This window comes from Pelecanus crispus, chromosome 1, assembly GCF_030463565.1.
Source record: "Pelecanus crispus isolate bPelCri1 chromosome 1, bPelCri1.pri, whole genome shotgun sequence".
NCBI classification, from domain to species: domain Eukaryota; kingdom Metazoa; phylum Chordata; class Aves; order Pelecaniformes; family Pelecanidae; genus Pelecanus; species Pelecanus crispus.
Genome location: NC_134643.1, coordinates 29,798,675 through 29,942,853, shown reverse-complemented (window position 1 = coordinate 29,942,853; position 144,179 = coordinate 29,798,675). Strand labels below are relative to the sequence as shown.

At 38.4% G+C, this 144,179-nt stretch overlaps 1 protein-coding gene across 3 annotated transcripts; it reads left to right on the top strand.

The window, feature by feature from the left end:
• Window positions 1-41,548: 41,548 nt before the first annotated feature.
• MDFIC (MyoD family inhibitor domain containing) lies at window positions 41,549-101,630 on the top strand. Of its 3 annotated transcripts, none has more exons than XM_075713183.1 (5): window positions 41,549-41,620; window positions 43,763-43,918; window positions 55,483-55,614; window positions 78,559-78,819; window positions 98,179-101,630. In XM_075713183.1, the coding sequence occupies exons 2-5, from the start codon at window positions 43,828-43,830 to the stop codon at window positions 98,424-98,426; spliced, it is 732 nt and encodes a 243-aa protein (XP_075569298.1). In that variant the 5' UTR covers window positions 41,549-41,620; window positions 43,763-43,827; the 3' UTR covers window positions 98,427-101,630. The 3 variants fall into 3 exon arrangements, with proteins under 3 accessions (XP_075569298.1, XP_075569292.1, XP_075569305.1); XM_075713177.1 differs by having other exon boundaries at window positions 78,559-78,834; XM_075713190.1 differs by lacking the exon at window positions 55,483-55,614 and having other exon boundaries at window positions 78,559-78,834.
• The last annotated feature ends 42,549 nt before the right edge of the window (window positions 101,631-144,179 follow it).

The following is a 144,179-nucleotide window of genomic DNA, read 5'->3' as shown; positions in this document are numbered from 1 at the left end:
AATCAGAACCACACATCCCATGCATGCTGCTCCCTTTTCCATGTGGGGGAGAAAGATTTAGACCCAGGTCTCATCTCAGAGAGAAGATATTTCTCCAACACATTGAATAAAAATATCAGCTTACAACAGGCCCAACTTTTAAGTGAACTCAAATAGTTTATTCTTTTATAAATAATGAATGTTATCATTTGTCTTTAACTTTTTTAGAGTTGACTTGACATGCTAGAGAGTTATTGCAGAGTATGTGTGGTTGCATTTGGTAAGTGTTACACAATTACATTTGTTAAAACTTATTTTAACTTTTTTCTGATTTTCAATTATAAAAAATCCAAGTACTCTGAATGATAGCCACTTTGCCTATAAAACCCTGGACTTTAGCCAAGCCTTTGACACCGTCTCCCATAGCATTCTCCTTGGGAAGCTGGCAGCTCATGGCTTGGATGGGCATAGTCTTCGCTGGGTAAAAAACTGGTTGGGTGGCTGAGCACAGAGAGTAGTGGTGAATGGAGTTAAGTCCAGTTGGTGGCCGGTCACGAGCAGTGTTCCCCAGGGCTCAGTTTTGGGGCCAGCCTTGTTTAATATCTTTATCGATGATCTGGATGAGGGGATTGAGTGCACCCTCAGTAAGTTTGCAGATGACAGCAAGTTGGGTGGGAGTGTCAATCTGCTCGAGGGTAGGATGGCCCTGCAGAGGGACCTGGACAGGCTGGACCAATGGGCCAAGTCCAGCTGTATGAGGTTTAACAAGGCCAAGTGCCGAGTCCTACACTTGGGTCATAACAACCCCATGCAACGTTACAGGCTTGTGGAAGAGTGCCTGGAAAGCTGCCTGGCCAAAAAGGACCTGGGGGTGCTGGTTGACAGCCGGCTGAACATGAGCCAGCAGTGTGCCCAGGTGGCCAAGGCGGCCAACAGCATCCTGGCTTGTATCAGGAACAGTGTGGCCAGCAGGAGCAAGGAAGTGATTGTCCCCCTGTACTCGGCGCTGGTGAGGCTGCCCCTGGAATACTGTGTCCAGTTTTGGGCCCCTCAATACAAGAAAGACATTGAGGTGCTGGAGTGTGTCCAGAGAAGGGCAACAAGGCTGGTGAAGGGTCTGGAGCACAGGCCTTATGAGGAGCAGCTGAGGGAACTGGGGTTGTTTAGCCTAGAGAAGAGGAGGCTGAGGGGAGACCTTATCGCTCTCTACAACTACCTGAAAGGAGGTTGTAGTGAGGTGGGTGTTGGTCTCTTCTCCCAAGTAGTTAGCGATAGGACGAGAGGAAATAGGGTCAAGCTGCGCCAGGGGAGGTTTAGATTGGATATTAGGAAAAATTTCTTCACGGCAAGGGTAGTCAAGCATTGGAACAGGCTGCCCAGAGAGGTGGTGGAGTCCCCATCCCTGGAAGTGTTCAAAAAACGGGTAGATGTGGCACTCTGGGACATGGTTTCGTCTAGTCTACCCTTAATTGGTTTAGTGGTGGGCTTGGTAATGTTAGGTTAATGGTTGGACTTGATGATCTTAAAGGTCTTTTCCAACCTAAATGATTCTATGATTCTATGATTCTAAGATTTATGACAACAAGGATATTGTTTTACATATTGTTATGCGGTAGAAGAAGATAGATGAAAAAGTAACCACTTTCTTTTTCACAAAATTCAAAAAGGCTTTTCTAAGCAGCTTGAGGGTGATTTGGTGTAACACCCTATTTACTGGGAAACTTCAATAATTTCCCAATATTTTCATTTCTAATAATGGCATAAAACAATTACAGTTTTAGGAGTTCTATAGCACTCACTGCTCTAGAGGTTTTCTAAATATTTTCATTACCTGATAGAAAATGGCTTTCTGCTCAGTATACCATACAAATCTGACCATGAAGTTACTTACTAGGGTAAGTGAAAGGTGTTGGTCTGTGCTTTTATTGCCCTATTTATGGAGTGATTGCTAAACCCAACAGTACCTTATAACCTCATGAATAAATCATGGAATCAGTCACTGTATTTATAAAAATGTCTGATACTTCTTTCCAGTTTCCAGCATTTGAACATCTTTGGGTGACTGAAATATATAATTACTAAATGGTGAGCAAATAAAGTTATCAGGGCTGGCTTTTGTGGTTCAAAATGCTTGCAAGCAAGGGCTCCCCTGAATTAAGGAACTCTGAATGTCAAAGCTAATTCATCTATGTTTACACATACATACACACATTCATATTTTTGTGCCTCTCTAGCTAGGAAGGAGTTTATGGTTCTTTTCATATGCAGAGATAGCCTTGCACTGAGACGCAAAAATCTCACATTTGAAGCTGTGTCACAGTGCTGTGCCTCCTGCCTAACCCTCCCCTTCCTGCACAGTCTTTTGGACCAGAGGACACATAGCTTATACGCATGAGCAGAGCAGGCAGCTCCTTAGGCAGACTGCTGGCACAGCAAAGCAGTTCCACTATGTGGCAATGACAGCACTGCTGACTGCGTACCTGGTCCCACTGCATGCTGGCTCTGCTGTGGTCCCTCAGCTCTATCCCGCCCCGTGGCATCAGGGGATGGGAACCAGCAGGGACAGCAGTAGAGCTGCAGCATGGCAATACTGCACTGAGTTCATGATCCTCTTGCGCTGTTGAACCTTTAACCTGGCTCCATGTGAGGCTCAAGAGAGCAGTAGATCTTCCCCCTAACATGCAGAGGCAGAATCAGAACCATGGCATATGTGTTGGGAAATCTAATGTTGCTGCCAAGTCCAGAAAGCTTTATCATGCTCCCCTCAACACTTATATTGATATTGCCAGCTATTTTTCATAGAATCATAGAATGCTTTGGGTGGGAAGGGACCATTAGAGGTCATCTAGCCCAACCCCCCTGCAGTGAGCAGGGACAGCTTTAACCAGATCAGGGTGCTCAGAGCCCCATCCAACCTGACCTGGAATGTTGCCAGGGATGGGGCCTCCACCACCTCTCTGTTCCAGTGCTTCACCACCCTCATTGTAAAAAATTTCTTCTTATATCCAGTCTAAATATATCCCCCTTTAGTTTAAAACCACTATGCCTTGTCCTGTCACAACAGGCCTTGCTAAAAAGATTGTCCCCATCTTTCTTATAGGCCCCCTTTAAGTACTGAAAGGCCGCAATAAGGTCTCCTCGCAGCCTTCTCTTCTCCAGGCTGAACAACCCCAACTCTCTCAGCCTGGCTTCGTAGGAGAGGTGCTCCAGCCCTTGGATCATTTTTGTGGCCCTCCTCTGGACCCGCTCCAGCAGGTCCATGTCCTTCTTGTGCTGAGGGCCCCAGAGCTGGACGCAGTGCTCCAGGTGGGGTCTCACCAGAGCAGAGCAGAGGGGCAGAATCACCTCCCTCGACCTGCTGGCCACTCTTCTTTTGATGCAGCCCAGGATACGGTTGGCTTTCTGGGCTGCAAGCGCACATTGTTGGCTCATGTCCAGCTTTTCACCCACCAATACCCCCAAGTCCTTCTCTGCAGGGCTGCTCTCAATCCCTTCATCCCCCAGCCTGTATTGATATCAGGGGTTGCCCCATCCCAGGTGCAGGACCTTGCACTTGGCCTTGTTGAACCTCATGAGGTTCACACAGGCCCACCTCTCCAGCTTGTCCAGGTCCCTTTGGATGACATCTCATCCTTCTGGTGTGTCAACGGCACCACTCAGCTTGGTGTCATCTGCAAACTTGCTGAGGGCGCACTTGATCCCACTGTCTATGTCATTGATGAAGATACTAAACAGCACTGGTACCCATACGGACCCCTGAGGGACCCCACTTGTCACTGGTCTCCATTTGGACATTGAGCTGTTGACATTTCCCATTGCATGGCTGAGTACTGCAAGAAAATGACTACAGCAACAAATCTCGTTAGATGCCATACAAACATAATGGTGCATTAATATGCCATAGACCAACACACTTGCTCTGAGCTGTGTTTTGTGCCTTTTATTTAAAATTCCATCATCCCTGTTGATGACTTTACTAATGTGCTCCAGACAGCTGTGGCAATGATTGACAATATCTCAATTTAAAACAAACTGGCAGTGCTATCTCTTCCTAGAAGACAGCCCCTGAACACCCAGTGGTCGTGCGGGTCTCACTGAACCTGGACTTGCTAGTGAGTCCTGCAGGCGGCTGGAAAGTTGCTCTAAGTGGTGTCATTGGTATTCGCCCTTAGGCACTGATCAAATAACCAGTGGATCCTGCGGTAGGTATCACAAAGCTATGACTAAGGCTATTGCTCACAGATTGCATACTTGAGGCAATGAAAGCCACCAAAATATGGGAATGCTTGCTCTTTAACACCAAAATATGGGAATGTTCCTCCTGATTCAGCTCCTTCACACAGCTGGGCCAAAACCCTGTTAACTCTCCTGTGCCTAGTGGTAGTTTAAAATGTTGATTTCATTTATTGAAAGCAAGTAAAAAAAAATCTTATAACAGGGACTATGTCTGCATGTTGCTTTTAGTGCAAAAGATTCTAGCTGGTTAAGTCTTTGTTATATCTATGTGTGGTACATATTTGGCTGTAAATAGTCCAGTATTGTAAATAGGGAAATGATAAATTAGTTCTCATTTTGATGTAGTAAAAAGTAAGTTTAGATGATTTACCTTGAAGGAAGTGTAAACATTTCCATGCAAATTGGGTCAACCTGGGACTCATTTGAAAAGGATACGGGAACATTTATTTCTTTGAATGTTGAAGATATCTAACCTAACAAAATGTAGATTCAGTGCTTCTGACAGGCATAGACTGTTCCTTGGAGATCCTGTGAACAGTTTCTGTGTCTGAATTGCCAAGTATAAATCCTTATCTATCTCCAGCACTTGCTGCATTGTTTTACTCCTTGTGAAACACTTGCTCTGATCCTATTTAGAATTGTTTTATGTCTTCTGTACTAGTTTATTGTATATTTCAGCTGCCTGAAAGTAAATCACCAGGACACATCTTTTAATATATGAAAGGCTGGACATATATATATATTTATAAATACGTATATAAAGTGCTAAAATTAGATATACAGATAGGTAACTGAAACTTGGACTTTCACATCATGACATTTTTTGTGCACTTCTGGCATATTTTCAGTCCTTTACAGACCCAACCTTCTGTCTTTGTAAGTAAAACAGGTAGAAATTCAGTGAAAAGTCCATATTTGCCATCTTTCCTCCCCCTCTACACTCTAATATTAAATGTGTACACTCTAATATTAAATCTAATGACTGATTGTTTTTAGAAGCATTGGCAGCATTCATTCTCTACCTGCTGCTATCCTTTCAGTGACAATTTCTGTGCTATAAGCATTTTTAAATAGTTCCTGATACGTGAGAACAGAATGGACTCAAAATGTAGCCAGTTCAAAATGTATGAAAAGGGAGTTGTCCTCATATGTAACATTCACTTATCAAAACATCAGGAATGTATAAAAGGCACTTCTCAAGTAACTGTAGTAGTATATATATGTAAAAGTATAATTTTCCATGTAAATGAGGAAAACAAACCTACTAGTACTCTCAAACTTATTCTCAGATAACTGGAAATCCATATTCATTTAGATAATTTCAATTACTTGTTAATATTCCGTTAATATTTGGAGGGCAGAACCAGTGTGAGGGGCAAATAGATTTTTCTCAGGGTTCTTCATTATTACTGTCTTTCATCTCTTATAAAATATCTGTTGACAAAGGGAAAGGATGATTCAGAAACCAAGGATGGTTTATAATGCATTTATCTTAAAAGAAAGAACCATTGGGAGACTACATGATACAAATATCAGTCTTTGTTATTAGTTTCTTCCTATGCTCATGTCCACATCATGTGGAGAGCCTGTTACTGCTTTTTGTCTGATTGCCACCTACATCTGCAGTGTCAGTGGAAACATATTAAAATGAATGAACTTAGGGGCTAAACAAGTCTGTCTCCAGTTCAGGTTTGAGGCATACTGGCAAGGTAATGTGGGTGAACTCCCAGAGTATATCTGTCATAGGAGGAAAAACCACATAGAAGATCTGAGTTTCAGAGCAGCCCATTTGGGGCAATATTTGGACACTTAGGCACAGGATTGCAATCCTTCAAGGGGATTTTTTTTTCCTATGGAAATACAGATCCATGATCATGTTATCTTACCTGCAGTGAGTCTGATCTATTCCTCTCTGAATGTGGATGTAGAGCTATGTGATTGCAAAAGGCTTTTAGGATTCCCCAAGACCCCTCAACCTTTCTGATGTTACCAGACATTTGGAATCTTGGATGAAGTAGGATGAATCCTACCCAAGCAAAACTTATAGCAGAAAAATCACTAAGACCAAGGAAACACAGACTTACTAAAGTTGTTGTTTTTCCTTGAGAATGTTTGTGGTCAGATACTCTGGCAAGAAAAAACATAATCTGAGAGACTAAGTTTGTGGATAACTTGTATTGTTTCAAACCTGTATTATTTTAAAAATCAAATGCATCTCTATATAAAGTTAACATGTTGCCTGTATTTTAAACTCCTCTGTATTAGCCATAATTGAAAAATTGTTTTCTCTGAGTTTAACGTTTTTTCTTGTATTTATGGTCCACAGAAAGCCACAAGTGTAGTTATTTTCCTAATATGTCTTGTTACTCTACCCTGCTCTCAAAATTTATAATTCACCTTCATTTTAAATAGCAAAAATTAAAGAAATATGCATTCCTATGACTGAAAGAACATTAAAACTTCTGTTACCCATGATTTCTGGGAGAGATGGCAATATATAAAACAAAGTTACTATGATGTGATGTGGTACTTCATTTCACATACTGGGAATGTTCAATAAGTAGCTTTACAGAGAAGCACTTTTACATCTCTTTAGCTATGTCCTCTTGCAATGAATTTTGATTAATATTTATGTGGTGACTACAACAATCGAGTTTGAAAAAAAGGTTCTAAGGAAAAGCCTGTAACGTATGTTTAGCTATGTTAATGCAGTGGCACTGCAATACATGCGAAGAATCAGGCTGAAAAATGTAAGTTGGCATGAAATACTATTTAGAGTGTGCAGCAGTCAATCATATTTGTTTCAATTTAACTTACGTTTGGCCCATATTTATTTGACAATCTCTGTGAGTAACTTGCTTGTCATATGCAAGTGGTGTCTGGGTTAGAGCAATGACCCTCTGCTGCTGGACCAGGCAGCTGCTGGGGTGGGTGTCGAAGCTGGAGCCGGTGGGTGCTGCCACCCCTCCGCACTGCGGTGCTCGTGCACGCAACTGCAGCTGCTCGCTTACCGTGGCAGCGGCTGCCTGCCTTTGCTGCGTCACTGCTGGCAGTGTTTTATGTGTTTTATTTTTCTCTAACAAGTCAACTGTCCTGGTTTCAGCTGGGATAGAGTTCATTTTCTTCCTAGTAGCTGCCATAGTGCTGTGTTTTGGATTTTGTATGAGAATAATGTTGACAACACACTGATGGTTTAGTTGTTGCTAAGTACTGCTTATGCTAGTCAAGGACTTTGCAGCTTCCCATGCTCTGCCAGGTGCACAAGAAACTTGGAGGGGGCACAGCCAGGACAGCTGATCCAAACTGACCAAAGGGCTATTCCATACCATATGACATCATGCTCAGTATATAAACTGGGGGGGTTGGCTGGGGGGCAGCAATCGCTGCTCGGGAGCTGTCTGGGTATTGGTCGGCGGGTGGTGAGCCATTGCATTGTGCATCACTTGCTTTGTACATTATTATTGTTATTATCATTATTATATTGTTGTTATCATCATTGCTATTTTACTTTATTTCAATTATTAAACTGTTCTTATCTCAACCCAGGAGTGTTTCTCACTCTTACTCCTCTGATTCTCTCCCCCGTCCCACCGGGGCCGGGGGAGTGAGCGAGCGGCTGCGTGGTGCTTAGTGCTGGCTGGGGCTAAACCACGACATCAGCAAAGACAGGTTTACAGACTGGGCAAAACCCGACTCTACACGTAAGACATATAAAGCAGAATTAGGCAGTTTTGTCAGTGACCTCTTATTGGCTCCATTTATCAGCCAAATAGTAAGCAACTAACATGCTGTGGGCAACGATTTGCTGTTGGCTTTGGTTTTAGCTTTTTAATATATACTGGCATGAAGCACGCCAGAAGACCTTACGGGCTGCCAGACTGGGAATGACTGATCTAATGGTTATAACAGAGATTTCAGAAACAGGACATCTGGTGCTTCTTCCTACTATTTTCACTGGCTTTCTGTATGACCTTAAGTAGATAATTTCCCTTCTCTCTGTCTTAATTAACTCACCATCTATATTCTAAAGATATTAATTCCTACCCATCTTGGCCTAAATATCAATTATTATTATGCTGTGGCTTCATACGAATGTGCATTTAATAAGTAAGGGATATTTCATAAATAAAATTATTTGAATGCCTTTCTTTTGTTTTGTGCTATGTCAGTTAGATGCTCTCTTCAAATCTGAACATGGCTGATTGTTTCCTATATCTTAAAGGATTCTTCTGTCTGACTTAATCAAAAAGAGTTGTTTCAATGATGATTAGAACTCCTTCATTTGTCTCTAATAGGACCATTTTTAAGATTGGAAAAGCTGTTAGTCCCTCTTCCGTGCAATCAAACAACCTTTATCTGCCATTTGGTATCACAAGTAGCAGTTTTCTTTACCCCCAGAAAGCACCCAGTCCTTTTGGTACAAGAAAGGAAATTTTATCCTTTTCCTCCATTTTCTCTGCTTCATTTTCACTGAATGAACGGGTGGGATATGCCCTTGGTCTCACAGAATGGGATGTTATAATGCTTGAACTTTATCCCTTGTATTTCCAAATGATTGGATCATTTCTTCCATTCTAGTACAATTGGACAGTGTACTCAGGTTTTCATAAAACCATGATATAGACTGGTAAATAAACCACAGGATGCTTCCCCCCCACCTCCATTTCAGAGTGACAAGATCATCAGAAACTCAGTAAAGAGACTTTGCAAGGGGGTTAAGAACATTTTTCAGCCCGTTTCTTCAGGAAGATAAAAGTAACACCCATTTTTTTCATTTGACTGTGGGTGGCCAATTATGAAGACCTGTCTTTGGATGAAAGAAATAGGGAGAGTGAGGCACCTGCCTACTTGAATCCACTTCATACAGAAATATTTTGCAGTATGTGGATCCTCAGTCCAGCTAGCTGTTCGCTAGCTGTGCCAGTACCTATGTTTCAGACAGTGGGCATCAGTGCTGATGCTCCTAGGTCCAAACACTTACCACCTGCCTAAATACCCACAAAATTCTCTAGCTTAAGTCCAAGACACAGGTTCAAACATCAGAAGTGTTCTCAGTCCTTACCGGAATTGGACACTGTAACAGAAAGTAGCTGGAAAGAGACACTGGCTTGGCATGTGTCTCAATATACAGGGCAGCACCTCCTTAAGATGCTGCAATTAGTGTAACTTGAAACAGGAATCTGAAGCCAAACCCTCCACATCTCCAGGCTTCTCGAAAAGGAGGTAGATCTTCCTTAATATTTCCTGTTAAGGCTATTAAATGCTGTATTAAATAACTAAATGTGAATTAGGAGAAAGGTTAAGGGGGGAGGAAGCAAGGACATTCTCCTGGGACACAGGAAACTTATATTCACGTACCTGTTCCAAAGAATGCTTAATTATTTATATGGAATGCCGGTCACTTAGTAGAGAGGCTAAGTTTCACCTAATAACTGTCAGATAAACATACCTAAAGTGGGAAGACTGAACAGGAGACAAATACATTGCTGTTGTCACTTCAGCCCCTGTGACATTGCATCTGCTTGTTCAGTAGGTAATTTCCTTTTGATAAAATAAATGGTGAAAAATAAGTCTTTTCATATTGCCCGTTTAAGCTGGAAACGATTTCTCCCCACCCCCTTTTTGAAACAAAGTAGAATGTCATCATGGTATTGCATAGAGGGGCAGCAGGAGCTGTAACTGGTAAACTAATTTCATTCCTCTAATTTAGATTTAGTTGCAACCCCTTATTGTGGAACCGGCACTCCCAGTGAGTAATCAGGGAAAAATGGTTTACCTTTGAGTTTATACCAGTATGGCTTAGGCTGAGTAAATGCTAGGTGTGCAGAGTATCATCTAATTGTCTAGTTTTCCCTACAGGGGTCTATCCCTGTTAGGCAAACGCTGTGCCAGCCCAGCAATGGCTTGAACCTAACCTGGGTAATAAGTGCACATGAAATTTAGTAGCTCAGCAGAACCCAAAGCTTTTGACAATCAAATGGTTAACCCTTTCACAGATCTGTTTCTTGGGAATTGAATAAATGAGGGTATTGTAATGTAAAGAACATTTGTTGGCTGAAGGCCACCATGAGGGAGATTAGTGGGGGGTATTAAAGATGAAATTATAAAGTCTCAGTGAAAGAGATTCAGTTGAATTCAATGATAAATGACAGTGAAAGGAAGAGAGGGATATTTCTGAGATGAGCTGTATTTCCCTAAAGAAAAATACTTGTGAGATCAGATTTTTAAAGAAGGAGTATTCTTTTTTTATTATTGAAAAGGTTAGATTATATCATTTTTGAGAGCTCTGTTCTACTGAATGTAATAAAAATTGACATGAAGTGTTTTAAGTTTGTTGATAATTCCATACTATTCTGACCCACTTTATCTGAATATCTTAAAATTCAATTTCACTTGTAGAAGGTATTCTCATATTATCCTGCTATATAGGCTACAAAAGGCTGGTAAATCCATAGATGTTCACGATCACTCATGCAGAAATGAAATATTTAACTACAAGGGTATCTTGTATTTCAGAAGTTATTTGCTGACACTTCATTCTCTGATCCTTGTAGTCCATACAAAATGATTTGCACATAGGAAATATAAGTAAATGCTTTACAAATTGACTTTTTGAATATTTTGTTACTATTACTAATAGATTTTATTAAGTGCTTTCTGCTCAGAAATGTTTCAAATGTTGTGGGTTTTTATAATTTAAAAGCACATTTCATGTATTAATCCTCTTAAAGGATTCTTCGGTTTTCCTCAACAAAAACAATAAGAGGATAGGGGTGTACATTCTCATAACAAGACATATGAAAGCTGATGTGTATTAATTATGCTTATTAATTTAACTTTTGTTAAAAGAAAGATTAATTATAATGCTTTTATTATAGGAAAAAATCCTTCCATATTTTACCTAAGTCTAAACAGGTAGAAGTCAGTGGTTTTTTGCTTAGTTTGAGTGGTTATTAATATAGAAATCTAACTAATCTTCCTCCTTTAACATTTAGAACAAATTACAGTGCACATTTCATCGAGTAAAAATGCAGCCTCATGTCATTCTAAATCACATTAAGAATCAGTTGAAGTTGGGGAGGTGGATGTCGAACTGTCAGATTTTAGAAAGAGTGGAAAAACTTGAGATCAGATTTTCAGCCTACAAATTCAGATGGAAGAATTTAATCAGCCACTTTCCGTGTGCTTCACTGACTATCAGAAGTTCTGTCTGTCACATACAGATGTGGATGTGAATGTCTGATGTGTATTTCCCAGCTCTACCTAATTGGATAACTACAAAACTGGTATTAGAATAGACAGTAGTCAGACCTGTAAACTGGACAACAGCCAAATTTGGAGTGGGAAGCTATATATTTTCAGTGTACCTTCTATGTCAATAAACTGGTAGAAAATATTAGCACTGAATCAGCCTTTTCATATTGGATTTTAGGGTACAGTTTCTATTACAGAAAATAGGTTTGCGTTGTTTGTTTGAAAGCATAACTTTTCAATTGCCATGTGTATTAAATAGCCTTTATTTTATTTCATGCACCCTGGAATGGAAGGAGAATAGAATGACCCTTAGCAAATACTAAGAAATGCCTATGAACCACCTCACCCCAAAGATTTCCATTCTTAATCACATGCCCTTGTAACCCACAGGGAATCCCAAAGTGTTACTGGCCACTCTCATGGATGGAAATGAGAATGTTACGAATTTTACCACTGTAAAACACTTTCTGAGCCTGCCTCTTGTGCTATGCAAAGGCTATTACCCCATCCAACTCGGCAAACAGATTGTCCTTTATTATGTGTGCGATAGCATTAGCATCACGGTGTTCATTTTCTTGCTGTTCCCCACTACAGGACATGTAGAAAAAAGATTCATGATTGGAGCAGACACTGTTCAGCGGGATTCGAGCGTTGACAGAGCAGGTTGAATAGTAACATACGTTTCAAACATTATATTGTAAAATTCCTGTAACACATCTGGTCAGTGCTGTTGCTAGAAGTCATAGCCTGACTCCACTGGGCACACCGTTTTGCCTCAGTTCAGTTACTTGCATTTAAATACAGCCTAGACAGAATGGAAAGGCAATGAGATTTTTGAATAATTTGCTGGAGGGCTTAAAATACCTTAGTAGAACAAGACGACTACCTAAAAAAAAAATTCTCCTGGGTGGCACATTCATGGCTTCATGACTAATTTGAGATGGCATAATTTTAGACATACTAAGAAATCCTATGACGAAAACAGAGCTGCTGCATCCTAAGATTTCAACCTGCTGTCGTAATGTGAGTGTATAAGGACTCTAGAAAGGGCACAATACTTGTCAATTAAATTAAAAGTGCCAGGATAGTTGTCCATGTTGTTGAGTTCCTGAAATGGCAATGTGTCTTGTTTTGTTTCAGATGTTACTGAAATACATACTGTCATCATCTCAGCTATGGATTGTTTCAGTGTCTCTATGAGGAGATACCCTTTAAATCAAATTGTTAAATAAAGCAGGAGATTAATTGGTTTCTGGTTCCTGTTTGGTTTTGGGTAGAATTTAAAGTTTTGGGTTATGCAACCTTAAACAGTTTGAAAACAAATTAATTGTGAGGATTTTATCTCTCTGTGAGATGCAGTACCAAAACTGCAATTAGAAGGATGTTTAAAATAAAGTTTATTCAAATGAGCAGGAGATCTGGTACTTGGTGTTCCTCAAAGTAGTTCTGCAACCTGGCTTCTTGCCTTGGTCTGAAATAGTCCAAACAGACCCGTTTACAGGAAATACAGGAAGACCAGATCTTATTTAGGTTCTCAGGAAGGCAAATTATCATGTGGAACAGCACTTTAAGGTATGATAGAAAACTGGTAGGATTTTTTTTGTGTTTTTTTTTTTCTCATTTTTTTATAGTGTCACTTACTGACTTCCTGATACTTGTTTTGGAGGAAGCACCAAAATAATTTTTCTTTCGAGATCAAAACAAAAAAGATAAAGAGATGTCTAAGTTAGGGGAGGCCCTCAAGTTAATGTATTTAAAATGAATTTATTAAGGGGGGAGGGAGTAAGGGGGTTGTAGACCCTGTCCCCACATTTAGTGCTCTTAGTGACATGTACAGTGACATGGCTGCTTTGCTGTGACGTCCCAGCGTGTCCCCTCCATCTATGCACTCCTCCTTGTCAAGCACACTCTGCCTGCATCTTGACCATATTCACACTTCACTAGTTGCAAAACTAAATAAACAAAGAATGAGGCCTTTTAGGAATTTCCTGGAAATCCAAAGCGTTGCAGATTCTTAACTGTAATGTCATTTGAGAGTAGGGTGTACGTTATTAAACTACTAATACTACAGAGTGTGTCTGAATCTTGATACTGAGGCCTTCCAAGATGCAGCTATATTTATACTGCATAATTATAATAATGATTTAAAAATAATATTCAGCTGCATCCAAATGCTCCTTCTCTGGCAAACAAATCATGGATTTCTGTTGGATTATTACTGTTGTTCTAGGGGCAAAATGGGTTGAATGTATTCTTTTACTGTCTTACCAACCACCAGGACACAGCAATGCCAGATGGTTGGGGTTTATAGCCAGCACTTTATGTACATTAAAAAATATTTAATGACACTCTAATCATGCTCAAGAATAGCCTGGATTTAGAAATAATGTCTCAGCCACCAATCACCTGCAAACAATGAATAACCCCTGAGAAAGAGTGCCAGAAAAAACAAGAGATTGTGTATACCTTCCTGGAATTATGAACAGATTTCTGACTTGATGGAAATTCAAGTAATGTTGAAAGTTGTGGAAAGGAAAGGTGTAGAAGGGCCATATATATAATAACCCAGAAACACAGCTATATTATTAGGCCAGAAATGTTTCAGTTTAGCATGACAAGAAGTGTGAAGAAATAGAGTTGAAGTGTAGCTAGGTATGGAGATAGCGTCTCATTGAAATTTTTCACCTCATGCCTGGAAAAGGTCTTTAGAAAGTTTAAATAAGAAGAAAATTACACATATATTATAGTACTTGAGTCACGCCAGATTTGAAGATGACATTTTCATGTCTTCTGAAAGTGTTAGAGATCTTGAAATTATAAGTAAAGAACTGACTGCAGAAAGATAAAGACAGTAGAGTAAGGATAAGTATGTGGGATGTAAAAAATTAGGCAAAGTCAGTTATTTTCTAAAAGTTATTTGTGTACAACCTGTTTACACTCAAATAGAGAGAGCTCATCAATCATTAAAATTGCTTCATGCTGCCCAAAATAAGAGCCTATTTTCCTTACTTGTAATTTTGCCAAGCCTGAAACATCTGTTCTAAAATTTCCCATACAGACTGAATTTTTGGAAAATTTCAATCCCAATAGATAAGTTTCTTCCAAGAACAAGATTAGACTGAAAAATGTGATGACTTATCCAGGGCCACAATGGAAAATTGAAAGAGATGAACTAAGCCTGCACCTTAGAAATTGTAGCATAGTGTCTCAGTCACAAGGTAGCTCTTCTTTACAAATCAACATGACATGTATGTTTCATAATTCAACATGATTTACTAAAAACCTGTGTCCCTGGAAAGAAGCACTTGCCAAAGTTATTTTTTTATATTAACCCCTCCACACTTTAAACACGATAATCACATAAAATTGCAAGAGCATAACTAAGTGGTGTTGGTATCTCTTGGCTGCAATATGTTGCTAGCTATCGGGATGTGATAATGTGGAAGCTAGAAAGGATGGAAATGATCTCAAAGGTTGTTTCTTCATGTATATCTCATTATTATTAATTAGCATAAATAATACAAATGCATTTTTAATTGTAGTGTTGGAAAAACAGAAACTGTGTCAGAACATGATAGAGCTGCAGAATTACTATCGGGGAAGGTTTTATTTTTCTCAAAAGAAAGTTAGTTACGCCAAAAGGTTTCAGTTCAGTTGTCAAAAGAGCCATCTAGAGTTCATCGTTAATAGAACTGGAGAGGAGCCTTATATAAAAACTGAATTTAGCCCCCTCTATTAAGAGGGAACCTGGATCATGAGCCCAACTTCACACTTTGGGCCCATTTCTATAAAATTCAGAGGGGTTTAGTTCAACATACACTGTTTAAGATGCATGTAATTCAAATAGCCTTCTGTAGAGAATCTTCAGTGCATTCATCCTTCCACAAAGAAGTTCTCCATAAAAGCTCTTTCTTTCAAGCCTGATAGTTCCAGCACATGAATAACTTTCACCATAGGAACTCACTGAGGCAGCAAACCCTGATCTTAGTGTCTTTTCAGAAATAACAGGCTCTTGGAACAATATTCTCTTAGCTCCCTTCAGAAGCAATTAACTGCTTCAAGTACACCTGGAGCTTATTAAGTCTGGGAGAGGCCTTAAAGCTACAGTTCACATTTCACTTCAGTCTGGTAAGAAATCAAATAAAAGGGTGATTTTAAGAAGTCAGGTAATGCTTATTCCATATTTCTGGCAAGCAAAATATTCTATAGAAGGTGCTTGCTTCCTTTGGCAAAAGAAACCCTATTTCCAGCCTAGGAAGCTTCATACCGTATGAATATTTCATTTCCCTTCACTTTAACTGGAGAAAATGTACAGTAGGACATTTTAAAGGCTTTTTTCAGTTTCCAGCTGTGTGATCTATACAGCCACATAAAGATCTATGGCATCTGCTAAGACTGCCTGCTTTCAGAAATGACATAGGTGTAGCTATGGTCACCGGCTTGTCGGGACTCTGAGATGGCTGATTACGGGACCACAGTATCAGGCTATTAAGTGATAATGATACTTGATTATATACATTAATTTAAACCACCAAATTAATGACAGCTGTGTCTCTCTAAATATCCCCCTTTTGGCTTTGAGTCTATTCTCAGCACAAGGATGATTTGGAGAAAAATCTAATAAAATTATTTAGTAGCCTCTGTTTGGAAAGTGCATGTACATTCTCTGCTGAAATTTGTGTCCCTCAGACCATACCAATTCACGAAGAGTGGCATTACCTGGATGAGAATTTCCCCTTCTCTGAGCAAGTGAATAAAACCAGGAAATTGTTTGAAGAAATGAAAAGCAATTAAAGAACTTCTAGGGCTCTATCTTTCTTTTAAAACTAGGATAACGTTTTAGGATGGTCCAAAGTCTGGATGGTCAAGCAGACAAGAAATAGCAGGAGTAAGCATATCTGAGTTATCTGCTATCAAACAGACAGAGTTCATATGCTGATCACACCAGTAACACCCCTGTCACATTTGATCATGCTCCAGGTAAAATCACAAAGATGTGGATGAGATAACCCTGAAATAAACTTTTTGCTTTGGTAAAACTGCATGGATCTGAGACAGCTAGAATCAGTCTAATTGGGATCTAGCAGAAAGAGTAAAATGCTGATTTCTAATATTAAAGAGCCAAGACTTAAATGGAAGCATAATGCACTTCATAATGAATGTGCCAAATCAATGTGGTTGGCTTTATTAGCTAATAGAGGCTATAGACAGGAGATCAACCTCTTCCAGGAAGATGGATGAGAACTGACCTGCATTTCACTCTTGTTCCATAGCTTGCCTTGCAACTGGCAAGGAGTGTTTATACGTGTTTAAAGACTAACGATTTTTTGTTGGTGGTCTAAAGTCTCCACATAAGGTCCAGATTATGTTCTGTGAAGTGGAAAATAATGCATGATCGAGGAGTCAAGGACATACAGATATATGTGAAATTTCGGTAGATAGACTTTCATCTGGCATTCCCTAATATGTGAATCCTGTCTGAAACAATGGCTATTTAACTTTAATGTTCTTTGAACATATTTTAAATAGGCACAATATAAATGCTATTCCCTTCAACTGGCACTTCTCCTGGGACTTGCATGCCTTAGAGCATTTTTAATAACTTACAGACATTATATGAACGTAATGGAAAACTGACTATTGTTCTTCCACTGGCCAAGGAGCATTTACCTTTATAAGAGTACCAGGATGTTTTGTGACTCTTTCTCTCCAAAAAGCAGCTCCGGCAGGCTGAGAGCAGAAAGAAAGATTACGCTGACTGTGGCATTGTTTTAATTCTAGGTAATCCATCAGACTGGGCAAAGACAAAGGGACAGCTCACAATATACACATATGTGTAGACTAAATGAAAATATCAACCTAGCTCAAAGTGAGACCTGTGCTCCTATCATCAGTAACTCCTCCCAGGTTGGCAAGAGATCGCTCTGTATGATTTCAGCACACTTAGGAGAAAACACAGAGTCAGTCTGGGAGCATTGGTGAGAGTGAGGACATGGGTCTCAAAGAAAGCAATTGTAAAGTTGGAGGCTATTCTCAGAGCATGACTGGTAGCTTGAAGAGTAGCATCAGACTTGTATTTAAAAGTTTTCTGTTCTCATCTGTTTATCTGGTGTTTTGATAAGTAGCTGAGCACTGCCATAATGAAAGTGTCCTAGAAGTAGCGCTGCGCCGGTTCTTCAATTTGCATCTTCTCAGTATCTATTGCATCAAAAATTTAGAAAGGATTTTTTTAGTTAACTTCTTTTTTAGGATTTTTTTATTGGTGGTGGTGGTGGGTGTTGATTGCATTGATCCTCATCACTATTCTTTCTTATTTCAGTTGAATCAGTTGTGGCATTAATGACGGGTAACAGTCTGAGGGTTTTTTGTTCGGCTATATAGCACAGCACCCATTATAATTAGGTAAATTAAACCAAGGTAATAATAATAAGTAAATAAAAATACATAATTAATATTTTTTCTTTTGATTTATTGGGTAGATAACTTTTGAGACTCACTGTAGTCTTTTAAAAGTTCATTGTTATAAAGTAACAGGAATACAGTATAACACTTCGAAGTAGGATTGGAAAAGAGAAGGTGTTATAGGAAAAAGAATGTTATGTGAATAGCACAAGAGAAATAAGGGAAACTACAAGAAAAATATTTAGAGGCCTGCAAATTAATTTCACTACAGCTTTGTGAAAAGTGTATATTTTTGTGGGATTCCATATTCTACAACTGAGACAGAGAGTGAGAGCCTACACATTTGACAATGAACTTTATCAATTGTATATATTTGCATTTATAACTGAACTTTTCCTTTTGCAAGTGTTCAACTATAGTAATTCCTAGAAAGAAGTTACGAAAGAACTTTATATTCAACAAAACCAATAAGTTTACATTTTCCATGCAGTATGTTTCTTTCTCTTTGTATTCGGTTTGCTGGAGTTGTTCTCCTGCGCTCCCTCAGATTAGTTTATTTCTTTTTTTTAAAGAGACTTTAGCAGAAGAGAGGAAAGCAGTTTAGATCCAGTCTCTGTGAAAGCAGTTTCATTCAGTAAGAAGTTATCTTCTTTTAGCTTGCATTTTTGTACTTATGCCAGGAAGGAAAAGGATGTGGTGTTAGGCTTTGAAGATTATTGCTTTCATTTTGTCTGCTTCATGCGATGTTTTGTAGCTATCTTGAAAAATCATATACAAAATAAAATTGTTTTAACACTTATTCTGGGTGTTCATTTTATATCTAACAGTGTCTAGCAGACACTCTTTCAGTACCAATGGATTGTTCACCAGTCTTCAGCTTTAATGCTTCTGGAGGATGCTCTCCATATAAGTCTTCAGGTCTTGCTTCTGCAATTAGATCCACTTGGGTGAAATCATGTGAAGGCCCATTCACTTCAAATAACTTGCAAGTGCCTAATGTTTTCAGGTCAAAATTTAGATCTTCAAAGCCTTTGCTCTACTGCTGTTGTATGTGTCCAAGGTGCTGCCTATAAAGTACTTGACACACATTTCTGGATAGCACAACCACAGTCCTGGTGGTGCCAAACAGGCCAATGGTTAAATACCTGAAGATATGCATCTTTTTGCCTCTTACATCTAGTCACATAGATAACCTCAAATCATACCATATAAAAATAAAGAGGTTGTCTTTGCTCCCAGTTGCTCTAGCCACTGCACCACAGGGAATGCTCTCCAAAGCCCTGAAAGACTGAGTGAGTGAGAGGTGGGATTTAAGTGTGGGTCTCCTGTAGTCCCAGGTGAATGCTCCAGTTGGGTCTACTGGGTGTAATACCTACACTCGCTAACTTACTACTCCTAGCTCTATGCTGTGGTTGTGGGGATCAACCTGTGTTAAGCGCCTAAAGTCAGAAGAGAGTTCACGTCTGAGAACCTCAGCAGGGGAAAGAGTCAATCAGTGTCTAGCCAGGAGATGGGTGGCTCCCTGCCTGAGAGGGCTGATAGATTTTCTTATTCGCATTTCCTGCTTTGTGTCATTTCCCTGCCTTTGGTGGATGTTACGCTCACAAGCCTATTTCTTCGGGAGCTTCAAGGCAGCAGGAGCCCATGTGCCTGTAGCGGGGTTACAGATTCCACCGAGCAGCAGGGTAATTAGGTTCAACGTTGCAACAATTTACTTTGAAATCCATTACGTGGACATAGCCTTGTTAGTTTATCTCTGAAGACTGGAGAATGGAATACAGGGATAATTATCAAGAACGGTAGAAAAGACAGCCCCAACAAATAATGTCAGGAAAATTAAGAGGTCTCAAAATAAAGGAATTGACCTTGTGGTGTATAAATAATGACAAACAGTGGGACAAAGGTTGTGCTTTTATTTTGAGAAATGAGACAAAGGACCTGACAATACTCACAGATAAATAGAAGCATAACATCCACAGCAACCCCAACTGTCAGAGGTCATTCTAGAGTCACATTTTACAAGTCACAGGTTTCAAGCCTTCTTTGGTAATATTTCAGCAAATAAAACAAAACAGAACTTCCAAGATTTCTCACTAACCGTAGCAGCTATTCATCATTCTAAATCTCTACCGGCATTTTCAGAGCTTTTCTGTCACAGCCACCAGAGTGGCAGGAAATTCCTGTACGGAGCTTGTCTTTTCACCCAGCAGTTCCAATTACTTCAGTCCTTGACTGCCGCTTTGACAGCATCACTTCTAAGCCATCCAGCAGTGTGATAAAAATTAGGAAACAACAAAAACAACACGTGGCTTTTGAATAGGCTATTTCTTAAAAAGTGTTTGAATATGTGTCAGTTAATTACCATGCTCTGTGGTCATAAACTAGAGCGGATTTCACCATTTGTATTTCTTTCATCTGTAGTCAAGCGTTTCTTCTCCGAGACCTGTCACAATAACTGGTATGGTTTCTTCATGTCTTCATTGTGAGACAGAGTTGTTTTTTTTAACTACTATTGGAATTATCCTATAGTTTATAATGAATATAAATGGATTTTTAAAAAATAACTAAGTATGGTCAGAAATTCCTTGAGGTTTCTATAGACAACACTCCTGCATTTTAAAAACTAACAACTTGAGGTACATGTATAGGACTATTTTAATGTATTAAAAATCTGAAGTAGAAAATAGAAACAGTATTTTCTGATGAAAATTACAGTCTCAACACACTTTTGCCATTAATTAATAATCTGTGTTTTGAGTATAGTCACAGCTTTGTGATTTGAAACAATTCCTTGGGAACACTTTTTACAATGATAAAACTTATTAATGTATTTGTGTCCACTGGGCTTGTAAAGACCAATTTCTAGGAGAGTCTGAATAAAACCATGACAGTCCTGCTGAATTCTGTGAAGCCTTAAGACTGAGCTCCCTTTGTTAAAAATCAAAATGTGTCAGAAATCTACTGACTCAGAATAAAATTGCAGGTTACAATTTTACCCTTGGGCTTAATCAAACATGTGGTGTAATATCAAATTTATTGTGTACTTTGCTTTGAGCTTTGCTGACATTTCAATGCCATCAGCTGTAGAAATGTCGAAAAATGTGATAGTCTTTTTCTGCATTTGGGTATGGTGCCAGAGTTCACCTTGGCTTTAACAAGTTTCATGATATAGTCCATTTTTTAAGCTGATAGAGGCCATTTTAAAGATCATATTTGTGTATATAAAGAATCTTATATCACTAAGGTTGTTATCATGAAAAACTACTGTACTACTTTTCACATGCTACTATACCGTTGATTTTAAAGTCCACGGTTCTTGATTACCATGTTTATGAATGCAAAGATTATGTGATGGAATACGATAAATATATAAATAATTCACTGGCTATTTTTTTCATTTCAGACATTCATTAATTGTTATATTTTAGACCCCACAGCATATTTTTTTAATCTTAATCAAACAGAGAAATAAACCTGTAAGAAATGTATGCATTCAGTATCATATTGGAGATACACTTCATTTTTCAAGCAGATAAAAATCTTTCAAGTGGCTAGGGGACATGCATTATGCCCACACATGTGTATAATGTGCATATATATATTGTTCTAGTGTAAATGTATATAAAAATGCATAAAATAAAGTAGAGGTTTGAAATCTTACTTGCTTTCTGTATTAGTTATGTTGTGAATAATACTGTTCATCTATATTTGGAATTAGTGTTGAGTTTTCTGCTACTCATTTCTTATTTTATTCAGACATCTCAATTTTGTGAAGAAATCTTAATATTGCTTAGAAGAATGCCATCTTTCCTGCATTTGATACAGAAATAAAAAAGTAATTCTTACTCAACAAGGCCCTTTCTTCAAGGATCTCAAAGTACCTCATATACGCTGGAAATGAATGTTTGCACACACTGGTGAAGCAGGTATTCTATTATCACTGTACTTTAAAAACACAAAAGGTGAGACATGGGAGGACTATATGGTTAGATCCACAGATCTAGGCATCTAATTGCATCTCTATGTTGAAAGCCCTCTCAGCTCACATGCTCACATACGGACGTTGTGGCAATAGCGTCTCTCCTATGTATGGCAAACCCTGCTTGTCCCAGCTGGCACTGGAACAGCGTCCATAGGGATGGCAACTCCTTACACTGGTCGTGTCTCTCGAGACCCTTTGTCATGAAAACATTCCCTCGTCTGCCATCTAATCAGGGTGGTGCTTATACTCTTTTTAATAGACGTTTCTACCAGCTAAGTTACTTAGGCACCTGTTTTCAAGTGCGTCCAGACATATTTGTCTGAATACTGCTGACCCCGTGGACACCCACCTGCTGCAATATCGCAACTGAAAAGATGCGTTCAAGCACAGCGTTAATAAAACTGATGCAAAATTTGCTTAACCTTGCACGCCATAACTGAGAAAATGCAGCTCTCCTGAAAGCCAGTGATAAAACTTTAAAGCTGTGTTTTCTTCATGTTTTGTTGCTGATGCTCTTTAGGAAATAAAATTCTTGATTTTCTTTCTGTAACTATGAAGTCCATATGAAATGCTACTTATTCAGTGCCGTGTGAATATCAGTGATTACCTTTTAACATAAGTGCAACTCAAAAGATTATTATACTCTGATTAGTGCTTGTTATTATTGTTTGTTTCTAGGCTCCTGTTTTTCTGTAGACCCTCATCTGCTGCCTACAGAGAATGCTGTAGCATATGAAAGAGAAATGAGCTTTAAGTGACATTCACACCTCCTAATCTGAGCTATTTGCAATTATTTTATAATCTTACAAGAGAAGCATTAACAGCTGATTGAGACTACAAATGCTGCAGGTAAGAGCCACAAAGATAAGTCATGGAGAGCCTACTGTTGCAGGTCTGTCTGGGATCCTTCAAATTGTAAGCCAAATGTTAAACAAGCTCCATGATTGACTGAATTCTGAACTGCTCTTTGGCAGTCCTCCTAAATATAGAGTGACTTTGTAGCAGTGAGTATTGAAAGCTATCACATTATCCAAACTTCTGTGTTCAAATTTTGTCTTGCCTATTAGGCGAATAAAATTTACCACCCTGTCAGGTACTCACCATTCTGTAGCACCTATTACTTTTCTTTAACCGTTCTGTATAAAAATCAATCACCATCTGTGTCCCATTTAATGTCATTTTTGCCAGCGTTATCCCAATTTTCTCTTTCTGTTTAGTGTTGCCTGTTGTATTTGGTTTAGTATTGTGGGCTTTTCCACATAGGCTAATCTGTGGGGGTCAGTCACAGTCGCATTTGTGGGGATCAGAGGCCACATACAGACTGTTCTAGGTTGAGGATCATCTTGACATCCAGACTGCAGGTTAGCTGCCATCAGGTGCTCATGGAAGGCCCAATACAGTGGTTGCATCCCTAACTTGCTGCCCTTTATTTCTTTTTAATAGCCATCTTTTCTGCACCATGTATGACCCATCATCTCAGCAAGCAGCTCTATATAGGGGCTCTGCCTGTCACTGCTCTTCACCACCACAGTGACCTTACTGCCTGAGTATACTGTGGCAAGACAATACAAATCAGAGAAAGGTGCCAAAAAGCTCTGGGAAAGAGGTGAATATGTTGTCATGTGAGGCAATATGCCAGTGCTTGCTGTGGGAGCAATCATCTGTTCTGCCTGGGCCTAGAACTGCAAACTGGTGCTGACAGTGGTCCTCAGCTCAGCAATACACATGGGACGTTGTCCAGCTGCCACTGGCTGGAGCTGATGTGAAGGTCAGTTGCACTGGGTCATGCTGGCTTTTGGTTACTGTCATTCTCTATCTTTGGGACAATCAAGAACAATTTTAAGTTCCAGGATGCTATCCTAACAGCTTTGTACCACAATCACCACCATTTCTTTACTATGAGTATGCCTTTTTCTAGGTACTTTAAGAGTTTATTTCATTTCCCCTATATTAAAATAAAAGTTGTTAATGTAAATGTTATTGGAAGCAGAGATATAGGAGGTTTTAATTTTTTAATCTTGATTTGCAATCAATACAGAAAGGTTAGAATGACAGAGTGGCCATAACGTACTTAATTTCAAAATCATTGCCAGAAAAACAAGGCCAAAAATCCCATTAATTTTGAAAAATGGAACTACATCAGAATGAAGAAACTTCTTAAAGAAGAAACGGGAAAGGACAGCCAAAAGGGGAAAATATGAATTAAGGAAAAAATTGCAAAAGATACAAAGAGAGAATTTTTTTTTTTTTAAACATGTGAAGAATAAAAAGCTTACAGGAAGGAAACAAGAGTTTGTAGATACATTAGATAATCAAAGTTTGTAAAAAAGATTTAGTGAAGATAAAGCTGAAACTACAAGCAAACTGTGGTGAAACTTGGGTTCCATGTCAGAAGCCCTTGAAAAACAGTTTCTTACATCAAAGCATCTATTTCAACAAAATATTCATGGAAAGAACTTACAAAATTAAAAGAGAACTTAGTGTGTATGAAATCAAGAACTTTAGAGTAATTTAGATATAAGTATACCAGATTATTTATTACAGCACGTAACCTTTTTGCTTTAAACTGTTTTAATACCTAAGGAATGGAAGGTGCATATGTGATGCTGATTTGAAAAAAAAAATTCCAAGGAAGGTCAAGGAAACTACTTGTTCACATTTGAACTGGGCAAATACAAACAGAACAGAAGAACACAATTAGTAGACATGTGAATAAATATGATATATTGTGTGAGGTCAAGCCGTGTGGCTTTTGTAAAGCAAAGACACATCTAAAAAATTGAGTATAGCTCACTGGAGGAGTCAGCAATCACGTAGACAAGAGAATCCAGCTGCCAAAGTCATCTTGCAATTCCAAAAGGCTTTTTACAATGTTCCTTGTCAAGGACCTGTAAAACAGACTACACTGCCATTGATTAGGAGGGAATGTTTTTGAATGGATGAATAACTGCTCAAAATGTAGAGAAAAAATAAGTTCATACAGTCAATTTTCTCAGCTGAGGAAGGCTACTAGCAGAGACCTACAAAAGTGTGTGCTAGACCTGTGTTTTTCAACATAGTAGAAAATGATGTGGAAAGGTGGGTGAAAAGTGAGATGATAAAGTTTGCTGGTATTACAAAGATATTCAGGACAAGAAGGATGAGGGCCAACAGAGAAGAGCTGTAGAACAGAATGCTTGGTAATAAAAAAGCAAGTGAAATGAAATGTAAATAAATGGCGAGTGATGTCCATGGGGAAAAGCAACCTCAGCTTTAATGATATATAAATCTAACTTAACATACACAACTTCACTCAAGAATGAGACCTTCAAGTTATAAATAGTGGATAACTGTAAAGAAACAGTTCTATGAAAATGTCAGCTCAAAACAGAAAACACCATTTCACCTCTCTGTAACTCCACAGTGTGCCCTCATCTTGAACATGTATATGCTCCTGGTTCACTTTTCTCCCTTCCCTCCCCAAGTCAGAAAGATACAGAGAAGGTTACAAGGATGATCAAAAGTATGAAACAGTTTCAACACAATTTTTAATTAAACATCTTAAGACACTTCAGGCTAGAAAAAAAGGCAAGTGAAGAGGGATGTAACAGCAGTTTATAAAATCAAGGTTACAGAGGAGTTAAAAAAGGAATGATTGTGCACTGTTTCTTCTAGAGAGAAAAAGTAGCTATCAGATGGATTTAGAATACGGCAAGTTCAAAACAAACAAACAAAAAAGAAATAATTCTTCATGTAATTAAATTGCTACAGGACACTTGTGGTGGTAAAAGTTGATAGAGGCTTGAAAAAGAATCGGGGAAAAAATCCATTCACTACTCAAAAAGGCTATGGAATAAGAAGAATTATCTAGTTCAGCTAGTTCTGAACTGCAAATATGTGTGGTCTGGAAGAGTAGACTCAGGAAATATAACTGTTGTTGCACAGGCATCTGCTGCTGGCTAATGTCAGAGACAAGATAGTGAACTTCATCTTACCTGGTACAGAGATGAGTGGTCTATTATGTTCTCTACTTATTTTTTATATTTCATTAAACAAATATTCCTTTTCTTATATATCAATATAAACAGAATTAACAAGTGCTTAATTCTGCTTCTTTTGTGTTTGGTGCAGTTTTCTTTGTAGACAAGTTTATTTAAGTTATTAAGACACACAATGGAGCACAGGACACTGCTACTGTAGCCATGAAGAATAGTGACTTTTTCTTTTTGAGGGGTTCATTGTAAAAATATTATATTGCTATTAATAATTACCTTTTGTTGTGCCAAGTTCTTGCTTAAGACTGCTCACATTTGAGGAGGCAGGGATTTCTATGCTTTTCTTTGTTTTAAGGACTCCACTAGCTGCACAAATTAGAAATCAATAATCAAGTGGAACACGGTATATGGATTACACCTATGTAGCCAAGCTGATCATCCTCAGTTTTTCTTGAGGGCCAAATTTGTCTGATTAGCAGTTTTGCATATGTGTTAATCTCCAGCCTCAGCTAAAAGCACTTTTGGCAGAGAAGCCAAATGAGCGAGAAGTGTATGCAAAGCTCAACACCTGCCCTGCTGTAAGGACATGGGAGCAGTCTGCGCTGGCGTGGGCTGAGGGCCACAGAGCATCTTCTGCTGTGGATTGGAAAGAGGACCCTGTCCCTGTGACCCTTTCCTCTCTGCCCTGATATGTTCTATGAGGAGGGAGAGACAGAGCAAGGAGCTTGAATTCAACAGAGCCAACCAGGCACTTTCCCCTGGACAGTGTGCCAGCAGCACCACAACTGCCCTTTCCACTTCCACAGCTGAGATCTGTTTCCCAGCACATTTCATATTTCACATGGCATGCAAGTGAATTAATCTTCAGTGTTCCTATGCAGTAGGTAAATGTTGCCATTAAATAAAAAAAACCCAACTTGTCAGAAGAGAGGAGCCAGGCAGTGACAAGAAGGCTTCTGAAATTACCCTGCGGCTGGGCTCAGAATTCAGGATTTCTTTTCATTGCTGGTATTGCGTTGAGGTCATCTCGCTCTTTGATGTAGCCTAGAAAATGAAATGAGCTATTAAAATCTGGATACATTTCCCCAGTAAATTAGAAACATTTACAAGTCCATCATTGCACATAAAACTTAGATAGCATTTCTTGTGATAAAACCATAACTAGACTTTGTTTCTCATATTTTGGATTGTGTGACCTGTGGTCTCTCTTTCTCTATTTGGCTTGTGGTTTACTTTGTTACGTAATTGTTACATCTACTTAAAGGTCAGCCAAAGTAAAATTAGATTTTGTTGGAGGTGAGATGTAAACAAATGTCTGATCTTGCCCTGCCATTTTTCTTAGGCCTTCTGCAGAGCTGGGTTATAATGCGCCAGTAATCATAAAAGCAGATTATGTTTTACAATCTGTATTGTATTATTCATAAATATTTCAAGGTGCCTGCAAACCTACGTTAAGAGCTAAGATCATGTCTCAGGAAGCTAAAAAGGCAGCTCTTGTGCATTCGTTGCATTCCGTACAATACAACCATGTTTCTGCGCAACGGGACACATATGAATATTTATTTACAATGCCCACTTTCATCACTGCTTCCCTATCTTAGCTTGAAAGTAATCAGCTAAACTAAGAACAGAAAGCAAGGAATTCTTACAAACCCTGTTGCTCTATATCTAAAATCTAAACCCCAAATATAAATTATTGAATACTTTGTTTTAAGAACTTAAGCATTTGTTCACTGCATTTTTACCTTAAACAGATGCTGTAGATACAGATGTAGTCTTTTTGCATTTACTTAGGGCTGGTGTTATTAAGAATACCCACATGAGAAAAGGTTACAAAGTTGATCCCTGTAAGAAGGTGAATCAGATAACATATATTGTAATATAGAGTACTTTTTGCTGTAGCTGACTGACATGTTTAGAAAAGCTGATACTTTGATGAGAAGATCAACTGCACAATATTCTCCCAGCATCTTCTCCAGAGTCTCAACGCAAACTAACATAAAGATGCAACGTATGTGTCAAGAGAAATAAACACACATTAAACCAGACATTCATTTTCTTCAAACTAAGCTCTGAAAGCATATGCAACAAAATACTGGGAAAAGGTAGAAATGCCAACTTTACAGGAACAGTCACTTTTCAGATAAAGAAAAGCTTTTATATGAAGTTGTATCCACAGTCCCTAGCATAAAATATTAATAGTTCCAGCTATAGCACTTTATAACTGAGGAGGAAGTGTTCCTAGGAAAGAATCATTTGATTAAAAAAATCCTACTCCTCAGCAAGTATATACTATTTGTAATTAAAAATGTTTTTATGTTGGCTAATACTTAGGAACATTGGTGATATATGTTTGATGATTTTATTCAGGTGTGTGATCAGAGCTTAACAAAAAGTAGCCTCATATGAAATTGCAAAGGACTATAGTTGAGCTCATATACCGAGGCATTAAATGATCTTATTTTTAATAACTTGATTAACCTAAAATGCTCTTCCTGTTTTTCATGTGAGGAGAACTCTAGTTACAAGTTGCATTCGTTTGTCCTCTTTTCTTAAAATAGCCTGGGAGGAACTGAACAGCATTGTACTTCCCCTCTCTATGTGCTGGAGGTCAGGGATTTTTGTTTTGCACAGGGCACCTCTGCTTTACTCTGCCTCACCCCGCTACGATGTCCAGAAGAGGTGGCAAGCGGCTTTTGACAACGTGAACCTTGCTACGTTCAATGTGAAAAGGGAGCTGGTTGTGGTCAGATGTGGGCAGCAAGTTGTCATTTAGAAAATAGTTCCCAACTAATGGATAAAGTATTTTTAAGCATGCTGGAATGGTTCCACAGCCAAGCTGTTATAAATGAATAGGTCTTTTGTTGTGAGCCTTGATGTCTCCCCTCCTTCCTCCCTTCCCCCCCCCCTTTGTCAGGATGAGTCAATATCTTTCTAATTGGGTGTCCTTTCTGGACTTTTTTCCCAGGTTTTAGGCATTAAGAAAGTTCAAATCCTTAAACACATAGCCCTGGTGCCCAGAAACCATTTTTATCTTTAACAGATTTATTGCTTCAAGAGGTATTCATTTCAGAAGGCTTAACAGTATTGTTATGGGGGTTTTTTCTGCACACAGAAAATGTAAAAGGAACTCAGCTATACTTCAGTGAAATGGCATTATCATCCCAAGAATGAACAAACTGATTTGTTATGTCCCTAACAAGAAGCCAGTCTAAACTTCTAAATAGTGTTGTGGGATTGTTCTGAAACTGTGGCCCAGTATGCTTTCAGAGATAACTACGCTGCTGTCTCGGTGGTAGCTCTTATTTTGTCATCACATCCTTTCTGACTGCCTGAGGAAAGCGAAAGCGGGTAAAGCCATCTCTGTCAATAATACCACAGGTGCGATAGGCCACACTTGAACACTGATAGGCAGGACTGAAAATCTGGTAACGGTGCCTCCTAATGGAGCCTCCTGACATGGTCCTGTGGAAGATGATTGACAGGTGTATTTGCTGATTTCCCAAATTCTTGTCTTGAGATTTTTAGCAAATAATTACTGCTTAGAATTCATTGGCACCTGCTGTCTCAGGATCTCAGGCAAATATAACCTTCCTGGGAAGCAGATACTGCCATCCTTACTTCATAGATAATAAAAAGAAGACATGCAAAGATTAAGTATTTTGCTTGTAGATACAGTGAAAGTTTGTGGTAGATTTGAGAAGAGAGTTGAGGTTTCCTGCATCTAAAAAAAAAAGGCAACGGTAGATGCAGAAGAAACTGTGTTGAAAGAAACACAGCTGGGACTCAGAATTTACATGCACTGAGACCATATTCAGTTTGAGGCTTGAGCGATTCTTAGAGAAAAAAATGGAATCCCTCATAACATTAGAGTGAGATTTTATACATTTCTTTATGAAGAACAGAATGTAATGATTGAACTGTATAAACCATTTATGCATAGGGACAGTCTCTTCTGTGGACAAAGTCTGATGTCTGAGCTAAAGAAAAAGCAGCTCTTTGCAAATTAGTATAATATCTCATCGTGTAGATGTGAAGGAATTATTCTTCATTTTTCCTGAAATGCCTGGTGTTGCTTGCTCTCCGAGACAGACTGCTCTGGGAGAGACTCTGTAGTGACTCAACATGGGAGTTCCTCGGTTCTACCCTCTCACCGCGTGAGACCATGTGTGTAGCAGGAGTTACAGAGCATCTGTGAGTAAAGGGGAGTGAAAATCAGTGCTCCCCTGCAATGCTGCATTCCTCTGTCTTCCTACCTCCTTCTGAAATTACCTACAGAAAAGAAACTAGACATTGAAATTAGACATCTAGCAACTGTAAATAGAAGTACTTATGCATTTTACAGTGCGGTAATAGTCCATCTCCAGTCCTTGCTAGGATGCTGTTAAAGAAGACATTAATAATTTGGATTTCCTCCCTTTTATCTCTGCAAATCTTTGCCAGTGGGTATGAAGTGAGAAAGTCAGAAAACGGAAGACAGAAAACTGTTGGGGCAAATGAGGCCTTCTTTTCTTTTTCTCCATAACGGTCAGTGAGAAGGACAAACACTTTATGTTTCTTTCTGACTAATAGTTAAGGAAGTGCCAACTTGCCACTGCAAGCAGTGTTACCTGCTTTCCGTGTAGTCTATTTGGGCAGACTCTCCAAACCTGCCTGCCTGAATCTCCAGCATCTTCCTTGCACCTTTCTTCTTCATTTCCATTAAATGAAGAAGGGGTTGAATTTTATACTGCTTTAGGCTTGACGCATATGAGTTCAGAGGAATAAGACGAAGGAGAATGATGATCAGAAATGTCATTGGGTGTGTACAGACTGGTTGCCCTAGTTCTGGAAGTCACCAGATTACAGGCTAACATTCTTGGGTTTAGTAGTTCAGCTGCAGAAGATGTTACCTCGTTTTTACATAAGTTTTAGTGATGCCTTCTTTGTGAAAAAATAAAATAAACAAACATTGCTATTTGTGTATAGCAGACTGCTGATGGGATCTGTGAATGATTTGAGTCTCTTGGTATTCACTGTCTAAATAAATATGGAGCCGTATTCCTGCATTGGCCTTTTACTTGTGACTCATGGAATTAACTAAAAACAAAAATCAAAAAAATCCCCCAAATCCTCAACTCCAACTTCCTCTCCAAGTGCTTATGAGGCTTTTCCACCAGAGCCTCCCTTCTCCTAATTCCGTAGTGGCCTCTTCCTAAGGCGTCATTCCTTACTTCATTTATATTTTTGGAGGTATAAACGAAACAGGCCTGTTCCCATGAGACTGGAGAATTGCAGCCGTTTTGGACTCGTTTCCAACATGTGCTAACAGGCCAGTTTGGCAGATGAGAATTGTTACTCATTTACAGTAGCAATAAGAAAATGAGTCATAAATCCTAACTCAAATCACGTATGTTCACACTTCAGTCTCAGCCCTCAGTTTCTACACAGGTAACTCCGTCATGCAATTATTTCTCCTTAGCCCTGCTCTTAGGGAGAGGAACATATTCCTTCTGAATTCTATATACACTTATCTATACCTGCCCTTCATGGGACATGAGTGGGGGTTCTCAACTGCAGTTACATCATAGAATTTCAAACCTTCATTTATCTAGAAAAATCTGACTTCTTAATGTTTTTTGTTAAATGTGCTTCTCTTACTGGCTGATGGGAAAAACGTTCATGTGGCTGGAATTTTCCAGCAATAAATAGCTCTTGTGATTATCAAATGCCTCGGCTCCACTTCAGCATTTAATCACCCTCAAAAGCCATAAATTGCCTCATATACTCCTCCACTGTGAACATTGTCTCTTAATCAAACTGGATTAATAAGTTTAAGAGACATTACCCATTTATATGTGAATTTTGGTAGGTCATGAGAATAATGAGCCACAGGTACAGGAGATGTAAAGAGCAATATAAGTTGCAAGTCCAGAACTTAAAGCTGATACAATATGCAGAGACCAGAAATACGTGATACTTTACACTTGACATAATATATTTATTTACATTCAACATGAAAATGTTTACATTATTTCTTGTCCCTAATGGGGTCAAAGACACACTTAGACCTGTTGACAGGGGTAGTTTTCAGTACTGTCCGATACTCGGTATGGCCTGTATTTTTAGTTGGAAAGGGTTTGTATCCTGAACCAGAGCTAAAGGTTTGCTTCAGAATCCCTACACGTATTGATTTTGTAGTACTGTGAAGGAGATTGCTTAAATGGCTTCATTATTGCCATTTCTGAAGTTTAAATTTACATATCAATTCCTGTATATATGTTATTTAAACTTACTTAAAGAAAATAGCCCAAATACATGCTTATTCTAGGCGCTGCAATCATTCTTGCCGATAGCTGTCCATAAGCACCTACTGTACACACACCTTACCACTGCCCATTAACTGTATTAGAAATTACAGGTTTTTAACTGCTTGCTTATCCCAAAGTACTAAAACTCAACTATGTGGGCTATCACAGAGTACCACATAAGCAAACCCTGTCTGTGCACGGCAGCAAGGAGCGTGTATGTGTGTGTTTGTTTTGAATCATAAAGTTGTAATGAAAATATTTTATGGTAGGATCCTCTCAGTCCCAGTTCAAGAGCTTCAGTTCTGTGACATTATGATACAGGCTGTGCTAATCTAAATATAACACTGACTTGGTACAGCAGTATACATGTTCACAATTGGAAATAAAAAAGCGAGGTTTTGCTAGGGGATTGCAGGTGTAGCCTGTGGTTTGCAAAGATAAGTGAGATATGATAAACTGAACAAATTTAAATCTTCTGATTTTGCAGAGTATAGCATACGTGACCATAGTACAACTTTTCCAGTCTTAATAGAGCCACGTCCGCTTTAATTGATTTAGTTATATTATCAATCTCCCAAATTACACATGGCATGCAGAAAACGGATTCTTTCCCAACAGATATTTTATGAGATTGCCTATGGATTTATAAATAGCCAGAATGTTTTAAAATGAAACCAAAATCCAAAGACTGAAAGGAAGTCTTAAGTAGAAAGAACCTAGTCGTAAATTAATGAAATTAAACATTCTTCATACTTTAAAAAATAAATTGTAGTATTGATTAATGCATTGAGAAGCACAATTCCATCCCATTGCTACCATATTATTGTCACTTCAACCTGAACCTGCAATTTTCACAAGTTTCAGCATTTATCTTTGGAACTGTCACCTGTCATGCTTAATGAAACTAAGTGACAATTGTATTTCTTTTAGTACATTAATATAATTAGGTTTTTTTAAAACCCACTTCAGGGTTAAAATAAATCATAGAACTTCATTAACTGTTGCAAGATAAGAAATCCAGATTGCTGCTTTTTTCTAAAGTACTGTAGGTTTGCCTTACTGTTACTTTGTCTCCTTTAATAAATATTGATTAGGATTAAATACTTTATAATATATCTTTTTCCATTCATGAGTTCTAGGCATCCACCTTCACAAATGAGGATAAATGTATAATCTCATGGTCTACTGTAGCATATCCTTTACGCATGCACATTGTGAGTGTAGTTAACTACGGGTGTCTAGACAGATACTTAGACAAACATTAATGTATATGAACAGAAATCTCTTGTGTATTTCTAAAACCTTCACTTTATTTTACCAAATTCCCAAATTGTGTGTTTCCCTGTAAACTGCAGAGCAAATTAATGCAATATTTTACAGACTGCTATATCCATGGGTCAAGATTCTGATGCCATTTGCAGCAATGTGAGGCCAAAGTCACTCCATTGTTCCCATGTTTACTCATTTATGTTGAGAAAATGAGATCAAATAACTTCTGCTCTATTTTAAAAAGTATTATGTTGTCTCCTTTGTCATGGGAGCTTGTTGGTGCTATTCACCACTTCCCATTCCATAACAAATCTCATAAAGGAGAAGAATTTAAAGTATGACAAGATAGTAGAAGCTGTGGATGTCATAAGAGAGAGTTCTTTTTTGGTATTATAAAGGAAATATAGCATACTTTTGTGTTTCTGCTTACACTCATGTTTTGTCTTTTCCTGATACAGTTTATAAAAAGAAAATTCAGTGCCTGATAACTTAGATGTTTCTGAAGACTTAGGGGTTTTGTACTAATTCTTCATGTATGGCACCAAGCTTTTACAGTATGACTTGCATAATTTTCACATTCTCACAGATTAAGGTGTTTTTATAAATTCTTAGCATATTTGATCCCATTACAATGGCAGGCAGAAGGAGATACTTACTGAATATAGGCCTCGAGTGCTCCTTCACATAAATTTCCAGATGTAAATTGTATTTTTTTCTCAAGAAAATAACACCTTGATGATGCTATGGTGTTTTGAGAGAGTACTTCAATAACCCTTGTCTAAATTTTATATGAATCTTTTTCAGAATTATCCACAAATGGTAATATGAGGAAGCAAGATACAATTCTGGTGAGAAGTATTTATTGTTTTGGGCTGAGAGTGAGGGGTGACCATAGGAGGAGTGCTCCCATTCCCAGCCTCAGAGCAGACTGATGCTGGCGTGGGGAAAAATGGAGCAGACTGGAACGTCTCATGTACCCACTGCAAGTGACAAAAGCCTGAGAAAAAATGGCAGTAGCATTTATGCTACTCCCTTGATTTGCTCTTTAATTATATTTATGGTGTAAACTAATTAAAAGTATACCTTTCACCCTAAAAAACAGGTGTCAAATCTTCTTTAAGCCCACAATAAAAGTGTGCTTGAAAGTTTAACTAGACTCTGGAGAGTATTGGATCAAGCTCAGGATTGGTTTACCACTATCACATTAAAAAACCCGACTTTTTGTTTTAAAAAAAATATTTTACTAACATAACAAAACTGGGCAAAAATCAGTGAACTGGTCAGAGGTCCAGGACTAGAACACCAGAGATTCTACAGTGAAAACTCCCATGCCACAATTGCTTAAATTTTACTTGGCTGTAGATCATAGCTATCAGAACTTTACTTTTATTATAATAAAGTGTATTAAACTGAAAATCCAAATAATTTATTGAGAAGATGTAAAGCTCACTTTGGAAAACCACAGAAAAGTATTTAACTTGTTTTTGTTGATCGTTGATGATCAAGGTAATTTACGGACTGCTGGCATTTATATCTTGCAACGATCTCTGAGACAGAGCAGCTATTATTTTAGAATTATAAAATAATATAGTACAAACTATCTTACTTTTATTTACGATCATAAAAGACAAAAAAACCAGCTCAGACCTCAAAATAACTGCTTGTATAAGTTTACAAGAGCCTGTTTATAGCTCTTATAATGTAAAACAATGTTAAATAAAATTATACTTTATCGTTATGACTTTTACAGCATTTTCATTAATACTTTAAGATGTTTGAAATAAACCACAGAAAAAGGAAAAGAGAAATGAAGGAATTTGTACAGTGTAATAGACTTCCTCACTAAACTAAAATGTAACCATTTTTTTTAAAGGGAAAACACTAAAATTCCAGTGATTTTATGTCCACATACACACACACTCTCTCTCTCTCTCTCGGGTATGTGGCAGATATTACACACCATAAGGGGGAATACAATTGTGTCCATCATTCACCGGGCAGGACTGCATCCCCATGTATGTGATCCAAAAGTACCGGCTATATGGGGGACCCTTTGAATCTAATTTGTGTTTTCTGATTTTATTAATATTTTAGCTGAGGTATTATTATGTTCATGCATAAATATTTTTTCTTGTATGTTGGTAGTTTATATTAGCCATTAATTGCCAGAATACTCATCTGTATACTTTTTGGAGTTAATGGCTCTGCAGTGATATTAGAACTATAAAATACCTTTCAGTACTGCTTATTAAAATAATACAACTGAAAGTATTTTAAAACTAATAGTATGATCACTATGCAGTCCTTGAAATGGTATGAATAATTTCTTTTTGTGTCTTTCTAGCTATTCCAGCAAGTCTAAAAGATGAGGAAGGGAACTGGGCAAAATCCAAGTTGTCCTTAGCTTTTCTTTTGCTTCCTGGGGAAAATACCCATCCTGTGAGCATAGACACAGAATTATATCGGACCTGGACCCAAGTTCTGCTTTACTTTCATTTAGCTAAGCAAGAAACTGAGGCAGAAGACTATTTTTCTTTAATTTCCTGGTTTAGACAAGTAAGGGTGCCTTTTTTCATTTTTACTTTTATGGGTTGCCAGGATGCTCCTCTGTCAGTGTGGAAAAACAGTAACTTTTGGATCCAGATGAAGTTTTGTAATCATGTTATTTTGTAATGTTATTTTATAATGTTATTTTGTCATTTTAGTTCTGGTCGATCTAGCAATTTCTATGCTCCTGGCTGGCAAACCCACCCCATTATATTAGACAGATATACAAACAAACAAAATCATAATAGTTAAAAATACCAGTAGAACCGGCTGAGGTTTATTTTTATGGTTTTTTTTCCAATGACCTGTATTTGACATGTAATATCGAAATAAGCATTTGATGCTAAGACCTTAGTCCAGTCATTTATACGGATGCCAAAATGAAAAACCAGGAGGATATATTCAGGCGATTAAAGAAAATATTCATTATGAGGTAGAACAAAGAGAGGAAAAAAAAGACCTCATGAAATATTTTACTTCAAGTAAACTATAATTCATAGAATTGTTGCAGTACTGGATTTTTTTTCTTTGTGAGTTGTAAAGATATGGGTGAGAAATGACTGTGCAAGATGGCACAGTTGTGAGTGAGAAGTGTAACTTCTGCTTGTATGTATAGCGATGACTTTCTATCAAAGATTTGGTTGTGCATTCAGTATTATGGACTCATAATATGCAAATGCATTCTGCTGTTAATACACATTCACAGCATACATGTTAGTGGTTCCAAAGGAACAGTTACAATATATGCTCTGAATATGTATTAGGAATAATACACAATATGTAAGTAAGAGCATCCTATATTATGAAAATACAACATAGAATGCACAATATTTTTAATACTCATTCATAATGTACTCTCTGGCAGCTCAAAAGGAGCAACTGTACTGTGTATGATGAATTCATATTGAAGATGCACAAAATTAACTAAATTTTTATAGATCTCTGGATGTGATACCATGATCTCACACAGCAATATAACATACAGTCTTCTGTTCCACTGCATTATTTATTCTATCTGTAAAATATGCTTGTTTTACTATTTTTCATTTTAATATTTTTGGGAAGGTATTCTTTTCATACAGAAATATTTGTATTTTTGTGGAATCCTAGATATTTTTGCAAATGTAATTTGATATTGGCAATTAGTTTGATACTGCGGAGAAAAGGTAATGTAAATTTCATGAATACTCACAATTGTAAGGAATGTGCATAAAATACTAATGTGGAATAATGCCAGATCCAGATACCGCTCGGGTTGCAGAAGCAAAAGGAGCCTTGTTAACCTGAAAAACAACAGAAATATTTGGCTTAGGGGTTTTTTGCTTGCTGTAAATACAGCCTCTAGGATTATTATGACTAAGTGGTTCAGGTAAATTCATTAAGTTATTCTGAATTTACCAAGTCTCTATATAGTTCATGTTACAATACTCTCTGTGTTCAGTTAGCCACACTTTTAAATCAATATTCCCTTAAACTACCTGTCCCGTTAACTCAAAAGATACTGTTGTCCATCATTTGTTTTTCCTGAGATGATCTTTAATGTCAAGACAAGTTCCAAATAATCTTGAAAGCACTAAAAAACCAGTACAGAGTTTGAAACATTCACTTTTGCTGAATTTTAAGTTTCTTCTGAAATCCTAAATAAGTTTTTTTTATTAAAGTGCAATATTAACTGCAAAGTGAAAAGCTGAATAACTGAAGAGAATATATGCAAACGAATTAACTGTTGCAATCCAGCACACTTAGTAGTAATTGAATACTGAATATTTCTTCTTGACTTATTTGTAGGAATGTAATGAATTACTAGTTGACATTTTGTTGTGATGAAACGTCATTTTGCATGCCTCAATATATGATCTGTTACTTTTTCATGTGAGATCTATTACCTGCTTGAGTGAGCTACTTGCCTGAGCTTGCTAAGGAATAGTTGAAACTATCATAAACCATGCCATGTGGTGTGTTTTGTCCTAAGTAGGATAAAGTTTGTTGAGCTGAATTCATCTTCATGCAACTCTTTGGGCTTCATTGGAGTTACATCAGAAATAATTAATCTCAGAATATTTTATTTTGTTTTACTTCATAATTTATCAATTTTAATGGAATCTTTGCCATCTGTGTTAGAAAATATTTTACAGAAACAAAATATTTCTTGTACTATTATACTTACTTTAAACAGAATAGTAAAATGGAGAGAAATACCTTTTTGTATTTTAAATTCATGTTTACACTGAGTTTGATTCTCAATTGTCAGATCCAGCCAGCACAAAGCAGTCATTAAGCCTCATATTCCCTTTCTCCCCACTGTGGAGTCCATCCTGTGGCAGAAAAACATCAAACCTGGACAAGAATCATTTACGGTAGAAAGACTTCTTGATCCCAGGGTAATGTACAGCATTACTGGAAACAATTGCTTCTCTAAAAGAGAATGCATTTCTTTATTCCATTTCTGGTTATGGAAGGAGTTAAATCTGCATGTCTCTAATTTCATTTTAGGCATCCTACTCTTTATTTGTTTCTGTGTATGCGCTCTGTGGAGGTGGGCTTCCTTGGACTAGAAGGGGCCAGTTGCCCAGTTAGGATCAGCTGGTGTCTAAGGCACTAACCATCCCACAGCACTTCAGTGGTTGTGTTTTGTAGAGGACAAATCCTCATCTACAACACAGCTGCATCCAGCTCTGTTCTGGCACCTGACAATTTACATGGCTTTAAACAGGATGTTTTGGAGAAGGGTAATATACAAACTAGGCTGTGAACACCAGGAACCAAGTACTCCAAACCAGGCATGGTAGTGACCTTCAAATTCCCTTTTACTGTGTTTTTATGCATATACTGCATGTATTTCGGCTTTTGATCAAAATTAAAAAAAAAACACAAAACAAAACAAAACCAAAAACAATTTGTAAGCTTCACTTGTACTACTGTTATTTTATAATATAATTTGGCTTCGACTCCAAGTCTTTTCTTTAGCCCTTTTAACTATACCAGTCTTCCCATTTCAGTGTTGCCGCACTGTATTTAGGATAGAGATCCTGCCATGATCCTAATACTGAAAAGAGCTTTGAAGTTTAGAGTAACACATTTGTTAAAAATGCATATTACAAAGTTGAAAATCATGTTCTTAGACATAGCAGAAGGGTAACTTGAACTCACAGGGACTAAGGTACAAGCAATCAATCACAAGTTACTAAGTATTATTGTCCATCTTTCAGAAACATTTAAGTGATACAGGATGTAGGATCACCATAGAATGGTTTGGGTTGGAGAGGACCTTTAAAGGTCATCTAGTTCAACCCCCCTGCAATGAGCAGGGACATCTTCAGTTACATCAGGTTGCTCAGAGCCCCGTCCAGCCTGACTTTGAATGTTTCGAAGGGGCATCTACCACCTCTCTGCGCAACCTGTTCCAGTGTTCCACCACCCTCATTGTGAAAAATTTCTTCCTTATACCTAGTCTAAATCTACCCAATTTTAGTTTAAAACCATTACCCCTTGTTCTATTGCAACAGGCCTTGCTAAAAAGATTGTCCCCATCTTTCTTATAGGCCCCCTTTAAGTACTGGAAGGCCGCAATAAGGTCTCCTTGCAGCCTGAACAACCTGAACAACCCCAACTCTCTCAGCCTGGCCTTGTAGGAGAGGTGCTCCAGCCCTCGGATCATTTTTGTGGCCCTCCTCTGGACCCGCTCCAACAGGTCCATGTCCTTCTTGTGCTGAGGGTCCCAGAGCTGGACGCAGTGCTCCAGGTGGGGTCTCACCAGAGCAGAGCAGAGGGGCAGAATCACCTCCCTTTACCTGCTGGCCATGCTGCTTTCAACGCAGCCCAGGATACGGTTGGCCTTCTGGGCTGCAAGCGCACATTGTTGGCTCATGTCCAGCTTTTCATCCACCAGTACCCCCAAGTCCTTCTCTGCAGGGCTGCTCTCAACCCCTTCATCCCCCAGCCTGTATTGATACCGGGGGTTGCCCCGTTCCAGGTGCAGGACCCGGCACTTGGCTTTGTTGAACTTCATAAGGTTCACACGAATCCACTTCTTGAGCTTCTCCAGGCCCCTCTGGATGACATCTCATCTTTCTGGCATATCAACTGCACCACTCAGCTTGCTGTCATCTGCAAATTTGCATGTAAAATGTTTCCGGTTTCCTCTATTCTTGCTGAGGGAAGGAAGTCAGCATCAGTTAAAGAGTAACCTTGAGAAGGGAAAGGTAAGTGTTAGGATGGGGAGAAAATTTGGGTACCTACATCTGCTTTGATCCACAAGTAATAGTTATTGATCACTTCTCTTCAATGTGTAAGCAGTAATATTTTTAATAATTTTTTTTTTATTTGAAGATTATGCATAAATTTTGGTACAGCATTGTTGAGATGAGCAACTCTGCTATCCAAAACTTCCTCCACAAGAAACCATCAAATATCCAAAAAACCTCAAAGACTAAAAGTTTGCCTTGGAAAATTCAAGCTAGAAATATAGCTTTCTAGCTATATATATAAAAATATAGTCTTTCTAAAACACTTTCTTTTGTTCAGTGACAAATCTAGTTTTGCTGGAGGTAATATCTATTGTATGGCTTGTGTAGGAGCTCAGACTAGAAAATGGTGATGACCAATTTTGTCCTGAAGACATATGATTATATTCTGCATTTTGTGCATTTTTAATAGGAATCTGTTTTATGGAAATTTTTTAATAGGGAAAAGAACTCAGAGTTTTGGGTTTTTTTTTTTTTTTTTTCTTTCAGAAAATTTTTACCTACCTACAAACTATACTTATGGTTTATTTACAAGTGTTTTGAGCTTCTCTTCACATCCATCCCAAAATCTGCCATTAATGGTCTACAAGACCATACCTGAATTTTATGATCTAGCAATGGAAGAGTGTATTGGAATAGATATATGCAACAGGCTAGAACTTGGTTGCCTACTTGAAAGTCTGCTGATGTTAATGTCTGAACTGCCCACTTCCTGAGAATTTTCAATAACATTTTAGAATGATACATATTTCAAAGGAAAGTAATAACATAATTAGTTTAGATTAACTGTGTATTTGTTAGAACTATGTTGTACTGTCAGGAAGTGCTGTATGGTTGGCTGATGCCAATGAACTTTGCCTACCTGCGGTATCTTATTAACAGTGACCACATCTGGACCCATCGTTTTACAATCATCGCGGTCTTTGGTATGTAATGTATTAGGTGTTGCAGAGTATTTTTAATGTGCTAGTTTAGTGAATTGTGCTTTTTGTATATTGAATTCTCTTACCTTTTTTTAATCTGATTTTGCTTAGGGTTATCTTCCATTGCATCAGTTGCAATATGGCAATATCAGTCGAAGACACTCTTCCATTCATTTACTTACTTTAAGCTCTATGTAGGCTGCTGCACAGTTGAACCTTGGCAGGGTGAGCTCATCCCATCATCTTTTTTAAGCAGATAAACTGAACGCCATGGACTTTACTATGTGGGTTTCATAGATAAGGTTAAAAAACCCCCAAACATCCACCCTGGATGGTATCTGCTCTTCATAGGCATTTATTATCCAATGAAGTATTTTGAAGGCAGGGTGTGGTTGGCTAAATTATTGCTCCTCCCACTGTTCTCTGATATGTTTCCAGTTTCAGAGGGAAAAACAGAAGCTTGTACATTGAGTATGAGTCATAACGTCTCTTTGGCTGCTGACTCACTTCGGAGTTTGAGGTAAGTCATCCTACCTTATGTCTCAATCATTCTGTCCCCCAGACAGCAAGGAGAGAAGGAACTATGGAAAGTTATGCAATGTTTTCATAGATGAGAAGTGTAGATATTGAGACCAATATTATTATTATGCAGTACGATAACAATTTTGTGTGCCCAAATGGCTTTTTTACATAGCTTCTTCCCAACTTAAAACATTTGTTTTCCATTTTGTCATGAAAAAGTTTAAAGAAAGATTATGTTGTATCAAAGAACATCTTAGGTTACTGAAATACTTAAAAATTACTGTATTTCTCAGATGAAAGTATATGCACCTTTCATCACACTGTTCTCTTTTGCACAAATAATGGCCGATAATAAAGCTGTACAGTGGTGCAAAATTATTGATGATTTCTGAAATAAGAGGAGGCCTGGAAGTGTGTGGAGTCTCACACAGAACTGGCTGCTATTCAGGTACTTACCCTCTATCCTGGTTGGTTTGCAAGCATTGCAGGGAAACGCTCAACTTTAGGAAGTGAACTTTTAATACCTGAGCGTATTCCTTAGCACTTATGACATCGGAATAAGTATCCATCTGTTATAGTCTCTTATGTTAGGATGTAAATAGTCTATAACTTGGCTATTTTGTCCTCCTACTTTTGTTTCCCCAAAAATACCTGGCTGTACACTGTAATGAGACATACTAGTAAAGTGTATTTACTAAACCATAATAAAAAAATCTGCTTGTAAGCTTTAAGGAAATTTGAGTTTGAACATGGACACACTTTGGCAGCGAAAGATGATATACTGTGACAGCGTAAGCAAGGTAAAGCATGTAGCTTATGGACACCAGCCCACACACGAGCAATAGTTGCAGTACTCCATGGTGTGGGCAAGAACAGAGCATGAGGCTGACCATCAGCCTGTGCCATGGGAAAGAAATGTATTTCCTATCTAGGGAAAGCACAGGTAACGCTGCTTGGCAGGTGATAGTGGAGGAAATAGTTTGCTCTTTAGGGTTTAACTTTTGAAGAGTGCTTCTTCTAGCCTTTGTGTTCCTTCGAATATATTTGTACGCCCGCTTTAAAGTCCTTTTCATAGACATATCTGTATGTTACCAGTCAAGGTACACGAGAGGGGTAGGTTTTGTCAGAACCGATCTTTTGAGAGGGGCGGAAAGGCCGGGAGGCCAGGCGTGGAGGCCTAGGGCGTCTCACGTGCCTGCCTTCCCGGCTTCAGAGGCGCAACTGGTTGGAGGCAAACAATAACCGCAGCGGACAACTTCTGAGCCAGCGCTTGCACCATTAAAAGTGCCCCTGCACAGCTGCCAAGCGCTACAGCTGCAAACCCTGTCCAGGCATGAAAGCCTCCCTTTCAGATTTTTTTTTTTTTTTTTTTTTTTCTCCTTCTTCCCTATTTCTGTTTGACGGGTTTCGGCCTCCTGGGGGAATTTCCATGGCTGGAGGCCCGGCCGGGGGCCAGCGAGGCTCCCCGGCGGCCGCTTGCCCCGGCCCCGGCCCCGGCCCCTCGCAGCCCAGCCCAGCCCAGCCCAGCCCAGCCCGCGGGCCCGTCGCTGGCGGGCGGCGGGACCCGCACAACGGCCGCCAGCCGCAGCGGGATGTTTCATTGTCCGGAAATGATGGAGAAGGAGTGACTGTGGCGGCGGGGGGACCGCGGCTGTGAGTGCCGGGGGGTGCGCGCCCCTGCCCGGGCCAAGGCCCGCGGGCGCGGGGCGGGCGGCGCGGCGGCATCGGCGGCGGCGGCCCGGGGCGGGCGGCGCGGCGGTTCCGGCGGGCCGGGGCGCGGGGGCGCGGAGGAGGGCCGGGCGGCGCGGCGGAGCGGGAGGAAATGCGGAGGTAGGGCGCGCCGCGCTGCCGGCCGGCTCCGCCGCGGCGGACGGGGCCCCCCGGCCCCCCCCCAGCTCTCCCCTCCCTCCCCGGGCGCCCCCCGCGGCCGCCCGGCTCTCGGCCCGGGGCCGCCCCCGCTCCGCGGCCGCCGCCCCCCGGCCCCGCGGGTGCTCGCTGCGGGGGGCGGGCGGCGCGCCCGCCGCTGCGCCGCAAAGTTGTCGCCGCTTCATTGCTGTCCCTCCTCAATCCCTCGCCCCCGAGCCGTGCGTTTTCTGCGTAAAATACATTAACGAGCCCTTTCATTTGCTTGTTCCTTCAGGGTCGCGTGTTAGTTTTGTTGGAGGGGGGTGCAGGCTCTTTATTACTCGGTGAGAGAGCTGGCAGATGTCCCAAGTGAGAGAACCTCTTCCTCCGGGGCCTGAAGGGCCAGAGCAAGCTCCGACTGAAAACAGCTCTTTGATCTCTCTCCCTCGAGGTAAGTTGCTTTAAAGTTTCTCTGTAATTGTTGCGCCTTGTATTTGAATGATACGGTTACTGATTTGTTTTGTGGGTTTTAACCCCTCTTCCCTTTCCCCTCCCCCCGACCTCCCCTCTTTGCTGTAACTCTGTAACACTTTCACTTAGTGTTTGTTTTAACCAGAAATTCTCAGGTAGAAAATGCAAAAAAAAAAAAAAAGCAATAATAATAATAAAAAAGATGCACTAATGTCAGCACCGGTTCTCAGTACCTGAAAAACTGCAGTCATTCAGAGGCAGATGGTCATCCTTAAAAATCGCTTGCTCGTTTCCCAGCTTTGTGTTTGTGTTTAGAAGCTCTTTCCTGTAAAGCTCTCCCAGGTCTTGCAGTAAATTGAGAAAGGTCCATCCAGGAGCAGGAGCGTTGTTCAGGTTGGAGGTCACTTTGCTGTTTTTTTCTTGGGTTACTCTGTGATGCTGCAGCTAAAGCCAGTTTCTGAGAGTATCAACTTGTTTTGTATCAGCTGTTCAAAAGGTTGTTTAAAAGTAGATTCATCTTAAAGAGAAATTCTCTAAGTTATGTCTTATTTGCATTTGCACAAAACACATTGATACTCTGATCTCCTTCACGAAGGAAAGTTTGACAAGGTGTATTGCAAGTTATCCTTGAAACAGGGAAGTATGTTTGTCTCCTCAGTGAGACTTAATTATTTTTTTTCATTTACAGCTACAGCTTTGTTTTCCAGAATTCTGACAGGAGTTTAAAAAGTCTCTGAAGAACAGACAAATAAGCTTGTTCAAAAACTGTAACTTTACTCATAACTGGTTAACTGGAGCAGAGCCTGGTAACACAGTTGTGCAACTGTGGATTAAAGATGCAATCTTGTTTTTGTAACTTGGAAAATCAATAGCTATGTGAAATCAAAGCTGAAGACTCATTTGAGAAACCAGAAAGTATCCGTAGCTAAGTAAAAAATGTTCTGGCAGGGAGATGTATTAAATTGGCTTATACTTATCTTATTGTTGGGGGTTTTTTTTGTCCTAGAGAATGACTCATAACTTCTAAACAGTAAAAAATAAAAAAAAAGATTAGATACAGAAGATCAAGCATGCAGAACTGAACTGTTAGAATCATGTTTTTGCCAGAAACATCAGTATCTGTGATACATGTTTATTTTCAATGTGTTGGTTTTATCTGTCATGTGATCAAGTGGACACACTGGTTAAATTCTGCATGTAGGCCATACATCAAAGTTACTGAAGTTGTAAGTCAGTGAACTAACTAGCCTGGAAAGTAGTCTCATTCTTACGGTGCCACTTTAAATTGAGTTTTCACTGTGAAATAAAGTCTTATGTGATTCCATTTTGTAAGATTTTCAATACATGCTCTTCTTTTTATGAAAAGTAAGGAAACAAATACTGTTCTGTCCACAGACAAGTTGTGTGCAGAAAATCTGAATTACAGTTGAAATGCAATGAACAGTTACAGCTGACAGCTGTTGAGGTAGAGGATTATAAAGTTACTTTCTTAGGGATCAGTAAGGTACAAACAAGTGTAATATATTGATTCAGGTTTGCTCACTGGCCACACCTTTCAAGGCACACACTCAATTTTAAAGCATATGTATAGTTCACAGAAAGACAAGGCTGTTTTTTTACAGAATTCAGCATTTGAATACATAATTTTTATTCTAATGGACTTAGATTTAAGGATAACTGTGGATATTTGTTGCTTTTTTCTAGCCTAAGTCTGTTGGGGAAATGGGGGTGGAAAGAGGAAGAGGTGAGTTCATAACATTTCCAGTCTATATTCCAGCATTTCTGTTGTCAGCTTTGCAGTGTGTGGTTACAGGGTAAGGTAGTCCAGATATTCCAGGACTGAAGATCTAAGATAATAAGACTGGGACTTTCAACACCCCCTACTCTTTCTGTACTACCCCCAGAACATCCAGAAGTACACTGACTTCTCTAGAATTTGGCAATAATTTTAAAAGCTGTGGTTGAAATTCCTATTATTTCTGGAAATAGGCTGGAGGTGTTTGGAAAAATCTGCAATACTTTGTAATAATTAGTACTTTACTTGGAATCACCTCATCATATTTATGTGCTGACTCCATATATTTACAGTGAGATACTTGAAATCTGTGTCCTCCTAGGAATAAAGATTCCTTAACCAGAAAAAATGGCTTATGTTGTTTGTGTAATAAAGTATTATGTGCATTCTAGTGAGAAAGAATTTTTGATTGGTAATGCCTACTTTAGTATGCTTTCTATATTTAACTGGTATAGATACCTTATATCCTGAGAACATACTTCTCTTTTTCTCTTCTGTATTTCTGTGAGGTATCATCAAAAAATCCAGATCTTCAAAGTGCTCCTTTTGCTTGCTGTCATATACATTCAGATGCTGAAGCTGAATTGTATTTTTCCATGAAAGGAGAAGAAACTTCAGTTGAATTTTAAGTAGTCAACAAGTAGCTGTCCCACAACCTAATTGAAAACCAGACAAAAGTAATAAAGCTTAGGCAGATTGCAGGGATATAGATCAGTTATGGACATGATGAAAACTGTGGGTTGAGACATAGTTTCACCTACAAATGTGGCATGTTCTGGCTTTCGCAACTTAAAAGAATTTTTGTGTATTACTTTACCCAACATGCTCTCTCAACATCTCCCCCATCACCGCTCTTCCTTGTTAGTTCATTTTTTAATTAAAGCATAAATATTAGTGAGGTTATTGGACTGTGCCCCTCCACAATTAGCGTGTTACGAGAGAGAGGAAATGAAATCATAGCGTCATCTTTTGTGGCAATGTCAGTACTCAATTTCAGTCGTTAAACCGTTATCTGTGCCAGCGGAGTCTGCTGCTCTAAGGTACAGACTACTGGATGAAAGTTTTAACCTAATTTCTGCAAACATCTGGTTAATTTTTGCCACATCCTTCTAAAAGTGTAGCTCTACTCATACACCCTTTTCAAGGTCCTGGTCATGCCGTCTCTTCTCCTGTAGCTCCACAGGCCTTGGAATCAAATTATGACGACTTCTACCTGTGTGCTGTGTAATGTAGTCAGTGAGTAGTGTCCTATCTATGCTCAGAGTGCTTCAATTTGGCTGTGATCAAGTATTTTCTCCACCGGTAGGTACCAAAATAATGTCCCTAAGCAAGGAATGTGACAATTAGCGACCATAAGCCTCTCTGCTTTAAGGAAAATATTCCATATGTTAGAGGTCATGTCATGATTATTGCCTGGACTATGGGTAGACTTTTTTCATTAAATCCTCTGCATTTGAATAAACCATGGCACACAAGAGAGAAATTCAATGAACATGGAACTATATTTAGAGAATCAGGTCACATTTTAGAAACTGTAGGACTGTCATCTATAAAGTATTTGGAATGCTTTTACCTGTGCTTTTTGGCAACTAAATGTAACCTAGAATAACAAGTGAATAATATTTAGCCTTCTCAATTTAGAAATAAAATAAACAGTAATAATAAAAAAACTGTTATGAAATTGAGACTGATAATTGCACTTCAAGTATAAGAACTTTCTAATAACTCTTTAGATGATGGAAAGCCACTAGAATTTATTTTTTTTTCATGGGGTGGGGGAGGAGGATGGAGAAGTCTAGTAGAAATATTAAAGGTCAAGTTTTATAAGTGACCGTCCTCACTGGTGCAAATCATGTCACTGTTGCTGGATGGAGATGCAGTTCTGATTTGGTGTCTGAAGAAACCATATTCAGCAACTAATACTTCCATTCAGAAAAGTACAGAAAGCATGTGCTCCTTTTCAAGAATGTGATTCAAACCTCTTCATGTTTTCTGTGCTTAACTGTTTTCATGATGAGGAGCACTAAAGGAACATGCTGGCTAGATGAGATGGGGTGACAGAAGACTTACTGTGGGGAATGTTTGGACATTCTTGAGGCAACAACGATTACTATCACCGTAATTATTGCTCTTTACCAGCAGTGCCTCAGTGTTATGAGTAATGGATTTTTATTTTAACGGTTAACCAGTGCACTGAGATTGCTCAAACTTACCAAATACTTCCTCTGTATTTGTGTTCCCACTTGCAGTCTGACAAGAGTTGAGTGAATCTGTGTTCATTTGTTTCATTGCTGTCTGTCAGTTCTGAGGTGTTTATTGAATGTTACTGACTAAAATACCTAAAACTTTTATAAGTGTCTAGCCTGTAGTTTGTCAAAAAGATATACTTCTGCTTTCAGTTTCACATGCATGCCGTTCCAGTAAAGTGACTCATGTCCACATGGGTGTCATAGACTTGTATTTCATATAGTTGACTGTAAAGGTCTTGCATCAAATTTGAAATACTTTTGTTCCATCTCATAGGCTAATTTTCTATCAGAATAGTTCTTCTCAAATTCCATTCCAGGCCCTAGGAAGTTAGATTTCTCTTTGTTTTAAACACTTGTTTTTTGCTAATAAGTAGCATCCAGCAATGAGTGTGTTATGGTAGTGTTTTCATTTAGATCAGCAATGCAGTTTTGAACTGAATCTCCTGTTCGCCCCCGCTTTGGTTTGCATTGTGGACTGATACTGGGGAGTGACCTGGACCCGATTCCTTTTGGACTAAGTAATCTGAAAGATGCACTGCAGGAATGTTCCTAATGCACTCCAGCCACTAATAAGCCTTCAGTCTTTGAGATTAAATCTTAGAGCTAGTCCAAAGTAGAAAGCCCCTGGAACATGTATAACATGGAATGTGTCCTTAAAATCAACTCTTTCACTGTACAGGCCCACTTTTATTGGCCCATGCTGTTGCTAATACAGCCATAGCCACCGAGTATTGCTTAGCACTTATGTGAAACTAGTTTTGTACACGTGAAACATTGTTGGATGAAAGACATACATTTATAACTGACCACACGACAATTAGTGTGATTATTTGTGAAGTTTTCACTTACGTATTTGAACTTTTAAATGCTTTTAATACTCCAGAGTACCTATTTGCATGTTGCTATTAATTTGTAATTTATCACGACTGAAATTTGTCCAGGGCTGTCAAACTTGTAGTATATTCATAGTTGTTCCACAGCTTGCACCTGGAAAATTCTGTGTAAGAGCTTTCCAAGAAGTTCAGTTGAATTGCTCTGATTTTAAGAGACTGATTTTTTCAGTGGCATTTTTGAGGCCATTGAAAGTTGCAATGAGACATTTAAGTGAAAGCCACTGAAATGAAATAAAAACAAATTAGTTATTTTAGTTTGAAAAGAATCAAACCTGTAAATGGAGGCTTCCAACTCCTTAATTTGTGCATTATCAATATTAATTAGATTGTACAACCAGTGATTAATGAAATGAGATTGTTTCAGACAAATCATGAACTGGAATAGGCATTGTGTTACACGAATAGCACTGTTGAACTTACTTGTTTTGTGAAATGCCTAAAGGTTTTAGGCATTTCATGAAGTAGCTGGTGGGTGTTACTGTTAATGGTTGCATTGTGAAACCTGGTATTATCGCAGTTCCTTTGTGTTGTTGTGAACAGTGGAATTTTCGGTAGGAAATAGCATCCTCAGTGGTTCCTTGCCAGCGAGGATATTAATGAACAAAGGAAGTGTTAGAAATGCAGTGTTTGCCACATGCTCTTCAATCCCTCCCACTGCTGTAGGCTTGAGACAGAGAACCGTTTTGTATCTTTCCTTTTGGAAACATTCTTCAACTTTTTTGTTCCTCATAGATCTACTTTTGTGTTTGGGTTTTTTTTTTTTTTTGGTTTTGTAATTTCTCTTTGCTTTGAAGGACAGAATTCCATTTGGGATGGTTTGAGCCTTGCACATGTACATTTAAATCTGTGTCTGCTTGTTCAGGGATAACTCAGGCTGCCTGAGGATTCATGTTTACATTCCAGCAACTGGGTCAAATTTAGGTGCCTAAGTAAGCTTTGCCCTGTGTTTCCATCATTCCTCCGCCCTTAAACAGTAAAATTGTTGGACTGTTCCTGACTCTGCATTTTTGGAGGTCGCAATGACTCCACTGTGCCAGTCCATTCTGCTTGTCCCTCTCTCCTTGATGAGAATGATGCACTCAGGTTTCCAGAAGCCTTTCCTGGCAGTTGCTTTTGCTTTGCTTGTGATTTGATGTGGTCCACCACATTGTTGGTGAACAGAAAATGAATGTGTCATAGCAACAAAGCCTTCTATTGTTGCAGCAACAGGATTTTCAACTAATTTTACATCCACGGTGTCCTTGTGTCAATAGACAAATTCTAAACCTGTTTCTCAAGTCCAGTTTGTCATGTTGCTAGTCAAGCACTCCTGTAGTTCACAGGTTTGGAAGAGATGGCTGAGTCAGTATATAGGCTTATGTGTGATCTAATGAATAGAAATGAGCTGCCCATCACACTATGAGGACGTGCAACCCACTTAATGTGGGCACTTGTTTCCACTTTTTTTGCATGCTCAGAGATTGAATATTAACATAGTTACTGATGCACTAAGGTGTGATGCCACATGTGAACACATTGAGACCTGTTTCTGAGTAAACTTAAGAGATGTAGCAGGGCGTGTGGGGGCAGCTGGAGTGTGAAGGTACAAATGCACAAGCACTTGAAGAAGAAAAGTTGGTTATTTGTCAAAGACTTGAACTCTTTGAGGTGTGTCCTGCAAATGTACATCTGTTACCTACCTTCTTTGTATTTTCTATCAGTTTTGTGTATTAATTTAACGTCCACTCAATATGCTTTATGTTATTATAGACAAAGATAGAATAAATATAGCTGTGAAAAGAGGGATGCTTCACTGGGATGTTCTAAGAAAATTTAAAGAAATAATTTGATCTATATCCCAGCAACTTTATAAAGGCATAGAAGACAGGATTGGAAGGGATCTGGAGAGATTGTCTTGTATACCCTTCTTGCCTAACTATAGATAAGTCTTTCTTGACCATTCTGGCTAGTTGTTAAATTTTCTTTTTGGTAGGGCTATTGTAATAGTAGCCTTGTTGCTGACCCAGGCTGCTGACACTATTCTGTTGGTGGAGTCTTGTAAAATGTATTTGTCATGATGCAAAGAAGTGTATGTAGCCAGAGGCACATACTCCACACTAAAGCAGGAGTTAACAACCAATGTTACTATAGACTCAATGGTGAAAACAAGTTTTGATTCTATGAAATACATGTATTGCTGTGTAATTTTAAAAATAAATATAACAAGATTATGGTAAAATGAATGTATGTACTACATAAGTGATTTATATATACTTTAATAATTCCAAATGAAAAAAAAAGTTAGGAGTTCATTTTGTTCACTTATTTCATGAAACAGTAATTTTGGGATGTGATTAAAATTTTAAATTTTTTCATGAAGTAGCTTACCAGTTGTCTGTAATATAGATATGATTTGGGCTGTTAACCATCTCAATTCTATACTTTGCCAGCATGTTGTATCTCTTCCTTTTTTAAACCTTAAACTTGCATTAATCTCTACACAAGTAGAGTTTGTGCCCATGCTTACCTTCAGGATAAAACACAGGGTACTCAGTGTGGGTGTCAACTGCCACAGGGCTTTTGGCTAGAAGCTCTTCATCCCTGGGGCCTGCTGTTAGATTAGGAGAGATACATAGCCGAACAGGTTGCTGGTCTTGGGGCTGAACCATGGTGGGTAAGACGTCTATGTTACTTTTGTGACATGACCTAGAGTAACTTACTGTGGTTTTAAAGAGAGATTGGATTTCTAACTCAGCACTGCCAGAAGCAGAACGTAATGAGCCTTTTCTTTCCGTTATTTGAACTGCTAGGAGGAGCATCTCTTTTTCTTCTTGGCTGTCAGTTTTGGAAGTTAGTCACATGAGAGTGGAAGGGAGTACTAAAGGAAGCATAAGCTAAAATACTAAGGAAGTATTACATAAAAATTCTTAAGGTTAAGCTTGATTAAAACAGAGAAGTGTTATAAATTTATTTGAAGATGCGGTAGAAAAAAGTCATACCTGTCTATGACCAGATCCAGCCATTAGTATTTTGTGCCAGCTGTTGGCTTTATTAAAGCTGCTCTGCCACAAGCATGGCACACCAGAGAAGACCAAGGTCTTTGCGCTGATTCTTACTAGACTCATAAATGTGTTACCTTTCATAAACTACTCTTATCACTATTCTTATGCACCTAACACAAAAATAATGGCATCAACAAAACACAGACTCAAGAGTGTTCTTCAGGCTGTCTTCATGTGTGATCGGTTGTAGTTGTTATGTTGTAGTTGCACCTCTAGAATTTTTTTAAAAAAAGTTATGATCCCATCATCAGCTGTTTATTATAAGGCAATAATCAAGAAATTCCTTTGTACTAAAACTGAGACCTGGTGCACATTCAAGAAAAAAACAAATAATTAATCAGGACACCAGTGTTTGTCTATTTTCAGTGTTCTGATGCATGAAAAGGGTTGTATGAAAAAATCTTAAATAAACTTAGCTTAAGGTCTACTTTTTCTAAAGCCCCATTGTACTAAGTCTGGCTGGGATGGAGTTAATTTTCTTCATGGCAGCCCCTGTGGTGCTGTGTTTGGGATTTGTGTTGTGACTAAACCAAGGTTGATAACACACCAGTGGTTTGGCTGTTGCTGAGCAGCACTTGCACAGCTTCAAGGTTTTCTCTTTTCCCACTCTGCCCCCTCAGCGAGTGGGCTGGGGGTGAGCAGGGCGTTGGAAGGGGCCACAACCCGGACAGCTGGCTCAGGGTGACCGGAGGGATATTCCACGCCATATAATGTCACGCTCAGCAATAAAAACTGAGGCGAGGAGCTTTTGGGGGAGGTAGCCATTGCTTAGAGACTGGCTTGGGCATCGGTCTGCTTGTGGGAGGTGCTGAGTGATTGCCTTTGCATCACTTGTTTTGTTTTTTTCTTCCTCTTTCCTTCACTAATTAAACTATATCTCGACCCACAAGTTTCCTCACTTGCGCTCTTTCTGTTCTCTCCCCTGGTCCCTCTGGGAGCTGGGGAGGGAAGGAGCGGCCATGTGGTCCTTAGCTGCTGCCCGGGGTTAGCCCATCACACCCACACAGCAGCATCTGCCAGGGGATCAGCTGCTCCAGTGGGTAGTTCTGGAGTGCAAAGTAAGATACCCAACACATGTTTAATGGTGTAGGTTTCTGTTATGCCCATTCATGGGGAAGTCTTCATGTGAATTCAATAGATCAAAGACCAGATACTCAGTTAATGTTAATTGTTGTAAATCATAGAATCATAGAATCATTTAAGTTCCAACCAAAATTGTTTGGTGTTCAATTGCAGCATTGGGTTTTTTTTTTTTACTTTCTAATAGCGCCTCTTACTTCTTTCTTGTTAACTGTTAATATTGTATACATGGTTTTAACTGGCCATTTACCATATCCAGCTAGAATAATAACAGTAAACATGAAAAATACACATACAACCTACACAGTAAAAAAAAAAACAAACCCAAACCTGAACCAAAAACAAGCAGAAGAATGAAAACTAACTCCCTATGAATAATGGTGATGGATTGTATTCTGCGATCCTTCAGATTTCTTAGATAAAAATGTAATCTAGAACACTGAGGGCCCCACAATATTAACATTAATGTTTCCTTAGAGCCATTTATTGTTTACTACATGAAAGAGTAGGGCTCTGCAAAGTTATATCCTACACAAGAAAATTGTATACAGTAACTGCAGTTTTGTACTACCACTGCCAGGCAAATATTGTTGTAATCTTGGTGTTGTTACTGCAGTAAAGTAATCTAAGAGCAAAATCTCTTAAAATAGCTCATTTAAGCTTGCTCTATGTGGAAAGCAGCATGCTTTTACACTAGCTCTCTCCAGGATGCTGCTTACTTTCATTGGGTCTATTTCAGGGCACTTTTCAAACACTTTTGAAACACATTTGCACCTAATACTTAACTGCACAGGCAAAATCATCATCCTTCAGTACAGTTGGATTTGTATCTGATAGATATCGGGTGGAAATAATTTGTACCTAATGTCTGTCAAAGGGGTTGAAAAAATCTGGGGATTTTTTTGGATAGGATGAGTATCTAGGTGAGATTAAGTCATCAGGGCAAGATGCAAAACTCATTGAAGTCAATGGATATCATCCCAATCAATTCAGTAACTTTATGGCAATCCCAGTGAAACAGTTCATCTCAGGATGGGCTTGAGGAAATATTGACAAGTTGTTGAAGAAATGGTGATGGGAGGGAGGGCTGAGAGGTAAGTACCACAGAGGTAGGCTGGGTCAGACATTTCAGAGGTGGAAATTAATAGAAGGGGAGCAGCAGTGCTTGAAGGCACATGCTACTATACATACAATAAGGCATATATTATTTTGAGTGATGTTCAATGCCTAGTTTAATAGGGTGGATAACAAAGGCAGAAAGTTAGGATTTAAAATCAAACTGCTGTTGGTTACATAAAGAAACTAACCGTTAATATGTCGCAGAAGTAATAAGTGTTCTGTGTCTTGGGACTAGAATCATTGCTTTATTAGAGGATATGGTATCATTACATTGTGATAAGTGGTTTATAAAGACATTCTTGTTTGAAACAAATAAATAGAGTTAACAGACTTTTCAACAGTTGCTTGTTTAGATTTACTGTAAATATTAAATGTTGTATGTATACTCAAAAAAATACTTGCGACTGAAAATATTTAGTGTTTTACAGATCCCTCGAGTAAGTGATATAAACTGATAATCTGTCACTGTGAATAATGAACAAAGTAATTCCAGATCTGGAAATGTTTCCTTGAACACCGGTAGGAAAAACCTGTAGCAATGGGGAGCAGAAAGCTTGGTGTGTGTAAATTTTACTATTAAAACATTAGTGACAGAGAAAATGAAAGCTGTCGCTTACCTTGGTTTGAGAAAATGCAGGTCTGCATGTGTTAACTGGTGAAATCATCAAAACAACAAGATCTGCTATATCATGAAATAAGCTTAAGAATCCATCAAATAACCTTACCATGGAAATTTCCCTGCATCTTGCCTATACTTGGAGAGAAGAAATAATTTTTCCTTTCATCATAGGCTAAATGTTGACTTTTATTCAGGAATGGCTTTTAAAAGGCTATTTTTTTCAATGAAAAATAGGTAATTGTATTACCATAAATTTTGTGAATTTCTATACTAATCAGTTTTGAAGTTTCAACATTTGTCTTTAATTATACATTCAATTGTAAACAATAGGGAACAGACTTCTGTGGAATTTTTGTGGCTTTTATATGCCAGAGCCACATGTACGTGGGCAAAAAATAATGTTTTTTTGTGTGACAAAGCAATTCAAATTTTTATCTGGAAATTTTGTGGAAGGTAACTAACTATAAACAAACTCAACCTTAACTTGTTACAAAAGCTGCTGAGCATTATTTTGCAAGATTGAACGCAATATGACTGAAAGAATTTCTTAAAGAGGAGTTATTTTGATCTGGGCAAGAAAACAAATTGAAAATCAGCTTTCTTAGGAATTATTTCTAAGGAAACTATGTGAGATGCTAAGACAAGTTATGTTTTATGTTGTCTTGTTTTTAACTTTCAAAAACGAGTTTTGTTCACATAGAGGAAAAATACCATAGAAACTAATATCTTAAAATTTCTTTTGACTTAGAAAAAACTGACCAAGAGAATAGTGCCGCAGGAGATAAAGACATAAAAAAGCCTTCCAGTAACCAAAGTATACAACCAGAGATACAAGACCAGTCCGTCTGGGGAAATCACACTGATGGTGACCTCATCAGAAGTAAGTATTTCCAGAACAAATTGCTGCCATTTAGGCTTGCTTTCGCCATGTAATGGGATACTGCCTGTTGACTCAGTTAAATGTGTGTCAAATGCAATTGTGTTGCAACTATAATGGATGTCTACTGAATTTATTTCCTGGAATGAGTTGTGTCAGCATGCATAAGCAACGAGTTCAAAGAAAGGTGTGATTTGAGTGGTGCAGTATAATATAGACATCCGTAGCATCTACATTTTAAAGCCTTAATGTTATATTCTTCTCTTATCATTGATAATGAGATCTGTGTATTTAGCAGGCACATGAGCTGCAATATGCAGCTGTGCTAGGTGTCATCACTTTTGATTTCTCAGGTTATACATTGAAGTGGCAGAGTAAACTGCTGAGAGCAGTTTCTTCTAGATACACTGAGTACTGGTCAGATGTAAGTTTATAAAGAGGTTTGAATCCTAAAGTAGCTAGTCCTTTCAAAACTAGAAGAATGCTATAAGACAAGGTTTTAGGCCTTAAGTGCTATGGAATTGTGGTTTGTTTTTTTTTTTTTGAAATTAGTTTTTACAAGTCCACATTCCTAGTGTATGTTTTGGATGCTTTAAAAAATAAAAAGGTATGCAAGATTATTCCCATTTTTCTGTCTTGAGTTGAAGATCATATGCTGTCCAAAAGATCATCCACAATTGCACCCTCCTGAGGCAAAAATATTTCTGTCAACTGCCAGAACTAATGCTACTTTAAAATTCTGTGAATGCTTGAACGTTAGTTACTCAAGGGAGGGGCAGCATGAGAAACTGTTCTCTAATTATAGGGTGTATTCAGAAAGCAAATGGACTAAATGCTGAGTGGTGCTGCAGCTCTCCAAGATCGTTGTCTGACCACACACTTCAGGGTCAGTCTGTCTTTACACTGCACACGTACTACACGATACGCAGTGGGGTGAATTCATATTTCTGAACCTGCTGTTGCTATAACTGGTGATTTTCTCTGGAGTTATCTGTTTCTTTCCAGGTTAATTTTTTTTTTTTTTTAAATGTTATCTATATAATCAACTTCTCCTGAACTGTGTGTTAGCATTTGAAGTTCTTTTCAAACCTTAGTTAATACTTTTTTCTAAATAATGAATCCCAGTAAATACTTATATCCTTAATGTATTGAATAGTTACCTAGATCCTTTACAGGAAAAGTTGAATTTAGCATGTCAGATATTTATCTAACAGTTTAAAAATAATTCTTAGGGGGCTACAAATAGGAAGAATTTTCCTTCACAGTTTGAGAGTTTACCTAATTCTGAAAGATCATTATTTTAGAACTAACTGTCCCTGGACAAGCAATTGCTTTGAGCTTGTGTTGAGGATGTGGGAAGGTGCGTATGGCATCTGCTGCTTTTGGAGTGGCCTCCTTCTCATACCCTCTTCTGTCCTGGTTTCAGCTGAGATAGAGTTAATTTTCTTCCTAGTGGCTGGCATAGTGCTGTGTTTTGGATTTAGGATGAGAATAATGTTGATAACATGCTGATGTTTTAGTTGTTGCTAAGTAGTGTTTATACTAGTCAAGGACTTTTGAGCTTCCCATGCCCTGCCAAGTGCACAAGAAGCTGGGAGGGGGCACAGCCAGAAGAGTTGATCCAAACTGCCCAAAGGGCTATTCCATACCATATGATGTCATGCTCAGTATAGAAACTGGGGGAGTTGGCCGGGGAGCAGCGATCGCTGCTCGGGAACTGTCTGGGTATCGGTCGGTGGGTGGTGAGCAATTGCATTGTGCCTCGCTTGTTTTGTGTATTCTGTTATTATTATTATTACTTCTTTCTCTTCCTCTGCTGTCCTATTAAACTGCCTTTATCCAACCCATGGGTTTTACTTTTTTCTTTCTGATTCTCTCCCCCATGCCACCAAGGGGGGATGGTGAGCGAGTGGCTGCATGGTGCTTAGTTGCTGACTGGGGTTAAACCACGACATCTTCCCAGAGACTTCCTTATTCCCAGACCCACGGGAAGCAGATTTATTTGGTAGCAGTTAGCAGTGTGCCTGAACTATGGAGGAAGAGACCAAGGAGAGTAGGGTGGTGCTGTCCTTTCTCTAATCCGTTCACCGCAAGACATGTTTGAGTAGCTGCTGTGATGCAATCCTCTCTTTCTTTCAAAGTCATGATTTTTTTAACCTTTAATGCTAAAGTCTTCTAGATGGAAGACACAAAAATAATGACATTAGAACAGTTTCTTTTTCTTCTTTTTGTAGGGCTGTGGCTATGAGTAGGGAAGTCTGTTCTACTTAAAAAAATTGAAGAACAGTGTTTGGCTCAATTACAAGTACTTCTAGTCTGCAGCAGTTTTACAACTTGATCTACCTAGTAACTAAAGTTTGAAAAACAGAACAAGAGCAAAGAGAAGCTTGTTTATCACAAACATTACTTTGGTATTTCATCTTACAAGTATCGTAGCTCAGAATGACTGTGATTCAACTAGATCTATTACCCCGCTAGACTAAAGTTTGCAGAATATTGTGTATTAAAAGAAGCTTGAGGTTAGAAATAAACAGTGTTTTGATCATTACAGTGTATTTTAAAACTGTTTCTTTAAATTGTTTTAGCCAGGGCATACTTCAGTTTTCTCAGGTATTACCAACGATTCACCACTATCCTAATGATTCAGTTTCTTTTTTTCCGCATACAGATTGTTTTCCACCCCCACAGCTGATACATACTCTATTTGTGTTAGCCTTAGTTTTCACTGTATAAATGTTTCCAGCATTTAATTTCCAAGGTTTTCCTTGTTTGCAGCTGTTTTATCCTGCTGTTATATGGAAGTAGATTAATCAGTCAGTTTTATTGGCACACCAACAACGAAGTCCAGTGTTAGAGGCTCTGCAATGACTTCATTGTGTATGGTTTCTAATTTGCACTTGTGAACTCTGTTTACTGGGCAACATCAATAAACTAAAATGCTGCCCCTGTTTTCCACAGTAAGGCATTTTCAGTTCACCTTGCACTGCCCTTGCAGTCCTTTTCTCAAGCCACCTTTTTTTAATCTCTAGGTGATGAGATTCCCCCAGATCAGCCCTTTCCCCACCTCCTTTGGAGCATCCCTTCTCCCCCTGAATGAAAACATTCATAATATCCCGGGTAAATCGGTAATCTCATGGGAAGCTTCAACCAAGGAATTCATCGTTTTTTGAAAAGAGCTTGAGAGTCATGGTATAGGAATATTAGGTTCCAGCGCACCACAACTTCAAAAGGTTACTGTATACTGGCATATAAACAGGGGAGAGCTAAATAAGAAGAAAATGGTTATATTACCTTTCTGTATTAATTGTTAATGCACTTGCATTACTGTTACTGGAATACTGCATTTAGCTGGAGAAGGGTCAGGGCAGAACCACAAGTATCTCGGGAATGACTGGAGTAGTTGAAAACATACCTTATTGTGGAAAAACTCCTGAAGTTCAATCTGTTTAGTGTTAACAGGGAGGATAAAGAGGGGCTTGCTGAGTATGGAAGAAGCATGATACCCCAGTGAACAGAAATTCGGGAAGACAATTCTTCAGCTGTAGCAGACAAAGGGAGAACTACATGTAACGTCTGGAAGTTAGTGTTGGAAATAAGGTGTACATTTTTTAACGGAGTATTTGAGAACAGGAAGAACTGCCAAATATTTGGTGGTTTTAGGTGTATTAAATTGGCCTTACTCTTCACAAGGTGGCCATTGCTTTCCATATCCTCAATTTTAGAACCTTACTAAGAGAGACTCTCTTTTCCATAGTGATTCCCCCAAATTGGGATAACCTTAGGTTTTTCATCTCAGGTATTCTTCAAGGCAACATTGAGACCTATTCCTTTCCCTTCACCGATGCACACATATTCTGTGTTTTATTTCAGGCTGTAGAGGTTCTGCTTTTTGAAGGAGCTTAGCCTTAGAATAGCTCCATCTGCTTTTCCTTCTTCTTCATCAGTGCGTTTGAGATATCTGCAAAATACATTCTGCTTATTTTCATTGTATGATCTGGTGGCCTGTAATGGAGATGTGCAGCCTCTGTTACTACTCACCTTTGGGAAGTGAGGAACAGTGGATATTAAAACATGCAGCAGGGTAACCTGTGGCTGTAGGAATGAAGCCATAGGAGTTTTTGCTGCTCCACATTACCACAATGCCCTGCTTTGTTCTTTGGAAAAGGTTGGGTTTTTTTTTTTTACCCCCTCCTTAAAAAAAAAAGGCTATAAAGGTGGATTTCAGAATATTTAGGCAGAATTTTTACAGAGGGTACTAGGTTATCATCAATGTGTGCTGTTATGCAGGGGAAGAAATGTTTAGGAGGGAAGAAAATGCCAGTCTTAAACACTATTTGCTTGTGAGGATTTAATCTCCTTTCCAGTTCTCAAGCAGGACCTTAGCTATGTGATATTTAAGAAAACAAAAAACATCTACCATAGATTCAAATTGTCATGAATAATTGATTAATAATAATCCAATTCTCAAGATTAAATGCCTAAAATATGCCCATGTTTTACAGATAGAAAGGTCATTGCTATCCATCATTTCCTAGCTTCAATTGCCTCTTTCTCCTCCATGAAGCACCCTCCTGATAAGTGTGGTTCTTCAGAGAAAGGGATGCTTCATTTAGCCCTGTGGGGATTAAACAATTTTCCATGTTCTTGTGCCCACTACTTTATTTACTACATTCTTCTTTATTGCATTTTGTTTTATTGAAATATAAACCTAGATATTTTTTATAATTTTGTTTTCTGTATTTTTATGTTGACATTTTTACTTTACGTGACTGTTTATTTAATTTTAACATCTGGAGATTCCCTTTTTCTACTGGCTAAGTGAGTGAGTGATTTCCATAGTTTAATTTATGCAGTTTGGGTTTGGAACTTTTTTCCTAACAAGAAGAAGATAATCTGCTGTTAGAACTGTTCTTTTTGTTTTCTATTAATCCAAATATCTTTTCTTGGCTAATTTATAGTGCACAGTCATCTTATAATTATTGTGATTTCAGATGACTGTGTTTATTCTGTCTAAAAAATAGTGCAAAGTGCTTGAGATAACTTAAGTAGTTCTCTTCAAAGCTAGAAAGTATGACAGATACAGTCTTCTTGCAGTGTAACTGAGTGTGTGAGTACAGAAATTGTGCAGAAGAGATTAATGGAAATTACTTCAAAATATATTGCTGAGTCTGAAAGGTGTATTCTTTTAGCTACAGAAGCATTTGTGTACAATGTTCCAAATATACCGAGGTATTCACTTCATCTGGCTGTGAAAAAAGTGTAAGCCTATGGATGAACAAAACTTTAAGCAGTCCAATACTTAAATACAAGAATGCAATATTTGATATTTAGATCCTTCTTTTAAAAAGATAAATCTTTGAGGAATTGGGCAGTAGAAGTAATGGAATTGTGAAAGACCTCCCTGAGGACTCCTGTGCTGGAGAGATTTTCTAATCCTCTCCCCAGCAGACACCTAGCCTGTGTTACTTCTGTTTCTTCCCTCGACCTGGCAGATCTCTTACTACTTTTGTTCCTAAAGTCCTCAGAAAACTCCTCTCATGCCTACTGAGGAGCCTGAGGGGTTTTTAACTGCTTCCCAACCACTTGTAAGATGGCTGACAACGTATGCATTTTTGAAAATATTCTTTAAAAATACTGTGCATCAGCTAGATCCCTTAGCACAACACAGGAGGTAAAATGTGATGTATTATTATAGTATTGTACTGGTTTTGGCTGGGAAAGAGTTAATTTTCTTCATAGCTGCCTACCAGGGTTACAGCACTGCAAGTTTTCAGCTACTAAGTAGTGAAATATGACTTTGATTATATAAACTGGAAAAAAGCTAAGTATGTGGTACGGCGTATTTGGAGTATTCATGCCAGTCAAGATAAGGCATCTCATAAAGGTGGTAGTGAAAATTATGCTCTTCAACAAAATTTTGGAATTTAGTTGGCTTGAAGGCAGGCCACCGTGTTGTGCATCAGAAGTACTAGGGCCTGCGAGAGACCCATGGATTTACTCCTCCTGATGGTCCACCAGTTGAAGCTGAGGAGAAGAATGAATAATAGCGTTCTTGCAGTAGGCTGAAAAATAGAAATGAGAAATCAGAAGTCACTGCTCTCAGGATACCAAGAGACCAAACATTTTCAGTATTCCAAATGAACTAATCAGAGTTTACAGCTGGTGCACATGTATGCAACAGGAGCTCATGTTTGCTACTGTTCACCTGACTCTTGATGATTCAGCTGGGGTAGTTTAGATTTCCTTCTCCCCTTTTTTAATGGATAATGATGATGCACTCTTAACAATCTCTGCCTGGAAGACTTGTGGGGAAAGATAGGCCTTTTCTTGCTGAAAGTGTATCCATCTTCTTGCCATTTTGATTTCCCCTAGGAATTTCTGGGATCAAACCTCTCAGCTGAGACAATTTTACATCCAAGGAATTTCACACCTTGTTGTTGCGTGACCTTAGCATGTTCATTTAATTTTCATTTAATCCTCTCCTGGGCAGAGAGGCATTTTCACAGATAGCTGTAGCCTTACAGTTAACAGTCTTCAGAGTTTAAGACTGGGTCTTTGGTGTTTACTGAAGTCGCCTGTGGAATGACCCGAGTGTCGCTGAAGTTAGTAGTCCCTTACTTGTAAACAGAGCTGCCCTGGGATGCAGATTTTTTTCTGTGTAGCCTCTTCCCTTCGACTCGGTTGAATGTTTTGAAGCAATACAGTTAATGAGGGACTGCAAGGAATTTGGTGAGGAATTTGTATACTCTGTGGTGACTCCATGTGGAGAAATAAACTTCTTGCTATTGTTGATCCACTTACAGAACAGTATCAAACTTCAGTGAGAACTTTAAACTGCACCAGATGACAAGATAGATGTGTGTGTTCTGCATATCACTAGTAGCCAGAATTACCTGGAGCCTTTCATTTTCTGTTTTACCGTACTTCTGACTCTCAGAACATCATCTGAATTTATGGTCTGAGGCTGAAGAAGTTTGGATGGCAGTAATCATCAGTACCAGACAAAGGTGAAATTCTTCAAGTAACATGAAGATTACTGTGCCTGCTGTGTTTGAGCCTGAAGTAAATTGTATCTTAATTTCAGAATATTTTCCTTTGTTGTATTGGTACTGTCTCAGAATTAATGTGCTGTTATGCCTAGATGGGAAAGAATATTTATATTCTTTTCCTGATTAGTTCCTTGTATAGGGGGAAAAAGTACAATATATTTGTAGTGGTTCCTTAAAGAAGAAGAGTAATAAAAGTCTGACCGCATTCTACATGAAATATTATACTACAAAACCAATGAGTCAGTGTGGTTTCAGTCTGCTATTTTCAGTACTAACGGTATTCATTTAGCCATTTTTAGAAAAAAAACCACCAAATTACAAAGTGCGTGAAAGTATCGTCATGCAAGTTGTACTTTTAGGAACCTGTTTTCTGGCAGAAATGTCTTGAACTTAAGCCATGGCAGAAATTCTCTTAGTTTTTCTCTTTTAATTTTTATTTCATATTTGCTGTCATGTGTGTGGAACGCTTGGAGTAAGTTTATACAGCTGAAAGTAGTAATGTAAATTGTGTGCACATCAAAATAATAAAATTAATTCCTCAAAATTTAGAGAGCCAAAATAGTTTTTAATCTTTTGAATTTTGCATTTACTGATAAAAAGTGAAAATGAAGAGGGGCTCATGGTCACAGCAGAAGGCTTAGCTAAATAATTGTGGTTAAACATTTTTCTTCTTTAAATAGCTATCCAGAGGAAAGAAAGGTCTGAATACTACTTACTGTTCTGCATTCTGGTAATATCTGCAGTGCAAAAGTACCCATAAGTACCTTTCCCTGAAGGTATTTTTGTAAAGGACAAGGAAAAACAGGAACCTCTGACCTATTTGCATGTTGTGATGGTGGTGGTTTTTGTTTTCCCTTTAAAAAAAAAAAATTCTTCATGATCCAAACCCAAAGAATCCCTTTGAAAAACACTGAAATGTCAAACAGCTGTGGTCATTCAGGCTATTTCTAATGCTAGTTTTTAAACTCATTATACTGATGAGGTAGGCCTCCAGAAATATTGAGGCTTGATTTAAGAGAATGATGAATTATTTGCCACGTGAACCTTAACTGTTTTTAAATGAACTGGAGTGTTCTGCCATGTGAGAAACATGTTTTTGTATGGAGACTGCTTTTGAAATTTGGGATCATGAAATGCAAACCCATGGCATTCTATCACGAGAGCTTTCAAATTCTGAGTTTTATGTCTGGACCCATGAAAATTAGAGGCTTAAATTTTACTTTTAAACTTACTTCCCTCAAATTCTGTGCAGTATCTCGATTATGATGTTTTTACTTTAATCTGAAGCTGTAAATATTATGACAATTGTTTAGAGAAAATTGTAAGATTTAGCAATGCTAATGTTAATTACAGCAGAATTTCATCTAAGAGACTATACCGTGTTGCAGAGGTTCCTCCAGTTTAAGTGGGTTTTATTGATTTACAGCTCAGACTTAAGGTTGTATAATGTTTGCATAAAATGTTATGAAGTTTGCTTTTGAGACAGGTCAAGTAAAGCAAACTGTTAGGCAACCCTATAAAATATGTGGCCTATGAGTCAGATTTGACCTTCAGGGCAAGTTTTTGCCCCTGAGAGACAGCACAAGCCGTTTGCCCATTCCTTGGCAGAGCAAGGCTGCCTTCAAGTCTGGGTAGCTACAAAATATGTCTGTCTTCAAAAATAAAACCTCTTAGCCCGTTAGAAGGCATGTGCCTTTTCCTGTCTCGCTTTGGTGAATGCATATGTTAACTGCATTCTCTAAGTTGCAAGTTGGAATAAAATTCAAAAAAGCAACGAAAGATTCTTACGCTGACCAAAATTGGCCATAAAAGCAGTGTCAAACCAGAGTGAACATCTTTTAGGTCTGTACAATTCAGAACTACAGGAGATTAGTGAACAATGCTCCTTTTGCTTGAATTTGAAAATGAAGGGAACATTAAGTTTTGGTGAGAAGATTTGGAATCAGCCTGCCTGGAAAGGTTTATCTGAGTGATCAAACTGAGTTTTTCACAGAAGTGATATAAAAAAATATTTGGATGGTGAGACAGGATACAGAGCTAACTTTGGGTAACACACATGTAGTTTTCATGTATGTAATTTTATTAAATGACACCAGCTCATTTAACAATTTAGTGTTTCCTAGCTATTTGCTTTGTAACTGTGACCTCATAAAATATTTCCTTACCTCCATATATATTTTTTACTGTGTGCTGACTTTTTAGTGATAATAGTCACTATCATATTTATAGTGTAAAATCAATATTGAGAAATATTTTTATATGGGAATAGCTCTTTTAGCAGACTATACACTAATCACTCTATAAAGTATCTAGCAGTGTACATTCATGCATGTGAAGTTGTTACAAAGACCTCTCTTTAAAGATGAAACATCTTTCTTAAAGAAGTTTCATAACAGTCTTCATCACAGCCATTCTGTAAACTGTTTTGTGCTGGATCAAAACTTGGAAATTTGAAACTAGTGTGAAGTTTGTTAACAACAAATAAGGCAATGTTTAACTTTTAAAAGATATGGATGGGAAAAAAACAACACACAACACCATTTTAAAGGAGGAATTCTAATAAAAGTTACCTTTTTTCTCCCTTGCCCTTCTTTTTCCTTTCCTTTGACTGCTACTTCATCTAATTGTATGTCCATTTGATTTGCTGATTCCCATCTGTAGGGTAGTATGCCTGAGGAATCTTTTCCCTACAATTTAATTGATAAACTCAATCTTAATTTTAAATAAATTACTGTTTGGTTTTGACCATTTGTGTATTATAGAGCATCCCCTACTCTAGCTCTCTGAGAAGACCGGCCTAACAGAGAGACCTCATTTGCTGTGCCATGCTGCCTCTTTGAACAAGAGAACTAACCTGGCAGAAGCTTTCTTCTATTAACATGTCTGCATCCACAACAGGGATTCTGCTGGGATAGCTGGAATAGGGCAAGAAGTTTAGCCCTCATTATCAATATTTTGTTCCTTATGGAAAAGGAGAGAAGACTAGTTTGATTAGCACTGGGAAGGTTCCTGTAGAATGATCCACTTTGCTCTCAAAATTTAAACTTAGAGTTGGCAATCCATTTCATGGTGACTATAATGGAATGGCCTTTCAAGGTTTTGATTATTTAAAAAAAAAAAAAAGGTTTAGGAATTATGGTAAATTTGGAAGAAAGTAAAGGATATGGATTGGTGATATGGTAGAAAGAGAAGCGGTGGCTAATGTGGTGGAGTCCAAGTTGGAGGCGTGCTGAAGGTTTGTTCTCATTCTTAGTAAATCGTGCTGTGTCCTCTTTCCCATATTTATTTTATCAAGTAAGAAGAGAGAGAAAAGACTGACCTATCCCTATTATAGTCACTGTCTTTAAGCCATTTTTCTCTCTTCTGTTTGCATAATTTTCTCTAGTCCCCCCTTACCCTCTTTTTTGTTGTTTGTTTGTTTTAACAATCCTTTTTCCTGTTTCCCCACTTCTTTCTCTATTACAGTTACATATCTCTAAGCAGTGACAGAAAGGTTGTGCTTAGAGGGTGACTGGAAATGTTTTTAAAGGGCTTCGGTATAAAGGCCTGTTCACTTCAGCTTCAGTGTGTTAACATCAACATTTAAGTTATTTTGTAAGTAGCAATGAACCTTCTTATTAGAATTAACATTTTGACTACTGGAGAATTAACAGTAGATTAAACATTATGAAAAGGTACTATACATTCAAGAAAAAAATTACAACAGACTATGAAAGTATTAGCTTCTGGAGTCATGTGGTTACATCAGATTTAAATTTTCGTAAAATAAACAACAGATTAACCTGGTCGTAGTTTGTAGCTACTGACAAAAGCTGAAAGTTGAAGACCCAAAACTGAGAATGCCAATAGAAAGGATATATTTAAAATGATTGAGGATTTTTGAGTAGTTTGGCTTGGCAGCACCACACTGTACAGAAACAAGGAATTTTGTCTAAATTAACATAACACTAATTAAATATAAGGTGGCAGGGAGATTTTCCCATTGTGAGCTGTTAATTCCAGCAGCATAAGAAAATGATATGGCACGATAAAATGTAGCTACTTATGCGAAGGAATAGTAAAGAAAAGGGTGCTGGAATTAATTCCAAGTGGCAGGGCTATGGCAGCAGCGCAAATAAAATGTCAGATGGCATGAGTCTTTCGTAGAGTGGATGAGGATGTATCAAAACCAGTGCAGTTCTGTCCCTTTGGCATTTGAATGGTTTCCTAAGAGCTCTTCTGTTTGGGGCCAAGAAATGCAAGAAGGGAGGCTGAGGTGTTTCCTAAGCGTGAAACAGCTGCACGGCACAAAGGGACGGAGGCAGCAGTTTGGCTCACCCAGCACCAGCCTGGTCGAGCTGCTGTTCCTGATGATGACATGAATGTTTTGTGGGGCTGAAGGCTTGTGTAAGCAGTGAAGGAAGGTTGGTTGCATGTGATGTAGCTGCTGTCTTTGCTATGAGACGAGGGTTGCCGCTGTGCTTTGGGTCTTTTTGGGTAAGAGGGGGTTGCTGCCTCAGCTGTCACTTTTTAAAGCTCTTGAATTGTAAAAGGACAAAAAAAATGAATGTAACTGTAGATTCTAATGCTTTCGCTTAAAATGCTGTTTCTTTCCTGTGAAATCCTTCTGCTTATTTGCAAAACCTTATAACAAAGTGTTTTAAAATAAAAAAATTGGACACTTTTTAGTTATGTGAATAACATTGACGTAGCACAGATTTAACTGCTGTATCTGCACTCCATTTAAAAAAAAAAGTGACTGCGATCAGTGTACGGAAGGATTTTCTTTTTCCCCTCAAATAAAGGGAAATATGTCTTCTAAATAAGACAAAACAAAAGGTTTTCTGAAAAAAAAAACCCTTCTTGCAAGAAGCACTGATTCAAAGTATGGGCCTCGTCCAAATTTAAATGCTACTTTTAAGTATTTTTAAGCAGTAGGTGAACTAAATAAACTAGTTGGCCAAATTACGTAGTTTTGTAAGTTATTTTTTATATTTTTAGTAGAGAATGAAAAGGATTACATTTGTAATGTTGAATGCTTTTAAACATGTTGAAATAAGAATACTCCCTTTCTGTATGTTAGAGATAAAAACCAGTATTCTGCTGCTATTCAGTCAGTTCTCCAGTATAAGGACTTGCAGGTGCTACTGGTCTCTACTGTATTGAAATATTTCGAGCATAATAATTCCATAGAGATTTGTGTCTTTTTTCATGAACAGAGTGGAGCACCAGAATTTTAGCTCAGTTGTGGGATGAATGAAAAAAGTTGTATGGGTAATTTAATCCCATTAAGACAATTTACCTGTTTCTTCAGATAATCTGGTACTTTCTCCTTTGTTTTAATGCGTTTGTTTCTCTGAATTTTTGTGCTTGTAGCTGTTGGTCACTGATGTGACACTGTATTTTTCTAGCAGGACAGATGTATAACTGTGTGGTTCAGATATCAGAGCCTTCTTGCAAATTGTTTGAGCAGCTTATGCTTTGCTTCCTTTCAGGAAACTAAGTGCATCGTTTTTCCAGGAAGTTTGGTCTTCACCAAGCACGGTCAGCAATCTGACTTTTGCACTGCTGTAAGGGATGTGTGTGTGAGCAGCAGGCAAAAACTCATTTAGCACATTTTGTTTTACTGTATTGAATTCATATAATGGAGGTCATGTATGAAAGCTTGGCCAGGATGGGTGGGTTTGTCCAGCTGAGTCAGAAAGAGGACTTCCTAGATCATTTTGGTAGAATGCAGTAAATAAGAAGTAAGTAAAAAACATTTTCCTTTGTGCAAAGTATTGGTGACAATGATTATGTGTTGAGCACATTCAGCTTTGAATTGAACATGCAAATCTCTTAGTTGATAAATTTTGACATTCTGAAATATATCATTGCCTTTCCCATCAGCATCTGAAACTACTGTTTTAGTGTAAAACAAAGTTAAATTGCCTGTGGGGTGGGGGAAGGAAAGGGCAGTGAGTTCTGATGCAGAGACGCAGCCTTTACTCCATGACTGCTTGCAGTTTGAGTCTGGTTCAGGGTGTGAGGGGGAAGGAAAAAGAGAATTTAGGCTTTCCAAGGACTCTTATCCGAGGACTTTTCAAGGTGTGTTCTCAGGAATCTTCTTTGTACAGCTTGCACAAAAACATTGTGGGTGAGATTTTGCCGTATCTCTTCGAGGCACACCAAAACGATTGGTTAAAAATAAGAAGAGCTCTAATTTCTGGCTCATCCTGATGCCAACCTGGTGCATTAGTGGCATAAAGCAGCCCAAGAACCAGCTTTGGTTACGTCAGCTCTGCCTGGACTTTCTGTGCGTGACTCAAAATCCTTTGGTGTCCTGGCATCCCCGGAGTGCTTTGGGATGGGGAGGGAGGCCCTGCTCATCCTGCCTGCTGGCACAGCGGCCAGGTGGGATCGGTGAGAGGGGTCCTCTGCCCATCTCCTAGACCTTGCTTGCCCGGTGGGAATTCCTGTAGCCCCAGGGCATCCGTAGCAGAGACTAACTCTTCTCAGTGTGTTTAATGTGGTCCATGCAGATACATGTTGCTTCTCTTTCTCCTCACACTTTTGTTGGAAACAGATGGATACTTGCTGTGCTCTCTGCTACATTTCCACTTCTTTTTTCCCACTGACAGTCGCTCTATTAATCGTCCGGTCTGTAGTGAGGACAAGCTGGGCCATGAGGAGTATTGTTGTGGACCTCAGGTCCTCTCCCTGCTTTCTGACAGAGAATTTCCATTTTCCGTCATGCCTCTGTTGCTGAATGTGGCTGATTTTTGGCCTGGGCTCCAGGACCCCCTCTGACCTCAAGCAGAAGGGGAACTATGGCTTCAACTCTAGATCACTGTACAAGTACGATGTGTTTATCTTCATTTTATTTCATTGCTTATCAACTAGTGATTGATCATTTAATTCTTTTCTTACTTGTAAAATTTGTAGCAAATACTTCAGCTCTAGTGGGGTTTTACTGGTGAATTTTTTTATTTTTTCTTCCCTACTCTTTTCTGCCCTCACAGGGTGAAGTGGCTCAGCTCACTATGTATTTTCTCCCTTTCTGTATCCTTCCCCTCCAGTGCTGTCTTCTTCTGGGTGGTTGCTCTCTGCTCTTTTTTCTTTTGATGTTTTTGCCCTACTGTTGTTTTAATAATGTAAAATCCCAAGTTTTGGCCTGTTCCTCGTGGTTACTGCCCATTTGCTTCTCCTGTTCCATTTTCCTTGCAGCTGTGCTTTCTCTTTCTTCCTTTAGTTTTCTGGTACTTGGTGTCAGCTGATGCCAAACTTTGCATCAGCTCTAGGTTGTTAGAAAGAATAGCAGAGAGAAAATAAGTACAGCAAAGAGGTCAGAAACTCAGGTATCAGTGTATGCATTACTATTTTTGTATGGATAGTCTGTGTGTTTTCCCACTACCTTTTTACATTAGCCTCTCTTTGTTGCTGTCCTGTTTTTACTCCTATTCTTTCTGCATCTTGTTAGTTTTGTTAATAGTAGCATTGGGTAATACTTAGAATTATAGAGATGACAAAAGACAGAGCACTAAGAGCAGGGGATCAGATTCACACTTTGAGGTTGGAGCACTTTTTGGAGTCTTCTGAAATTCTGTCACTTACACGAGTGGAGGACTAGAAATCAAGGGAACATTAAGGGAATTGCTCATTCCAAGCATTTTCTTCATGTTCTTTTTAAGACCAAGTACAGCCAGATTTTGTGTATCTTTGTGTGAGTTTAACTGAACACTGTAATCTCATCATCTGAAAACTCAGTATATATGGTTAGTGGAGAACAAACCTGACCTTTGAGTATTTTCTCACTCAAAAGCAAATGGCTAGGGCTAGGCTGAGAAGCTATTTGCCTCACCATCCCATGTTTTTTCTTGCAGTGAAACATTGTCTGGTTTGTCAGTGGTTGTTGGGGTTTTGAGGAAGGGAGCAGGAGGTGGTGGAGCCAAGAGGACCTGTTTGTGCACTTGCCCAGGTTACAGCTGTTAATGACATTGAGGTTATCTCTCCTGTCTGGTACATCCTGCTGTGCCGCTTATGAAGCAATACCCAGCAAGTGATATCCTGTTGTTTGTAGCTTCTCTTTGATGTTTATTATTTGATTTGGGAACAACTAACACAATGGTGAGGGGCATCAAAACTTTCCCAAATATTTGACTTAATGTCCTAAGTTGGAACACCAGTGTGTCTTTATGCAGTGGTATAACCATATGTTGTAATAGGTACTAATTGCATAACTGCTGCTCGTGCCAGCAGCCTGGATTACATTTTTGAGTCTAGTGGTTAATTAACCTTCCTTTTAAAATTAAAGTTGCAGAAGCAAAGTATTCTGTCCTCGGTGATGTGGGATGATATCGGGTCAGCATCCCTTTGTATCCTTTATAGTTTGGGGACTGCGTTCTGTTTACTAAATTACTGATTATTTGCGTTTCAGAAATAGATCACTTTCAGCACTTTAGAAATTAACAAAAAGCTTAATACTCTGATTTTTAATTTTTGTATTATTTTGTTCTCGTACCCAATTTCTACAAGCCACGGTGCGTTATAAAGAAAGACTTAACAATAACAACAGCAGCAACAAAAATCAAGTAGATCATTGTGCCTCTTACCTATGTAGAAAACATAGGAAGAAATAACTAGGTGTTTTGCCTTAAATAAAAAAAAATAATCACTTTCAGAAGTAATCAATTAATGTGTAAAACACTGAAATGTTGGAATGGTGACCATGAGTTAACCTGCCATTGCACACGTCTGTGCAACGATTGCCACTGCTGTAAGTAGTTGTAATGCTATGAAACGTAAGAGCAAATAGACTGCAGTTCTTTTCCAGTCCTCTAGCAGAATGTATGAGGAGAAAAATGGGTAGATAAATGTTGCAAGTGGAAAGCTTGGAGTAAAATTTCCCACTTTTGAACACAGGTTTATATAAAAATTTATTCCCCAGGTGTCTGAATGCCTGTTAACTACTGATGTCCTGGTTTGTGTTTGGCTCTTCTCTTGGATTTTTCATGGTGAGCCACTGCTGCTTGTTCTCAAAAAATTAAAAACTGTATGCTGCGGTAGGAACTATATGTCACTTCATGTAGATGTGGCTTAACAATCATTGCATTATGTGAATCATCTTTATTTCTAACTATGTTGTGATCTAGCAAGAATTTTCAAATCATCTTCAAAGTTTATCCTAGATGCCAGTATTTTCAGTCTCACAAAAAACATTGCTCATGATTGCAAGATTTGTGTATGATAAAGAAGGAGAATTAACTGATAATCTAATGGTAATTAGAAGACAAAAGGATATTTGGATTTTGAGATAATTGTTAAAAGATAAGTAATTAAAAATATTAAGGATTTACTCAGTTCAGCAATGATTAAAAATTTGCTATTGCTGTCATTAAAAAAATCAGCAGGCATTTCTTCATTTTGAAAAAACGTGTCAGGAAAGAGGATTTGTAAATAGAGAAATTCACTCCACGTTTTCTGGGGGAATGCCTATCAACTTTGTAAACCTCTGGCTAGCAGCCCTTTTCATGCTTCCCTGTGGTAACTGCTTCTTTCTGGGTATGTCAAAGACATCTTTATACAATTCCTGCAACCCTTCAAACAGTGTGTAAGGTCCTGCAGTGCCTTCCTTTGGAAGCACTGCAGGTGTCTTTGCGCAGATTTAAGAGTACTCTTGGCACCTTCTTGTGCGCTTGTGTCGCCTTCTCAACCCATAAACACACATGCACACATGCGTTTGCCATTCTTGGCAGCCCTTCACCGACTGAGAGCTGACGGGATAAAATGCCTTTTCCCTTTGTCCCCTGCCAGCCCCATTTCTGTTATACCTGGTGTTCCCTGGATATGTTCTCAGACGTATTTTAACAAAGTGTTCTCAGTGTGGGTCCTGTAAAACTCGTACCAGCAATTTTACTACAGTATTTTCATTACAAAGGACATCCTGTTTCATCATAATATATTGTATTCATTTTGAAGATGTCCTCATGTCTTACAAGAAGCAATTCTAAAAAGGTGGTTGATGCTGTTAGTTGGTACTTTGTTTTCCTTGTAAAGTCAGCATGGTATAAAAAATTCAGTGTAAAAAATTGATTTTAAAAGATAGATTGTGCCTTGATGGTACCTTGTTATTTAGTTAATGTATGCCTTCTGTGATATGGAAGCTGCAGTATATGCTATTTATATCCTCGAAAATATTCAAAAATAATTGCTGACAAAAGCCACTTCACAGGTTGACTCAGAGGTACATCTTGTAATCTGAATGTTAATATTCTGGATAGCTAGGCAGAGAAAACTATTGATGTAGTTTGAAGATCCATGTAGAGACTAGTCAGGATTTTAGTTAGAAAAGTGGGGAGGGAAAGAGATTGAGATATTTGAGTTCTCCCAGCTTCACTGAAATTTTATGCTTATTGAGCATATGAATGCATACAATTTGTAGTATTTTTGCGAAGGTAAGATTTTTTGCTAGTCAGTTGGAAATGTTGCCTTTTATATCTCAGGAATTTATGTCTTTTCCAGAAGCAATTTGGAATCACCTTAATTTTACTCTAGAATCCAGGCAGCCCCTGGTTTTAGTGTGCAATCCATGACTATCTGTCATATGCTTTATTTTTCCCCTCAAGCTTAGGTCTGTGTTACAAAGAAGTACTGACAAAAACCAGAGGCCTGATTCTTACCTCCCTTGCATGTGGTCTCTTCCGTGTGATCCATGCAGAGGGCGTAGGAGCCGCTACCACTGAGATCAAACAATTTCCCCAGCTCAAATTAGCATGTAGATCTTGGCTTTCAACATTAAGGGACCCAAGCAGGACCTCTATTTCCTGAAAAGAGCTCATCCTCTTTTTGTAGTTGCAACTGTTTTGGGAGGCAGACAAGTGTTGAGGATGTTTTTGAACTGAAGTGATACTTTGTGTTTTCTTAATATTTGAAAATCCCAAAGGTTATATTTTTTTACACTCAGGAGTCATGCATTTTTATTCCTCCCTAGTCCACCTGCAAAAATATTGCTTCTGTGGCCTGATCTGATGTCATAAACTATTGTGTCATAAACAAAGAAAAACAGCGTTCTTACCTCTCCAGGTATGCAGTCAGATGACCCAGGCTGTAAACTGGAAAGTATTTTTTCCATCGGTGGCATTGGCCAGCCTAGGAAACTCCATGGGCATCTGTATCAGCTGCCTTGGAATTGCTTTTGATGTGATTAGGCTACTAATTAGCTGTCTCAGTTTTTCTCTCCCTCCTGATGTTTTCTTTTGATTCACTTTGACTCCGAGGAGTCTGTATTCTGTGTATGTTTGCTTTTGTGTTTTGTCTAAAATCCCTAATGATAGCTTAGACTGTCCTCTTTTGGTTGAGAGTTTCCCTGTGTTGACATACATTTTTCTGTTAAATGCATGCATCAGGATTTTTCTCCTAAGAATAGCTCTTATTTTGCAAGGTGTAAACAATGTATTGTCAGTGTGTATACGTACGTGCATATTCATTTAAACTGTGCTAAGGATTTTACAGTCCGAATGAGAATGTGCATAGTTGCTTCAAAACCATAGTAAATGTTTAGTACTCGAATATTTATTCACCAGATAGTAACCTCACAATTAAATTATTATGGAAAGTCAGTTAAATAACAGCGGAAGTTATTGTATTAAGGCCCACTTTGCAAGGAAACCAATGACAAGGAAGCAGTGAAACACGCTAATAGATTATATGCTATAGCAATATATTGCCTTTTTATTGCTTTTCCACAGGCAGCAGATTCATGTATAGTTATTACTAGCTACATTATCTGCTAGTTTTCTATCAAAAAAGATTCAGTCTATTGAATCATTAATCCAATATTTATCATTCTTATTGAAAATCCACTAGTGTTAGCGCTGTATAAAATATTGACTTAAATCTACTGGTTTTGCTAAAGATTAAAAACATATTAACCTAAAAAGCACAGTATTTCTTAGGACATTTGAAACCATTCATTGTGGATGTTTGAATTGACAATATTTCTATGTTGTGTCAGGAATGATTTTTTTTTAAAAATCTTTAACATATAGTAAGTGACCAGTGCCATCCTGATTTGAAGATGCTGAATGTTCATCCAACTCATATTTGAAATTTTGATGTGTATTGCATTAGTTACTGAATATCAAGAATAAAATTTTTGCTCATACATAGAGTGTAAAATGGGATCTTTTGTAGCAGCACACGGCCTGTTTAGAATGATATAACAGGCGCTGAATGTTCACATATCAAACAAAATGCCATCTTTCTGTAGAAAAGAGGTGTCAAAAAGTTTCTTTGTACCTTTAACGCATGTGATTATGTAGTACAAAATGCAGAGTTTGTAAAATTTCTTGAATATACAGGCAAAAAATGAATAATTCAAAACAACTCATAAGTTCTACATTCTATTGTATCTTTTATAACGCAGGCAGAAGATAGCATTGTGTTCCCAGTAGAGCTGAATTTGCACAAGTTACACCTCTGAAAATGCCAGATGGTCTATGGTCTACTTTTGAGAGCTGTCACATATGTAAAGATTTGAAAAAAGAAAGACAGCTGAATGAGAGCAGTGGATCATTAAAGAGGGAGTGAGAGTCCCTGGGTATCACTGTGTTTTAAGAAGCATTGTGTCGTTCCCCATATTACACCTTTTTTTTTTTAAGATATACACAACCTTTAAAAAATAAGGTAAAAATATTTCTGTTTTAAACTGAGTGGTTGTGGCTTAATCTTGGAACTGTCAATTGCTTTTGTTCTTTGTGCTAGAATGCGGTCATATGGCTCCTAATTGGTTTCAAGTGTGTTTTAACCATAAGATTCAAGTCTCCCTAGTGCAAAATTATCAATAAAGTTAAAATAAATTTAAATTGAGATAACTAATCCATTTGGGGTTTTATTCCATTTTGATTTGACCTGCGTATCACATGTGAATATTGTAAAGCCAGTCAGCTAAAAAGTTGTATGTTAATGCTAAAAGACTGAAGTAAAAGTACTTTGGGAAGAGGATTATTAAAAAAGAACCCAAAGCCAGAACCCACCCTGTCCCCCAAAAAAACTCTTAGTAAAAATAATAATAAAAGCAAACACAAATGACTGTTTAGATTCCTTCAGACTTCCCATTCACCCACAGTTTGACAGAAACACACCTCATTTTGAAGATGGAATTTTGGGTAATTTGTCAACTTACTGTATTCTAGCAAAGCACCAAAAATATACAAACAATTGTAAGCTGCCACCACCAATTTAGCTGGCTTGGAAAAGGTCATAACTGTCAGTTTTAGAAACTTGCGTGTCCAGACATACAGAATTTTTAGTATAGTGTTGCTTTTATTTATTGAGGAAGGTTAACCTTCTGCAACTGCACCGCTCCACAGTTGGGAATTGTAGGCAGCGGCTCAGTGTGGGGAACCATCGTTACATAGAATGTGAAAAACACTGTTCTTAATAGTACAATTTACATTTAAGCGGGATAATGAAAATAAAGCTATGGGGAGCTATGGGCGTGAACACTGAACTTTAGAGAGTAAATATTTTGATTTTTGTTGTTGCTAAAGATTTTATTTTTGACTATAGTTAGGTCCATATTTTTAAAATGGGAGCATTTGATTAGTTTTTTAACAAAATTTGTTTTGCATGTATGTAGAAAGGTGTCCTACACAAAGGGCTCCTGGTAGTGTACTTTTAAAGAATCCAGTTTCAGGTAGGAGAAAACTCCCTAAAAACTTGTTTGGGGGCTTTTATGATAGTCTGGAAATGTTAGCATAATATATGCTATAAACGGAATTCCAGAGTGCAGAAAGTGCCTTGCTTATGCTTCTGTTCATAGGTTTTGCAAGCACTAAAGCAAAATTGAAAGGAGAATCAGTTTCTGTATTGTAATCAAAAACTTTCTGGGCAACAGTTAGTTGTTCAAGTGTCAGAAAGCATTGTGCCCCTGCTCTGTTGGCTTGGAGGTTCATGAGCTGTTACTGCTAGTAATGCAAGGGAATGATCTTTGTCTTCCTTGCAACATCCTTCGGGAGGCTAAAGCATAAATGTTTCCCTCAGCCCTCCCTTTTCTTGCAACACAAAACTGTCACTTTTGTAAAGTAGGTTCAGTCAGGGTTACTCTCTGACCTAGATAGATGTGGGTAGTTTAGGGTATCTTCTTAAAATCTTGGTTGCTGTGGCTAAAAAAATCAAATGGCGAGAAAAAATGAACCAGTTCGTATTTATACTGTTACGAAAAGTATCTCTTTTTGCTTGTGAACGTGACTAGGAGTTGAAGTTCAAGATTTTTCTGAAGTTTAATCTGGACAAGTTTATGATAGTTGGAGGAAGCAATCTGAGAATGGTATCAGTGTCCTTGATAAAAGGGAAGCATTGAGGGTTTGTTAGGCAAATTCAGAACTGAGAGTGTTTTTAGCGACCGTGCTGGTCTGTGTGCCCCAGTAGTGTTTGTCTGAAAGTTTGGTCACTTGTACCTGAAGTGATCAGTGGAGATGTTTCTTTTAGAGGAAGCTAACTATAATTATCTATACATATTGTTATCTTGGACACAGTGTAACCTACATACAAAGCTGTACTGTGAAATCAGCTCAAAATGAGTATGTATCATCTGAAAAGAGAATGAACTGCATCACTGTTTTTCTTTACTGCTGGCACTGTCTAATCTCTCTTCAGTTGAGTGTTGAGTAGAATCTGGGCTTTTTCCTTGACATTAGATTTATAAATAGTTGAAGATTGGACTGTCTGAAAACCTCTTTATGTCCAAGCATGATACAGTAGTGTTTTGATTAGGAGAGGTGATTGGGTTGATGCTTTTGGATTATGAAATCTTGTTGTGGTACTATGTGTATAGTTTAATTAGTTTTTGAACAAAGTCTGCATTTCTTCTTTTAAATAAGAATCTTTAATTGGAAACTACTTTTTTTATTACAAAGCTTTACATAAAAAAAAAAAAACCCTGCATCTTATCTTTTCTTTAGATACAGACCTTAAATACATAGACAATATATCTTCCATGTTATTAAAAATACGCTCCTTTATGATACTGTAGCTCAACAAAGAATGGTCAAGTTTCATGCCCTCTCATTAGAATGCACTCTTGGAGTCTTAACCAGGCCACTGCAGAGTCCTGCCTTGACAGGTTTTGTATTCTTTTCCTTTGACCATTTCAGTTTGTTGCCATTAAAGTCCTAACTGGCCCAACAGCCATTTTTAAAATGGTGATTCTGAATTGAGGAATAAGGGCAGAGGGGACTCTGGCTTGCCACAGCTGTGCCATGTTTGAATGCATGTTCCTTCTGGTTACTGGATCACCTCCTCCACAAAAACAGATTTTGATTGGTTTTGTTCTTCCCAGCAATCCGCAATCTTTATGAATTTAAGCGCAAACTGTTGTTAGTCACCTGGATGCTCCTATTCTTCTCTAATATACTGGTCTGTGGTGGCTCATTGTTGGGGGGCCCCTACCTTGTTACTCAGGTTATTTTCTGAAGACTGGCAGGTTGGCCAATCTGCAGCTTTATTTCTGTTACTGCAGTCTGTATCTTCTCTCCCATACCTTTTTCTCTCCTTCTGTTGCATTGCCCCCATTCTTTGTTTGGCTCCCTTAACTGAAGTTTATCTCAGTTTTGCTAGTTTTTCTCCCATTCCTGATTTTTTCCTTCTTCAAATTACTTGCCTTATTCTCTCCATCTAATTCACAGAGCATTGTGAATGTTTCCATGCAGCGACGAAGGGGGAATCTAGGCCTCATACAGACATGAGGTGCTTTCTGAATAACTAATAATAATTTTTAATCTAGAGATATTTTTTGCTTTCTTTTTTGATGGTGGAATGTTAGCTTTTCAGTCTATTCTTTGATCAATACGAGCAATGGAAGTTGCCTTCCCAGTCTAGCCTAAAGTGTTCAGTTACAAATTTACAATTTAAATTAACCCTTTCTTTCTTTCATTTTAAGCACAACCTCAACGTTTGCCTCAGCCGAATCCTTCAGCACTGGAAAGGGGTGAGGAAGAAAGTGGCAAAATCCAAAACGGCCATGCAGGTCTGAGTAATGGAAGTGGAATTCACAACGGGGTCAAGCACACACCTGCGGACAACAGAAAACTTTCGGGTCCTGTTTCAGAAAAAATGCACAGAAAAATTCAGTCCACCTTGTCTGTCAACAGCAACAGCAGCAAGAAGAGTAAAATAAGCTCTGCATTTTCTCAAAAGCCAGGTACTTCACCTGAAGGTAAGCAGAAATTCTTATTAAAAACCCCCAAACTGAATAAAGACTAGCCGAACCCCGTTCTCACTAATAATTACACAGTCAACTGAAAATAATTGAAGAGCATGACTCATGCTCCAGAAGCAAATAGAAATCATTATGATAAAACACAAGTTACTTCCCCAAAGGAAAATATTAAGTATTTGAAGGAAATTGAAGTAATGGGAGATTTCTTGCTTTCAAGCATTTGGCCAACACAGTCTGATAATGTTTTAGTCTCTCTAGTTAGCATCTTGAACTGATAGAAACTCCTGTCAACATTGTCACATATACACTGGAAAAAAAAGTTAAAACACTAGTTCAAAGCACAGTAAATACTTAAATCCAGTAATGGCAGCTCCATGAGGGTAGAGTTTGCTTTTGAAAATGTTCTGTTAGCAGATATTCTGACTAGCCATGAGGTCTGAACACCTCTGTTTCAACGTTTAATGTGCCTTATGCTCTATTTGGGCTGTAAATAATTTGCACAAAAAGGCTTCGTGCTCCCTATGCACAGCTTAAATAAGCAAAAGTAAATAATTTCCTTTACATTTTAGCTGTGTGTGTATGTTTTCACTGCTTGCAATTGCTCTAATGGTCCCAGAGTTCCCGAGCCTCTCCTCAATCCCCTGCCTTCCCATTAGTGCTAATATACTTGATGGGCTTTGCCTCTGCCAGTTCCAAGAGGGGTGCAGAAGCTCTATAAATTTTATTGGTTTGAGTCAGGCATAGATGCGACTGGTTAAAAAAAGCTCTGGGGGGTGGGTACAGACACAGATTCTTAGAGAAATGGGAAACAATACTGTTCAGTGAAATGGGGAGGATTCTCAGCCTAGATGAAAGGAATAGGGATCAGAAGGAATGCACGTAGTTGTCTGAATGAAGCCTACTGGTGTCATTGGATGACTTTGCTTGACTTCTGCTACTTCAATCAAACCTACTGAGTGAATCTGTATAGTAATCTCATGAACAGCTTCATTCGGACTGTGCCATGGGCTACTCCTCCTTCTTGTGGTTTATTTTCATATTTGTCTTCAAGAACCTACTGTTATTTTTCTGTCGCACTTTCAGTCCTCTAATTTTTTTTTCCAAAATCACAACTTCATACTTGCTATATTCCTCTTATTTGTTTCTGTTATGTGAAATCCAGTTCACCCTCCGGACCAGTATTTTTCTTAATATATCAAAAAAACTAAGTCAAGAGACCTAGATCTGTTCGTGTGACTGGTACAAAGATCAGGCATCTGAATTTAGGAAATTCAACCTCTGAAAAAGGAATTTCGGAGTTCTAAAGAGATGGTGCCTGTCCTGTTTATGCCCTTATACAATTATTTATGGCAAGCGCTTCCTTTTTTCTTCTAAAGTTATATTGGAATAAATACAATCAGTGGGGTTTTTGTTTGTTTTTAATAACCTTGGCAGTAATTATGTCAAATTACTGAATGATTGAGGAGAAAATGAATAAGATAGCTTCAGATATAGCTATAAATTCTAATGTCTGATTTTAATATCCGACACGATTGTGTTAGTTGACTGAAACTGCCAATATACAATTTTTTATATACAGCCAGAAATGTTGATATTTTTAAAGGTGTGTCTGATTAGAATATAGATAATTACATTGTGTTGTCACACTAACTTACATACTTTCAAAGTACAGAAATACAGGGTAATCCTTACTGTCACAAATAGTTTCTTGAGTCACCTAATAGCTAAAATTACATATATTCAGCATTATACATGTAACCTTGTAATGTTCTCATTTTGAATGTGGGAACTTGGATATATGCTCTAAATAGCTTGACCCACGCTGCTAATATCTACTGCTCTAAGTTTTCTGTTAACCAGCACAAGTTTTATTGTGAAATTATTAAAATATACCTAGGGTATTTGTGTCCACACATCTGCATGCACATATGTACAAGCCTTCTGACAGTTTCTTCAGCTTTTCAGTAATTTACCCTTTAGGGCTGCATGGGGGGACTATAGGCTGTAAGTAATATTCTTATCAAGCTATTACCTTGCAGGAAGTATCAATATATACGTGATTTGTTCTATCATCCATCAGTTTTTGATAAGGTGCATAATCAGAGACTCTGGCAATGGTCAGCTGAAATATGTAAAATAACAAAAAGAAGAGATCACTATTTAAGGAAAAATGGTTTATCCATACCTTAAAAATAATTGTGTCATGAATTTAAGAAATGTTAATCTCTTATGAGGGCAATACTTCTGGAAGGTTACACTTAAAAAACTTGGTATAATTAGCCAGGTTATTTGTTCAGAGGAGTTTAATTGCATTTAAACCAGCAACATATATACTTGATGAATACATCTATCTATACAAAAGCAGAAGAGTACGGTAGCGAGTCCTGTGACTGAGGATTGCATAGACACACTTTCAAAGTGGTATACACGAATTAATTTGAACCTAGCTTCTACAGATACTTTGTATTATGAATCATACTTTTGTGGGCAAAGAGGTATTTTTGTGAGCAGTTGTTTCTTCTGATCCAATGACATCTGTGTAGAAACTATTGAAAAGGTTCACAGGAAGATGGAAAAGATAGGAAACTATTGGAAATTATTTGCAACATTGCTTAACTACTTGGCTTTGCTTTAACTTGTACCATGTTAACCTCGTAAGCCATTGGTTATTGCTGAAGAGCTGCTGGGTTTGAGTTTACTTGAAGCTGTGTGTTTGTGTTTGTGCGCATCTATACAGGATAATAATATGACTTGTATGCAGTTTCTTATGTAATCTTATGCAGAAAGAGACAAATTACGTTAACTTTTGTTAACATAAGTTAACAAATTATGTTAACTCAGCTACTTCAATTTACTATAGTGTCCAAATAATTTTAGTAGAAAGAAATACAGGTGATCTTGAATGATTTCAGATACTCCAATTCACTTTAATTTTGCTATTCCTTATGTACGACCTTGGATTTTATAATCTAATTTATAGTTTGTTTTCTTTTTTTAAACCTGAAAATATGTACCATGTATTTTTACTTCATCTGCCTTGTGTTCCACCTTGAGTGCTCTGCTCTATTGCCAGTTAGGAGAATAACTGGTTTTGTTAAGTGAAACAAAGTGGCCAGAGAAAAGAAATAAAGTGCGTCCTCAGAAGGAAGAAAAGTGAAAATTCTGGTCATCAAGCTGAGTTTAGACTATAGAAAAGAGAAAATACTTCTCAATTTTTCTTATTCCCTCCCAAAAGCTGCATTCTTCTTGTTTCTTTTTAAAAGACAAGATGTGAATATTTCTGGAGTGCCACACCTATTTGTAATGCAAACTACGTCCAGATCTGGTAGTTATTTTGCTCTAGAACATCTTACCTATTGACAGAACAGCAAACCTGGTAGTGCTTGAAGCAGGGTAGAATCCAGGCTTGCCACCCATCCTGCACAGGAGCATATTTGGGCTCATGCTTATTTAACAGGTTAGCAAATGCAGCATGCTGCATTGTATGCTGCAGACTTCAGTATATATACCAGAAAGCTAAACGAAGTCCAGTGTTATTTTACCCAGGATATCACATCTTCCCTTGAAGAAGGTCAGTACTGCTCCTGTTGGTCTCCAAAGTACTAGACAGCCCTAATGCAAGCTATGAAGCCCCCCAGCCCCCCACCCCACCAAAATCCCCCCACCATAGTTAACAACTCTTTTATTAATTGTTCCAGCTGGGAACTCCGCTTGCGCTGTAGATCATATTTTGTGAGCTTTCAGAATTGAAGTTGCATTGGAAGTACTTAAAATGTAACAGACATTTCAGTAGCGGTAGTATAAAAGCTTAAAAATCTGCTTTTTTAAATGAACCTGTAGTGTATGGAGTTGTGTGAGCATTCCAGAATATGCTGTTTAGAAACACTTTGGCATCCAGTGAGGTTTAGGAGGGTGTGAGTGCACTCACCAGCTCTGCTCTTCCTCTGCATCTATTATTAATCCATATTGTCCCTGAAGAAATCTTACTCAGCTCCATAACTTACACTACAAAAAATCAAAGGAATTATGAAATAGTCGTAGTGTCTCTCTTAAAAAGCAGGTTTTAAACACAGTTTCAGTTCTAAAGATTTTTCAAAGGGACTGGGTAGGTTTCAGTGCATATTTGGAATAAAAGATTTTTTTTATTCAAAGAAATTTTAATAATATTTTAAATTATTGATGTCAGAGGTGTCACAGTTCTTCCAAAATTCTGGTCAGTAGACCACTAGCAAAGAGAATTGTCACTGTCTTGCACCTGTTATGTGTAGTGCAGAGAAACACCTTGAAAACCTGAAAAAGCAATTGTAAATGAGTAAAAAGAAGGCTGTCTAGCTGCTGTGCTTGGAAACAGTATACCTGTCCAAAGCAACTTAAAGAGGGGAGGAGGTCTAAAGGAGACAGCAATGAAGCAGCTGAACAGTAAATCTAGATGTTAGGAAATGAAGAAAAACAGGTAACTGAATACATACATATGTATATCAGAGTAGTGGAAGGTAAGTAATAATATATACAGAGTTGGTGGAGGAAAGAAGAAACTGGGCAGTGGGAGGGATGGAAGAGGAATTTAATTAGGGGGGCAGAGGGGGCAAAATGAAGTAGGCACTAATTATTTTGTAAAAACCAAACCACGTTTTCCTACCAAAACCTTATGAAGCTTGATATTATGCATTTTTTTTAATTAGAGCAATCGCTTATTAAAAGTTTATGATGAAAAGAGGGAAGACAGGTTTTAATTCAGTTTTGAAATGGAGCTCTCACTTCTGGTCAAGCTGCTGTGACCTCACAAGATACTACGTTTGTCAGGGTAGTTCCCACAACTCCACTAACTTGGGATAATTTGTGTTTAGGGTGGTACTTCACATATTCAAAAGGCTGAGAGTATACACAATTGCTGTATTCCTCTGGAAATGGTAGCTTGTTAAACTATGGAGATCAGATCATGAGCGTGCCTCCTGTATGCACGGTGAGATCTTCAGTTTATTCTTTCCCAGGCTCTCTAAACCAGAGAGGCACTAGAAGGCATCTTCTTTCCAAGGATTTTTTTCAAGATAGGTCTTAAGAAGTGTAATAAGGCTAGATGCAGGAGTGAAGTAGATAAAGCAAGCCTGCAGCACGGGTGTGAGGCTCTGGGGAAGGAAGGCAGTGTAGGCTTGCCGGCAGATTTAAGTTGCCACTCGTGCTTTTCCAGGAGCAAGGCCTGAAGCAACCTTCCTCAACTTTTAAGGACTGTGTATCTTGTGCTACTGAGCTTAGAGATGCAGTGAACAATCTCACCCAACGTGTGGGGTTTTTTTTAAATCCAGTGTTGAAAATTCAACATTTCAGGGTGCATTTGAATGAGACTTTTTCCCCCCTTCTTTTTAGTATAATGCAACTTCATCTGATCTAGATATTGAATCCAAGCATGGGGTTGGTGGGCACTATTTAACTCATGCTGCTGACTACATTAATTTATTAGTGTCCCAAGTGATATTGATGGCTTAACTGAAGACAAAGCAAGTCCACCAAATAGCCTTTGGGTTAAGCCAGGATCTTAAGAACCACTAGGTGCATATACATGGAAAGTAGTGAGTGATTCTCTTAGCAGGGTAGCAGACCTCTATTTGAAGTAGGAGCATCTTACTTTGGTTTATATAACTTTGTATAAACTGAAAAGTAGTTTTCAGTCAACTTTCCTTTTGAGCATCTGATTTTGAATAGGATTTTTAATTATTTTTTTTTCCTCTTGAGTGCCACAAGAGCAGCAGTCAGTTTTCTTTTATATACTGTTTTGTTGTTGGGTTGGTGGTATTTACTGAAATTTGGTATGAGTGTGCATTATACCATGAATAGCCTAACATTGCAGAAATATCTGCTGGCCATGTGTGTCTCTTTTTTATTTATTTTTTTTTTTTGTTAACATACATACACTTCTGAAATCCATCCCATAGCATTAAGTAGCATTTAGGCATATAAACATACTTAGTATCCTGCAAATCTCTCTACTTGGGCCAAAATTTCCATTGTTATCTCTTAGAAATTGATTCAAAGTGGACTTGTGTCTGAGCACGAAGTGCTAAACAGAGGGGTTTTTGTTAGACGAGGTTGTCAATCAAGCAATGGGCAAATAACATTATCATATGGTCAAACCTGTGATTTTCTAAGAAGGCATTTTGAAGAGTGGTGTGTTTTAAGCATGGTTTATATTTTTGTTTGCATAGGGGTCTTGGGAGGTAATTTACATGTTGTGTAACAGGAGTTAGTGGAAAACAGGGCCTGTTATGAAAAACGGTCTTCCCACGGTATCCATTTTATAAGGTCGTGGTCCAGCTAGCACCTAACTAGTATGAGTATTTGCAATGATAAGCAATGGCAATGAAAGCCTCATATTCTAAGGAAGCCTTAGATATTGTAAATTGGCACGTTTCTTAGTATATCTGTTTGTTTGAACGGGGTGATTTTACTCCTGAGGTTATCTGTATCAAGAGTTTAGAATACAAGCTTTGATGAAAGTTTCCATGTGTTTTACAGTGTAATTTGCCTGTTGAGGCAATATTTTCATTTTCTTGATCAATAGAAATGATAATTTTGTATTTTAAAATGCTGAAATATCACATATATTATGATCTCTAACTGCGTTTTCCCCCGTCTAAATAAATGTAGCTCTGTTATCTATGGATAACTATACTCCATGCGATAAGTCAGTTTGTTCTTTGCGCATTTCTTATTTTTCCTTGAGCATTTTCCTGGGTGCTGTGAGTTTGCGGGAAGGGGATGGGTAGCAGAGGCTGCACACCAACCGCATATGTTAGAGGAACGGTGGTGTGATGGCGTGCGTGCTGCTGCTCGGTAACTTCGCCCCGCGCCTCTGTGTAATGCACACCTTTAAGAAACTTGTGCTGGGTGGTTTCCCTTCGCTTGCCGTGCTGCTCTGGCCGTGGGCTGTCTCTGCCGTCGGCACCGCGTGGTCGTCCCCGCCGCTGCCGGCTCCGTGCCGCCGGCCGGCGGGACGCCTGTAGCACCTGCTGGGGCTTCTGTTCAGGGCTCTGCGGGGGCCCGGAGTAAACCCCCACTGAGGACCTCAGCTGCCACTTTGATTGCGGTTTTGCCCTTTTTGATTCTCACTGTGAGACAGCAGAGTGCCTGGAGATCTGTTTTGAGTTGTCTGTGCTCGGGGGATATAGTTAGTAAGAAGCTGCCCAAGGTCACCATCCTGTAAGTGAGCTTATTTACCGTTGCAGACATGAAAACCTTTTATCACATGTGACCTGCCTGCTTCGTATGAAAGCTTATCGGGTCAATTTATGACAGGTGAGTGTCAAACATGACAAAAGCAGCGCAGATCAGCCTGCGCATGTGCTTCTCTGTACATTTTTCAGTTTAACTTCTGCGTCCCTTGTACAGTTTCGATGGTCGATAGTTCTCTTAAAAGTCTGTTTCCTAAGCAGAGCTGCACCTTTTCATAAAAATGAAGAGGAGGTGATAAAAGGGAAGTTGAAATAAAAGTGATATACATTTCACTATTTAAAAGGAGTTGGATATCAGGGTAATGTCTGTATGCAAAGATTTTAGAAATAAAACATGGTGTGCATGTGCAAATGTTTAAAGACATGGACAAAAATTAAAGTTGGTTTATTGTTGATACTGTTTCTTTCCCTTAAATAAGAATTGCGGTTACAACTGGGATAAGGTATTGAGTGGGGCCCTCTGGGCTTTGAATAACAGTGTGTAAACAGTTTTAGGGGATTTTAGGCTGTTTCTTGTCTGGATGTTGTCTGTGGTAACATTTATAACCCACTTAAAGTAGATGTTACATGTACGCTTTGGTTAAATCAGCACAAAGTAGCTGGATGTGCGTGTCCGACATAAGCAGCAAAAACTTGGGATGAGTTGGTTGGGTTTCTATTTGCTTTGGCATTGTTTTAACAGTTTTGATGAAGTTTCCTAACAAATCTGTAACTTTTGGGGATGTGCCAAAGGACTAAGGAAACAGCTTTACTTACATCGGTATTTAAAAATGCTGCAGGGGATGACCCTTTTAACTTCAGGCCTAACTTTCATCCCAGGCAAAATGAAAGGATAATTGAAGATAAGCTTTTGTTTCCGAAAGCTCATCTTTTTTCCCCCAACTATGAGTTGATCTAATAAAATATACTATCACTGCCTACAGACCAAGCCTATCGTAATTTATGCTGTTCAGCATAGCCTTTGGCAACTTGGGTCACAGTCAACAAATGTGATACTGTGTTTTGATGAAATCAAATGCATTTGGTAAAGGAACTAAGGCAGATGTACTGTTTTGTTTGGGTTTTTTTTTTATAAAGTATACCTCTGTACAGTGTTTGACACCCCACATTGTCACTTTTGTGCAGTGCTGATCTATTGTGCAGCATTTCTACATTAATTAGAGAAAAGTGTAATAGGAGAATTGAAAAGCAGTGGCAATTTGAGACTGGTGTGGTGTAATGTGGAAGTCCTAAGGAAAAGCTCATCTTCATTAATGGTGGGCTTACGTAATGAGACATAGACTAATTCCTTCTTTCTTTGTGAAACTATTTAATGAAAACTTAAACCCCAAGAAACTTGGGAGTTAACTCTTTATCAGCAGTGCTGCATCATGAACATCAAGGCAGATGGAGTTTGGTCCTTGGTAAAGACATACCCCTAATTCTCAAGCAAAAAAAAAGGAAAGAAATAGGTCATTTTAACCTAGCCTCTCTTTACAGTAATGCAGTGTCATAACTGATATTGCTATATCATTTCTTTATCAGAAAAGATTAAAATATATTCAGGGTTTCCAGAAAACATGTTGTCACACATTAAGATCATCAAATTTACTTTTTTTTCCGAAATTCTTCCCAAATATATAAATTAAGTTTAGTTCCAGTTGGATTAATGTGTTCCACTACTCACTCATCTGCAAAAACTATTAGGATTTTGATGTAGTAAGGTCAAAGAGTGAAAGTTAAGTATAGTCTTTATTCTTAACATGTTAAAATAGTTTTGAAATTTAAAATAATCTGTAATTTAAAATAGTCTCATTAGTCTTGGAAGCAGGAAAGAACTATCAGGGAGTCTTGTGCAAGCAGTGAAATATATTTTAGTGGTTTCCAGCACGGTAATGAAAAACCTGAGGTCATCTCTTCTCGAGTGAGTTTTATATAGCATCTTCTTTGTGGCTGCATTCCACTGATCATGACACCCTGCAACAGCAGCCAAAGGAAGTGGGTTTTAGCTGTGTAATTTTTTCTGTGGAACTGACAGGTTGCTGTAGGAATATGGTTACTGGAGAAGGATGTGCGAGTTTTGTGTAGCTTGTAGATTTGTTATTATTACAAAAACCCATTGGGACTGTATCTTTTCCTTATAATTACATCTGTAGATAAGAAGCTAAGAAGTAGGAGTTGTACATGAAAGAAATTATTCTTCCACCCATTTTATCCAAATGTATTGCAGACCTTTAAAGTCATGATTCTGAATTCAGCAAGTTAGGAAGGGCTAGGTAACAGCATGTTTTGTCATGTGTTAAATAATTGCTACCTGGATAGCTATTAAAAGTCAATAACATGAAGAATATAAAAGCGTGATTATTTCAGGTTTGTCCTTGAAATGTGGATCAAAGTTTATGTTCATTGTACAAATGAGTCATTGCAAAAATGAAGAGAGCAGTAAAGGGTATCTCTATGTTAAGTGTTTGTGTAGGTTAAGTAAAATTATTATATAAAGATATTCTAGATGGAAAGTTAGTTTTGCAGTCTGGGGAGAAGGAAATAAAAATAAAGACTGGGTAAATAAATCCTTTTAGTGTTTCAGTCAGTGAAGAAGAGATGGAACGAAAGACCCTTCACAGAGTTTCCATCACAGCACTAATGGTCAAAATTTCTCTCTGTGTCTTGGACCATTTTTATAGCTTTTACCTTTGAAATACCTTTATTTAAATCAACACATCTCCTTGTAAGTATTGATTTAGTGGATTTTTTTTAGATTAGGAGGGGAAAGTGCTCTTGTGGTCCAGAAAGTGTTTTCTGAATGCAGTACGTTTTGTTTAACCTATGAACTCTGTCTCTTGTCCATCAATAAATATGTATATTATAATTTCTGTGAATGTTTATTTCTCTCCCTGCAATGTTACATATCCCTGCAGGAAGCAGGAAAGATTTGTTTGGGCATCTTATTTTCAATACTGATCCACATAAAATTTTATTATGGTGTTTTGTTTAAAGAAACATTTGTAGAACAAAATTTGTTGTGGTATTAGCTTCTTTTCAGCTGTGTTTCAAAGAAGCAAAGCAGTAAAAACCTCAGTTCCTCAAATAGGAAGGCTTCTTGGATAGAACTCTTGGCTTCTTTATCTTTTTGCTTCATAGTAAAAGAAAATCTGAAAGGAGATTGTACCTGAACAAATTTAACACCATCTCCATGACAACCAGCTAATTAATCACTATCGGTCTGGCTTTGGTCCTCTTCAGTGAACTGATACTCCCCAGCTTTATTTCACATATCTTCTGGGTTTTCTATGAAGGTCATTTATTTAGCAACAGTATTTCTTTGGGAAAAGCAGCCTTTTAATACAAGCAAAAACTTTCTTTAAAAACAGCTCAATCTTACCTGTGGTTTTCTCTCAGTTTTGTTTCCTGCACAGTGGTGGGGAGTTTTTGATGCTGGGTTTTTTTCCTTCTTGTTTTTCCTGATACTTCCATTTTTTCTTTTGGCCGTAAATGCCAAATCATTATATATATATTATGACTGTGACCACATTGCAGTACAGGTATTCCCAAACTAAGTTTGGATCTTAGTAGTGTAGTAAGTAGGAGAAATCAGTCCCCAGCAGTGTGATGTTTAGAGTGGGCTAATAGCTCAGGTAGTTGCTTCTTGGGACAGATTTTGCAGGTCTGAGCCTCTATCACTGCATTGCTGTTAATATGCATGCTTGCTAGTGTAAACTCATCTCTACACGATCCTGCAGTCAAAGTTTCTGCAATGTTAGAGGTAGTTTGAATCAATTGAGATACTTGCCATGGTTGCTGCATCATTTTTGACATTATAAATACGTTTAGGAGGCCTGGTAATTGTGTTAGTCTTCCAGGTAATTGCAAGCTTTCCCATACGATAACAGTCTCCTGCCTGTGAACTGGAAGAACATAACGTCTATAGATGATGAGACCAAATGACCATAGAGCTCAATATCCTCTTTCCTGCTGGCCTCTCATAGCACATGCCTGTGATAGACTGTAGCGACAGGGACAGAATGAGATGGTGCAGGATATTTTTCCCCTGAACATTTTCCCAGTCTTCAACTGTCTGTAGCTAAAGGAGTTCAAGGCTTGCAAAGAGTAAAAGGAAGAATGAAAGGTGAGGCTAGGAAAGAACTATAATTCTCTATCCTGAATATTTCTTGTCTTTTTAAGTTTTCATTTTCTTTCTGGATGACTGTTCACTGCCTCTTACAAATTAAATATGTTTATACATACAAGTTTATACATGTGATGTGCTTACTATGGGAAGAGAGTGAAAACAACTGAGTATATCTCTCATTCCTGCAGTTACCTTTTCGCTGGCGCATGTTTAGTTCCAATCTTTGTGTTTTCCTGTCATGTCTTATGAATGTAGTAATTGTTTGAAGCTATTCCATATATTTACTCTTTGGGTGCCGTATTTTTTTCAGACAGTTTGTGGGACAACTCAATTATCTCATGTAATTTAGTAGTGCTTATGAGCGGTGGATATTGGTGTTCAGGTGTAGTTATGAACTCTACTGAAGATTATAGTAGTACATTAAAAGGATTGCGAAGAGATTTGGGTAGAAAAGCAATAGAAAAATCTGTGTTTTGACTGAATCTTTTATATATTGTTGACAGTACAGAAATACATACAACATGCTGTTACGCTGGTTTTAAAGTGTGCATAAAACTATAAAGAAAGCAAAAATGTTGTAGCAACTCCCTTATTTGTCTTCATAAGTAGCAAGCCAACTGTCGTGGTTTAGCCCCAGCCAGCAACTCAGTACCACGCAGCCGCTCGCTCACTCCCCCTACCCCGATGGGATGGGGGAGAGAATCGGAGGAGTAAGAGTGAGAAACACTCCTGGGTTGAGATAAGAACAGTTTAATAATTGAAATAAAGTAAAATAGTAATGCTAATAGTAACAGTATAATAATGGTAATAATAATAATGATACACGAAGCAAGTGATGCACAATGCAATTGCTCACCACCCGCCGACCGATACCCAGACAGTTCCCAAGCAGCGATCGCTGCTCCCCGGCCAACCCCCCCCAGTTTATATACTGAGCATGACGTCATATGGTATGGAATAGCCCTTTGGGCAGTTTGGATCAACTATTCTGGCTGTGCCCCCTCCCAGTTTCTTGTGCGCCTGGCAGAGCATGGGAAGCTGAAAAAGTCCTTGACTAGCATAAGCAGTACTCAGCAACAACTAAAAACATCAGCATGTTATCAACATTCTTCTCCTACTAAATCCAAAACACAGCACTATGCCTGCTGCTAGGAAGAAAATTAACTCTATCCCAGCCGAAACCAGGACAGTATCCACCCCTTATTCTATACCATCTACGTCATGCACAGGCCCTCCCCTTTCCAATGTGTTCCAATTAATCACCACCGCTTTCCCTATCTTGATATACACACAGATATCATTCCCTTCGTCTATGGCCCATCCCTCTAAAATGTCCATTGAGTTCATTTAGCCCATGACTTTGGGTTCCATCTGTCATCACGGTCTTTCAGAGCAGGAGAGGTGGTGTGCAGTGTTGGACTGTTGCATGCTGAAGTCAGTTCTCATTCCAACATGGTTTCATCAAAGTTCATTTTCATTAAGCTGGGCAATTCTTACTGCAATACCATTGATGCGGCATATAGCAATCATAATATATAGTATTATATACTTAATATTAACCTACTATATTATTATATTAACATGCAGTTAAGAGATAACATATAGTTAAGAGATAACATACAGTATTATAAAGCAATTAATATTATACAATTCAGTTCATTGGCTATTTTCACCCAAAATCAAATTCCCTTGAGGTACACATTGGGCTTCCCCATCCTTTCGCATCACCCACCAAGTGCACCCAGGTCCTTGAGCAAAAGCAATCCCACGAATGGGTTTGCCTTTGCCAGAGGGGGAAGTAACCCAGACTGTCTTCCCCAGCATATTTTTCATGTGCACTACAGGAACTTTATCTCCTTCTACAGTACGTAAAAGCTTTGATTGGGCAGGGCCAGCTCGATTGGCAGATCCCCTGGTGTTGACTAACCAGGTGGCTTTTGCTAAATGCGTATCCCAATGTTTAAACGTCCCACCACCCATTGCTCTCAGGGTAGTCTTTAACAATCCATTGTATCGCTCAATTTTCCCGGAGGCTGGTGCATGGTAAGGGATGTGATACACCCACTCAATGCCGTGCTCTTTGGCCCAGGTGTCTATGAGGTTGTTTCGGAAATGAGTCCCGTTGTCTGACTCAATTCTTTCTGGGGTGCCATGTCGCCACAGGACTTGCTTTTCAAGGCCCAGGATGGTGTTCCGGGCGGTGGCATGGGGCACGGGATATGTTTCCAACCACCCAGTGGTTGCTTCCACCATGGTGAGCACATAGCGCTTGCCTTGGCGGGTCTGTGGGAGCGTGATGTAATCAATCTGCCAGGCCTCCCCATATTTATATTTCAGCCATCGTTCACTATACCCAAGGGGCTTGAACTGCTTGGCTTGCTTGATTGCAGCGCATGTTTCACACTCATGAATAACCTGTGCAATACTGTCCATAGTTAAGTCCACCCCTCGATCACGAGCCCATTTATACGTTGCATCCCTTCCTTGATGGCCTGAGGCGTCATGGGCCCACCGAGCTATAAATAATTCACCCTTATGTTGCCAGTCCAAATCCACCTGAGCCACTTCAATCTTAGCAGCCTGATCTACTTGCTGGTTGTTTTGATGTTCTTCAGTGGCCCGACTCTTAGGTACATGAGCATCTACATGACGAACTTTTACAACCAGGTTCTCTATCCGGGCAGCAATATCTTGCCACAATGCGGCAGCCCAGATTGGTTTGCCTCTGCGCTGCCAGTTGCTCTGCTTCCATTGCTGCAGCCACCCCCACAGGGCATTTGCCACCATCCATGAGTCAGTATAGAGATAAAGGATTGGCCACTTTTCTCTTTCAGCAATATCTAAAGCCAGCTGGATGGCTTTCACCTCTGCAAACTGACTCGACTCCCCTTCTCCTTCAGCAGTTTCTGCGACTTGTCGTATAGGACTCCATACAGCAGCTTTCCACCTCCGATGCTTTCCCACGAGACGACAGGACCCATCAGTGAACAGGGCATATTGCTTTTCATTTTCTGGCAATTTATTATACAGTGGGGCCTCTTCAGCACGTGTCACCTCCTCCTCTGGTGATATTCTAATGTCTTTTCCTTCTGGCCAGTCCATGATCACTTCCAAGATTCCTGGGCGACTGGGGTTTCCTATTCGAGCCCGTTGTGTGATCAATGCAACCCACTTACTCCATGTAGCATCAGTTGCATGATGTGTAGAGGGGACCCTCCCTTTGAACATCCAGCCCAACACCGGCAGTCGGGGTGCCAGCAGGAGCTGTGCTTCAGTACCAACCACTTCTGAAGCAGCTCGAACCCCTTCATATGCTGCCAGTATCTCCTTCTCAGTTGGAGTATAGCGGGCTTCGGATCCTCTGTATCCCCGACTCCAAAACCCTAGGGGTCGACCTCGAGTCTCCCCTGGTGCTTTCTGCCAGAGGCTCCAGGTAGGGCCATTCTCCCCGGCTGCAGTGTAGAGCACATTTTTAATATCCTGCCCTGCCCGGACTGGCCCAAGGGCTACTGCATGAACTATCTCACGTTTAATTTGTTCAAAGGCTTGTTGTTGCTCAGGGCCCCATTTGAATTCATTCTTCTTCCGGGTCACTTGATAGAGAGGGCTTACGATCTGGCTGTAATTTGGAATATGCATTCTCCAAAAACCCACAATGCCTAAGAAAGCTTGTGTTTCCTTTTTGCTAGTTGGTGGGGACATAGCTGTTATTTTGTTGATCACATCCATTGGGATCTGACGACGTCCATCTTGCCATTTTATTCCTAAAAACTGGATCTCTTGTGCAGGTCCCTTGACCTTACTCTGTTTTATGGCAAAACCAGCCTTCAGAAGGATTTGGACTATTTTCTTTCCCTTCTCAAAAACGTCTTCTGCTGTGTTGCCCCACACAATGATGTCATCAATGTACTGCAGATGTTCTGGAGCTTCACCCTGTTCCAGTGCTGTCTGGATCAGTCCATGGCAAATGGTGGGGCTGTGCTTCCACCCCTGGGGCAGTCGGTTCCAGGTGTACTGAACACCCCTCCAGGTAAAAGCAAACTGGGGCCTGCACTCTGCTGCCAAAGGGATGGAGAAAAATGCATTAGCAATATCAATTGTGGCATACCACTTAGCTGCCTTTGACTCCAGTTCATATTGAAGTTCTAGCATGTCTGGCACGGCAGCACTCAGCGGCGGTGTAACTTCGTTCAGGCCACGATAGTCCACTGTTAGTCTCCACTCCCCATTAGACTTTCGCACTGGCCATATGGGACTGTTAAAGGGTGAGCGAGTCTTGCTGATCACTCCCTGGCTCTCCAGTCGACGAATCAGGTTATGGATGGGAATCAGGGAGTCTCGGTTGGTGCGATATTGCCGCCTGTGCACAGTTGTGGTAGCAATCGGCACCTGTTGTTCCTCAACCTTCAGCAACCCTACAATCGAAGGGTCCTCTGAGAGACCGGGCAAAGTGGACAACTGTTTAATTTCCTCTGTCTCCAAAGCAGCTATACCAAAAGCCCACCGGTACCCTTTTGGGTCCTTGAAATACCCTCTCCTGAGGTAGTCTATGCCAAGGATGCACGGAGCGTCTGGGCCAGTCACAATGGGGTGCTTTTGCCACTCATTCCCAGTTAGGCTCACTTCAGCTTCCAGTACAGTTAGCTGTTGGGATCCCCCTGTCACTCCAGAAATACAAATGGGTTCTGCCCCTCTATAGTTTGATGGCATTAGCGTGCACTGTGCACCAGTGTCCACTAGAGCCTTATACTCCTGTGGGTCTGACGTTCCAGGCCATCGAATCCACACAGTCCAGTAAACCCGGTTGTCCCTTTCCTCCACCTGGCTGGAGGCAGGGCCCCTCTAACACTGGTCACAGTATTCGCTGTTCACTTCCTGTAAATGTGAATCAAAAGTCCCCTGATCAAGGTCGGAAGTAAAATTAGCCCTCTTACTCTGTCTCGGGAACTGCTCACTGGAAACTGGAGCTGCAATTTTCCTGGGAGAACCGCCTTTCCTAATAGTTTTTCCTTGCAACTCACGCACCCGTGCCTCTAAGGTTGAGGTGGGTTTTCCATCCCACTTTCTCATGTCCTCTCCATAATCACGCAGGCAAAACCACAGGGTGCCCCGTGGTGTGTATCCTCTATATCCTCTCTCTTGAGCATAGGGACGTTGACTCCTAATGGCTGAGACACTGGTCCGTGCAGGTGGGGAGTAGGACAGATCTTCTCTGAGTTGTTGGAACTCTTGGCACAGTTTTTCCACAGCTGAGACACAGGCCTGTAGGGAGGAAGAGAGCTTTTCTTCGTAGTCCCGGAGTTGTCTAGCCACTTCATCCACCGTTGGTGCCTCGTCGTCTTTCCAGGCTAGTATTGCCAACGAGTTGGAATACGATGCTGGTGCGCTCCGTACCACCTTCCGCCACATGGATTGTGTGCACCTGACTTCATCTGGGTCTTTGGTTAACCGCTCATCATTCAGGTCACTGTAAATCACCTCCAGCACGCCTAATTCCCTCAGGTACTGGATACCTTTCTCTACGGTGGTCCATTTGCTTGGGCGGTATAAAACATCCTCCTTGAAGGGATACCTTTCCTTCACGCTTGACAGGAGTCGCCTCCAGAGGCTGAGCGGTTTTGCCCCTTTTCCAATTGCTTTGTCAATGCCCCCTTCCCTGGAAAGGGATCCCAGCTGCTTGGCTTCCCTACCCTCTAAATCCAGGCTACTGGCCCCGTTATCCCAGCATCGGAGCAGCCAGGTGATGATGTGCTCGCCTGGATGACGACCAAAATCTTTTCGCATATCTCGCAGCTCACTCAGGGATAGGGATCGGGTGGTCACCATCTCATTTATGGGTTCTTCCTCCTCTGGTTCTCGTGATGGCCCTGGTTCATCTTCATCCCTTACTAAACGAACTGATTTCCTCGTGTATTTCTTCTTCTGTATAGGGGCAACTGATACCGGTGCAGGTTGGTTCTCTGGTTTAGCCGCAGTGTCTGTCACTGGGGTTTGAGTAGCCGCAGTGCTCATGGCTGTGGCTGGAGTAGCCACAGTGCCTGGGGCAGGGGTTTGAGTAGCTGCAAGGCCTGTAGTGGGGGTTGGAGTAGCCGCAGGGCCTGTAGTGGGGGTTTGAGTAGCCACAGTGCTTGTTGTTTTGTCATCAGATCCAGAGACCTTCTCTTTCTTTTGAGGGTACTGATTAGCGTTGACCACGGCTCGATAGGCATGGGCCAGTCCCCAGCATGTTGCAATGATTTGTGTCTCTCTGGAGCTACCAGGGTGACAACATACTTCTTCCAAATACTTTACTAATTGTTCAGGATTCTGCACTTGTTCAGGGGTGAAGTTCCAAAACACTGGAGGTCCCCACTGCCCTAGGTACTTGCGCATATGTTCCCACACACCCTGCCACTCATAACTATCCAGCCTTGGGGTAGATCTCTGGATGGTATTTTTAAACTGCTTACTGACCTTTATCAAAACGGAAACAACATTCCCAAGAATTATCAATAGAAGTATCTTAACTGCCCAGGGGTGTTCAAGATACAGGAAAGTTGTTGTAATGAAGGAGGAAACATCATAGAAGAAAGCAGCAAAGGTGCCATTCTGTATTTCCTCCACAACAAGCCTCTCAGAGTAAGAAGTATAATTGCTAACTCTCTCTATGAGGTAGTACCCGAAGTACAGTAGTGACTTCTGTATGAAACCCAAATACCAAAGAATGCTCAAGGTCAGGGTTTTGATAAGGAGCCTCCCAAGCAAAAGATCATGAATCACTGCAGAGCATAGCACACTACACAAACTGACAGCAAGCTTTAACGCGTGCTGCAAAAAAAAGAACATGGTGCAGATCAGAAGAACTAATATCGTGACCGGCAACTGTTAACAGACTCCTTAATACACTCTGGTTAATCTGTTGTTATCTCAAACCCTTCGTGCCCCACGTTGGGCGCCAAAAAGGACTGTCGTGGTTTAGCCCCAGCCAGCAACTCAGTACCACGCAGCCGCTCGCTCACTCCCCCTACCCCGATGGGATGGGGGAGAGAATCGGAGGAGTAAGAGTGAGAAACACTCCTGGGTTGAGATAAGAACAGTTTAATAATTGAAATAAAGTAAAATAGTAATGCTAATAGTAACAGTATAATAATGGTAATAATAATAATGATACACGAAGCAAGTGATGCACAATGCAATTGCTCACCACCCGCCGACCGATACCCAGACAGTTCCCAAGCAGCGATCGCTGCTCCCCGGCCAACCCCCCCCAGTTTATATACTGAGCATGACGTCATATGGTATGGAATAGCCCTTTGGGCAGTTTGGATCAACTATTCTGGCTGTGCCCCCTCCCAGTTTCTTGTGCGCCTGGCAGAGCATGGGAAGCTGAAAAAGTCCTTGACTAGCATAAGCAGTACTCAGCAACAACTAAAAACATCAGCATGTTATCAACATTCTTCTCCTACTAAATCCAAAACACAGCACTATGCCTGCTGCTAGGAAGAAAATTAACTCTATCCCAGCCGAAACCAGGACACCAACAAAACGGATGCAGAAGGGCAAGATGCACTGGGAGAGACTGGAAATAATTTTAGATAGTTTCCTTGATAAGCTGATTTTTTAAACTTTTTTTTTAATCACTTTGTGGGCTTGCTGGAAGAAGTTACGACTGAAGATAATAGATACCAATATTTTACATAATAAATGACTGGAGAAACAGATCTAAGCAGATGTTTAGTACTTGGGATTTGCATGAAGTAAAGTGGTGAAAGGAAACTTGCACCAAACCCAGTACTGAATTGGAGATGAGTTAGGCTGCAAAAGTGACCTTGAAGATGGGCAACATGTTCTTTGTGGTGTTAGATTATGTCTATTCTGAATCATTGTCTTTCAGCTATTTATTTGACATTGTGATATATCTGGATTTAGAATAACATATTAATAATTTCTTCTTTTTTCTTTCCTTTTTTTTGGTTGTTTGTTTCCTTTGTTCATACATGACATGCTACTGAACTGGTACGTATGAAGATTGCTGCGTTCACTGTATCCTGGCTTGCTTGTTCTGTGAATTTCTCACCCTCTGTAACATTGTTCTGGGACAAGCATCCTGTGGCATCTGCACCTCGGAGGCCTGCTGCTGTTGCTGTGGGGACGAGATGGGGGATGACTGTAACTGCCCGTGCGATATGGACTGTGGCATCATGGACGCATGTTGTGAATCTTCAGATTGCTTGGAGATCTGCATGGAATGCTGTGGGATCTGCTTCCCATCATGAAATATTTATCCCTTTTTATTTTATTCTCTATAAAACTGGAGAGCTTTTCTTTAAATACATTTGAAGAAACACAAGGTAAGATTTTCACACAACCAACTGGTATTGCACTGTTAATTCCCTACATATAAGTATTTTTTTTAAAAGCAATCCTCAAATCTGTATTCTAACACAAATTGTATAGTTTTGTATGTGAAACTCAAGCTACATTCCAGCTTCCTTTTGGCTTTGCAAATGGAAGACTTTATTGAAACCGAATTACAGACCTGATACTGCAAGCTATGTGTGAGGGCTAAATTGCCATTCAGATTGAGTGACAGGTTTTGGTCAGAGAAGAGGCTACAGGGCAAAGTCTTAAGTATTTATTTGCCTTTACCTACTTTAAATGCTCGAATGCCTCCATGCATAACATGCCTTTACAGGCATTCTAAAAAGCAAAATGTCTTTATTTCAATCTATTTGGGTTGCAAGCAACTTTGCTCTGTTATTTTAAACTTAATTCAAAAGTCAGCATCAGGAATCTACTGTTGGTTTTGCTACAGTGGTCACATGGGCAATATTTCTTTTGTTTTGAATCTCATTGGTTTGTGAGAGATTCCTGGTATTTTCCATTGTCAGTATTGACACTGAGGGAAGATTTGGCAACCTAATGCCAATGTAAATTTTGCCATGGACTAGTTTACCAAGATATTGTTGTTATCAATCAAGACAGAATAGAGAACTTATATTTTACTTCAGTACTAATATTACTTGAAATGCTTCTTTTTAGAAAGAGACTTTGGAAATCTGTGTAGACATGAAATGTATCCTTAAACTAACAGACTAACTAATAGACTAACAAATCATCAAAATTTGGCTGTAAAAGGGAAATTATCAGAAGTTAACTCAAGAATCTAAACATGTACATGAGTGGCCTTGTCAGTGTTTGTGGCTTTACAGCCAGTATCGCCTACCTTGGTATTTATTTCTTCACTGTGTGACAAAGATCCACAGAGGATGGCAGAATTTAAACTGGGTATAAAGACCAAATTAAAACTGACTTGATCAAGGAATTCTGTCATTGAATGCAAAAACCAAATGCAAAAACGTTTATTCTCAGATACATTTTAAGTGTTATTTTTAAATAACTGTGTAAAAAAGGACATTTTAAAAATGTATGATATCCTTTAAAAATAAAAGGAATATGATTTAAAATTTTGAAAAATATAGTTAGCATCCAGTGGACAACTTTCCCTGTTACACCATTAAGGTTTTCTGAGAAATTCTGTCTTTGCCATTGTAATTGTGAAATTAATTTGGTCCAACACTTAAAGAGGTTTATGGCATTCCCAGATTTGGGGAATAATGGTACCCATTTTCTTTACCATCTGCTAGTTTCTCTCCTCCATGTCTGTAGCCCATTAACTTTTCTCTGTAAACCACCTATACATCTTGATCTCACTTACTTAAACTTTCCTATCTACACTCCAGATTTCCCATTTATAGATTGTTGGATCTCGTAAATTTGGGCCTTGTTACAAGAGTCATCAATAGCCAATAGCATATTTCTGCTGAGTGAATTGACCATAAATGTCTCTTTCCGCTGTAGTGAATTCAGTTTATGTAAATGTGACATGCTAAAGATCACAGGAGTGTGAAGCTGAGTCAACAAATGGTCTGATATTAACCAAAGCTTCTCCCTGTGAACACTGACTAGTAGTGCCTACTACTGCAAGTTATCACTGAAGGTAGCCAAATCCTCAACTATACTAGGGATCTGGGAGGTGTTATGTTTTGCCTTAACATCTGCAATATTGTGGTGTATCCTGATGCAATGCAGATTTACTCAGAGGGTTTCTTACCTGTTTTTTGATACTTACTACAAGAATTGATTCTTATCATGTTTTTTTTTTTTCCCCATATACTGGGCCAGATTCAGATCTGTGTTGCATAAACGAAGTGCATTTCCATTAACATCAGAATATTCCATTGGTTTAGCTCCAGCTAGGGAGCACAAAGATATTATGGTAATAGGCAGGCTAATAAGGAATCATATAGTTAAACTGATAAATTCCCTGAGCTCAGAATCAGGCCCATGGGGCTCAATTATGACTCCTAAAAGTCTGAACCGCATTGGGAAGGGGGAAGAGATGCCTTGGTTGAGTGGCAGTGCCTGGAGGCATTTTGCCTTTGTAAGGCATAATGCCTCTGGGGAAATTGGGGGCATCAGAGTGAGCACTGGGACTCGATGCACCTTGGAAAAAGTGTAGACAATGCTTTGCCCTTTGTAGGTCTATGGTTGACACCATGGTGGTGGGGCCATGCTCTCTGGGGCTAGGCAGGACCATTAGCTGTCCTTCCTTGTGTCCTTCTGGTCACGGAGAGGTGAGTTATGGCTGTTTCTTGTCTGATTGTGCTTTTGGGGACAGGGAAGAGGACTTCCAGTCTCCTGTCCTACCCCGATGTCCATGCCCTGCCAGAGCAGTTCCAGTTTTGTGTTTGGAAAACTGCACATTTGGATATCAAGCTTTTAGTGAATACTGGATGTTAGTAAAAACTACTTTTACCAGAGGATGATATAGTATTAAAAAAAAAATTCATCAAGGGAGTCCTTTTTCTGTGTAGAAGTTTATTTATACAGTTTGCTCTGCACAAACCCTTGTTTCTGCTTACAGGAACTCAGAGGTTTTTTTGGTTGATAGAAATTATGAAAACCTGGGAAATGTATTTACTGTTAAGCATTTACTTCCAGTACTGTTAAAATACAAATACAGGAACTCTGTTCATGCATATATGCATATGGGTACACTGTCTCACACATATGCACACAGACACACATATGCATATATATTACTTCTTTTCCCACTTCATTTGTGAAATACTAGGAAGTGAAAATAGTGTTTATTAACCCTCATAGTGATTAGAAGTATCAAAGTACTACGGACAATTGAAAAAAATAAACAACTGTGTGATTTGTTTGACATTTAAGTGTAATCTGCTACTATTTGTCATAGAGTTATTAGCACTTTTGTAAAATGTATCTTTGTAGCAGAGAATGTTAGTAAGTAGTGTAAGGAATTCCTTTCTATATTTATATTCTTAAATTCTGTTTTGTAATTTTCACTCTGTAGGCAATCTATAAGCACCTTGTGTAATAAAAACAAACAGAATTAGAAGGAGACAAATGTGAAAATATAGTTTAAATAAAATTAAAACATCGGAACTTAACTGTTTATTTTATAATAATTCTTGTGAACTTCTACAGTGTTTCAGTATATAGTTCTGCAAACTGGCCCATTTGAAAAAAATGGTAACTTGCTATTTGTATTTTATATCAACTGGATGTGCTATTCTCAAACACTATTTTGAAATAAAGATCTTTATTTTGAAACTTTGGAATTTCTTCTTCTTCTAGTCTTGCCCTGTTACTCTTCTGAATGATAATTTCATGTCTTATTTGTGATTTTTCTGTTACAACACTTACTGAAAGCTTTGGCCTTTGGGTGATTTGCACACAGGGTGAGCCAGTGTAGGCCAGTTGTCTTGCATATGGAGCTAAAACAACTCGGGCGCTGGAAGCTGTGCTAGCATGAATCTCCAACAGTAAAAAAAGTTTGTCATTAAGAGGGCAAATTAATTCCTTAGTGTAATTGTATTAATGAGGTGGAATTCCAGTAATGATTACATTGGATCAAAATGAAAATTCTTGTAATACATCTGCTGCAACAGTCTTCAGTTTACTAAAAACAAACTGAACACAGAGTGTAGTTGGTTCATACTATTGCAGTAGACATATTTAGGTCTAAAGGCCTTTGTGGCCTATGAAACTGAAGGCTTATACGCAGTACCACTATTTTAAAGTAAGGTATGTTTTTAAAATCAGTTAGTTTAAACACAGATAGAGTAGACTGCTTCATCTGTGATTTAAGCAAAGATTTTTTCATGTTGGTTTAAGCTGAGTGTGAACATGCTTATGCTACTTTAAAACTGCAGACACTGTATGTCTACAGTCTTTTGCACTAATTTTTCTATGTCCACTTTAAATTTATTGAATGTTCTACCATGTCTGTGTATATGTGGGCCCTCAGAGGGTCTAAAATAATTGTAATATGTCTCCTCTGGGTGTTACAGAGGTAATATGTTAAAACTGGCAGAAATTCTGTGCTTGAACGTGTACCATGAAGTCTTGCCGTTCAGACTATGTGCCAAACTTCTCTTAGAAAATAATTGTTCATGAAAGAGAACTAATAAAAGCATAGACAAATAGCACCATTTGAGACTTATTACAGGTGTTCTAGCTGGTGTCTATAATACATAATATTTCTGGAAAGAAATGGCTTCTATGAAGATGGATCATGATCAACATTTGGGAGTTTTTGGATTGAATATGGACGCTATTTCAACTACAGTACTTGTGTTAAGAACTGTTGAGTTTGGTGAATCATTGCTTTTATAAAGTAATCTTCTGAATGAAAAGCTTTTCTGAACTGTTCACACATTTTCAAAAGAAATTGTCTTAATAATTGCAATATTGATGTATGTTCTTGGAGAGCAATGCCAATTGCATTGATGTATTTCCACAGTAAAGCTCCTTCTGTCAGCAGCCTTGTAACTTTCTGAAAGGCAACAGATATCTGTGAAATCTTATTCTTAGCCCCTAAAATAAATTAAAGATTAGAGAAATAGCTCCCTGGTATCTTCTTTCTGTCCCTCTCCCTGTCTGTATGTGAATATGCACACCGAGTGTTGGAAGACTTGAGGTAGTGTTGGTGGTGACAGTAGTAGCTCTAGAATCCTGCTGGCATTAATCTTACTTTTTTCCTGCCTTCTAATCCTTCTGCCAGTTCTTTTAACTTCTGAAGAGAGCAGGGGGACCTTAGCTCAATTTTAGCATCAAGATATTGAATGAAGTTCAATAAAAATAATACCCTGCAGCCACTTCCATGATGCACTCGTTTCACTGTGCTCAGTATAGTCAAATGTGAAGTTGATTGCTTGTACAAAATTCAGCCTCCTCATAAGCACTTCCTTATGCTATTTACCAGTGATTTGGTGCTAGTGACATAAAAGGATGGCCTTTCTCTTCTTTAGAAGTCTTTCATGTGGTGGGCTGTTTCTACTATAGTTGGAAAGAGAGACATTTCTCTGAATTACCATTCTGCAAAACAGGCAGATGTTGAGTTTGATTAGGTGATGTTAATCTCTATATGGTTTTTAGTATACCAGTTCACCTCGCTTAAAACTTAATTTAATAAACCACTACATGCAATCCTGTTTGCCTCCTTTATGTATGTATATTATACCAATTGTTAGTACATTACCATTCAATACTCATAAAAACAGGATGTTAGGTGAAAGGTTATATACCTTTTATATATTTAATAGAATCTTACTAATTTTTATTCTGATATGCATATACTATTTTAATTGACAAATTACTCCACTATAATTGAGGCTCTTTATATCGTCTCAGTAGGGTATGTAATTGGTGCCCAAGAACTATACAATTCCTCTTCAATCAGTGGTGTAGGCTTCTGCAATTTGTCTCACCTCCACGTTGCACAAAGTAACCACACTGTGAATACACTGTAAACCAACTTGTATGTGTTTCACATTACAATCTTTTTCCACAGTGCCTACCTTTGTTTCTTTAGCTTTATCACAAGGTGGTTTGCTTGGTTTTAGTTTTTTGTAATCTTTGTTCTTCAAAGAGAACAGAAAGGGCTTTTATTATGGAGGTCTAGGACAATACCAAGATGTACTTTATGTTGTAAATTATTTCTTCATCTTTTCTATGTTCACTGCTATATGCAGCTCCTAGTCAAATAGACTTGTGAAAGTGATACCTTTGGAACTTTGGAATATACCTAAGGAACTGTAGCTCAACTGTGTTTTATATCTGAATATATGAAGTTCAAAATATATCAATTGTGTCTTGCTTATTGAAATAAAGAACTGAAAGTTCTGTTGAGATGAACTCTGCACAGTCTTGCAAACTGGCAATCTTCAAAATAGTTCTACTCACAAGAATAAGACCAGTACATTATTTTAAAATTAATACCTTTTACAGTGGCATATATATATAGTAGCTTTTAGATTCTGTGCTACTTTCAGTTACTGAAGACTGGTAATAACAAGCTTGGAAAAAGAAATGCATTAAACAACATGGGTTTGCTTTCCTCCCTAGGAAGTGCAACTCCATTTGTCTGCTTCTTCATGTGAGGAGGAGACACCTTGATTACATATTTAATGTAGACTAACAGCAGTGGTTTAGAATGCCCAATAACTTCAAGGTCATTACAAGTAGCATGTGAAGGATAAAGAGAAACACAGTGCAAGGATTCCACTACTGTTGACACCTGCTGTCTCTGCATCAGTAATCTGCTTTGCAACTACCAAGCTTTCATGGGGTTAAGTTTAAGAAAATTAAGGTATCCATGACTGAAATTTTATATTCAGTCTTGTTTCTTCAGAAAGAATAATTAGACATATTTACACAATTACATTTTAGTAAACTATTATGCCAGCTTAACTGTAACACATATTCTGGTAAAAGTACATTAAACAGCAATCCAAAAGCAATTTAGCTGCTGAAGGCATTATTTTCTATCTAATTATTCACAAATTAATGAATAAAATTAAATTCCAATCACTGAAAAAAATGAAGCAATGGTGAGAATCAGAACTACAGATTAGTTAAAGCTATGCAATGCATAACAGAATTAAAGCTTTCTTTTATTCAAATTCAATGCTTAAAAAAGAACAAATCCATCATCTTGAAATTTGACTTGTAGCTTGACATTAAAAATAATATGAGTAGAATTTTCAGTGGGGTAAGCACAAAACTAGTTCAAGTAGTGTCACTCTCAATTAATGTACTCAGGTGGTGTGCCCATTAAAATTCCCACTTGTGGGTTCAGCTCTCTATGCAAATGGGGTCATTACCTGGAGAATTTAATTGGGTATGACACTGGGAGTAGGAATTTTCCTTTCAAAATAAACCTACTTGCACACATTTTCACTAGAAATTTGATTGTTACATATACTTCATATTGTTTGGCTCTATAAATATTTACCAAAAATTGAGAATGTCTTCACTTATTTATTTTTTTACAGGTGATTCATAATGCATCAAAATGATTTTTAAATTGTTCCATGTATTGCATATACAAGTCTTGTTACAAAAACCTGTGGTGAAAATTTATTTTTTGGTGTTAAAATTATATTTTTCAATGTTTCACATCCTTTTAAAGCTGATACTAGTTTTTATAGCATCTGAAAACAGAACTGTAATATTTTTATAGTATCTGTACATGTAAATGAAAAAAGGCTATATTGTACTGAACTTGTATCTCATACATTGTTTGGAAAGGACAAAAATATATTGTGTTTCTGAGTAATGCTAACTTCCAACTTGTGCTGGAGGTGACTTTGCAGAATCACTTGTACAGATCAGGCTAATACTGAAATATATTAATTCCAAAATGCACACACAAATATTGTGGAAACACAGAAGTACAGGGTTGGAACGAACTTCTAAAGAACTTCTAGTTCAGCAGTTCAAGCTGAAACAGTGCCTAAAAACATGTTTTTGAAAAACACTGGTGAAGGGAATTTTGGACACTCCAGAGATAGTTGGCACTAGCGCTACAGTAGTCTTAACAGCTAGAAAACTTTTTTCTAACATACCATTTAATCTTATTTTAGTTTCTGCAAGTAAGACTGATTTATCCATGTTCTATTCCCAGTGGATGTGTAGAACAATCACCATTCTCTTGTCCTAACCTTTCATGTATTAACCTTTCATATAGTTCGTGTACTCCTGCCTAGTCCAAAGAAATCCAGTCCAGTTTCTTCAAGCTATCTTCTTCAGTATGACATTCATTTCAGGCATTTTGTACTGTATGAGCTATGCTTCTCATTTCACAGTATCACAGGACTGAGGGAACAACTTGTGAAGGGACTTTCTCTACTAATGAGAAACATAGGTGTTGGATGGTGCATTGAGATTAAGAAATATATTCATGTCTATAGAATCATAGAGTCATAGAATCGTTTAGGTTGGAAAAGACCTTTAAGATCATCCAGTCCAACCATTAATCTAACATTACCAAGTCCACACTAAACCAATTAAGAGTAGACTAGACTAAACCATGTCCCAAAGTGCCACATCTACCCGTTTTTTGAACACTTCCAGGGATGGGGACTCAACCACCTCTCTGGGCAGCCTGTTCCAATGCTTGACTACCCTTTCCAAGAAGAAATTTTTCCTAATTTCCAACCTAAACCTCCCCTGGCACAGCTTGAGCCCATTTCCCCTCGTCCTATCACTAACTACTTGGGAGAAGAGACCCACACCCACCTCACTACAGCCTCCTTTCAGGTAGTTGTGGAGAGCGATAAGGTCTCCCCTCAGCCTCCTCTTCTCCAGGCTAAACAACCCCAGTTCCCTCAGCTGCTCCTCATAAGGCCTGTGCTCCAGACCCTTCACCAGCATGGTTAAGCCCAGGGTCACACAGATCAATGTTTATAAATCTCTCCCTAACCTACTGAATCCTTGAAGGAACATCTCAAAATAAACACTGCAGGGAGCCTAAGTTACTGATCACTTTTGTTATAAAGTTGGATGGATTAACTTAGAAAATTAAGCACTGCTGCACTTTATAGGGGATAGGCATAATATGAGCACAGATCATGTTAATTTGCACAAAAGCACACACACACACACACACACAAAAGCACAAAAAGACTTTGACTGATGAAAACATATAACATGCATGGATTTCTGTGGCAAGAAAGTTGACAGTATTTCAGTTGCACCTTAACTTCTGTAAAGGAAACAGTCCAAAGAATCAACATTATGATCTGCTACCTACAACACTTGAAAGATTTTAATGGGATTTGTAGAACACTTTTTAAAATTTCCAGGGTGGAGACCTGCAAGTGTTGTCTTAGCAAACAGAAAATTAATCTGTCATGTTATTAAAGCTTATCTCCATTTGGTACTTCTGTATTTTTGCTCCATCTCAGCTTCCAGCTTCTTGCCATTTCTGTTCAGCACTGTTTACTCTGTGTTTTCACTAAAACTTCCTCTCCAGTTCTATTGGTTCTCATTGCTTCTTTGATGCCTAATACATATTTATCTATGCAAAAAAACCCTGTTACTGAAGAGTGGTGTTTTGTTTATTAAACTTACCTGCAACTTTGTGGTAGCCTTACAACATGGTTTTAAGACCTTAGCCAAAAGTGGTTTTTAACATAAACAAACTGCATTTCAAAAGGTTGATGCTACCTTACTACTCTTCACGTTCAAAAATCATAGTTAGAAGAATTGGGAAATGCTCATTTTATTTTCAGGGAAAACTATTGGAAGCTTGATCTGGAAATAATGACAAATTAAATTACAGAAAAAGTACTAATGCTTGTCAGTATAGTTTTATGAGAATTGCCTCTCAATTATTATTTACTAATGAGAATAAAAGTTTGGCTGGTAAAAATAATTGTGTAGCCATAATATACTTGAGTTCTTAACTCATTTGACTTAGGACTTATAGAATCATAGAATTGTTTAGTTTGGAAAAGACCTTTAAGATCATCAAATCCAACGATTAACCTAGCACTGCCAAGTCCACCACTAAACCATGTCCCTAAGCACCACACCTACACCTCTTTTAAATACCTTCAGGGATGGGGACTCAACCACTTCCCTGGGCAGCCTGTTTCAATGCTTGACAACCCTTTGGGTGAAGAAATTTTTCTTAATATCCAATCTAAACCTTCCCTGGTGCCACTTGAGGCCTTTTCCTCTTGCCCTATCACTTGTTACTTGGGAGAAGAGACCCACACCCACCTCACTACAACCTCCTTTCAGGGAGTTGTAGAGAGCGATAAGGTCTCCCCTCAGCCTCCTCTTCTCCAGGCTAAACAACCCCAGTTCCCTCAGCCGCTCCTCATAAGACTTGTGCTCTAGACCCTCCACCAGCTTCGTTGCCCTTCTTTGGACACTCTCCAGCAACTCAGTGTCTTTCTTGTATGACATCCTGATTTCCAAGATTATACTTTAATATGTGTAGATGATGTAGACTGAAACCAAGTAACCGATAAGTCTCAAAGAGTAGTTGTGAAATGAAGTCATTGTTAAAAGGGTGATTTTAGAGATTATGTGCAGAAATTGGTACTGTGCCTATTCAACATTTTCATCAATGATCTGGAAGCATTTCTAGCAGAATTTGTAGATGAATCAATAGTTGATGGAAAGTAAATTAAATACGTACCTTGTTACAAGGTGCTTATTTAGAGCAATCTGGACCTGGTAGGATGGATGTATTCTGAGAAAATGTTTTCCCACGCTATCAAAGGGAAAGGAAATATTTAGAATTTACTTTGTAGAAAAAAGATTCATTTTAAACACTTTGAAAAGGCTTGAGGATCATGATGAAGAACATACTGAACAATGGTTTTCAGATGAAATGCTGTGGCCTTTCATGGTGACCTTTTGATTTTTAAATGGGTAATGCAGTGAGTGGAAGCAGGGAAGAGTATGTACTTAGGAAAGCAGTTTTAGAACACTGCTTGCTGAGCTTCATGTTTTGAAAAACAGAAATAGTTCAAAACAGAGCAACAGAAATGACTTAGAGACATAAAATTGCTTTAAAGGGAGAGAATTGCAGTGCTTATTCTACTCGGTTTATCCAGCAGAAGACTGACATGTGACTTCATCACATTCAACTGGTATCTTCAGAGGCACAAATTGTGGTGTTCTGAAGCTTTTCTTATTGTGCCAGAGAGATGCAGAAAGAGCTAAAATCTAAAGCCAAACAAAAATTGATGTCCCCATTTCTTACCAGAATGTAACTGTCGAGATTGTAATGAGTAGAACAAACTACCGAATGCAGCATTTGATTACACACCTCCTGATAATTTTAGCTCACAACTAAATGCTTTTCTGAAAGATACACTTACCTTTAAAAGGCTGTGTGTGTATATGCATACATACATACGTATATATAGAATATATATAGAAAAAAATATATATAATCAATAAAAGTTTAACAGGATGGAATTTCATTTCCTTTCATATTGGAGAGGTTAGATGGGGTGGTGCAGTAATACTTCATGAATCTGTTGTCTAGTGGCACTAATAGATTATTTTGATCATTTGAATGGGGCTCATAGAAATCTTACTTTTGTCAAACATTAAAAAGAATAGAAGGAAATGTTTTTCCATAGAACTTTCATTGGCATAATATCTCTATATTCTAGGTGTGTAAGAAAAGTAGCAGTATTCCAGGGTGTTTATCACCTGTATTCAGAGAGATTATCTAATGAGGAAGTGGCGTTTTCTGACCCGTGCTCTGCAAGTAAGATACGTGCATCAGATAAAGCAGGGACAGGTCTCCTGGGTCTACAAGGTGGATTGTTCCTTCACTGTCTTCCCGTAACAGGTTCTACAACATCTCTGTGGGTTGGGGTTTTATTTGGTGGGCGTTTTTTTCTTTCTTTCCTTACCCTTACTGGTGGGAGCATGAGAAGTACCAGTATATGTGTCTAATCTATTGAAATAGACTTGAAATGATGCTTTTTTTCTCTAGTGCAGGATCTCCACAACACGAAGATGTATGTCCTCTCTCACAGTATCTTTCTGGGATAACATGATGGTCACAGATGTTTCCCATACCAACATTCAAATATGGAGAATGTAGGTTATAGTTCTGGACTAATAATTCAAATAAAGATTAATTTCTATTGCAAAAATGTAAAACACATTAAAAGTTAATTTCAAGGGCAAAGCTAAATTGAAGTCCCTAAGAAAATAGTTTAAATTAGATGAATTACCTGTAAAACAAACATCAGAGATAGAAAGTGAATTTACTTAATATAAAAAAGTTAATAAAATGGGCTGTGAAAGGAAGATGAGCAGCAGAGTTAAGATAAATAGTCCATTCACACTGAAATAAAGCATGAAAGTTCATCTATGATATAGAAGTTTATGGAAAATTTACAAGTCAAAAAGCATTCCGGTGTATTAAACAAAGGACCACTGGGATTTGTGTGTTGTGAGCTGTCAGTAGGCTCATCATAACCATTACAAATCTACTCTGAAATGTTAAAAGAGCAAAAATACAGAGCTAGAAGGTCCAATTCCTCTGGGCTGGGGAAAAGAAGTGGGTACTGGCTTTTTTTTTTGTATGTTATCATTCCACATGTTGCAATGCAGGAAATTATAGAGCAGGTGGAAAGGTCAGGCGTGTGTAGGGACTTTACTGCATTTTTCACTTCCCTGCTCCTTAGTTAGAGGTTAATACAATGCTGTGTTACATTGTTTCAGCAATAGTTTTGCATTCCCCTACTCCAGGAGAAATTTAACTCACAAACTATACCATTAGGTTTATTTATTTATTTATTTCCCCCAGGCTACTTTCTTGGTTCTGTGGTGTTCTTGAGGGAGTCAAATGGTAAAATGAAAGTTGACCCCTATGGAAATCCTAAGTAGTTTGTTAGACTGTATTTTGAGACATATGAGGATTTCTCCAATGACAGAAATTAATTTTCCCCTTTTCTTAGCCTGGTTTCCAGAGAGAAAAGGGCTTAATAATCCACTGTGATGTATATTCTTGCATGCGTGTTTGTCCATTTTCTTATTCCCTACTAATAACTTTTAAGCCTGTTGGTCCTATTTAAACCAAGTGAAAAATGAGAGCAATTAAAAGACCCCCGAACCCTAACAGAGTGGGCCTATTCTTACCCCACTGAGGGGTTACTTGCAGAATTTGCTCAGCTCTTATAAGCTGTTAGAGAATCCACAGAAGGGAGACTTACTAAAAATATTTAATTGTGGAAAAACCTACAGCTGAAGTTCACGTTTTATTAAATATAAGGGAGTCAAGCTGAGACACTGAAATCACATGAATGAAAATTAATTCCACTACTTATGGAACAAGTTGTTTTGCATGATTTAAGCTAGACTACGATAAATATGAATAGTTTAAATTGCTTTCAAAATAAAACCTACTTCTTTGTCTCTGGTTTTGTGATGTTTGCTTTTGGAAAAGTTACAGTATTCCCCTTCAATGATTCAGGTTTTTTTCCCCACCAAACAGCTTTCTAAATGCATTGTTCCAGGGTAGCCTTCAGGAATAAAACTAGAAATGACTGAAAAAATAATTTGAGAGTGGCTAAGAAAAAAAAATCTGAACTGTTGAAAAAGAAACTCTTTTTTTATTAGCACATTTGCTTGTTTATTTTCTTTTTACCAATAACAACTTTTGATTCAAGACTAAATTTTTAAAATTTTAATTCCATATAACACACTGAAGCAACTTTTTGCAATAAAAATTTTCTAATGAAAAAATAAATATTATACTGCCTAATTGTGCTCCCAGTTAACATTAATAAAGTACTGTATGTGTAATTTTTACAACTAGAAGTAGCACTGTGGTTGTCACATTTTACTGTACACATAGCTTGATTGTTGCACAGTAGACATCTGCCAGAAACATTTCAGTTTAGCATGATGAATTTACTGTAACCCTGTCAAAAATCACATAACAATGCCAAAGTATCACTTTGAATATAGGTTGAAAAACAGAAACAAGTGTGATGAGGAAGGTTTTCAAATTCTCTCAGAATCCAGTCATTACTGGTGTTACGGCTGGGCATGTAGGATGGCTGCTGCTCTGTGGGGCTTCACGGGAAATGAACATTACTTACTTAATCAGGGTGTTGACTGTAGGTGCCCTGAGTAGGCTATCAGCACCCCAGCGAGGATGCTGGTGCACAAAGGGCAGGCAATTTGCACAAAAGTGTAAAAACTTTTTGAAGCCCTTTGTTAAAATTAAAAATGGAAGGGCACAGTTTTTTTGCGATACCTTCTGTGCCGACTGTGTTTCAGATGCTTGACTTTTTACTAGTTATGTATGAAACACTGTATGCAGTGCTGCTTGGGTTAATATGCTTGCTGAAGCCTTGTGTCTGAATTATTTGGGACCAATTCTGAACTCAGATAAACAATAGAAGAGACAATCAGGGAAAGCATGTGCTCTCCGGAGGCTTAATGATAGTTCTCTAGGATCCTGATATTTCAAGAAATAGTGTATCAGGAAAGGTAAGTACTCCTGCATCTCTGATAAAAGATTCTTCAGTGTAGTATATAGTTTAAACAAATGTGGGATATCTCACTTTTTTCTCAGGTTAGATCTTTTTGTATTTTCAATAGAGGCCAAAGGTGTTCTGCTATGTTTCAAATAGAAGATAAGATATGATCCTGGGATGTAACTCAAACACCACATCTGTATATTTTATAAAACTATTATTTATGAAACGGAATTACAAATGTGCATCTGCATTTGCATAGGCCCACTGTCTGCCTACCTGTTTGACTATTACCATAGCCTTCAGGTAAATCCTGGAATTAAGGGTATCGTATCAATACGTGGGTCTTCTTTAATGGACTTATGAACCATAAACAATGGAACTGACTGCTCACATGTAGATAAAATTAGTGTAAATGATAATTTCCTGACATTAATATATTAAACAACAGACATGCATTATTTACTCTATTATAATTTTCTATTGTTAAGCTGATTTCAAACACTGCGTATAAAGGTCTGACAGCAGAGTAAGCAGTCTACTATGGCATGGCAACTTCTGCCTTTGCTGATTTGTATGAAAAACTTCACTGTTGAAACCAGTATTAGAAGGAGGAACCTGCATCTCCCTCTTCCTTTCCCTTCTCAGAAATGTACCTCAGTGTGCTGGGACAGATGGTGTCAGGCAGTTTGAGAGCAAAAAAACCCCAAGCCAAAACCAAAACCAAAACAAAACCTGCAAAACCTCCTGAGACGTGATAGCCTGGAAAACTGGAAACCATGTTAAAACACAGCCAAAGGAAGAACTTCTTTGTTCCTTCAGAGAGCTTTGGTGAGGTACATGGGAAAGCGCCTGTCCTGTGAACTTTCCTTTCAATATCTACAATCACTGAATTTATCTCTATAAAATGTATTGCTCTGTGACTGTAAATGTTAATATTTGTACATGCACATGAGTTCCTCTCTAACTAAATATTCTTGCTTGGAGTGCTTATGGCTCACATCTTACTCTGCCCTGCTCCTGTGAATAACCCAATGTGCTGATGGACGGACAAGACACTCTGTTCTGCTACAGCTGAATTAGGGCTGATACACGTGTTACACACAGTGCTGCCTGACAAATTGAATCAGCTACTCTAAGTGATTTTGCCTGTTTCAGAGTACTGGGAAACTCAAAGGGCATCAAGTCAAATTACACATTGATCGCAGTTTGCCCTGTAGCTTTTGCACACAGAAGGAATCACATACAACACTTAGAATATTAGTGAAAGAGACTGCAGCAGGGGAACATCACATGTAAGCATGTAGAAGTTGGACTTCTCTGGACGGTAGTAACGTCGCGAGTCTAGCCATCCAGGAAAGAGCAAAATTTATGTTGATGTGCGCTTCCCAAATGACACAGACATAGACTTCATCATCCCTTCTGTAGAGCTTGTAATTCCCAATTTAGCTGTACCATAATTCATGTTTCCTTTTGGGTTATTTTTCCTTCTTCAAATAAACAAAATGTCAGAATATGACAAAACAGAGTGATGTCTAGTTTGTTTTGTGTAGAAACACAAATCCATATGTACTAATGTTTATGAACTGCTATATATTAGAATACCTTTAACCACAGAGATTACTGATCTACTGCTGTATGATCTACAACTATCTAGAGTTAGACAATTTTTTATTTTCAAGCTTTTGTTTAGAACCGCAGAGGCTAAATGCTTCCTTAAAAAGCAGTAGCAAAAATAACTTAAAAGAAAAAGTTAAGAAAACACAGATTCTCATATGAACTGTTTATTCCAATAGCTGACATTTAAAAGACAATACAAGATACTGTACAACTTACAATGATATGCCAGGCACCCGCACAAAGGCTTATCTTTGTCTTATTTGCAATGCTTGCACTAGCTAAGGCCTCCTCCTTCTCCTTGGTATGCTGATGAGCAAATTTTGCAGCAACTCACAGCGTGCTTCTCAGAGGACTGTCATAAGTATTACTAAAAAAATTTAAATAAGCCTCCATGTACTGGATCTCAGTTTATTGATCAGTAATTTATGTACAGTAGGATCAGGTTCAGCACAGATGTCTGTGTTCCAGCTTTTCTGAATGGTCTTGCAAGTCATGTAGTCCACTAAATGATCCTGAAGATTTCTAATTTCTCTCTCTTGCCAGGTAGATTTCCTATTTGTTCTGTGTTTCCTTCCAGTTAGTTATTAAAGGCACTAATGTCATTTTTCTCAATTTTGTTTCTATTTCTGAGAAACCAGTCACTTGGTTTCTCTTCTTGGTGTTCTCTCTTCCACTCATAGAGCTGGTAAATATACCAGGAAAACATTTTCTATCACTTCTTCTATTTACTGAAGTTGCCAGCCAACAAGAGGTGACAGCAAATGAAACTGAGGGATTCATATTGTGTATGTACAAACTTAAGGGTTGTTTCCTGTCACATTCTGTGTTCTGGGCACATCCTTTACTTCTCTCACCTAATCCTTACTACTCAGTCATGATAAATATTTTGGGAAGTATATGCTGCTCCAAACTCTTCCTAATACAATTTCTGTTTGTTTGCTTAAGCTGAAAGCTTTGTTTTTTGATCGGTTGTTTCAGTGAATTCCTTCTGCAGAAAGAAATGAAATATGCATTTTTAGTAGCTTTCTGCACCAGATACGGAGGTGGTTTGGATTCAAGGACTGATAGTCTTTTGACTGGACTTAAAAATCTACTGTATCAGTTGTTTAAGGTCAAATGTCTCCATAAAATCTCTCCATAGAAGCGACTTGTTAGCTTGTACTTTTGTCAGGTCCCTTCTGCATTTTTTTTCCTCAGCTTTCTTGATTTAAAAAATGGCAATGATGGTATCTGAATTTTCTGGGAGTTTCTGCACTGCGATGCATGTTGTGAACAGAATTTTTTTCTAGTTCTGCTTCTGGGCTCTCTCTGATCTTTGTAATGTACAGTGCAGTGCTGTCTTCCCTAGGCACTTCTCTTATCATTTTCTTAACTTGTTCTTCTGTTCCTCGTACAGGGGTAGCTTGTGGAGCTATGCAAGGGAATCATTCACAATACCAGCTAAACTGCAGAAAAACATTTATAAGGATTCCACAAAAGTGAAGACTTATGAGCATTGGCCTTTTTTTTAAGCTCAAAATGAGGAAAAATGAAGATCCTACAACTACCCAAAAAGCCTTTTCCCTTGACCTGCAAAACCCAACACACAAATACAAAAGTTTTACCTATTACAGATGCAACATTATTCTGTAGGAACTGCTTTGCTCAGGACTGTATTAAGATAATACTGAATAAACAAAAAGACTATTGGACCAAAGCCAAGCACTTCTTCATAAATGTGTATTTTAAAAACGTGAACAGCTTTTCTTTCCTCCCCTCCCTGCACATTCCGGCAAACCACCACCCTTCATACAAAGCAAAGTCACAGTAGAAGTAAATTGCTGTTCTTAGTGGAACAAAAGATATTTCATTTTTTAATAAACGTCCGATTGTTTTTGGTTTTCTTCATTTTTCACTTATTGGTAGTATATGAACTGCTGGAATTGATCCTCTTGTTTAAAGTTGTTTGGAGTTTTGCTCCCTGCTACAAATCACAGTGGTGAATGCTGGAGCTCCTGTGAGCCCGGCAACCTGCCTCCTCATGTGGCTTACAACGTGCATCTTACCAGCTGGCACCAAGAGAAAATCTACTGCTTCTTATCTTCTTCTCCCATTTTGGCTTCCTTGGTACATGTGCTTGTAAATATTTACTTTAATGTTGCTTTGATTTCTTGTTGTAGCTACTTTGGGCTTCAGCCAGTGTTCACTAGCAAGGCAAGAAAGAGATATTCAAAGAGATTATCAAAGAGATAATATTTCATCTTGAAAAGTAACCAATGCTCATCCTGATGTATTTGAATCATGTGCTTGCGGACACAGAAGATTGTGTGCAGAAGAGGCTTGTACTCCTATGTCTGTCTCCATAAGCTTGTTCATGAAAGCGATTATTCGCTTTGTTTTCTGCTTAATACGGTGTTTCTTACCATTTCTTACCATGAAATTAGTAGTTCCTAATACTCAACCTGCATGTTTATCTTGTATAGTGTTGTGTTTATGTATTAGACTGTTTTAACTTAGTAGGACCAAATTGATACTTCTGATACTTCTAGAAGCATTTTTAACCTGCTACCTGGTGTTTTGTTATGTATCAGGATTGAGATTTGTATTATAGAAGTACTGTAAGAGGTAGGCAACCTGAGAATCCATCAAAAACTGGGAAAGTGCCCCACTTCTCCTTTGATTTTACTGGTGATTTTAACTGGAAGATAGGTGCTATTTTGAAACCAGAGAAATTACAAGACTTGTGGGGCAACGATCATATGGCAACTTTCCTCCATTGTACGAAAAGCATAGTTTGCCCACAGGTGGTCTAACAGCAATTTTGGTTTTGCTTCTTTCAGTGTAACTTGGCTGTGTCTCTTCATCTTATTTGTCATTATTTATTTATTTTTCTTTCCTCTTTAGCACACTGTGAAGTATTTTGGCCTGTCTTTTTCATGGCTGTTCATGACAGTCTCTTGTCCATTCCTACAGAGCTTCTGCCTTTATTCCTTTCATCACAGCATGGCCAGTCAGCCAGTCTTGCCAGCAGGAGTTAACTGGAACTTCGGTACTTTTCCAGTTGAAGGACAAAACTGTTCTTCCTGCAACCTGTATTTCAACAATGAGTAAAGAGAAGTTTTGTAGTCAACATTAAATAAAAACACATGGTTTCCTGCAGCTGGACTCTTAATCTTGCATTAGGCTTCCCACAGCCAGTGCTGCAAGTGGCAGCTTTTAAAGCTGGTGGTACCGCAGCTCTTGGTTTCGCAGTTGCAAAACTCTCCTGTCAGTTAAAATTGAGTTTATGGCTGCTCATCACAGAACTACCAAAAGAGAAAGAGCTTTTGCGGCTTCTTGCTTTTGGAATTGCTGCTGGGAAATCAGTGCAGCCCAGTCCTGTTATTTTATAGGACACTGCAGCTTCTGCACTGAAGACAGAAAACCACTCTAGAATTTATTTAGCAGTATTGCTGTCCATTTAATTAGACCTTCCATCCCTCTGTCCTTGGATATCTTCCTTTCTTGGAATTAGCCGAGTTCTCTAATAGTGGAGTTACATAGCTTGTAAAAATTATGCTAATTGTGTTGTTTTAACAGCTGCATGTTTTGGTGTTCCCTTCCTATGTTGTTCTTGTGGAAGGTGCCATAATCTTAAATCCTCATCTGAAATTGTTATGAGCCTGTCTCTTTTTTTCTTTTGACTCACATTTCAAAGAGATCTGCTTCTTTTTATCATCCTGTCTGCCTTCCCATTACAATTTTACATTATGATATTGAAGTAGTCTTTGATCGTTTTGTAGTTTGCGTAGGTCCTTGTGTAATATGTTCACTTGCTTGTCTAGTAGCATGTTCACTTGCTTGTCTAGAACGCTGCGTGTCAGTAAGACAACCTGCACAAGCTTAATCTCATCCGCCTTGGTTTTTTGAATAGCTGGCATATTTTGTCTGATGTGCTATATAAATTGCCCGAGTGTTTGGCTGAGCACTTTTTGATAATTAATATATTATTCACCAGGGATTTTTATAAATACATTCCCTCCGACTTTCTCTTCTTTCTGTTTCTGAATAATAAGAATTGCATATGCACAGGGCACTGTCGCTACATCTTCCTGGTTGCTCCCCACCCCCTTCACTGACATGATTTTACCACATTGGTAGATAATTTGATGGGTTTTATGATACTGATAGTTAGCATATAAGACTGAAAATTATTTTACTGTTGTCAACAATATTCCCTCACTTTAAGCGCTTGTGTTAAGATTCGGCATCCCTGTGCAATAACTGTTATCTTATAGAACTTTAGAAACAGAAAGTGTGCTTGCTTGGCAGAGCTCAATTACACAAGTTCTAAGTTTCACTGAAATGAAGGCGGCTAATGAGTGAGGAACAAGTATAAGTGTGAGTGGCAGAATCTATTTCACTGTGTTTATGGGTGACTAACAAGGATTCTCTCCTCCTTGCACCCATTAAACTGAGTTTTGCGGGTTGAAGACTGGTAAAGTTTATTTCTGATCACACAGACTGATGATTTTGGGACCTGTTTTTTATCAGGAATATGTGTAAAGTGAATTTACATGTATTTGCCTGGATATTCAGAAGGAATTTAAGGGTACTGTAAATAAGAAACAACATTACAAACTTCCAGTAAAAGGTTTGTTTTTTTTTTTTTAAATTTAATTTTATTTTAGTTATTCTATTCTATTTTTATTTTCCTTTCTTTTTTTGTTTTATGGTATTGTCTTACAGAGGAAAGAGCAGGATTTCTGGTTGCTGTGTAATACTTGGGACTACTGATGGGAAGCAGGGAACAGCCAGCAAAGTTCCTGTAGGGAGAGGAAGGGGAAGGAAAGGGACCTAAACTTTCATTTTGGCTGCATTCCGCATAGTCTGAAAGCCTCAGGGAAACTTCCAAGTGTTACGGTAGGTAGGCTACAATGTACTGATCCAGTCTGAAGATAACCAAAGCACAGCTGAGGGTGGGGAGTCTTGAAACTGATTAAAAGTAATCACAGCCCTGTGGCCCGAGGCATGCAGAAAACAGAACCATTAATGCTATCCGTGAATCCATATAATGTCCTACATAGCAATTGCCAGTGAAGACAAGAATAAATTTCTCTAGCACTTCTTGAAGCCAGAGAATTTCTTATTTCTGCTGGTGTGGTGAATAAGAGCATTATCCTGAAGTGTCTCAAGTGTCAGTCCTGATGCTGGTGGGGAGGTGAGGTCCCTGCCTCACAGAGTGAGCTTTCTATATCCAAGGGGGGCCTTGACTTTTCATGTTTCTTAATTTACAATCCAATTTATATCCATCTTAATTCATAACCCAATAGAAACTATACTGAGAGATATCAGTATCTTATTTTGTGCTCAATATATTGTAATATATAGAATAACAGTGGGAGGAAATTGCTGAAAAATAATTGCAGTGAGATATTTCAATAATGGCTTATACAGAACCTGCTGGGAATACCTCATATACTGTTGATTTCAATAAGAATATTTATTGTAATAAACACAGTAGAGCTCTATTTTTAGTTTAATATAAAGATTTGTCTAAAAAAAAAAGATGAATTACATTACTCAGTTGTATCTCTTGAATTATGTTAACCATATGTGGTTGCTCTTAAAATTAACCAATTTATTATTTTCTAAAGAGCAGCTGGGGAACTGTTTAATATATAAAACTGAAAGCAATGTAATTACAAACAGAGGGGCAGAAGTAATATTATGTAGTCACAGTTTAGAAACTGAGCCTTGAGTATCTTAATATGTGCCTACATAAATGATTAGTATTCGTTTGCTTCAGCACTTAATCTCAATGGGATGTTTTTGCCGTAGCACGTTTATTCCACCTGTTGGTAAACCAGTAAACCACCTCATTCACATTTCTTCTGTGATTTTTTTCCTTCTCATTTGTACCAGTTCCAGCTTGTTTTAAATAAGTTCCTTATTTTCATGCATGCATAAAAATGGACCAAATCACGAAAGAAGCTGAGAGTGTTTGGAATAGAATTTAAGAAATGTAATTATTAAAAAAAAAGAAAGATAACGTTTCAGGAATTTTAAAAGTACACATGTTTATGTATCCATTTAAAATTATAAAGCTCAGTTAGTCCTTTTGAAAGATGTTTCAGCATTGAAAGATGTACATGTGTACCCTCTGCATCGGTCTATGAATTTTTGTGCTTGGTACAAAGAGTAATTATGTGCATGCTGGGTAACGATGCAACCATTGCTGCTGGGTCTAACTGACCTCCATAGATGCTGTATATAGTATCTGCCCACATATTTGTAAGGGTCAAAATTATAAAGAATGATATCTTTTTACCCTAGGTGACCACTGTTTTTAAAAATAATGGTCATAGTTTTAGAAATCAGGGTTTATTCACACTTCTCAGCAGACATAATTCTGTACAAGTGTCATAAATTGTTACTCTTTTGCATTATTTAGGGTAGCTCAGGGTGCTTTGAACTAGAGGATTTTTTTTCTCACTTTATTAAAAATACTGAATTTTCCTTATTTTTTCAGTGTCGCACATTTTACAGTGCTTCCTTATTAATGCCTTTGTTTTAAAAATGGGGCAGAGAGACTCCTGATCTCAGCAAATATCTTAGTGAGTATACTTTTGCTTTGGGGCAAGCACAACTTAATATTCATAAATCTTGGAATGCAGAGGCGGAACGTGAAGAGAATCAATGTAGATTCTCAAGCATTAGGTATTGGGGCTAAATATCTGATGTGAACAACTTATCAGAGGATTGGCAACATTATTAAAGTATCATGTAAGAGTCAAGCTATTTCTAAGTTTCAAAAAAACATGGAAAGATCCCTAGTACTAGTTGACATTTCAATAAAATATGGCTAAGAAGAAAATACCTCATATAAAGAGATCTCAACAGACTAACATAAAATGGAACAATAAAGTGGAAGCCAGTGCAATAAAATAAAAATAAGTCCTTGTAGCGATGTTTGAAATCTGAAAATCAATTAAAGCTAGTTTTTAAAATGAGCAGCAAGTAGTTCACATTATAAAAGATGCAGCAAATCACATGTTGCATGGAGTGAATGTGTGGTTTAAAAAATACTTATTTTTGATTGATGAAAAAGTCTCAATTGGTGTCCATTCCATTCACTGCTTGCTCCATAGTCATATTAACATTAATTGTCATTGTCATTGTCTCAATGGATAAATGTGATAATGTCTCAATTTTCATTGCCACCATGGATAAAAATTTGAAGGCAAGTATAATAGAAAATAGTCTATAACAAATATAGACCCCTCTAACTGAAGCTCAGAGTTGCACTAAAGATAGCCCAAGAAGAAAATAGGCTTTGTTACATATTGAAGACCAGAAAGTCAAGGCAGATCAACAGCAAAAAACAGTGCCTGTGTCAACATACCTTTGGAAAAAGCATTCTGCCAACAGTTGTCTTCGATACTAAGGGGAGTCTGTGTCCAGCATTGTGGATGACAGGGACACAGGATGGTTGGAGATGCTGTGGGGCAACCTGGACACCAAAGCCTGGTCTAGGAGACTTAGTTATGGAGTTACCTCAGCTGTTTCAGAGCTGGAAAAGGCCAGTCAGTGACTTTGGGAATGTGAGCTGTTTTTCAGTGCATGGTATGTGTCCTCTTCTACGTTTGATTCAGAGAAGATACGTACTGCGTCCAAGTCATTTATGAGGCACCTGTCCTGCAAGCCTATATGCAGGTACAGAATCCTGTTTCTTTAGCACAATTCATGCCTAGGAACTTCTGTATTTAATGACCTATGACAACTAGGCATTTTTTTCATTGGCATTTTAAAGACTTCTATTGAAGATGAACAAGAAGGAACAGAATCCATCTTTCTCAGCTGTGCTGGTTTTGCAGATCTAGCTGCAACAAAAAGCATTAAAACTTTTTTTTTTCTGCTTACTGAAGAATGCTCAAAAGGACTGGCTCTGTGGAATAAAACCATGCTATTATTACTCAGACATGGTAACACTTCAGGGTATCATAGAATCATAGAATGCTTTGGGTGGGAAGGGACCTTTAGAGGTCATCTAGCCCAACCCCCCTGCAGTGAGCAGGGACAGCTTTAACCAGATCAGGGTGCTCAGAGCCCCATCCAACCTGACCTGGAATGGTTCCAGGGATGGGGCCTCCACCACCTCTCTGGGCAACCTGTTCCTGTGCTTCACCACCCTCATTGTGAAAAATGTCTTCCTTATAGCCAGTCTAAATCTATTCTTCTTTCGTTTAAAACCATTATTCCTTGTCCTGTCACAACAGGCCTTGCTAAAAAGATTGTCCCCATCTTTCCTGTAGGCCCCCTTTAAGTACTGAAAGGCCGCAATAAGGTCTCCTCACAGCCTTCTCTTCTCCAGGCTGAACAACCCCAACTCTCTCAGCCTGGCCTCACAGGAGAGGTGCTCCAGCCCTCGGATCATTTTTGTGGCCCTCCTCTGGACCCGCTCCAACAGGTCCATGTCCTTCTTGTGCCGAGGGCCCCAGAGCTGGACGCAGTGCTCCAGGTGAGGTCTCACTAGAGCAGAGTAGAGGGGCAGAATCACCTCCCTCGACCTGCTGGCCACGCTGCTTTTGATGCAGCCCAGGATACGGTTGGCCTTCTGGGCTGCAAGTGCACATTGTTGGCTCATGTCCAGCTTTTCACCCACCAGTACCCCCAAGTCCTTCTCCGCAGGGCTGCTCTCAATCCCTTCATCCCCCAGCCTGTATTGATATCAGGGGTTGCCCCATCCCAGGTGCAGGACCTTGCACTTGGCCTTGTTGAACCTCACGAGGTTCACACAGGCCCACCTCTCCAGCTTTCCAGGTCCCTTTGGATGACATCTCGTCCTTCTGGTGTGTCAACGGCACCACTCAGCTTGGTGTCATCTGCAAACTTGCTGAGGGCGCACTTGATCCCACTGTCTATGTCATTGATGAAGATACTAAACAGCACTGGTACCCATACGGACCCCTGAGGGACTCCACTTGTCACCAGTCTCCATGTGGACATTGAGCCATTGACCGCTACCCTTTGGGTGCAACCATCCAGCCAATAGGATAGGGGGAAACAAAAAAGATTTTTAAGAAGTGCAGGACTACTGTATTTTACCTGTGGCTCGTTCATATGAACTAGTATACAGTTTGTCAAATTCCTATTCCTTTGGTCATCACTAGTGATCTTTTTCTGTAATATCTAGCGTTAATTTCTTTTCTTTGTGCACATATTTCCTTTTGTAAATTTATTTGGACTTTAGAAAATAGTGTCGGAATACATTGATATCAAATAATGGATTTTTTTCATGATACCTGCTTCTCAGATATTTATACTTTTAAGATGATAAACTGTAACTACTCCAGTGAAAGCTGTAAATCCCTTAGAATAGCTAAGTGAAACATGACACTTAAATGTGTATAGAGAGCCATTTTGCAACTCTGGTAAAGATCTTTTTGTATTTATCTCAAAACAGGGAAGGCAAAACCTACAAGGTCTATGTCCTCATAAGACCAAGCTAGTGGTACTAGAATTATGACATCGTCATGTCCTTACAGCGTTCTAGGAGTACGACTGTCTCAGACATTCCTAAAAATGAAAGCGTCAATAGTTTATGTATGTATATTTTGGTTCTAAAAATACTGTCTCCTGGAGTAATTACTATAACTTTTGTGAAGGAAGCTATGTATGAGGAACTGTTTGAAGACTTTTGCTTTACACAATTCACTGATAACTGTGGTGAAATTTTATGCTGCATCTTTAATAAAGTGCAACTTTCAACCCAGAGTGCAGGACTGAAAAAATCTTTATACCACCATTGTGCTCTCAAATGATTTTAAGCGTGAACACAGGAACTGAAAACATTGAGCTACTGTAGCATAGCAAGTTATTGCCTCTCAGCTAAGGAGTGGTCATGGCCATATGTACAATCTTCATCCCATGCCAGTTACAACTGAAAACCAGTTAGTATTAATTCTATTACTTTTGATCATATACTATTTTGTAAGTGGTTTTAAGAGCGGTATGACCTTTAAAGGCTGTCCCCACTTCCCTTTGAGCAACAGCTATAGCTGAAATCCCTCTAGATTGTGTTCCTGCCCCTTCATTAGAGGCCAATCTGCCCCTGACTTTGGGTCTTCCACCAGCATTTGCATACTACAGCAGGAGTTGTCTTGCAGAGTCTGCATCACAGGCTTTCCGTCGTAGACTTATCTGAGGCTATAAAGTTCTGCCATGCTGTCACAACAGCATAAAAGATGAGAATAGTCTGTGCACATTGAAGATTCCACAGGTGTATTTTAAAGAGAGAATAAAACATACTAATTGTGAATAAAATTGTCCTCAGCCTATAATTTTTAAACACCACTAAAGCAAGTATAACCACATGAGAGTGCTCTAGAAGAAACAATGTGTTTCTTTGTAAGACAAATTATATGTAATTTCTATAAATGTTTTTTATATGCCCACTGTTGGTAGAATCTCATAAGAATTATAATATGAGATTTCACAAACATTAGAATTATGTGGAGAATTTAGAAAATTGTACAAGGAACATAGGCTAAAATTCTTGATATATCCACTGCAACCAATGAATGTACATATGATAGAAAATTAGTAAACTTCTTCAGTTCTCTAGTCAAAGATGATGAACACAGGCTTCCTGCTTTTTTGCAAGTAATTTGAACAATTTGAGCTGTTGGTTGGTGAATACTTATTAAAATAATAGTTGCTTACTGAATATAACCTTTGCAAATCTAACAGAATTAATAGTTCAATAGATGTGGTCACACCTCTCCAAACCTGTAAAATTACCTTGAGAAAAAAACCCACAGTTTTTACTAGCTTTACTTTCACGTATACTATCACAGGTTCTAAATTCATATGTTTTTATGTTTTTAGCAATATGCAGTAACAAAATTTCTTATAAAAATGCAGCCTTCCCAGCTTCAGAAATACTTTAGGTATCCTCTGCAGAAGATGCAAGAAATTCCCTTGGTGGTTACATGAAGATGAGGACAGGGTGCACCATGCAGTTCAAATAACAGTTTACTAAAATGCACAAATAAAAAATAAATCAACATTGTAAATTACTTAAATTATTATTACTGGGCCTTTTTAGAAACCTGAGCTATCTGTGAACACAATTTTGCAAGGTGAAAAGAGTGACTGCTTGGCTTAGCAGAAAAGCTCCAGTAAATAAGAATGACTTGCATGTTTATATAGGTATGAATTAGCAGGCATTTTGAGTGAAACGTTTGTATTTGTTAATAAACCTTGTTTTCCTCATATTAGAAAAAAATATGCTTTATCACTATGTGGGAGGTTATAAGATTTTTACTGTTCCTTCCATTTTTTGTAGTGTTCACCTCCTTTGTTAACAAAATTTAATCATTAAATTGACCAGACTAATTAAAATGACAGAATGATGAGTAACAAATAAAGTAGGATAGTTTCCATGGATGTTTGAGAAATTCAGTGTACAACTGAATAATTTTTTTCTTTTATATGTAATAAAATTTATTTTTCTGCTAGAGGTTAGCAAGAAAAGCTATAAAATCCTTCAACTTATCAGATTGTAAGCTGTTCTAAATAGCTTACATAGCCAAAACATGACCTTTTGGACTATCAAATATCCTAACAAAGACACTGATTTTACACTAGTTCAACCTATCTTATAAACTTTGTAACTTATGCTTATCTCTTATCCAGTATTTTTTCCAGTGGTCATTTGGAGCTGTGAAGATTTTTTTTTTTTTTTCATTTTGAGTAACAGAGTTTTGAACCCATCTTTGTTATGTGTGCTGTGAAAAAACATCATGGCCAAGTAGATAAAAGATTTATATGCCTCATATTTCCTGCACATGGTTTTGTAGGTTATTTAAACTTGTGGCGTGTTAGCATGGTCTGGCCTACCAGCAAAATTCAGAGCTTAGTTTGTGAAAATATGCATTATGTAAGGGAAATTCCCTGGCATTTCAGCATCAGTAAGGTGGTATGTATGAGTTGATAAAAACCATGAATCTTATTCTCCACAAAAAGTATTTTTGCCTTTAAATCCCCAGAGTGAATGCATGTTATTTAGCAGATAGAAAAATGTAGAAGACTTTCAGAACAGGGGTACTCAGACAAGTACTGTAAGTACAAGGGAAGTTTTTGGTCGGGGGAGTGCAGGAGAAAATGAAGACCTGTCAGTCAACGCCGGACTGCCACCTGGTGCTCGCAGGGATAGGAGCTGCCTGTCTGGGCTCTTCCTATCCCTCACCTTCCAAATTAATTGAAGCCAGCAAGAGAACTTGCCCACTTACTTAATTGTTCATAAGTTTAGGACTGTATGATCCAAATTATTACATTTCTTAGCAATGTAATAACGTAAAATGACAAATTTTGTTAATCAGATTAAGTTGTATCTTTAAATTATTTAGAGGTCTTAACTGTTCATTAAAAATCACCTTCATAAAACATGCAATTGTGTTTTTATAGAAGAAAATATGTATATTCTGACTGTGGCAACACTGTAGAATTTTAGCTAATTAACTGTTTCTGAACAATTCTTTTGAAGAAATATGTGTGGGCATGATTTTACTTTGCATTAGTTGTCTCAATTTGTTTTCTACAAAAAGGATAACCTAATACACTAAATCCTGTATATATTCAGGATGCTGCTTTGAGTCTGTCAGAATCCCGTGGGTTGGATGGGTACATCAAATCTTACTCCTTTCACATAAGCTGGGGTTCATGTTGTTTAACTTCAGCCACTCTCGTGAGGCAGCTGGGCTCCTTCTACAGTCTGCAGAAGCAGAGGGGCACTTCCAGAGGGCGATACGTCCTACCCAAGACTGGTCTCCTAAGACAGAAGAAGGATGCAATCAACTCTAGAAATGGCCATTTCTCCGCATTGACTATAGCCCTACAAGTCATATTAGACAAGTAAAGTTAATGGGAAGAATTTCACTTACACTTTCTTATTTAGAAAATTCTACTTTTCTGACACAAAGAGCGTATCTCAGCTATGAGCTATGACTGGCTGATGCTGCATATTAATTTTCAATAGATTTTTCTTCATGCTGTGAAATAATCATTTAATAAAGCTTTCAGGGGCAGTGTGAACCTTGGTAATACAGCTTTAATAGATCTGTTGCCTGGGAACTTAAATCAAGGCTTAGGCCCAATGCCAGTATTAAGGTAAAGACCCCCATAGGTGGCCTTTTCCCTTGTGTAGGTCTTAGATGATCCGAACCAGTTTCGGTAGTATTTTTCTTAGTGGGAATGTTGACAGTAGTGCTCAGTGCAGACCTCTGCCGGAGAAAAAAACAACATCCAGTTTGGAAGAGATATAAAAAATGCCGAATTATAATACTTTCCACTGCTGAAATCCATCTTGTATGATCTGGCCCCAAACCTTAAAAGAGATTATGGAAACATACTATATTAATTACTTACAATATTTTGAAAAGAATACGTACATTGGGTTTTTTTAAGTCTACATATTCACAGTAAAATGCATCCAAAACTAGTTCATAATAGTTCACTCTTGAAAGAAAGGTTTGATAACCACACAATGGGCAGAATGAATGGTTATTACACTCTCTCCTGACAAAACACAACAGAGGCACACCAGGGTTGTGTCCTTCACCTTTAAGTAATCTTACAGCTCTGCTCCTGTTGTTTAATAATTTTGAAAATTTTGTACATTTATGTAGTATGTTTTAACCCAGGAAATATTAAAATGCTCTTGTAAGTTATGATCTTGGTACAGTTTTTAGCCAGGGAACCAGCCCTTGCTACCAAGAGGGCCTGGAGACAGGTCACTCTGTTGGAGCTTTGGAGAACATAACGTGAAAACAGCTGTAGCATCATAATGGGAGTTGGTAACAGTGTTTTCTCTACTCTGTGCTTACCTAGTGCTAAGACTTATGTTGGAGGGAACCTTTACTCCACTTCTCTATATAGAGACAAGAAAAATATTTGAACCTTTGGGGTCCGTGAACACCAGCAGCCCTTTTGTGATAAGATTTTGTGCAGGGGCTGCAAATAGAGTAGAAAGATGCATAGAATAATTATTATATGCTTTCCAGCATTTCTGCAGTGGAAAGCAGTAGCCAAAAGGTTCATCACAAGTTCTTGATGAAATAGGTTCCCTCATAACGAGGCTCTGAATCAGTGGCTGGGTCCACCTCTGTGTAAAACAATATTTTGTATTGCAAGGTGGTAATCACCTTTAAGGTCTTTAGATAATAAATAATTTAGTCATTATGTTCTGTGGAACATAAAATAAATAGTAAAAATTTCAAGTACACTTTTAAGTTGGTTAAATTCTGATTGGATGAGACTTCATTCTTTATTATGTATAAGCAATATACATATGAAAGTACAAAAGCTTAGAAAAAAATCTTGCCATTGCTATTTTTAGTAGTATATTTAAAAATATGTGGACAAAACTTTTGCTAGTCATATGAATCTATAATAACATTACATTTGAGCAGCATGTAAACATGAAAGTTCAGTGCTGTGTCTAGAATGCCCAGCCTGAGACTAATGTATAACTAACATAATTAGTCTTTTTTTGTGCTTGTAGCAAAACAAATTCAATAGCAGTGGCTGGAAAAGTGTAAAACTTGAAAACAGTTTCCAATAGGACAAATTTATAGATCTGATGATGACATCTTGGAAGACTGTACAATTAGAGGATTAGAGATGTAGGACTGTCCCATAGTTGACAGCCCATCAACTGACAAATACTTTAATGACACTTTAATCAATGACAAATAAATTTTAAAAATCCCCATGACCTTACTGGTCTTTCAAATCTTGGAAAAAAAATGCTAATCTCAATCCTTGATTTCCCTTTTGGCGGTTTCTGCAAGTGAGCTGGAAAGTGTCTGTTAAAAAGGAATAGCTCAACTGAAACAAATTCCTCTTGCTTTTGTCTCCAAGTGAACTGCACTGTGAAAGGACATGAAATGTGAATGCACTGCCTCAGAGGTTTACAGTAAAAGATAAGGTACAGTCTGAGGGTAACTATTAACATCTCCGTTGTACAGCAAATATGCAGAATGGTAAAAGGTTGTTGCTCAAGAAACAAGTAAAACAAAGATTTAGTGTTTCTTAAAAGTTCTCTGTAGATATCTAAATTTTTCATGTGAGTAGTCCTCATAGCCTTGTTAAGAGCTGTCATTAGAGCTGCATGAAGAAACTGCTAGTTATTCAGGTGTATGAAGTTATATACAACAAAAGTATGTGAGAAGAGGGGGAAACGCCCTTATATTCACTAGTGATGATACTAATTAATATGTTCTGATCTTAAGAATGATGCTTTAATTTAGCTGGAGAAATTTTTTTCTAACATTTATGCTGATTTGTCTTCATTTATGGATCAAACTTTCACATAAATGAGCTTCATGTAGTCAAATTTGTATGAAACATTGTATGTTTATAGTTGTGCATGTAATTATTCCACATGGGGGCCTGGATGGGGGCTTACTCCAAAGTCCATGAAAGTTAATAGTAAAGTAATCCACATTGATTTCAGTGGATGTTACGTGCAGATACAGATAACTGCCAACTGGAACTTGAACATACAAACATTTAGGTAACTAGTATTTAATTTGTCTTTATATACCTGGGCTCCTGGACTGGACTCCTGAAAATATTGAAAACAGAACTTTCTGAATACCTTCATGTTGTGGTAGGCAAAAAGAAAGCTATATTGTGTATCCTAGTTAATGTCATACATGCCGGCACCTCCTTTGGGGTACAGGATAGACTGAATGATCTCTCCAGATCTTTGCAGCCATTTTCTATTGTTTTAATTGTATAGATGTAAGAATAGCTGATTAGTGGTGTTGAAAGGATTTAAAATATACTTGCTGACTTATGCTTGTGAAGTTTGATTCATTCATCTTTTTTTTATATATTTTGATGACATAATATCCCTAAATTCTTTCACTAAGAAACAGTTTAAAGAGAAGAATGCAAAGTTCAAAACTGGGTTTCTGCAGCAAATTTGTATGCCTACACTGTAATGTACCATAAAGTACGATTACAGATGGAGTCCTACTAGGAGAATTTTAGGGTCACAGAGTAGACTTTGTTATCATTTACACTGGACTGAATCCATTGACTTCAAAGGAGTCAATGTAAATTTAAAGTGTTATACTTGAGATGTGTATACAGACCACAGGCTGACATTTCATGAAACTCACATGTGATTTTGGTTAAATTAATTAGAATCACAGGAATATACCAAAAGGGACATGTATAATTTTATTATTTACTTCACTGAGCTGAACATGGGAATTGAACCAAATGCCCTATTCAGAACAAGGCTGTTGTGTTGTTTTCTTTTACAAAACGTAAGTGTAGCTTTGATTACTGAAATTTTGTGGGAACTACATGAAAGTACAGAGAAGAAGTGGGACTGAAAATTTGTTTCATCACTCTTCAGAAAATGGTGTAAAAGTCTCCTGAAAGGGATCCAACAACCACTCTGTGAAATAGCATCAAGGTGTGGACAAAAAGAGCTCAGAAGAGACAGAAAAAGTAACTTCCTAACCCAAGGGAGGGCTTGCTTTCCTTCCTTTTCTCTCATTCCACTAGAACAGTGTGTGACTGAAGACCAGAGTTGGGATTGAACTCACCTAGTATTGGAGATCTATATCTGAATGAGTTACCCCAACATTTCTGGGAGTCCATGGAGAGAAATAAGTGCTTTTGGGTGCAATTTATCTGCCCTGTTTTAGAGGAATTGTGGCTCAGAGGTGACTGCTGCTCTCACTAACTATGAAGAGGGTCATGGGTCAGAGGAATGTGAGAAGTTATGTTTCACTATCTGTTTTTGTTTTCAATGGCCAGCTGGGTTTGTGACCTAAAACCACTTCTTTATTCATGGAAGAGACCTTTTTTTTTTTTTTGTATTAAAAAAAACAATGTAAGAACCATGTGCCAGAAAGCTGGAATACTGCCACTCTGGTGCTTTTAGTGTGGAGATTAGAAGACCGGTAGGTCATCTTCCCTTTCTCTGTACTAATAAATGGGTAGCTGGATTGCCCAGCTACATTATATCTTCTGGCGATTTTCTTTAGTCAGATTAGCTAAGAAAGGCTACTACTGTATGTATAATATCTTGATCATGTAAGCCCCTCTGGCAAAGGAGATGTCGAGTGCAACTCTTGGCAGGCAGTATGGCAGGGTTTCCAAATAAAAATATTTCCATTTCTTACATTTTTCTTCCTATTTGAAATTTTCCATGGGAGAAATTTACTGACTAATTCTGACCACAAATATATTTTAATGAATTTGTTACAGTATTCTACGTTGTATCCTAGTCCCAAGGGGAAAAAATGGTATGTGTTGTAATCCAGTCCTAAATAACCATGATGAATGAAACTTCAAGCCTAATTCATACATTAAAAAATGTTAAATTCAGCCAACATAAATGATTTTATTGTAAACATTGGCCGTTTTGTACAAACATTTTGTACAAGAAAAGCAACTCATATAAATAAAACTGAATATACTTACTCAAAACTCCTTTGATGGAAAAAACAAGGCATTGTTTAAATAACTTTATTTTCTGCTTGCTAGACAAAGTTTTGACTTTTCATGGAAAACCAGAATATTTTAATGAAAATTGTTCTCCCCAGGGATGAGAAACATTTCCCACTTGTATGTAAATTTCTATTTTCTAAATAAAAAGAGCAGCCATTTGTTGTGGTTTAACCCCAGCTGGCAACTAAACCCCCCACAGCCACTTGTTCACTCCCCCCTGGTGGGATGGGGGGCAGAATTGGAAGAGTGACCAGCTGGGTTAGCTCAGTTGGTTAGAACATGGTGCTAATAATGCCAAGTTCACAGGTTCAATCCCTGCTTACTGCAGGGGGGTTGGGCTCGATGATCTCTCAAGGTCCCTTCCAACCCAAAGCATTCTATGATTCTATGAGGAGTAAAAGTGAGAGAAGTCATGGGTTGAGATAAAGACATTTTAATAGGTAAAGCAAAAGCCACATGCACAAGCAAAGCAGAACAGGGAATTCATTCACTACTTCCCATTGGCAGGCAGGTGTTCAGCCATCTCCAGGAAAGCAGGGCTCCATCACACATAATGGTTAAGACCATTGAGAATACAAACGCCATCACTCTGAATGTCCCCCCTTCCTTCTTTTTCCCCCACCTTTATATGCTGAGCATGATGTCATATGGTCTGGAATATCCCTTTGGTCAGCTGGGGTCAGCTGTCCCAGCTGTGTCCCCTCCCAAATTCTTGTGCACCCCCAGTCTGCTCACTGGTGGGGTGGGGTGAGAAGCAGAAAAGGCCTTGACTAGTATAAGCACTACTAGCAACAACAAAAACATCAGTGTGTTATCAGCATTATTCTCATACTAAATCCAAACCACAGCACTATGCCAGCTACTAGGAAGAAAATTAACTCTATCCCAGCCAAAACCAGGACACATTGTACAGCTTATGAAAAGTGTGAAAGAGTTTTCTTCTTTTCTAACCCACAGCAGATTTCACTACTGGAAAAGTAAGTAGATTATTAAACTAAGTTAAGTAAAATTAATCAGACTAATTAATCTACAGTTAAAGCTGTAGAACACATCACAGATCTTAATTACCCCTCCTGCTTGTCACAGGATTGCAACAAATTTGCAGTTATTTGTCTCAGGAAGTCTGGTGTCCCTGCCTTATCACCTCAGAAGAACAGCAGGATGTGAATGTTACATACACGCTCATGACTATGGGTGATGTTTCTGGTTCATGTTGCCTCCCTGCTACTGACTGCTCTTGTCTACATTCTTCCTGGCACATCAGGCCGTGTTTTGCCATAAATGTGTTGCAAGCTGGAGATCTTTAGAGGCCTTGTGCTATTCAAGTCAATGGGTCTCTTTAGCACAAACACTGCACTTTCTGTTAATCAATAAAGTGCCTACCATACTTTGGCACTGAACAAGTGGGTGATGATAAAACCACAAATTTCGTTGGCCTTGGAGAGGAAGGCAAAAGGTGGATCTACTGTATAAGAATGAAGGACACACTGGAAATATACAAAAGACATGCTCCAGGAAATACAGAGACCAATAAGAAGATAATCATGGGTTTCAATTTCTTTTGGATATGGCTCGGGCGGATAACATAAGATAAATGCTAGGTAGTGCATGTTTTATTGTGATAAACATGTATTTTAAAATAGAGAATATAGAAGTAAAAATGTGTATCATTGTCTGACTCTGCTATCATTTTTTTTTTGCTTTGGGGTGACTGCACTATTGCCCTCTTCCTTTAAAGGTAAGATGACTTATAATCGCTAATGCATATATATTTTACACAGAAAAGAATACATATCAAATCTAGCTACACATGGAATTTAAAAGGCCCGTGTAATACTTTGAGCATGAGGGTAGGGTTTGTGGGAACTTTCTCTTGTCAAAGAAGTGTGCAAGCAAACACAATTGTTCAAAAAAGCCTTTGAATAAAAATGCTATAGATAATGCTTTAAATTTTTAAAGAGTTTGGTTTTTTTTTTTCTGTGATAGATCTATTCTTTTTGATGTTAGTGATAACATACATTCCATCGATCTGTCTCCCCAGTGACCTGCTGAAGTTTGGTGGTATATCTATTAAAATGTTGCTTAAAGTTCATCCACCTTGTTTTTTCTACACTAAGTTATCCCTTCACAAATTATCCCTTGTTGAGAGGCAGGGGGAAAAAAACCCACTGTGTGTGTGAGGAATATTTTCCACTGGTCTTGAAAAAGCAATTAAGGAATGTTCCATTTATTCTTCCAAAGCCAATGTTTATCTTTTTGAATACTTTTGCTTATTTTTCCCTCTCAACTCACAGTATTTTTCAAATTTTGCTTATTGCTTTTAAAGTAATTCTATGCCTGCTTGTGTTAGATATTTATCACTTGCAGTGAATGGTAGCTTATACATGAGATTGAGACAAATCACTGGAAAACAGAGAGGAAAAATCAGAATCTTTGCAATATTTTTCACACTATGCCATCTATTTTTTTGAAGGAATACTTATGAGAAAAATATACCTATGAAGCTATATTATTGTTTTAAAAGTTAAAGTATTATGAACCAGTTTTTACTGAAATCAATTATATAGTCCTGAATATGTTTTTATAATCATCAAAGGAAAATTAATACAGTCTTTGTTGTTTTTTTATTGTATATTTAATTGTGCTGTAGTAGGCCATAAACCTCCAAGCTTCTTATAGTAAAAATGTTCTGAAATTCAAAATACATACAAATTATTTCATTTTGCATTGGTTACTCTGAATACACAACCACTTACTCTCACTATGTAGTATTCAGATAGATTTTTGCATGCAGTACTCAGATTTATACAAGGTGAGCATATTTATTGTATTGCAAAAGAAAAATCCCATTGCAAGTTAATCAACACTGAAAATATTCTAAAGATTCTTTGCATGAAAAATGAGTTTCCACTGTAATTTAGGCACTGAACATTTGCATTTTAAATTATATTTATGTAGGTGTGGATAACTATTCTATAAAATCTTTTTGTACAGCTGTATTGCAATTGAAAATATTATAAAGCTTTAGTGACAGACTGTGTATAGTAGATATTTCTTAGAAATTATGATTATTAAGAAAAAACCTCAAACATAAAATGCATACATGAGAAACCTTGAGTATTATAAGCATTGTAATAACTAAATTCTGGAAATTCAAAGTCTCAAACAGTCCTATAACTCATCCTATTCAGACCTAATACAGCACAATGCAATTTTTACAGTGCCCTTTGTGCTAGTATCCTGGAGCACTTTAAAATGAATAAAGTTAAAATTAGCAATGTAGCACTCAATTTCCTAAAGGAGTTACTTTAGAAAAACTAAGTAAAATCAATGCCTTAAATGTTTGGATTTAAAACCCTGCCAATTGAAGCTCTTTTTATTTCAAGTAGCAAAGTATTCCAAATCTCCTGAACAAAATGTCTGAAGGCTCTATATCTTTAGGATATCAAAAAAATATTTAGGAATTATAAAACCATCATCTATCAATCTCTGGGAGCATACTGATAGGCATGGAAAGTAAATGTAATGGCTAGGTAGAGCTATACAGCAGCCTCTGTATCAAATAATAAGCTAGCAGTTTATTCGCATTTCTATAATACATTTCACCTGAAGATCTCAAAGCGGTGCACCTGTTAATTCCAGCAGAACAATATAAAACACTTACAAAAAAGAACAGTAAACTGCAGTATTATGCTGAAAAAAAAAAGGAGTTTTGTATGAGTAGCAGGAGAAGCGCAACCCTCCAATAGACCACGGGGTCAATTGCACATCAGGTGGCATCACTTGCGTAATGGGGCTATTCATAAGTGATTTTATTGAACTGTAGTTCTGAAGTTGATTACTGCAGGTCCTGTATTTACATATGCAACCATCATCTGCAAGAAACAGTGTTTTGTAGGATGTTGGCAGCTGCAGGCATAGTAGCAAGCAGTATAGAAGCAATGGGTGCGTTCTCTCCTCTCTCTTGCAAAAGCATGTAAATGTATACCAGAATCCCTAAATGGAAAAAAAGGAAATCCACAATAGTATGAGATACAGATAAGCAAGCAGAAGTCTTGTTATTTCTGCTAACCAGCTTGATAATATCAAAAGAAACAAACAAACTTGTTTTCAAACTCTGGATAAAATTGGAAAGTCACCTTTCAAATGACAGAAAAATAGTTATAATTCATTTTGATAGTGTTTGGGAGACATGAAATGGGAATGTAAGAGTCATGTACGCACGACAGGAACTTAGGAGCAGCTCATGGTGCTCAGGATGAGGAATCTGGTAATGAGTGAGTCCTGGAAGCAGGGCTGTGGGTATTCTTAGTCTTGATTGACCACCGGCGGGCAGGAAAGTGAAGATCTGCAGTGGGTCTAACTCATTCAGTCACCTATGTTGTAAGGCAACATGGGAGCAAGATGCAGGATGTGTAGTCACCTGCAGCTTCTATTTGTAGCCATAGTCTGCCTCATTTTTATAGCCACTGTTGAGTTTCCTTTCCCTTTTCTTCCCTATTGCTACAATTCACTCTATAAAAAACTACTAAACTCCTTCCTTGTCTAGCTATCTCTAATTTCCTTTGTGCCCCAGTAAGCTAATCAGTCACCACTAAGGCAGCCTGATCCAACGGACCTGCTTTGAGCAGAAGGTCGAACTAGATGACTTCTGGAGCTCCCTTCCAACCTGCATGGTTTTGTCATTCTATAATTAATGCTGAGTTGGGTCACCTTTTTCTTTATATGATTTCTGCTTTAATTTAGTGTTGTAATTGAGGCCAAGGTGCTGCTTAGTTATCATTTAAAAGTCGTGCTATCATTGCCCTCCATTTCTTTAAATAATCTATTTCTGAACTCAGTGAGTAAATTAATGTTATTTGTATAAGCTTGCAGTTCTATCAGTGTATCCACATCTTTCTCTCGCTCTCTAGTGATACCTGCACTGATTTCATCCATGATAGTATGAACTGCCAGAAAGACATTTGTGCTGGCTCTGCATCCAGCTGTGGCTAAGAAGGATGCAGCTATTTTGAACAGCACTGTTTTCTGAAACCACTGAGACCAGGACTGGTTTGGGAATCTCTATAATCTTTACAGATTATATTATTATTACCTTTATATGTTTATTAGATGATATTATTATTACCTTTCTCTGTTTCCTTTGAGAGGAGAAGGAAGATGCTGCTTCCAGTGGGGATCTTCCCCAAAATTACACCCTATGCCACTGTCACTTTTTTATATTAATATCTTTTATGGTCTGACAAAGGGGGGCTATTGGCATAACAGGACAGATTTTGCATGGCAGGAAACACTGTATAGGCACTGATTACACAAATAAACTGCATTGTGAATGTGATCTTAAATACATATTACTGCTTTCATAAAAAGCCTTTCTTCATTTGTTGGGTGATGAAAGACCACTAAAATCACATCAGTCTGAAAAGGGAGATGTGAAACCCTTTGCTGATGAATCTTTGCCGGGAAGGTGGCAGGAGAGCATGGGAGAGGAAAGAAGTGAGACAAAGACATTCCAGGTGTGGGGAAAGGAGTTGTCTGTGTTGGACAGAAATGATGTGTCAGAACATGTCAAGTATCAGGAGGAATGACAAAATATATTGGTGTTGGGAAAGTTACAGATCCAGAAATTATTGTCTACAGGTGTTTAGTGTAACAACAGACTGCAGATGAACTCTTGGGTTGTTGAAGTTCATAGCAGTCTTGCCACTTGCTGCTGGGTGACTCAAGCTTTCATATATTTCTGTGGTACGAAAAGGTGTTTGAAACTCGATTTGTTTTGTCATATTCTGAATGACCAGAAGAGAACCCAATGAAATAACTAGCAGAAAACCAGCTACCTCCATGGAAAGAAGGGGATTTTAAACTGAGACATTTATTAGATGGCACAACCAGAAAGAAGCAGAGGGAAAGTACAGTGCCCTTCTTCCCTACCTTCCTTGTGCAGCTGGGATCTACAGGAAGGTGGCTTGGAGAAGGAAGGAGCAAACATAGTCAAAGCTCTGTTACAAATGGAGTCTCTAATGAACATCTAGCTCCTCATCACCAGCCTTCCCTCTCCAAGGGTATTTTGGTATTGTGTTTTTTTTAAAGTTTCTATATTAGGTTAAGGTAACACAAAAGTTAGCTTATAAGTTTCTGCTACGTCTAGCAGAAGCAAACATATTAGCTTAACAAGAGAGTAAACACGGGCACTTTAAAACATACATTCCAACTAGGGATTCCAAATCTTGTTTTAACTTTTTAGGCTTTTTCTTATTCTGTATATCCGTAGTGTGACATCCTTACAATGCAAACCCTCTGTCACTTGTTCCATATGATTAGTGTTTTAGATGATTTTCAGTGTCAGGTTGTGTGGGTTTTGGCTCACGAAAAGAAGCTATTTAAACTTCTGCATATAGGCAGTGATGCAGACTACTCATAGGAAAAAAGGATTGAGAGGTGGAAAAAGTTATGAATATTTTCAGGCAAGTGGGCTTTCAAAACTGATGTATTTTCTGCCAGGAAGAATTTTCTCACATTGTCATAAGGTCTTTTCTTCCTGATTCTTGGGTTTTCTTTGTTGATCGTTACTTTTTTGCATAGTTCACCCCTTTTTCTGAATCATTCATAAAACAGCCATCATATTTACATGGTATGGTTGCCCACATGTGCTCCCACCCTTGGAAGGGGTGCCCATATTCTGTCCCCTTGTCCAGAATGTCCAGGTAATGCAGTCTGAAAATAAAGCCCATCGTTAAGGGGAAAACTCAGTCATTATCCCTGTTGACTTTGATGGGATTTAAGACAAGCTTAACATTAAGTATAGGCTTTATATTTTCCAGAGTGGAGAAGTCAAGGAAGAAAATGAAGAAAACAATTTCAAATTCTAAATGCCATAAACAATTAAACAACTGTTTTCCAAGAAACAAGGACTGGATAATTAATTCTTTGTCGAGCTTTTGTGTGCTTGCTAGGAATGAAGAGATAGAAAAACAATGGTAGAAGGCTATGAAGTACTTGACAGATGCTTTTTAAGTGATAATAATAGCTACAGCAAGTGTAAGATGGTATATTGCTCAGAGAAGTTAACTGAACTACCAGGTATTCATTTGGCTATAGGCAAACACAGATCAATGGCAACTGACTGAAAAGGAGAAGGGGTAATATATTTTTTCTCACCAGTTCTTCTAAAATAAGTCTCTTTAAATTTGTGACACAGTCGGTCATGTGCATCATATTATGGCAGGTTACATCACATGATTTTATGTAGCCTGCTGGTAACGTCACTTTGCATTATACATTTAAAGAAATATCACTTCTTTTCACGTAGGGTAGAAGACAGTAATCAACTGACAAGTATTCTCCCGCTACCCATGAGAAGAAGCCAAGTATCAGATCTAATACTTTCCACCCCCAACAAATAATTTTCTGTAAATGCTTGTGCATGACAGAATGCTAGCAGATAGTGGGTATTTCACAGCTGGTGACTCTCTTATTGTTTAACTGTGATGTCTGCATCTTATCACTCTGTGCAAATTATTTAGCAACTGCCATATTATTTATAGGTATGAATTGCACAAATTAATCTCATAAATAATTCATTTTTTTGCTGTGAATTAACATTCTGCTGCAGTTAAAAATCTATTTTTATGAAAGAGTATCAATTGCTATGGGCATGTTGTGCTTGATTTTTCAAGCCAATGGATTTTGAAAAACCCAGGTTTCAGTGAAAAGAATGAGCACGGTTTTTTTCTTCAACTTTACACACACTTGGCAGAAGCTTTCAGGTTGTGAAAAGTACTGCCATGGTCTTTAATAAGAATTATGTCATGTTCAGGCATTTACAGTAAGAGAAAAAACATTGGATCTCATCCTAACAGTATGGCAGTCTGTCATGACGTGACACCAGTTTGTAAACAAAAAACTAACTTACATGAATAACAATCCATTTTTATAACTGAAACCAGAAAATAATAACATTCTTTTTCTTTCCACAGTAAGACATAAGAATGTCATTGTGGACCTAACAGAAAGACAGTCGCAAGTTTGTTTGCTAGTAGACTCCTAGGGAGCTGAACACAAAAATCCAATAAATAATTAGCTCTCCTGTGACAGGCTTCTGAATTACTGTGATACATTAATTGGACAAAATTAGCATGAATTAAGGCAAATAAGTATAACATGTAATTTATTACTTACTAAGCACGGTGCTGCAGTGGAAGCCTCAGATTTCCCTTAAGATTGCTTTAACAGCTATAATGCATTCCTTAATTTACTCTGTGGAAAATCAATTTTTTCAGAGTTCATTAAGCACCAATATGTTACAATGCAACTCCCTAGAGCATAGAACCACAATACGTTATGCAAATTCATACCAGCGTGTTACCAATATGTAAATAGCAATAATACTATTGTCAGCTTCCTATTGATAGCTATGCTGAAAAGGATAACACTTAAAACTTCTTTAACTCTTTTGACTTGTTTCTGATATTAATCAGTACTCCTTTTAAATGTTATTTCTTAGGAGAGTTGTTATTTTAAAAAATCTTTTTCCTTTATGGTTCATTAATGAGAGTGTTCTGAAGTCCCTGTTTGCAAAGAAGTGGCACATGAAGCTTTCTTACATGTTCATCAGTATCAGCCTTTTCACCATGAAAACTCAGTATTTCCAGTAGATGCCTAAACGGACAATGCTGACTGATAGTTATGGATATACCATACAATAGATGAAAGAGAAGGCATTCCTAAACTGCAAGCCCTATGCATAAATTCATTTAAGCATTTTTCCTCCCTTTCTTAGCACAAAAAAAATTAAAATAAAATGATACATTGCATTAATTCCGGCCAATCAAATGTGAGTCACAGGAACTAGCATTAAGAGAATGAAGTCCCAGACTGTTCGATATTCACCTAATCATATGACAGACTCCAAAGCTATCACAATAACTGCCTCCGGAGCTCTTTGGGGAGACAGATGTCACCAGTGGAAGGATGATTTCCATGTCTTGGCACTTTGCAATTGTCAAACTGAGGGAGGGAGAAGGAGAGGAGGATTCTGCTAGCAAGGAAGCATCCTTTGTGGAAGGCGGAGGAACTACGCCTCACTCCTGTCATTCTCCTTTTTACCAGATTTGTTCTGAATAAAACCCTTCCTGGCTGAATCACACGCTGAGAAGCAAGGAATGGCATTGCCCTAAACTATAAATATCTGCACTTAAGTCCGCAATTTGGCCCTGACCTGTAACTATCATTAAAGGCAGCAGGTCAGAAGAGTTGGCTTGGAGTGTTTGGACCTGTGAGGGTAGGGTTTCTTTGAATATATGTATGTAACAGGCTTATTGTTCCTTTGAGTTATGTTGAGACTGGCAGAAGAACAAGGCATTTGGTCATTATCTTTTCAGCCTCATGAAACGGCAATTAATAAACCTATTGGACCTTTAACTATTGCAGAATTTAGCCAACAGAGGAACATTTGTTTGAAGATTTGTTGTTGTTGTTTAGGTTTAATGAAGCGTAAAAGATTTAATTTATTAGGGCATCCTTGTGTATGCAAACAGCAAAGTCCGTGTAAAGTGAGGCTTGTATGTAATTTTGTTTACCCCCATATTTGTAGTGTTTCTTAATATAAATACAGGAAATACTGTGCTAGAGATAAATAATATTGTGTAATAAGTGCCCACTAATGCCCAGTGGTAAAATATGTTCAGGTCTTAGTCCAGCATTTCCTAGTCTGCAATTATGGCACTCCACATCTTGCAACTATAATCAAAATGGTGACTGATGATCTCCGAGCTCCCATTGCTTGAAGAGCACTATCAAAGTCCAAAGATGACAGCTAAAGCAAAACCAAAGGATCCTAAATGTTTTCAGTGTATATGTACTCTGGAACCATTTTAACAATAAACATAGATTTGAAACTGAGTGTATGTTAGAGGTGAACTCGGTTTGCAAATTCAGATTCGCTGCAGACAAATCTCACCCCTTGACATCCTCAACCATTCAACATATTGCAGTGCCTGTACTTGTCGCCACAGTTGTGTGCTGGTGGTGACTGAATCCCTCTGGAACCAAATCAGATGCTTGCGGACTCTGACCCTAAAAGGGATACGGAGTAATCTGAAAATATTTAACTTTTGTTTATGTTAATGACAACTTTAAATAGGGAGCAGGGAGCAATATCTGGCTTCATCTATGCAGGGGTTGTATACAACAGACATTTTGACTTTGTGTTTTCAAACTCCCCGTGATCATTTGCAATAGTATCATATATCTTCTGGAAAATAATACTATTCAAATAACTTCATGTACCAAAATGAGTCGGCATTTTTAAAAACAGATTAGTGGATTTGTATTTTCTATGGGCCATTAAATAGCATGCTTAAAACCAGTCCCTCAGAGACCCTTAAAGAATCTGGAATGGGTATGAAAGGTGAAAAAGCTGTGGAAATTCTGTTATCCTTGTTGCCCATGTAAACTGAGCAGCAGAGAACATGTGCAGAAAAATTTTGTGCTCCATATATGCCACATGTCTGTATCAATTTCACTTTCTTTTCAACTGAGATGGTGTACAATATTGTAAGACAGTGAAAAAAAAAAAGCTTGGTGAAGTAAAAAACTGTGGTTAAAAAAGAATACAAGAAATGGATAGTTTTTTCTGATCTGAAAAAATATGTTGGTTAGTTTTTGGGTTTGTTGTGGGTTTGTTTTTTTTTTTTTTATCCCCTGACAATAACCTGCTAAATGCACAAGGCACATTTGTTTACAGATAGTGTGAGAAAGAGCAGCAGCTGCAGCATTTGCTGGCTCTGAGTCAGACCAAGTTACAGTGACAGAAGTGGGAGAGTTTCAACCTCTGAGGGCTTCTTTTGCCTTGGTGCTGTCCTCCACCACTTGTTTAAGTTCCCCCAGAGGCCTGCCCTGACTCACTACCATTTGTTACAGAGTGGAGCAGTAATGTTTGTGACATCTTCTAATTGGGTTTGGAAGTTCGTTGTCTTAACACATTGCAGAGGGGCAGCAGCAACTCAAAAAAAATGCATGCCAAGGATTATTACTGCTGTACTGACTATGAATCTGTGCAAAGTCTTCCACATTTTACTTACAATGCCACTGTTTGTGCTGGAAATCTTTCTGTCAAAACCAGCTCTCAGACCATAGAATCATAGAATGCTTTGGGCTGGAAGGGACCTTTAGAGGTCACCTAGCCCAACCCCCCTGCAGTGAGCAGGGACAGCTTTATCCAGATCAGGTTGCTCAGAGCCCCATCCAACCTGACCTGGAATGTTGCCAGGGATGGGGCCTCCACCACCTCTCTGGGCAACCTGGTCCAGTGCTTGACCACCCTCATTGTGAAAAATGTCTTCCTTATAGCCAGTCTAAATCTATTCTTCTTTCATTTAAAACCATTATTCCTTGTCCTGTCACAACAGGCCTTGCTAAAAAGATTGTCCCCATCTTTCTTATAGGCCCCCTTTAAGTACTGAAAGGCCGCAATAAGGTCTTCTCACAGCCTTCTCTTCTGCTGGCTGAATAACCCCAACTCTCTCAGCCTGGCCTCATAGGAGAGGTGCTCCAGCCCTCGGATCATTTTTGTGGCCCTCCTCTGGACCCGTTCCAGCAGGTCCATGTCCTTATTGTGCCGAGGGCCCCAGAGCTGGACGCAGTGCTCCAGGTGGGATCTCACCAGAGCAGAGCAGAGGGGCAGAATCACCTCCCTCGACCTGCTGGCCACGCTGCTTTTGATGCAGCCCAGGATACGGTTGGCCTTCTGGGCTGCAAGAGCACATTGTTGGCTCATGTCCAGCTTTTCATCCACCAGTACCCCCAAGTCCTTCTCCGCAGGGCTGCTCTCAATCCCTTCCTCCCCAGCCTGTATTGATATCGGGGGCTGCCCCGTCCCAGGTGCAGGACCTTGCACTTGGCCTTGTTGAACCTCATGAGGTTCACACAGGCCCACCTCTCCAGCTTGTCCAGGTCCCTCTGGATGACATCTCATCCTTCTGGTGTGTCAACCGCACCACTCACAGTTTTTCTATTCTGTTCATTCTTCTCAGCTACCTCCATGTTCTTGTCTAGAGTTGAGAGTGAAGGCATTTATATTGCCTTCCCATTGTTCATCAATTGAAAATTATAATAAAAAAATAATGTACTAATAACATACTGCAATTTTATGTAATTTTATACAATTTGAAACCTTTTAGTTACAGAATACTATGAATTTATAATGCAATCAAATTAAGTTTTCAGAAGAATTTGTCCAAAACTCTGGGCATTAAGGTGTCAGGTGTTGGTTTCTATGATCACTTATGACTCAAAATATTAAAAAAAAGTCAGTTTGGCTAATTTTATAATCAAATACATTTCTTTCTGTCATCTTATGTCTTGCAGAATATTGAGTCCAACAAGAATGGTCATTAATTGGGTAAAAGGAGCTTCCAAGATGTTTCTATCTTTATGCACTGTATGTTTCATACATAAATTTTAAAAAATGCTACAAATGGCTAGGGAGTAGACTCCACCTATCTATCCACTGCTGAGCCCCACCTATTTCCATCTATCCACAGACCTCAGAGTTAGACTCTCAATTCTGTA

Bases quoted from the DNA above. Each gene is read 5' to 3' on its own strand.
- MDFIC (XM_075713177.1), top strand. From the start codon at position 43,828: ATGTCCCAAGTGAGAGAACCTCTTCCTCCGGGGCCTGAAGGGCCAGAG. The intron at 55,615-78,558 runs GTAAGTATTTCC...TTTCATTTTAAG, and splicing joins TGATGGTGACCTCATCAGAA to CACAACCTCAACGTTTGCCT. The intron at 78,835-98,178 runs GTAAGCAGAAAT...GTACGTATGAAG, and splicing joins GCCAGGTACTTCACCTGAAG to ATTGCTGCGTTCACTGTATC.